The 130,970-nt window shown below is 54.8% G+C and overlaps 16 protein-coding genes across 16 annotated transcripts; 9 read left to right on the forward strand and 7 right to left on the reverse strand.

Moving 5' to 3' along the window:
* The first annotated feature begins 8,024 nt into the window (after nt 1-8,024).
* LOC34620019 lies at nt 8,025-17,150 on the forward strand. Its single transcript, XM_026337767.1, has 13 exons — nt 8,025-8,989; nt 9,056-9,732; nt 9,963-10,114; nt 10,208-10,939; nt 11,138-12,592; nt 12,782-12,985; nt 13,085-13,855; nt 13,991-14,375; nt 14,532-14,868; nt 14,972-15,924; nt 16,095-16,182; nt 16,441-16,710; nt 16,832-17,150. The coding sequence occupies exons 1-13, from the start codon at nt 8,025-8,027 to the stop codon at nt 17,148-17,150; spliced, it is 7,308 nt and encodes a 2,435-aa protein (XP_026193552.1).
* A 1,956-nt stretch (nt 17,151-19,106) lies between these two features.
* On the forward strand, nt 19,107-23,449 carry LOC34620018 (GMP synthase [glutamine-hydrolyzing]). Its single transcript, XM_026337768.1, has 9 exons — nt 19,107-19,181; nt 19,252-19,365; nt 19,404-19,919; nt 20,096-20,536; nt 20,852-21,183; nt 21,952-22,168; nt 22,444-22,582; nt 22,805-22,998; nt 23,207-23,449. Exons 1-9 carry the CDS (start codon nt 19,107-19,109, stop codon nt 23,447-23,449), a joined length of 2,271 nt encoding a protein of 756 aa, XP_026193553.1.
* Nucleotides 23,450-25,932: 2,483 nt separating this feature from the next.
* On the forward strand, nt 25,933-27,997 carry LOC34620016 (DNA-directed RNA polymerases I and III subunit RPAC1). The gene is made up of 6 exons (XM_026337769.1): nt 25,933-26,008; nt 26,097-26,215; nt 26,414-26,513; nt 26,948-27,031; nt 27,762-27,808; nt 27,926-27,997. Exons 1-6 carry the CDS (start codon nt 25,933-25,935, stop codon nt 27,995-27,997), a joined length of 498 nt encoding a protein of 165 aa, XP_026193554.1.
* A 4,557-nt stretch (nt 27,998-32,554) lies between these two features.
* On the forward strand, nt 32,555-34,898 carry LOC34620015. Its single transcript, XM_026337770.1, has 7 exons — nt 32,555-32,860; nt 32,945-33,056; nt 33,172-33,246; nt 33,451-33,863; nt 33,946-34,026; nt 34,134-34,457; nt 34,500-34,898. The coding sequence occupies exons 1-7, from the start codon at nt 32,555-32,557 to the stop codon at nt 34,896-34,898; spliced, it is 1,710 nt and encodes a 569-aa protein (XP_026193555.1).
* Nucleotides 34,899-36,222: 1,324 nt separating this feature from the next.
* Nucleotides 36,223-38,494, reverse strand: LOC34620014 (histone deacetylase 1). The gene is made up of 3 exons (XM_026337789.1): nt 38,345-38,494; nt 37,622-37,817; nt 36,223-37,247 (listed from the first exon to the last, which is right to left on the reverse strand). Exons 1-3 carry the CDS (start codon nt 38,492-38,494, stop codon nt 36,223-36,225), a joined length of 1,371 nt encoding a protein of 456 aa, XP_026193574.1.
* Nucleotides 38,495-41,872: 3,378 nt separating this feature from the next.
* On the reverse strand, nt 41,873-48,465 carry LOC34620013. The gene is made up of 13 exons (XM_026337771.1): nt 48,445-48,465; nt 47,819-48,128; nt 46,697-46,821; nt 46,245-46,328; nt 45,746-45,799; nt 45,288-45,492; nt 45,027-45,061; nt 44,830-44,875; nt 44,515-44,565; nt 43,987-44,054; nt 43,518-43,710; nt 42,388-42,501; nt 41,873-41,973 (listed from the first exon to the last, which is right to left on the reverse strand). Exons 1-13 carry the CDS (start codon nt 48,463-48,465, stop codon nt 41,873-41,875), a joined length of 1,407 nt encoding a protein of 468 aa, XP_026193556.1.
* Nucleotides 48,466-52,291: 3,826 nt separating this feature from the next.
* LOC34620012 lies at nt 52,292-59,683 on the forward strand. Its single transcript, XM_026337772.1, has 7 exons — nt 52,292-53,331; nt 53,573-55,469; nt 55,602-55,923; nt 56,017-57,295; nt 57,348-57,589; nt 57,774-58,341; nt 58,531-59,683. The coding sequence occupies exons 1-7, from the start codon at nt 52,292-52,294 to the stop codon at nt 59,681-59,683; spliced, it is 6,501 nt and encodes a 2,166-aa protein (XP_026193557.1).
* Nucleotides 59,684-60,579: 896 nt separating this feature from the next.
* On the reverse strand, nt 60,580-68,687 carry LOC34620011 (the record flags this gene model as incomplete). Its single annotated transcript, XM_026337773.1, has 15 exons — nt 60,580-61,042; nt 61,323-61,462; nt 61,698-61,794; nt 62,125-62,283; nt 62,910-63,608; nt 63,870-63,934; nt 64,116-64,206; nt 64,438-64,558; nt 64,711-64,771; nt 65,641-65,818; nt 66,119-66,201; nt 66,493-66,726; nt 66,835-67,107; nt 67,558-68,275; nt 68,644-68,687. Coding segments are annotated over 15 exons (3,426 nt in total), but the record flags the coding sequence as incomplete, so codon positions are not given.
* Nucleotides 68,688-69,902: 1,215 nt separating this feature from the next.
* LOC34623733 (ATP-dependent RNA helicase DDX54) lies at nt 69,903-75,959 on the forward strand. The gene is made up of 11 exons (XM_026337774.1): nt 69,903-70,757; nt 71,061-71,214; nt 71,454-71,595; nt 72,115-72,926; nt 73,047-73,419; nt 73,794-73,895; nt 74,228-74,352; nt 74,868-75,028; nt 75,073-75,218; nt 75,484-75,593; nt 75,832-75,959. Exons 1-11 carry the CDS (start codon nt 69,903-69,905, stop codon nt 75,957-75,959), a joined length of 3,108 nt encoding a protein of 1,035 aa, XP_026193559.1.
* A 1,242-nt stretch (nt 75,960-77,201) lies between these two features.
* LOC34618252 (polypyrimidine tract-binding protein homolog 3) lies at nt 77,202-80,114 on the forward strand. The gene is made up of 6 exons (XM_026337790.1): nt 77,202-77,324; nt 78,107-78,589; nt 78,999-79,124; nt 79,289-79,444; nt 79,586-79,792; nt 80,031-80,114. Exons 1-6 carry the CDS (start codon nt 77,202-77,204, stop codon nt 80,112-80,114), a joined length of 1,179 nt encoding a protein of 392 aa, XP_026193575.1.
* Nucleotides 80,115-82,629: 2,515 nt separating this feature from the next.
* LOC34618253 lies at nt 82,630-84,936 on the reverse strand. Its single transcript, XM_026337775.1, has 7 exons — nt 84,849-84,936; nt 84,552-84,626; nt 84,040-84,189; nt 83,663-83,697; nt 83,240-83,333; nt 83,011-83,054; nt 82,630-82,785 (listed from the first exon to the last, which is right to left on the reverse strand). Exons 1-7 carry the CDS (start codon nt 84,934-84,936, stop codon nt 82,630-82,632), a joined length of 642 nt encoding a protein of 213 aa, XP_026193560.1.
* Nucleotides 84,937-87,381: 2,445 nt separating this feature from the next.
* On the reverse strand, nt 87,382-98,185 carry LOC34618255 (mannitol 2-dehydrogenase). Its single transcript, XM_026337776.1, has 14 exons — nt 97,807-98,185; nt 97,386-97,487; nt 96,355-96,636; nt 95,914-96,060; nt 95,387-95,499; nt 94,806-95,048; nt 93,375-93,494; nt 92,905-92,981; nt 91,766-91,898; nt 90,734-90,909; nt 89,519-89,593; nt 88,904-89,135; nt 88,275-88,351; nt 87,382-87,706 (listed from the first exon to the last, which is right to left on the reverse strand). Exons 1-14 carry the CDS (start codon nt 98,183-98,185, stop codon nt 87,382-87,384), a joined length of 2,481 nt encoding a protein of 826 aa, XP_026193561.1.
* Nucleotides 98,186-100,748: 2,563 nt separating this feature from the next.
* Nucleotides 100,749-103,777, reverse strand: LOC34618256. Its single transcript, XM_026337778.1, has 3 exons — nt 103,520-103,777; nt 101,452-101,565; nt 100,749-101,327 (listed from the first exon to the last, which is right to left on the reverse strand). The coding sequence occupies exons 1-3, from the start codon at nt 103,775-103,777 to the stop codon at nt 100,749-100,751; spliced, it is 951 nt and encodes a 316-aa protein (XP_026193563.1).
* Nucleotides 103,778-105,554: 1,777 nt separating this feature from the next.
* On the reverse strand, nt 105,555-110,564 carry LOC34618257 (T-complex protein 1 subunit alpha). Its single transcript, XM_026337788.1, has 11 exons — nt 110,507-110,564; nt 109,841-109,924; nt 109,530-109,627; nt 108,844-108,975; nt 108,556-108,720; nt 108,067-108,193; nt 107,529-107,655; nt 107,013-107,085; nt 106,809-106,911; nt 106,346-106,506; nt 105,555-106,076 (listed from the first exon to the last, which is right to left on the reverse strand). The coding sequence occupies exons 1-11, from the start codon at nt 110,562-110,564 to the stop codon at nt 105,555-105,557; spliced, it is 1,650 nt and encodes a 549-aa protein (XP_026193573.1).
* Nucleotides 110,565-115,748: 5,184 nt separating this feature from the next.
* LOC34618258 lies at nt 115,749-120,070 on the forward strand. Its single transcript, XM_026337779.1, has 8 exons — nt 115,749-116,285; nt 116,648-116,803; nt 116,935-117,046; nt 117,409-117,527; nt 117,876-118,008; nt 118,386-118,555; nt 119,320-119,683; nt 119,859-120,070. Exons 1-8 carry the CDS (start codon nt 115,749-115,751, stop codon nt 120,068-120,070), a joined length of 1,803 nt encoding a protein of 600 aa, XP_026193564.1.
* Nucleotides 120,071-124,124: 4,054 nt separating this feature from the next.
* On the forward strand, nt 124,125-129,711 carry LOC34623151 (protein phosphatase 1F). The gene is made up of 10 exons (XM_026337780.1): nt 124,125-124,652; nt 124,958-125,091; nt 125,230-125,305; nt 125,678-125,900; nt 126,344-126,446; nt 126,906-126,990; nt 127,920-128,099; nt 128,310-128,399; nt 128,570-129,250; nt 129,625-129,711. The coding sequence occupies exons 1-10, from the start codon at nt 124,125-124,127 to the stop codon at nt 129,709-129,711; spliced, it is 2,187 nt and encodes a 728-aa protein (XP_026193565.1).
* Nucleotides 129,712-130,970: the final 1,259 nt, after the last annotated feature.

Below are 130,970 nucleotides of genomic sequence, written 5' to 3' on the forward strand. Positions count from 1 at the left end.
TTTATTCGTAGAGCCCCGGCACGAGGGAAAGAGGCCAAGGAACGATAGTTGCTGGGAGTTTACTCAAATAGGATGAAGGGCCTTTGCTATTTGAAAAAAGACTCCTGCTTATTAAGATTCTTCTGGGCCTGTGTAAAGGCCAGCTTGCGTATCCTTCAGGAGGCTGCTCCCTCGTGCTACGCCGAGGCACAGTGCAGCGAAGGGCCAAAAGATTGGGCCCCATGCTCTAAAACAAAAGAAGCAACACGAGAGGGAGAATATGGTATTGCCTATTTCAGCTTTGCAGGGTGCCACATAGAATGCCATGCTATCTCTGCAGTGGCTGGTCAGGCATCTTCTCCTGCGTTTGCGCCCAAGAACGGGCATGGCGGCGGTCCTTTTGAGTCCGCGCATTTCGCGCCGAATTATTGTATGTCAAGTTATTTCGGTGGCAGGTTATTTCTAAATGTTCAGGAGGTCCGTTTACCCAATAAAGGTGGGGGTGAAGGCGCGCACTGCAGTGGTCCTTTCTTCCTGGCAGTGGTGGAAGTTGAGGGGAAGTGGCGAAGAAGGACAGCACGGGGATGTCGCACACCATTAAACCCATAAACAGCAAAGCTAATGCAGGACTATAACGGGAAAAGCCTACAGAAAGAAGCTACACGAGGCACTCCGGCCTCATGCGCGGGCTAGGCCCCCTCTCGGGTGTGGCCCGTGCTGCTGCTGCTGCACGCAGTCCCTCAGGCAGTCTCTCGCGCTCTACTCCGAAGCAAACACACCCTGGTGCTTCTTCTTTTCAGTGTTTTCGCAGCCACTAATGACCTATTTTTTGTCTAACAAAGGTTTGGCTCTGAACCACGGAACCCTAAGCCGCGTACATCCTCACCCTGAATTCCCTGGTGTCGGCAGCGCCTGCAGGCCTTGCCGAGTTGCTGCGGCTCTCACGGACTCTCCTGCCTCTTTCTTCTGCCCCTCACCTCTGTTTCCACGTCCCCCTTCTCCCTAAAGACTCTGGTTCTTTCTGCTATTTATAATTACCTCATTTGCTTCGCCATAGAACAGCCGCCGACACCGCGGGCCCCATCCCATAGGGAGGCCCTAACCCGCACGGACAGGACTGTGTTGCGGCTGCTCTCTCGGCGGGAGGCGGTGAGTAGATTTATGGCTTTCCTCTGACAATTATTCCTTCAAATCCTATTCACACCATAAACCCTAATCCCCTAAACAGAACCCTAACTTGGATTTAACTTGGGCCGCTTGACCCTCAGGTAGGCAACGCGCGCGCGCGCGCGAGATTTGACGAGCACCACCGCGCTGTATTTCAGCATATTCGCTCCTGAGATCTTGAATAATAATTTGCTGGCAGAGCAACAATATCTCTTCAACGCTGTGTGGAGCACACTCAACTGTATTCACCTCCCTGCCAGCAACCCGACATCGCGGTTGCGCCAACCAGCTGCAATGTCTGGCCCTAAACAAACACGTTCCGCGCATCCGCGCGGTATAAGTGGCATTATGCTTTCATTTAAAACAGAATATTAAAAGGAAAGGCCCGACAAGCCGTGTTTTGCGGCGGGGGCGGAAGGAGCTTCTCAGCCTTCAGTGTAGCCGCGACAATTCCTTCGCATTTCCTGCCATTGTGTTTCTGGCGCAGCTTCATAGGCCACTTGGCCATTGCAACCGCATTGCATTTCCTCTAGGCCAAGGCGCTGCAATGCCAGACAAGACCTTTTCTGCGTCGCCGACGGAGGCGCTGCAGCAGTCTCCCGAGCGAGCGCAAGACCACCAGTGGCTTCAGTCTCTCAGGGCCCTTGCGGAAGCAGAAACAAAAGCTGCGAAAGGCGCAGATTTCGGCTCCTGGGATCTATGGAAGCTCTCAGCTCCAGTGTACGACTCGCAGCCACTTTTTTGCTACTCCTGCCCCTCTCGAGCCGTTTTTTTGCTTTCTCGACCTTCTCAATGCAGGCCTAGTCCGTAGGCTTGCTTGCACAGTCCAGTCCTCTGCGGAGGGGAAGCCTTCACACAGCGTACTGTGTGTAAAGGCGCCTTCGGGTCTGATTCCCCCCCCTTCTCACCACCTGCTGCTCTTTTCGCGCGGAAAAAAAATCGCGTGAGCCTCTGCTGTGCAGCGCGTTGCTTCCATGCAGGCCCTCACTGAAGAACGGAGATGTAGCGGAAGGCGAGGAGGAGACACCCCCCGAGGCGGCGTCCTCGAAGACGGCGCCTTCTTCTGGAGGAGCGCCGCGATCGGCAGCAGCCGTCTCCGAAGTCGTCGAATCGACGGAAGTGCACAGCGGGGGGGAAGGGGGAAGCCGCAGCAGCCACCAGCAAGGTGTTGTCACGTCAGTTTCGCTGTCTTCGCGAGAGGCCTCTGCGATGACAGATGCCGGCCCCACAAGGTGTCCTACCGAAGACACCGCAAACGACGCAGTCTGTTCGGCACTGCTGGGTTTGGTGGAACGGAGCAGGGAGAGGCGACATCAGGGGGGCCCAGAGAAGACGTGCTCTGCGGAGAAGCACGCGAGTAGAGGCGGCAGCGGCGGCATGTCGGAGCCGACGCTCACCAGTCCTTCCCTGGTTGCTCTCTGCGAGCTTGCGGGGGAGTTGCAGCGCGTCCTCAAGGGGGTGCAGCACGTGCAGCGCCAAATTCTGGATGCGCAAAAAAGCATTGCGTGGGCATTAGGGGACCCCGCGGAGGCGCTCGCGCTGTCGAACAGCAGCAGCAACAGCGAGAAGCAGCAGCAGCAGGAGGAAGACGCCGAGCTACGGCAGCCTGCTCCCGACTCCTCTGCAGCTGCGCAAGCGTCGCAGCTTGCCCCTTCCCCCCTGCCTCCCCCCGATCAGCAGAGGGGCCTGGGCAGAACGACCTCGTCGCCTCCGCCTCCCCTCCCCTTCGGAGGCGCAGACAGCTCCGTCCCGTCGCTCCTGTGTCTCATGGATTTCCTGGGCAAACACACGAGCACGGCAGACAACCCCACCCAGTCGCCTTTCGGCCGCAATCCTGACGCAGCAGCGGCAGCGGCAGCAGCGGCTGCTGCCGCTGCACACAGCTGCAAGCTCCTGAAGCAGCTCTCAGGCTCGTCTCCTCCAGACGCTTCCCAGTGGGCCCTAGAGAACGGCGTTCTAGACGACGCTGCACACAGCGCGTCTCTAGGCACTGCCGAGGATACGCCTCCCCCCAGCAGCAAGCGCACGGCGCCGTGGAGGTCCTCTGCGCTGGCAGAGCATCATCATCACCAGCAGCAACAACAGAGGCGCCAAGAAGGCGATCCAGGTGTTGCGCGAGGGACGCTTTCCGAGGAAGGCGTTCTTGGAGGGCAGCCGCGCAAACGCGTCAAAGGCAGCAGTCAGAGTGCGATAGACATCGCCCCTATGCCAGGAGTTCGGTTCGCGAAGGATCGCAACAGCTGGGTAGCCTTTTGGTGCGAGAACGGCAAGCAGAACTACAAGTCGTTCAGCAACAAGAAGTTTGGACCGGAGATGGCTCGGCTCATGGCGATTGCTGCGCGTCAGTCTTTCGATGACAGGGTGCACAGACACACCAGCGTCTTCGGCGGCTCTCACTCGCAGTACCAGCAGCGCTCCGCGGGGGGAGGGGAGTATCCGGAGGGCCTCATGGGGGGGACAAATGGGGGGGCGGGGGCCCCCCAAGAGGGCCTCCATGCGGCGGCTCTGGCCGCAGTGGGGCACCACCAACTGCATTCGCAGGCGAGCACGGTGGGTGCGACGTCTCTCTCGACGAGCGGAAGCTGCGAATCTCAACAACAACACCACCATCACCACCCCTCGGATGCGCTCGAGGAGCAGCAGCTGTCGAGAGCAGAAATGCAGCAGCTCGCTGCGTCGCTCGGCAATCCGAAGGGTGTCTGCTACGCCCCTAGCAACAACACGTGGATGGCCTACGGGAGCATGGGAAGCGGCGCGCGCATGTGCCGCTCGTTCCCAGTCTCGAAGTTCGGCTTTTACGGCGCTCGAAGGCTGGCTATCAAGGCGGTCAGTCAGTATCAGCAGAAGCAGCTGCAGCTGCTGCACCAGCAGCAGCAGCAGCAGGGGCACACTCGAAGCGAGAGCACTGCGGCACGCAGCGGGAGTGCCTCAGAGGCCTCAACAGCCTCGGCGCCGAGCAGCTCCGTGCAGAGCCCCTCTCCCCTTGGCAGTCACATCGATCTCAGTTCAGTTCTTCAGCTGGTCAGCAAGGGTGGGGAGCGGCTTTCTCCTGAATCCTGCCACAGAAGCAGCAAGCGAGCGCCTCTGGGGCACAAATCCGACGCAGCAGCAGACCTCGGCAGCCTACACGCCTCCGGAGGCTACCCAGGAGTAGACGCCTCTGGCCCCTTCCAGGAAGACCTCAGTCTCGAGGCTGAGGGGTCGGGAGCCTCACCCTAGGCTCCAGGGGGAGGGGGGAGAAAAGAGGCCTTGCCTTCTCAACCAGCAGGATAGCAAACGGCTGTCTCAGGGGGTTGGGAGAGGTTAAAATCGCGATCCCGAGCCCAACCTGCTTGCGCTGGCATCGAAGCCGCAAGGCACACGAGGAACGCCGCAATCGAAGAGCATATTACGGACCTTTGAAGCGCCACCCTCCTTCTCACCGACTCGTACAATATATATTATATATATATACCCGCGGCTCGGAAGGGACTCACCAGAGGGACGGATATATATATGTACAGGCATATGCATATTATATGTATATATATATTTATATATATGTACAGGCATATGCATATTATATGTCTATATATATTTATATATATATATTCACCTAGCTCGATGTTTGCGCATGTCCATGCACTTATATGTGGTTTTGCACATGCGTGTGCAGTATTCGTATAGGCCTAGTTGCACGACACGCACGCCGCGTGCGAGCCGGGAAGAGAGGAGAGGGAAGGGGGGAAGGGCGGGCGATCCAGATCACAACAATAGCCCTTTTCAATAACTTTTTCCATATGTTTTCAAGTGTATTGTAGATGCATACAGGAGAGGAAATGTGTGTGTCCGCCTACTCTGGGATGCCTCCTGGCGAGTGTTTCAATGCATGCGCTTGCAGTGTGTGGCAGGCTACAAAACAGCGACTTGAGGCTTGTAGCTGCCCCTCAGGGGCCGCCAGGTTTAAGCGGTGTTGACTGCCGTGTGGCTTGTGTCGTGCATCTGGAGGGACGTGGCTTTGTGCCTTTTCCTCGCGCTCCTGCCCCCCATTTTGCCGCTTTGCCTGGGCTACACTATGCCCTCAAGCTGATACAATGCCTCGTGCCTACCTCTGTCTATTCTTTTTCAAGCGTTCATTTTTTTAAACTGCGCGCTAGCGGCAAGGGCAGCGCTGGAGAGTCAGTCCGGCCAGAGGCCTGTAGACAACCCCGCACACACAGAGCGCACCCTCCCCGGCTGTCACGACTGCTGCACGTTGGAGCGGACTAAGGGGAAGACGTCTGTGTATGTAGAGGATTCGCATAGTTGATAAAAGGGGGAGAGGGCAAGGAAGTGGGGAGACGTGGGGGGCTGTTGTCGCGAGGCCAGGGGAATAAGCGCACACATGGAAATCTACGAGCCTTAAAGAAAGGAGGGCCTCCTATGGCTACGCGGTGCCCCCTTCGTTAGTTTTGACTTGAAGCCAATTAGAGTCGTATTCTCTTTTGTAAGGGGGTGCCTACATACATTTTATGTATTGTCAGGACGGCCTGCCTCGTGCTGCTTGTTTCCTGGATTGGTGTTTGGGGGCGACACTCTTCACAAGGCCTCTACTCCCAGCAAAGCCAGAGGATCTCACGTCTACGGTGCGACAAGGCCCCCCTAGCCGAGCGCTTAGAGGCGCGCGCCTCCCCACCAGGCTTTCTTACGCAGTCTTTGGGGCAGCAGCTAGGTGAAGTGGGGAGGGGGGAAGGCCTAAGGCATGCAGCGCTAAAGGGAGCCACACGGACGGAGCGCGACGTGTAGAGGCCGTTTGCACTGTCTGGTCGGGCAGGCCTGTTTGTGTCTGTATCTACCCTGTGCAGAACACCTGACAGCCTGCCTTACTCGTGGTCTTTTCCTGAAACCCTTTCACTCAGGAACGTATTTCTCGAGGGACGAACTTAGCAGCAGCACAGGCAGGCCACAAGAGCGAGAAGGAGGGCGGCGTGTGGGGGTTCTGGAAATAAAGCCCGCTCCGCCTCCTATTGTTCAAAACATCTTTCGAGTGCCTTCCCTCGACGCGAGTTGCGGAGGAGGGACTGCCTTCTCCAGAGCCCTGAAGCCTCCATGGGGAGCACTGCCGTACAGCCCACCAACGCCGTACAGTCCTCGTTCCCTGAAAAGCTCACTTCCAGAGAGGGCGTACGATGTGAGCTGGTCGTGTGGAGAGGCTCGGATGCCTCAAATGGCCCTTACTCGGCTTGCGGGGGCGGCACTGGGTGGCACCTAGTTGCCGACTCGCTCACCTGCGTCTTTCGCTGCGCTCTGCTTAGACTGCGCGTTGAAGGCCACGAGGCAACCCAAGATGGCCTAGAGTATATATATATGTATATATATACATATATATACATGTATATATATGTATATATATACATGTATATATATACATATATATACATGCGCTGTACCACGCAGGTTGAGGGAAAAGGCAGCAGCCACTCCCAGGCCTTGTAAGCCCTTGTCGAGCAATCTTCTTGCATGATGGCCTCTAGAGAGGTGGCATGATGAGGCAACTGCACCGCGAGATGCAAAGATATTGAATGGGCCTATCAGCAACTGCGAAGAGCTTGAGGAGCCCGAGGCGTAGTATCCCCCGGAGGGGCCTCCAAGTTGCCCCCTTGTTACGGGTCTTAAAGTTTCGTGTATAATCTTTTGCGTCTCGCCAGCAGGCGAGATTTCTCTGCTCTTAACAACTGCGTCAGTGCTGCCAGCGGGAACTGGGCACAGTCAACGACGGACGAGGTCATCGCTCTCTGTTTAGGGGCTCTCCTCTGCTCTCCCTAGCTCTAAGATGGCCCAAGCGCAAGATAGAGGATCAGCTTCTTCCTCCCATCCCCTCTGCTTGCGGGTTAGGGGGCTGCTCGCTACTCGAAGCACAAGGATGCAATACTCGCAGGTGTACTTGCAACACCACCCTCGGGCCGGCGCGCCACCACGCTTCAGCACTGACGAATACCCCCTCTTCTCACTCCTTTAGAGTCAGAAAGATCCGCATGCTCCCCCATCTGGGAGACATCTAAGTCTTTCGCCACGCTCGTGGAAGCGTGGCAACTCAGGCACAGCCCTAGTGGGCTTACCGCCTGCTAGCTGCAGCCAAAGAGAGACGCTTTGAGCCGTGTATCTGGCCAGTGGCTTGTCGAAACCCTCTGGCAGTCATACCCTTCTTACCTTTCTGCGGAAGGCAAGTCTGAGGAAAGCGCCAGTCAGGGGCCCCCTGCCAGGACGACCACAAGACACGCCTTTGAACGTTGCTCGCAAAGACGCTTCTACAGTGATCTTGTTCATTTTTAAAGACTTTCTTCGCGACTTTGCAGCTTCAATCGCAGATCGCGCGGCCAAAGTGGTGCCTCCCGCCTCGCAGCTGAGCGCTGCGGCGTGCAGGTTTCTTCTGGCTCGGTTGAGGCGAGTGGCCCCTCGTGCGGTGCATATATTTCTGCACATCGCCGTCGTTTCAACTGCTAGTAGCGTTCATTTGAAACTTCAACACTCGAGCAAAGACAACACAAGGAAGCAGCCAGCGCAGCATGTGGCTTGCACGCCCTTGCATTAACAACTCCGATTACCTGTCAAGGCTCTCACTTCACCAGCCCCCTCGGAGTGCGCGCGGGAGAGCAGGGGGATAAGGGAGGGAGGAAGCGGATAAAAACTCTTCAGGTGGATAGACACCGAAATTTCCTGCGCAAAACCAATTCTCTATTCATGGCTTTCCTGCCTTTTTTGGGTGCGTCCTTCTAACAAGGCGGCGCGAGAAGCCTAGATCCCTCCTTCCCCAGGGGCCCTCTCGGGGATTCCCTAGGGGGTTTTTGAGCGTGCTGCTAGAAGAAAGCACAGAATATAGGCCTTCCCCGCGCCTTTTTCAGCCGCAGCAGTACACAAAAATGTCGCCAAAGCCGCCGCAGCGGCAGAAACAGGGGAAACACAAAGCCCCTGCATCCAGCGCGCGCGAGACTTCCTCGCAGTACGGGGGTTCTACTCCCGGCACGTTTGGAGGAAGCACACAACTGGAGGCTATTTTCGCACAGTTCGCGCGTAGTGACAGCAGAGAGGCAGCAGCAATAACGGGGGCATCCGCGACGGCGGCAACAACATCAGTGCCTGCTGCTGCCGATTGTGGCAGCCAGCGGATATCCCCATATGCGCGTGAGGGGGTCTGCGGAGGCAGAGGCGCTTCTCGGGCGCTTACGCTCGCCTCCACACTGCCTGCCAACGTTCACGTTGTGTTGACGCGTCTCACGAAGAAGGATGGTCACACTCGCAGCAGAGGCCTAGTCGAACTGCAGGAGCTGTTGCAGCACCAGCTCGACGCAGAGGCTGTCGAATCTCTACTGCCGCAGCTCGTGTTCGTGTACAGATCGTTGGCTTTGGGGGACGGTGTGAGTCGCAACCGGGCTGCAGTGCATGGCTGCTTGCTGCTGATCCTGAGGAAGCTGAGACGCCGTATTGCGCCTCACTTGAGGCAGCTCTTGCCCCTCTGGCTGTGCGGCTTACATGATACCTCGCGAGACGCAGCGGCAGCCGCTGCTGCTGCGCTTCAGGAGGCGTTTCCGCTGAGCCTCGAGAGTACTCCCTTGCCGCTCGCGGGGCAGCCAGAGATTCCTGGAGCAGCGGCTGCGGCTTATCCTGTGAAGAACGCTGCTGCAAACCAGACAAGGCGTTCACGTGCAGGCGCAGCGGTGGAAGTGACAGAAGCAGCAGCAGCAGCGACTGCCTGCGACGCTTTCAACAAAGGGCTGCAGCGTCGCATCGCTGCAGTAGAGCACTGCAAAGCGGCTCTGCTAGAGGAGCTTCTGCAGCTGCTGCTGATGCCAGAAACGCAGCAGCAGCAGCAGCAGCAAAAGAAGCAGCAGCAGAAGCAAAAGAAGCAGCAGCAGCAGCACAAAGAGCATCAGACAGGCGCAGCAGCCGTCAGCAGTAGCCGCCATGAGGACGAATGCGCGCAACTGCAGCTTGATCGCCACGTAATTTGCGCCCTCCTTGCTGCTGCTGACGTGATCCGTTTGCTGAGTCTGCAGCAGCAGCAAGAGCCGCAGCAGGGGCTTGCTGCTTGGCGGGAGGGTGTCGCGTTTTTGTTTTTCGGCGAAGGTCGACTGTGCTGCTTTCTTAACGCGTCGAACCGCCTGCCTGTAAGAGCAGCGGCAGCTGCAGCGCTCTCCCTCGTGTTGGAGGCGTTTGCCGTCGCTGGCGTGCCGCTCCCGGAGCAGCCCACGTCTCTGTCTTGTGCTGCTTCTGCTGCTGCTCCGGGTGTATCCGCAGCAGCAGAACAGTGCTTTGCTGCCGTCACTGCGGCGCTGGCAGACCCCACACTGTGTGCTGCGGCAGCGCCCTACCTGTCTTCCTCTCTCTGTGGCTCAAAAGCAGCGGGAGCAGCAGCAGCAGGAGCAGCAGCAGGGGCTACTCCAGCAGATGCTCCTGCTGCGGCTGCTGCCTCTAGCACCTGCAGATACCTGTTGCGCAGCACCAGACTCTTGCTGCAGCACTTCTTGCCTGAAGCGTTTGACTGCTGCCCGTCGCAAAGCGCGAAGTCTACCTTCGAGCGGCAGCTTCGCAATCTGCTTCTCAAGATATTAGCGCTTGCGCGGCATGCAGGTATGTACACACCATCCGCTGCAGGGGCTTGTGTGGTGAGGGCAGCTGTTATTTCGCGGTGGGAGCCACCAGCAGGTGTGTGTGTGTGTAGCCAATTGCCGCCCCTTCGAGGTCTCCTTGAAAGCTGCTACGAAATGCATTCTTGCGCCTTTTCGTCTGAGAGAAGGTCTGCTCATGGCGTGGCTGCTGATGTGTATATTTTTGCGAGGCGTGTGTTGCTCATGCTGCAGGTTACTGCGGAGGCAGCGCTTTGTACGACGAGCTGCCGCTGTTGCTGGCGGCACTGCCCCCGCAGCTGTTGCGGGGAGACTTCCCAGAAGGCAGCGCTTTCCTTAAAGACCTCCCCAAAGCCTTGTTGCTGCCTCTAGAGGGCATGTTGCGTGTGCAGCTGCACAGCGCGCAGAAGCACAGTCCAAACCACGCCAAAGGGCTGCAGCAGCAACGTAAGGACAGTCCAGAGCAGCAGCAGGAGCAGCAGGCGCAACAGCAGCAACAGAAGGACAGACAAGAGCAACAAGAACAACACCGTAAGGACAGACAAGAGCAGCAGCAGCAGCAGCAGGAGCAACAACAGCAGGAGCAACAACAACAGCAGGAGCAACAACAGCAGGAGCAACAACAGCAGGAGCAGCAGGAGCAGCAACATAAGGCGAGACAAGAGCAGCAGCAGCAGAAGCAGGAGCAGCCGCCGCGTTTAGCTCGATCTAAGGCGGAAAAGCCGCACTTACGGCAGCCGTGCGAGCTTACTCTGCCGTCGCCAGGTGTTCTTTTGGGCAGTTATTATGCCACGGTTCTTTTCCTTCTTGAAAAGCGCATCTTGCCGGCAGTTGGTGCCGCAGAAGGGGCAAGTGCAGCAGCTGAGAGTCTGCGGGAGGTGTACTGCTGCGAAGCTCCGTGTTATCCCCTCGCGTTGTTTGTGCGCGCGCTCGAAGAAAAGGAGAAGCGGCGACAGCGACAGCAGGAGGGGCAGGGGCCTAAGGCGGAAGCAGCGGCAGAGGCTGCGCTGACTGCGTTGGCAGTGGCAGTAGGGGGCTTTGCAGCAGAGGCAGCTTCTCGGGATTTGCCTTTGCTTTTGCAGCAGTCTCTTTGGCGCAGCCTCATTGCGGCAGTCGTTGCGCCTAGTGAGCAGCAGCAGCATAAGCAGCAGCAGCAGCTCGAAGAGGAGGGCAGCGAGGAGGAGAAGGAGGATCGTGTGATTCAGACTTCTGCGCGTCTCGCAAGACACGCACACGAGGGGGTCCTCCCGTTGCTGCTTGAGCTGCAACGGCACCAGTCGAACGCACTGACGGAAGCAGCAGCTGCCCTCACGGGGGGAGCGCTTGTAGTTCGGCTGCTGCAGCAGGTGAGGCAACACGTCGCAGTGTCGCTCGGGGGGGGGGCCCTCTATCCGCCGCTGCACGCCGAGCAGATGCCGCTGCAGCATCTGGAGGCGTCCTTCGAAAGCCTCGAAGCTCTTGATGCGCTTCTAAAAGCCTCTGAGGAGGCACTCACGCGGCTGCGACTGCCTGTAGCGGCAGTCGGCCTACCCGAAGTAGCAAGTGTGTGTTCTTGCCTACCCGAAAAGCTTGCTTTCGATGCGCGGCAGCAGCTGACGTTGGAGCTGCTGCCGATCTTGAACATCCTCATGAAGGGTGCCTTCGCTTTTCGCGAAGAGGATGCCTTGGCCGTCGCGTCTGCAGCCTCCTGCGGCTTGCGGCAGAAGCGTCTGGCTTTCCAAGAGATCTGCAGCAGACTGCTCGCTCCGTTGCTGCGGGCAGTCGCCCTTGTAGACGCAGGAGCACAGGACGCTAGTGCAGCACCAACGGAAGCAGCAGCAGGAGTGGCAGCAGCGGCTCGGAGCACTGCGTGGGAGCTCATCGCCGAGACTCTCGTCTTAGCCTACGAGGAGGACACCTTCGCAGCGTCCAGCAGTTGCGAAGTCGCGACTGCGCAGCAACCAGCACACGCAAGGGAGCTGCTGTTACGACGCTGGTGCTGCGGGGTATTCGCCCTCGGTCAGTTCGGGAGGCTATGGCACGCGGTGCACACTGAACTCGGAGGAACTGCAACAGCGAGACACGCAGCAACTGCTGGGAAGAAGGAGCTTTCTCCACCAACACAGGCTGCTCTGGCACGTGCCCTTAGACACCGCATCCAGGAGCTGCCTCTGCTGCTGCAGCAGACGCAACATCGCAGCCTCCAGGAGACGATGCAGCTGGTTTCGTCGTTGCTGCCCGATTTCTTAGATGTGCTGGTCACCGCGTGCAGCAGCAACAGCAGCAGCAGCAGCAGCAGCAGCAGCAGCAGCAACAGCAGCAGCAGCAGCAGCAGCAGCACTGAGGCCTCCGCCGCTGCGACGGGGCTGTTTGCCTTGGGGAGCCAGGAGGCAGCAGCAGCAGCGGCACATATCACGGAATCACTGCAGCATCTGCAGGCGCTGTCAGCGCATGCCGGCACTGAATGCTGTTTACAGAGTTTGGTGCAGGCGCTTGCATCGCCAGCGCTTCTTGAGGGTCTGATCTGCTGCAGGAAAGACACCCAAGGCAGCAGCGAGAGCTTCTCCTCGGACAGTTGTTACCGTGCGGCTGCCGTCATCGTGCACGAGCTGCTGCGCGGCAGGAGTCTTCCCACGGACGCCTTTGCGCTTCTGCGGCAGTTGCTGTGCGTCCTTGACCACTCTGAGCGGCGGCAACTGCGGCAGCAAATCACAAGCGCAGCAGCTCTAGCAGGGCGTGAGGCGCTGTTGCAGGCGCATGCGGTCGTCTCTCCGAAGGCGTGGTCGCATGCAGCAAGGCTCCTTGCAGCCGCGGAGCATGAGGAACTGACGCTTCAGCACAAATTGAGCTTCCTCTCGGGGGTTCTGCAGGAGCAGCCCTCTTGGGCTAGGATGCGGTGTTGTTGCTGCGTCAGCAGTGCATGCTGCAGCGGCGAGTGCAGCGTGAGTGGCAGCAACAACACGAACAGCAGCAGTAGTAGCAGCAGCAACAACAACGGCAGCAACGAGAACAACAGCAGCAGTATACGCATTACAGAGGAGGAATTCGGGTTCGGTGCAGCCTTCTGCTGGCAGGCAGCGGTGGCCTTCCTCTCTGATTCTGACAGTGCCGACGTCGGCGACAATGTGCTTCGTGAGGCGATTCATGCAGCTGCAACGACGGAAGATGATACAGTGAAAGACGGGTTGCTGCTGGTGCTCATGTGCGGCCTTACAGTGGCAGCTACTGAGGGTCGTGGCAGCCAGTCCATTAGCAGCGGCGGCGGGAGGATGAGTCTCGTGAGCAACACTAGGAAGGCTTTGTCGCGTGCAGCAGGAACGCCAACAACTGCTGCTGGAAGCTGCAAGCCCTCCTCCCTGCTGCAGCAGGTGCACGAGGCCCTTGTGTATATAGTCAGCGAGCAGAAGCGGCGGCAGGCGCTACTCCTCCCCTTGCTGAAGCTGCTGCTCAAAGCAGCAAATGAAGAGCAGCAATGCCTTACGAAGGAGCATGCCGCCTTGACGCCGCTGCGAGTGATTGCCCTGGTGTCGGCTGCTGCTGATGCTGCCGTTGCTGCTGCTGCGTCTGAGCCGCAGCAGCAGCAGCAACAACAACGGCTTACGGCTTTCTGCGTGCTGCGGGATATGCTGCACTGGGTATCTGGCTCCTGCGAAGGAGCGAAGGCAGCAGCCTCGCGGGGGGGGTGTCTCTCTGCTGCCGAGGCTTTGTGCGTTGCAGCGGCGACGGATGCGGGGGCCGTCTTTGCTGCGTCTTTCGCTCTGGCTGCGGCAGATGGATGCAGGGGTGGATCGAGATCTGTTTCAGAGGACGCTGCATTCTTGCGGCAGCAGGCTTGTGCATTTACGTCGGCAGCAGAGCATGTAGCAGCAGGCGTGGGGGGTGCGGACGGAGGTGCGGTCTGCGCTTCGTTGCTGCGGGTAGCTGCGGCTCTTACTGCAGCGTGGATTCGAGTGCAGCCCTCCTTGCAGCAGCAGGAGACGCAGCAGCTGCAGCAGCAGAGTCGCGTGCTGCTCTGCGCGGCGGTCAAGGAGCTGTTACAGAGGCACCAGGCAGCAGCGCGAACGCAGCCTGAGGTGCTGCAAGAGCTCGCCTGCACCGACGCTGCGTGCGCGTTTCTCGTGGCCGTATTTCCTGCGGCTGGCTCCTTGGTAGCCGCAGAAGAGAATCGGCAGATGATGACTGCGCTGGCGCTGCATCACCTCGCGCACGCCCTACCCCTGCTGCGATCGGCGTCCTTCACCAGGGAGGAGAATCACTGCTGCTACTGCTGCGACTGCTGCTGCTGCCTTCCCCCAGTGTGCTTCGGCCTGCAGCTGGCGGCGCTGCTGCTGCAGCAGCGGCAGCATCTGGAGCCTGAAGCAGCCCAGAAGCTGCTGGCACTTTTTGTGCACACGGCGCTTGCTGCGGAGAGCTGCCTGTTGAGAGGGGAAGAGCGAGAAGAGCGCCTGCAGCAGCAGACACTTTGCCCCGCAGTTCGAAGGTATTCGACATGCCTGCTCAGCAGTGTGGCGCTTGCTCTAGAGTCTTCTCTGCGAGTCTCGGAAAACGCGGAGGCGATTCTCGCTGCGCCTCTGCTTGGCCTCCGGTGCAGCGCGCTGCAGCAGCCGCTGATGAAGGCTTTGCACACTTTTCCTTGGGGCATGCGCACCATTTGCAGCACCGTCAGCAGCAGCGGCCTTCTGCCCGCTGCTGCTGGCGTTGCTGCGGGAGCTGGAGACTTCGGCAGTCCTGCCTTGGCGGATGCCTCCCTTCCTCTGCATGTGCTTCTCCGTAGGGGTCTTCAGGCAAGCCGAGACGCTGCAGAGCGTGAGGCAGACGCGGCAGCAGCTGCCGTCGCTGCAAACGGAAGCGTGCAAGAGCAGTCAACAGCAAGCAGCGCGGAGGCGCAGCGCTCCCTGCTAGACCGTTTCATGAGGGCGGTGGAGGAGGAAGGGGACACTGAGCAAGAGGAGACTGAGGAGGCAGCGGAGGCAGAGGAGCAGCGCCATTTGCTGCAATTGCAGCTGCGGCTGCAGTCGCACGCCACGTCCGAAGGAGAGGGAGCGACAGAAAAAGGCCTTCTTGCCGCTGCAGCGCCTACCCCGCGCGTGGCTCCAGCAGAGGCGGGAGACGTTGATAATGCCGGTCCGTGCAAGTGGAGCGCAGTGACAAAAAAATGCAGGTGGCAGGATCTTCTGTACTTGCTTGTAGAGAGCGCGTGTAGAAGAAGCACAGGGGGAAGGGTGGGAAGCGGTGCAACACGTTTCGATTCTCTGCATCCCCAGCAATCAACGTATACCGTGGAGAGGCCTGTGTGCATGTGTTTGTGCGTTTGTGTTTGCTGCGGTATCTTTTTCTACAGAGGCTTCCGTAGAGTTAGGCCGTGCCGTACTGCAGAGTTTGTTGCAGCCGCTCTTTGGCAGCAGCTTTGCGGTTCTGCTGCTTGAGACTCATGATGTCGCCGCACGCTTGCTTGCCCTGCACTTGCCAGCTGAGTGCAGCAGCGGGGGGGGCGGGAGCGCCTCTGAAGTGGCTGTACAGCGAGACGCTGCGCTGTGCCTCCGGGGGTGGGTGCTGGCGCTCGAGGCCGCTAGCCAGGCTGCAGCTCCTGCGTTGCAGCCACACGATGCGGAAGACACTCCGCAGGCATTCGAGCTGACGCTGCTGCAGGCTGTTCTTGCAGTTCGACCTGCTGCTGCGGCAGATGCGGCTGCAGCGATAGAGCTCCCGCAGGTAGCAGCAGCAGCCGATAGGAACGCCTCGATGGCACAGAGTTGTCTAGATGAGACTGCTGCTTGTGGGGGATTCGCGCCGTGCGGCTGCAAGGGCTGCCTTCTGCTTTCAAATCTGAGGAGCTTGTCTCTCGGAGAGGCGCTGGTGCAGATGCTCTTTCACATTCTAACGTATTACGAGGAAGCGGCGGCTGCAGCTCGAGCAGCGGCAATGGCTCAGCAGATGGGGCAGTCCGAATCGTCTGCAGGATCAATGAGCGACGCTGTCTCGTACGTGAGCCCGTGGCTGTGTGGCGGCTTAAAAGCAACGCCAGTCTCGAGCTTGAGGCTTCCGAGCCGCTGTGGGATTTCCGAGCTTCCGCATGCGTCTGCTGCTCGCGGAGAGGAAGGCTGTGGACTGCTGCAGCAGTTTCCTGTGTTGCAAAGCGGCTGGGAAGATCTGGGGGAACCGTTTTTGTGGCTGCTCGCCTCCCGCGTTTACGCGCTGCTGCTCCTTGCTGCCCCGCGTAAGGCGCTCGATGTCTAAGAACCTCTGGTCGGACCTCCTTCGGCTGTCTAGAGAAGCCTTCCGGCTGTTTTTGCTGCCGCTGAAATCTGCTGTTGCCGCCGACGGCAACAGCAGATTCCAGCGTGTCTCTGTACATCGATAGGAGCGCTTGCTTTTTTGCATCTGCAGATTGTATTCGGAAAGTCTGGAGCCATTGCGCCGATGCGGGTGCCCGGCAGCAGCTGGAGTCTTTTACGGAGAGGTTCATTACGCCTTGGTAGGCTTGGCTATCGCGTGCTGCTGCTGAGGGTGTTGTGTGGTAGCTGCTGTCCAGACGGCAGCAGCAGCTGCAGCTGCTGCTGCTGGTGCTCTGCCGGTAGATGCGGCGCGAGAAGCTGCGATGTCTGGAAGAGCTTTCCGGCTAACGCGTGCTCGCAGCCTCGTTCGTGATCCCCCCCTTTTGTAGAAAAGAGCGACTCCGCCAGTGGTCGGCTTTCGCTTGCTGGCCCCTCTCTGCGTGTGCCTAACTTTGCAGGTTCATGGAAGAGGAGTCGCGGCGCTGCTCCCTGCTCGTTGGCAGTGGTTGCGTGCGTCTCGTGAACTTTGAGCCGCGCATGCGTCGCATCATGGCAACCTGCAGAGAAGAGGCGGCCGATTTTTCTGTGAAAGTGGCTGTCCACTTTCCCAGGGGCTTCCCTTTGCAGCGTGCAAAGCTAGTTCTCCCTGAAGAGACAGTTCCCGGTGAGGCGTTGTCCTTTCCCGCATGCTGCCAGCCGACACAGTCTGCATGTCGGGGTGCAGGATAGTGGTCAGGCTGCTGCTTTCTCGGGGGTGTTAGGCAGCGATGGTGCGTATATATGCAGCTACACCTCGCGTTGAAGGGGTGTTCGCCTTCGGCTCGGGTGGGTGACCTTCTCTCTGAACAGCCGTTCCCCTGTATTCCTACTTTCTGATGCTGCAGGTGTTCCGAGGGGGCGTCTGGGGTGGTGGACTCTTGCCGCTTCTGCTCTAATGGAACGCACGTGTGCTGCGCGTGGACTGGCCCTGTGGTCTGCCAACCTTTCGCTCTTCTTTGAAGGTGCTGAGGAGTGCCCTATCTGTTTCTCTGTTATACACCCCCAGCAGCGAACAATGCCAAGGAAAAAATGCGGCACGTGCCGCTACAAGTTCCACGCCGAGTGCATTTATAAATGGTTCAAGACTTCCCGGAAGTCCAACTGCCCGCTCTGTCAATCTCCATTCTGACGCGCGTGCACTATATATATATATGTACACATATAGAGAGAGCTCGAGGAAAAGAGCAGATGCAAAGCGGTCCAGCGCTGTCGCGTATTTCCTATCCAACGCACGCATGCGCTGTTTTATGTGTAGTACGGGAACCCGGCCTTCGCGTTTTTCCTTTTGGTTCAGTGCGATGACAGAAAAAAGCAAGGTGGCCTCATAGTCGCTGTACACAGATTTAGATACGAGGTTCACAATTTCGGACGCTGCGTGCTACGCGTAAGCCTGTCCATTCAATTCAGTCATGACGGTTTGCCTCGGCGAGAGGGCGGGGCCATTGCCAGGTGTCATGCGGGCGCAGACGGAGGATCTGCAGTCTCGCTGAGCACTTCAGATTCAAGTGTTCTGGGTCGGGGCACATTGGGATGAGAGACACGAACGGCGAAACGGTTCTGATTATTACGCTACGGCGTGAGTCTAGAGAGCTCTAAAAGCCATAGCCGATGAATGCATGCACTCCGTACCACCGCCAGTGTGTTAAGCACGTCAGGTAGCAATCAACCCTCAACCAACTGGAAAAGCGAAAATACAAGTAAGTGCCTTCAGCAGAAGCCGCCTCCCCGGGCAGAGCCAAGCTATCCAAGGATCTCTGTAAACGGCAGCGCTATGGGCAATATACGAAGTGAACGCGGAGCGCGGGAGAACTTGCAAGCGGAAAACACTTGCGCTTTAGCTAAGCCAGCTCTCGATTCAAAGCAAAACATGGGCACTACGCAGTTTCACATGCATACCCATGCTGCACACTCATGCAGCTATCGTCGGCCTGTTCCTGGGTGGCACTAAAAGATGTGTAGGCACTACTTGAAGCATGGAACGCATCATCGAATGACAGTCGCGCGGAAAAGTGCGCCAAAGCGTTTTGGTGTGTGTCCCTCCAGTAATCTACTTCAACCTACTTGAAAGTCGGGAGAAAGCAAAGTGGCGAGTACCCACAACAATTTTAATCCCCACATTTTCCCGTTGCACAAACAGTGCCGCATTTACTCACTGTAAAGGATGCACACATACCCAATGAACTGTACACCCGCGCGTGAGAGCGCTGATGCCTGAAGCTTCATCCAATAAGCGCCATGCGGTTCGGTATTCTACAGCGTGCATCCTTCTATGAATGCTTCAGAATCAGTTTGTGGGGAATCTGACAGTTCCTGAAGTGAAACTTGATACAACAGCTGGAATGCCCCGATATGCTCTGCGACTCAATTGGATATATGCTGAATGCTAAATGTTCAAGTTCAGAGAGCTAGCGTAGCGGACGTCGAGAAGCAGAGAAAAGTTATCCGCACCTCACCAAAAGAGTCAGCACACCATGAACTCTATCTCGCAGTGCTTCCGCTCTTTCTTCACTGCGGCGTAGCAGACCTTTCTACATTTGCAATTCCCATTTGACCTTAGCACTTATTTCCGCTGTCGCTGTTGGTGCTGTTTCCGTAGCTACTGCCTTGGATATTGTTCTACCTGTTTTGACGAGGCATGGGTATTGGGGTGGACGCCTCTGGTGGGGAAAGTGCTGTCAAGAGGCGTTTCTGTGGCACTCTGTAGTCAAAGGAGCGAGAGCACGCCGTGCCAAGCGCACACTAGAAGTGGAAAGTTTTGGCCTGGAATGACTGGATTAACTTGATTGGTAGCACTGGAAGTTTAAGTGCAGGATGGGAGACCTCGTGGGGGCAAGTCTTTCATTCGGCACACGGTGTGCAGCCCACAGGATTTGCAGGCTCACGCAGTGATCTAAGGACAAGAAAAGAGAAGGGCTGAGGCTGCCTCGGCGCCACTCCTTTGGTTTGTAAATTTCGGATCTTCTCTTGCATGCTCAGTCCGGGAAACGGGCAACCGCCGAAAGCCTTCGTGGCCCACTACAAGCTTCCTATATATCGTGGAAACACATGCAGAAAGTCGCCCTTTGCCTGACGTATGAAGACGACCATGGCAAGAAAGCTGGACTCGCTTCGAGCACCCAATTTCCCAACCCAACGAAACTGCCTACTAGCGCATGCGCGGGTAAAAACGGCTACGGATGATCAATTCTCGTGCAGAAAGCCGAATCATGACCATTTAACCTCTCAATAAGAGGCTTGCGCTATTTCTACACTTAACTTCTCATGGCGGTGTCAAAGCAGCCGCCCTCCCGGCCTTAGCGGGGCCTTCCATGTGTGAGCGCTCGAGGTGTGAACCTGCCGCTCAGGCAGGAAAACAGGCTTGTGAGATTCTTATTTCAAAAAGCTGTTGGCCTTATTGGCTTCCGACCGAAGGCAAGATTCGCCCATAAGTGCCTCCTTGGATGAGGCACTTTGTTCCCCACAGACAGGGGTGATCCCGGTGAGCGTATGGCCTGAAGCGTCCATCCTTCCTGGGGTGTCTGTCGAGGTCGAAGGGCCATACATCGATTTTCTGCGCAAGAACGCCGTGCTTTTGGTAGCGCCTTTCGCATGTGTGGTGGAAGCTCGTTGCCTCGATCCGAAGTCGTACATACACCCCCGAAGCCAGGAGAACGTCACAAGTTGCTGCCTCTTGCGTGCGTTGCTTGCTTCCCTCCTTCCGCGTTCAGCTCTACGCGACACTGCAGGGAAGATGACGGCGCAAAAGCCGGCAACATCAGCGGCAGAAGGCAGCCCACGAGCGGCGAGAGACATCGTCGTAGTCTTTGATTTCGGCTCTCAGGTGTCTCGCCTGATCGTCCGTAGACTAAGGGCTATCGGTGTCTACTCAGAGCTGTTGGCTTGCACTGCAACGGTGGAGGTACGTCTTCTAGTGCCTTCCTGAGGCCCTTCCTTCCCGCCCCCCTCCCTCTCTCCCCAAACCCCCGCGTAGAAGTATTCTCTGCGTAGCTCCTCTCAGTTAGGACATGTTTTGAACTTTTGTATCCCACGACGTGCTGCCGCTCTTCCGCTGTACGTCTTTGCCGTCCTCTGCAGGAAGTAACGCAGGCGCGACCTGCTGCCGTCGTCCTCAGCGGGGGCCCCTCTTCAGTGTACGAGGAGGGGGCACCCCACATTCGCCGGGATGTGTGGAACTTGCTCCTGCGCAAGAAGGTGCCTGTACTGGGCATATGCTACGGCATGCAGGAAATTGTGCATCTTCTGGGAGGGCGCGTCGTGGGGGAGGGTCACCGGGAGTTCGGAAAGACCGACATTTCCCTCTGCCAGCTTCCCGGCGAGCCGCTGCTGGATGCTGCAGCGGCAGCAGCTGCCGCAGCTGCTGCAGCTGCCGCTGCTGCAAGGGACGAGTGGCCAGTGCCGGCCGCGCATGCGGGCACCCCAGCCCTAGGCGATCTGTTCTACGGGATCGAAGGGCCCCAAGTGCAAGTTTGGATGAGCCATGGCGACAAAGTGGAAAATCTGCCATCTTCATTCTCCGTGAGGCCTTCTTCGAACGCCCGCGCATTCATGTTACACGAGAGGCGTCCAAGTTTAGGCTTGCAGGGGTGTAGACTTTCCCAAGGAGATTGGCGTGCCTACCCCCCGTCCACGGGGCAGTGCGGGAGGGGATCGGGAGCGACGTGTAGCTGCGCAAACGCCAGCCAGTTGCTCCCCCTTCTGCACCTGCACTCGCCTAGAGGTCCAGAGGCGTGCGCGGGGACTGTTTGTCTGCATGCATGCAGCGCGAGCGACGCGCTACGGGGCCCGCGTCCGCCTATTTCGGTGTGAGGGGCGATGCGTGTCGCTTTTCAGGCCCTAGCGTCCACACCCAGCTGCCCGTTTGTGGCAGCTGCATCGCCCTCTCTTGGGATTTACGCCTTGCAGTTTCACCCAGAAGTGACCCACACTCCGTGCGGTGCCGCCCTGCTCCGCAACTTTGCGCAGCGTATTGCGCGTTTAGAGCTTACGTGGAATATGCAGCACTTCTTGCCCGAGCAGATTCAGCGCTTGAAGGAGCAAGTCGGAAGCGCCCCCGTTGTGGGCGCCCTCTCTGGAGGCGTCGATTCTACAGTGGCTGCAGCCCTTCTTCATAAGGCAATAGGCGACAGTTTCCACGGCTTCCTCATCGACACAGGACTCCTCAGGTTAGCGACTCGCGGACGCTCGCAGCTGCATCGAGATGCAGTACAAGACGTGGGGGTTGCAGCAGGGCAGCTGCCGCTGTTGCTGTCTTGCCGACCTGGTGCAGAGGGCTGGTTGGGAAAAGCGGGGTGGGGAGGGAGGAGAAGGATTCACGCACGCACGCACTTGAAAAATCCAGTTTCTTAGAGGGCCTCGCTGTTGCGTGTGTCAGGGCCTATTCGCCGTGACAGACTCTGCTTCCCTGTGCAGCTTTTCCCGGGGATGCGGCGTTTAAAATTCAGGGGCAGAAGCTATGTGCATGTTCACCACCACCCAACAGTGGCTGCTCTGCCCGTGTTTCTTTCGAGTAGAGGTCGTACATACGCATATCCATACTTCTATGCATGCACATGTGGATGGAGTCCTCTACTCGCGTGTCACCTCTGTGCATAATATTACAATGTGCCGGTGTGCGTACCTTTTTTTTGACTCCTGTAGCATTGCCTGTGCAGAGTTCCCTTCTCTTCCCACATGGAGCATTAGCCGTGCGGCTTCTTCGGTGTCGTTCAATATTTCCGTTGGCCGTTGTTTTTAGCGTTTTTTTCGGCCCTTTTCCCCTTTCATTTTGCGTGTTGACGTGGTTTATCTATGCATGACACGTTGCCTGTATCGCGTTCCCCGGAGCGCCACCTTGCCCAAAGAGAACTCCTGCGATACTAAGCCCTCTCTGAATGAGGCCCCAGGACGGCAAGGCAACGGGCTTGGTGTGTCTCTGTCTGTGCGCGCCTCAGGAAGAATGAAGCAGCAGACACCCTGGTCGCCCTGAGAGAGTGCTTCCCCAGCCTTGACATTGAGTGCATCGATGCCAGCGCCAAGTTTTACGCCGCCTTAGATGGCGTGACGGATCCAGAGAAGAAACGCAAAATCATAGGGGCACTTTTTATTGAGGTCTTCGAGGACGCTGTCAAACAGAAGAACTTGAACACGCAAGGCACCTATCTCTTGCAGGTACGAGAAGGCGTCGAGATTTAAATCCGTTTTCTTGCCTAGCGGTGCAAGGAGGGCTGCAGCAGCAGCCGAGAGCAAGCAGCGCTTGGGCTGCCGCGCTCCTCTCCTTGCTGCATCTAGCCGTGTCCGTCCTTGCGGCCAGCTGCCTGTGCTGGTTCTTTCGTGCTCCTCCCACTGTCTCTTGGGGTAGCAGTGGCGCAGTTCGCAGCCATAGAGGGCGAGGAGACACGGTGCTTCAAGGTCTTTGCTATCTAGGAGGCTCCCTGTGTATGCAGGGAACTCTTTATCCAGATGTCATCGAGTCAAAATCCTACAAGGGCCCCTCTCACACCATCAAGACCCACCATAACGTGGGCGGCCTACCGGAGCGGATGCATTTGCAAGTTCTAGAACCCCTCCGCGATCTCTTCAAAGGTAGGCTGTCGAAGAGCGCGTTTGATTGCTTCTTGCTGGAGGATGGTCTGTGGTTTAGTCAAGGATGGGGCCTCCACGGGACTGTGGTGACACGTACATAGTGTCTCGCTGGCGTCCATGTCTCTCAAGGGCTTTTTTTCTGCGCTTGGAGTTCTTTCCTACTCGCCAGGGTTTCACACGTCCTGCCTTGTTTGTAAAGCTTTTGACTTTTGCTTGCCGCAGATGAAGTCAGAGTGATGGGGAGGGCACTGGGACTGCCGGAGGAGAGGATCGAGAGGCACCCGTTCCCTGGTCCTGGGCTGGCTGTGCGCATTATTGGCGCCATCACTCCCCAGAGAGTCAAAGTCCTGCAAGAAGCTGATGCAATCTTCATCCAGGAGATCGTCAAGGCGGGGCTGTACAGTGCTATTGGACAGGTGCGTGCATGCGTGCATGCGTGTGTGTGTGCGCGTCGCCCGCGCTGTTGTGACGCGGGCCTTGTGTTCGCAGTTTCCGCTGCCATAGAGGACGGCGCATTAGCCGAGCCATCACCCCTTCGCGAATGCAGAGCGCTGTGAGCGTGTTTCTCGAGGCGATCGCGTTTCAGGGGGATTTTGCTGGAGCTGGGATTGCGCACTGTTTCAGGCCTTCGCCGTGCTTCTGCCCGAGTGCCAATCTGTGGGCGTTATGGGTGACGGCCGAACCTATGAGGCTACATGTGCCCTTCGCGCAGTAGAGACATCCGACTTCATGACGGCGGATTGGTTCAGAATGCCTCTTGATGTGTTGGCAGTTGCAAGCTCGAGGATAACGAATGAAGTTCGCGGCATCAATAGGGTGGTTTACGACATATCTTCCAAGCCACCGGCCACCATTGAATGGGAATAATGGGCAGGTGCCACCACTGAATGGGAATAATGTGCAGGTGCATAGTATTTGGAATGATCTATTGGGATGTCACGAGAAGGGCACCCGCCAGATGTATGGCGTGCAGAAGCTCTGGCCGACGCACAAGTTGCCTACGCCTAGTTTCTCACATTGAGGCTGGCAGGTCTCTCCCTCATCGGCTGCTGCAGCAAGAGTGGCGAGTTGGGCTTTGCTGCTGTGCCTTTTAGTGGCCGTGCTGCAATGGGAAAGCAGTCGTTGAGAACCTGCGGCGTAAGAATAGAAGGGGGGGGGTGCGACGATGGGGGATCGATTGCATGCAGAGATGCCGCATTCATTAGGCTTTCGGCGTTTCTCCTCGCTTCTTTCAAAGCACTTCATAGGCCTCTGCTAGGGAGGTGCGATGAAAGCCTCAGACATTTTGTTAGTGCGCGGCTGGCCTGCGCTTGAGGACAGGCAACTGAGACGCAGGCTGGCGCGTGGTTTTATAGGGGCAGGTAGTCAGCCTGCTGGCTGAGCAATCTGGCTATGCGGGGGGTGGTGGACGCTACAGTTTGCCAGTCTGCAAGCCTGCAGCGCGTAGTCGACGATGTTACCTACTGCGGAAGCTTTGGGCAAAAGCTGCTTGTGCAGCGTGTTTGTCTTTGTCTATTTCTTTCGTGGAATGTCTAGAGGAAAGGCTTTGGGTTTGTCCGGCCATAGAAAGCAAACTACACGTCTGGCAGCGGCGGAAGGGGCTCACAAGGGATGCCGCACGTAGCTCTGAAGGGTGGCTTGTGGGAGTCAGTGTGAGCGCTCTCTGATCGCGAGTGCCTGAGCTCTGCACGTAAGTGGTTCTAGAGGATGCCTAGAAAAGGCGATGCGCTGGAGGGGCTGTTGGCTTTGTACTTGCTGTGGCTATTCAGTGGGATTCTAGCAAGTCCCTGAGGTAATGTTAGGGCGCAGTGAAGCTGCCAAATCCCGCTGTGTGCAACGCTTGCTGAAGCTCAGTGCAAGCGAGCGGCGTCGCCATGCCACGCTTGCAGAGAGCGAGCATTCAGCGGTCTACGCGAGGCACGCGGATTGCAGAAAGTGGAGTAAAGGAGGCAGGATGGAAGTGTAGGAGTTGCCTGTTCTTTGAATTCTTGCATTGTCTCAAAAGGACTGCAGAGATCCTCTTAGCAGGAGGCCCTCTCTGTGTGGCGCGAGCTGCCGGCGGGAGGCTCAGCCCCACACAGACGGTGTTGTCCGCTCAACAGCGGTCCTTCTTCAGTGTGGGCATCGTGTCGGCAGCACTTCCGCAAATAATTTGTATTCGCCTTCTTTCGACGTCGCTTCTTACGTCGGCGTGCGTGGCTGCAGGCTGCGTGCGCAGGGAGCTCCAGTGCGTCTGCTCGGTTCTTCTCTGCGGCTTTTCGCTGAAGCGCCTTTAGACCATGAATCTCGGGGGTTCCTGGCCGGTTCGTTTGCTTCTGCTTCCAGCTAATAGCTGCCAGTTCAACTGAGAAAGCGTGATCTGTCCAGGGAGCTGCGAGATCAGAGGCTGCGTTTGCGCCAAACTGCCGATGCCCTCGACTGCACTGAGTTCTTGGGGCTGCCGCTTCTCCTGCCCGGTGACCTTTCTTCCATTGGCTTCGTAGCTGCTTCCGCTTTGCAATGTTTGATTCTGCCCTAGGGGGCTCTTCAGGAGCCTCTTGTGGCTCCCAAAGGCGCATCCACTGCACGCTGGAGGGTCCCCGTGAGGGGGCCTCCGTGAAGGCGGAAACAACCCCGTTTAGCCTAGAGGAATTCAAGCAGGGTGTGCGCATTAAGATCTTGGAGAGCAGTGAGGAGAGCATTGTGCTAGAGCTGAAAGGCTGTGACGCATCTCTAGCAAACGCCATCAGACGCATCCTCATCAGCGAAGTTCCCACTGTCGCTCTAGAGACCATCCAGGCAGGCCTCAAGCCCAAGGCTTGTAGCACCTCTCATGGGCTTTGTTTTAGCAGGGGAAGATGGAGGGGGGGGGATAAACGGGGGGAAATGTGGGGTATACGGGGTCGGAAGGCTGTGCACTGGGGCAGCTCTCGCTGCCTTCTGAATGCTGGCGGAGGCGGGAGAAGGGGAGAGGGGGGAGGAATGAGGGAAGAAAAGAAGGGGGACAAATGGGGCAGTGGGTGTAGTGTGATGCGGTCGGCGGGAGCCATGTTCTGCTCGCTCTCCTGAGCTTGCAGCTCTTCATTCAATTGCACTTCAAGACTTTCCTTCCTGTCACCGGGGGTTGTGTGTCTGCTGCTGCAGATGTGGCAAAATACTGGCGTCGTGCAAGACGAAGTCCTCGCGCACCGCTTAGGCCTCATTCCCTTCCGCGTGGATCCGGGAAAATTGAAGTTTAGGGGCCCTTCCCAAGAGCTCGGAGAAGAAAATGCTCTCAAATTCAGACTTCATGTCAAGTGTACAGCCGCAGACCTCAAACCCTACCAGACTTCCATGCCGGGTAGGTTTGTAGTGTAGGGGGAGGGCGGAGGATGGGGGTTGGCAAAGAGGCAAGAGGCACTTTCTTACAAGCATTTGCAGGAGAGGCTTTCGTTGCTCCCCGAGACAGCACACGCTGCTGCTAAGAACGGGTTGCGCAACAGGAGCTCTCCTGTTTAGTGGCTTCCACCGCGTTTTCACTCTGCATGCGCTGCAGTGTATGCAAAGAACCTTACATGGATTCCCCTCTCCGAACGTCAGAAACAGAAATTTGCAGAAGATCCTCCGGCCCCCGTTCACCCTGACATCTTAATCACGAAGTTGAGGCCAGGCCAGGTGACACGGAAAAAGAGACGTTTTGCTGGCATGTATACGGTGTTTCTTCTCCCTCTAGCTAGCTAGCCACTAGGCCAGCAAGCGCTGAGCCCTAGAGGAGGGTAGCCAGGGAAATTTCGTCTCCTTTCGGCTTCTGCCATGCGTGAAGGCGCTTCATTCCTGTTGCTGCGCACAAAGCTTTACGACTGCGCTGTGCAGGAAATCGAACTGGTCGGCTTTCTGGAGAAAGGATTGGGAAAAACGCATGCCAAGTGGTCGCCAGTGGCCACTGCGGTGTATCGGCTGGAACCTGAGTTCGGTAAGCCTTGCAGTGTACGTGCAGCCTCAGTGTCTGAACACGGTCTTGCGGGTGTCTCTCTTCATGAGCTGCTTTACTTTGGCCGCAAACGCGCAAAGTTTTATGGGAGGAGTCTTACTGCCTGGATATTATAGCCTCGAGTTCCTCACCTCTGTAACTGCACCTTCTACAGACCTTGGCTTCCATCACTTCATGACGCTGACGCTGTGTGTTGCGGTGGGGGTGCTGCATGGGCCTGTACTGCATGCATCCTTGCTTCGAAAATTTCACTGATATGTTGCTGCCTGCTTGACACGTGACCATCGGCTCGGTAAATCCCCTTCCCTGATCTACTTATTTCAAGCGGCAGCGCTTGCTGAGCCTTGCACTCTAGAAGAGAGGCAGAAAAAGAATCCGATCTACCCCTAAACACTGCAAAGGCGCTGACTGCTCAGTATTCACGAAGCCAATCGAAGGAGAAGAAGCAGAAGAGCTCAAGGAATTATGTCCCATGGATGTCTTCGACATTGAAGACGCTAGTGAGAAACTTTCCACCGGACCCGGCACACCACTCATGACCATCACGAATCGCGATTTGGACTAGGCAGGGAGGCGCAAGGGTGCATGAAATAGATGTCTCTATATATATACATGCTACGTGCGTGTATATGGATGTATGTATACCCACACATTTATACGAAAGGCTGATTATAATTGTACTTCCTTCTGGTATACACAGTGATCACGTGCGATACATTCAAGAGCCTTCGACTCTTTCATTGTTGCATCAAGAGGAGGCTCCGTGGGTGCAGGGCTGCATGTCTAGGTCGGCAATGTGCAACTCGATCTCTCATTATACCCTTGTATGTGCGGAGCTGCTCAGTGCGTGCATACGTCTTGTTTTGTGCTTAGCTGGATGCGCATATGCGAAGTTTCCCAGAAGGTGCACAACATGCCGCGCGTGTCTGGAGCGGTTTGAGGGCAGCCTTCAACTGAACAAGATCCCAGATCAGTTCATCTGTCAGCTACCAATGAGCACTACTCTACCCCCCTATAAGTGTAGCCCTATTTACTATTTGCCAAGAGCGCGCTTTTGTGTCTGACAGATACCGTCAAATATGCAGTTGTACATGTGTAGCAACGCAGCAGTGCGCACCCGAACCTGCGCTGCTTATTCCTCCCTGCTTGTTTGCAGAAGGGGAATTCGCGCATGTGTATTCGGGGTGTGAGGGTGGCTGTGCATGCTTATGGTTGTTGTGTGCCACGCAGTTTCCATCGAGTCAACTTGTGCTATACCCGCTCCAAAGTTGTTTAAGGTGAGCGAGCGATCCCGATTCTCGTGCTCACATACGGATGCGTGGTTTGTAATTGTATGTGGCTGGCAAGCGACGCACGTCGGAAGGGGTATTTCTGGGTGATTACTCTGTGCTCAGATGGCTCTTGAAGTTTTGAAGGAAAAAGCCATCACTTTCCGCGAGATTATCAGGACGAAACAGCTGGAGTGACAAATACCCGGGTCTTGCGTGCAAGCCAATGCAAGCGAATAGCGCCAAGTGGCTTTAGAAGATGCAGACATGGCAAGTGAGGGAGAATTGTAGGTGTACATGTATATGCATATATACATATATATATCTATCCATGTGCGCGTATCGCCATGGCGGTGCAAGCCACTACTACCAAAGTTGAAGGGATCTGCTCACAGCTGATTGCAGGACTGCGTCATCGCAGTGCAGACAGGGGTTGTATATTAACACCCATCGTGCGACCTGCGGTCTTCCCTTTTTTGAATGGGCATTTCCTTTTGTTTCCATATTGTGAGATGGATTAAAGGCGCCGGTCAAAAGGGGATATCATTGCAAGGCGACTAAGGAAGCGCGATCGTAGGGCACAGAGCTTAGGTTAAGGCGTTTGACGCATGTTGCCTTGGGCGTTCTATAGGATAACGTGGTTTTTAGTCCTAAACGGGCAGGAGGAGGCTGCATCCAAACCCAAGAGGTGTTTTCTGATGCTCATCTGTAATACAAGCAACGGTTAAAGTAACCAAACGGAAGTCCACCGTATTCATATGCACAAACCATATCCTGTAGGAGCTAGGGGAGTCGTCTGTTTATAGTGGGGAAGTGCTTGCCTATTGCACCTCATGGAATGTTTGGCTTTATTGCGTGCTGAGGGTCAGAAAGGTGGGGTAGAATTCAACAGCTAATTTTTTAGGGGAGCAGCTCGATGAGCAACACCGTCTCACCAAGTGAAAAATCGGCAAATCTTTTCCTCTAGCTTGCACCCAGGACCCCATAGAGACAACAGAAAAAAATGGAAAAATAAGCATAGAAGGGACCGCTAGGCGAGCAGCCAAAGGTATCACGCAGACGGGTGAGCCAGTTCGGGACGGGGGTATGTGAAGTGCTGCTCCATAAGGTTTAGCTTAGGAGCCATTGTTTGCTTTCTTTTGTCGTATCAACTCAATTGGGCATGCGCCAGAATTACATAGAGCGAAAGCTTGTAGTAGTAGGGGAAATATGTTTTCGCGTCACTTCAGCTATCAAGACACCCCACGAGAGGACAGCCATCAGCGTGGGATTTTAGGCGAACATGCCTCTTAATAGCAGGACCATTTTAAAGTTAAAAACGCATTTATTGTGGCTACGGATGGCCGAAAATAGGGAAAAGAGATCATAAGATTCCCTAGGATCAGCACCAGTCTACGTCTAGTTGTTCATACGCTTTTGGCTGCGCCAAGAAAAGTACCGGAGAAATATATCATTGGGGCTGCAACCTCTCTGTTTGTGTCAGTGGATTCAGCAGAAGCGGGAAAATCAGCTTCCTTCAATAGTCTACCCCCCGTCTAGTGTTCCCGCCGTAGCTCAAAAGCTGCATCTGGGGGCATGGCTCTCGTCAGAAGGCTCATCTGCCTTCTTGGGGCGTCCATTTGGGGCCCTGTCTGGCAGAAGTTGAGCTTTCCATGAGCAGAAATAGACTGTCTGTGTGTGCTGTGGCCCTTGGCACGAGACATGCAAACTTCCTGCATCACCACTGTACGGTGCAGCCTTTCACAAAATCTCAACGCGCGTAGGGTTTGGTCTGCGAAGTTCCCACACTGCTGGTGCAGCTAGGCGGTTCGTACAGTGAAATCAGATGCCCTAAGTGCCGCTCCAAGACCGATGTCGTGCGGCTCCCCGCATCGTTCCCCCTGAACCCTCTGTCGAGGAAGACCCTCACACCCTTTGCTCCAACGCATGCAAGTTGGCTCGGCAGACCTCAGGGTTTGTGTTTTGGGATTTTTCTTGCTTTGCCTTCGCCCAAATGCGGGAGTTTCCCGGGGGTGTCACATCGAATGCCGGCTGCTCTCCCTCCAGCACTTCCTCGCACAGAGCCTCTCAGTGGCCGCTGCCTACGCACTCGTCAAACGCTACCCCTACACCGCAGCTAAGAGGCCCCTCCACGGGCAGCCCAACGAGCGTTTTAGGGGCCTCTCAAGAGGCCCCTAAAACAGCGTTGGGGTATGCGTCTCGCCTCTCGAGCAACCCGCACAAGGGCCCCGTGGGAGGTCCTGAGGGCAAAGAAAATGCAGCGTCATTTGCTGCCAAGACTGCGTTGCTGGTGCAAGGGCTGCAGAAGCAGGTGGAGGAGCTGCAGCAGCTGCAACAGCAAAGGAAGCGAAAAGAAGGCGACGGTGTTGTTGTTCACACGGGAGCTGGCATCAGCACGAGTGCGGGGATTCCCGACTTCAGGGGCCCCTCAGGTGTATGGACATTGGAGAAAAGGGGTCAAACTCTTGCAGACGTTGAAGCCAATATTGTGCAGGTATGCGACCTTTTCGTGCTTGATGCATCACGTCGAATGCTCGGGGAGGCGGGGGGGAAAAGGGGGTGAAAGGGCGAGGTAGGAGGGGTCCTCTGTGAAGGCCTCTCGTGCCGAAAGGCGACGCCCTCTGCTTGGAGCGCGTGCAACTGCCCAAGTGCCGCACTTTGCATACTTGAATTCATTTCGGCTCTTCTCACGCACGATTCACGCTTTCTGAACGCATCCCTTTCTGCCAAGCCCCCTGTGCACGTCTCTAGCGCTTTTCCTCGTAAAAACTCCCTCTCTCGAGGCATCGGAGGCGCAGCACTGAGGGGCGCCTTGGCTTCTCTGACTGCTGCGTGGCTGGGGGTATATGCCTATTAGCGTATCGGGGTGGGGGGAAAGCAAGAGGGGCGGCCCTCATGGAGTCCCCTTCCCTCTTAGGGGGGAGCTGGCGACGTTTGGGGGTATGTACAGCCTGCGGGGTCGTTGGGGGAGATCTCCACGAAGGCGAAAAACGTTCCGGCTCAATAAGTGCCTTTATTTTCAAGCCCCCCCTCTTGTGCATGCGTTCCCAGGTGTCGTTCGGTCGGCAGAGGAGGCCCGTAGTCCCCTTCCACCTTGCCCTCCCCACACCTACGCATCTTATTCTGCAGGCGCTCGTACAGCCGCAGCGGCTGCGCCTTCCACCCAGGAGCTCCCGAGACACCCCCGTGGCTGCATGCAAGGAAGAGCAGCCGAAGGAGGGGCCCCAAGGGGCCTCCTCGGCGCCTGCTCCTCCTGCAGACGGCCCGCCGTCTCCTGAGGGTGGGGTGCCCCTTAGCACCCGTTTGAGGGGCCCCCCGACTTGCGGGAAAGCTCCCAGCAATGGCGCTCTCAAGAGCGACTGCGGTACAGTGCGCCTAGTAGACTACATTGTGACACAGAACGTGGATGCACTGCACGAAAGATGCGGGGCCCCATTCAGACGGGTGGCAGACGTCCATGGTAACATGTTTGTTGAACGATGTGACAGCTGCGCCCGTCGTTTTTTGAGAGACTTTTCTCTGCCGACGCTTTCCTTTCGGCCGACTGGAAGGCTCTGCGGTTAGCGAGGCCCCTAATCCCTCACTCTGCACCCTCGCTATCCTTGCAATGAACGACCCTCCTCTACACACTCGCGAGCGATGCTATGCCTCGAGGTGGCGATCTCTGGGATCCCAGTGAAAGGCCCCCCCAGTCTCCCCTTGTGCTTTCTCCTTCTACGGACAAAACTGTGGCTTCCTATGCCCCTCTCATCATGAGGCATCTCCACGAGGTTTTATGCATGCATGCATGCATGCATAATCTTGCACTGAGAGCGCACGCGCCAGGCGCGCGTGCATGTATATGCACATATATCTATATATATGTATGTATACATGTATATATATGTATATATGCATGTGTAAATGTGTTGCATGCATTTGTGCGTAGATGCATATGTATGTACATGTAAGTTATATGTATGTGTGCATGCATGTGTCTATTTTTGTTACTTCTTCACACGTAGACAGAATCAACTGCGCATTGGCTGGAAAGGCGACGTGGGGGTGGGGCGCAAGCATGCGCATGGGTGCTCGCGCTAGCAGATGTCTCATGATGTTATGAGGGTGTGGAATATGGACAGACAATGTGGGGTCGTTCCGAGTCTATGATATGCCCCTGTGTTTTGAGGAGCACCTGCCTGAGCTGAGAAGCTTTACAAACGTTTTTGTCTGTGCAGCATAGAGACTGCCTCAGGCAACACGTGCTTTCGCGGGTGCCCTGCCCTGCGCGTGGCTCTGTGGGCCGTCGGGTGTATGGACACGTTGCGGGAGGAAAGCTGGTTGTTGTTGCGTGTGCCTTGCTGTTGTGTGTGTGCTTTAGGCTTGTGCAACTTTCCCCCTTGCGGTGTCTGTACGGATGTGCTGCTGGATTGGTTTGACGCCTACGAGCCACACTTTTTGACGTCTTCGCTAGTGTATTCTCGCCAATCGCCGTCGCACCTGTGCCTCGGCACTAGCCTGCAAATACAGCCGGCGTGTCACTTCCCTGCGAAGGAGCGCAGGAAAAATAGCGTGATTTCCATCGTGAACCTGCAAGCGACACCCCTGGATGAGGACGCGCAAGTCTGTCTGCATGCACCAGTAGATGCGGTTCTGAAAGAAGCTGCAAAGGGGCTTGGGCTTCAACCGGGGTGGGGGTGGGGAGCCAGTGCGCGCTGCAGCATGGACTGCACAGAAGAAGGCGCTCACAGCGTGAGTGGAGGCAGGTGGGGAGCCATGGGTTGTTGCGATCCAAGGGGCTTCGAGAAAGATCCTGTGCCTTTCCACTACGGGGAGTTTACGAGAACGTCGCTCGTCTTCGTCATCAGACTCCCGACTAACGCCCTTCCCCCGCAACTGCACCTGAACCACGAGGTCTTGCAGCAGTCCGACATCGTGGAGAATCAGCAAGCGCGGCAGCAAGCGCTGGAGGCGAGCGGTGCGTGGGAAGAGTCTTTGTCGTGGCTTTTTCCCGGAGGAATTTCGGCAGGAGGGCTTTTAGCTGCAGGAGGAGCCGTCGAGAAGACGGCGTCACCAGAAGGAGCGCTAGAGACGCTGCCAGATCAGGAGAAGGGGGGCCCCTTGCAGATATTTCTTGTGGCTGCTGCGTGCGGCACTGCTCTGGAGTTTCACAGAGGCCATAGCAGCGGCAGCGGCGGCACGGCAGCGGCTGCTCCTCCCTCGGCAATAGAGTGCTTCGACTCCCTGAGGGGCCTCTGGAAAGTCGCTATTGACAAAGGTGATTTCTCCGCCTCCTCGCTCTCCTGGGCACCGACATAGTGAGGGAATTTTAGCGTCGCTTGCATGTAGAGAAAGGGGGTCTGCTGCTGCGGCGCGTGGTGTGGCTATTGCAGACTGCAGCTTGCAACTCTCCCTTTGGTATGGCACTACAGCGGCCCTCCACCTGACTTACGACTCCAATGCATGCGGTAAGCAGTAGCACCTACGCTTCTTCGCGCGCCCATCTATGCTCTCAAACTTCGCCTTCCGCCACCTTGCTACAAGATTTTATCGAGCGGTGTTGCTGCGGGAGCTGCAAGTCCGCGTGCAGTTATTGCTGCTGCTGCTGCTGCTGCTGCTGCTGCTTTATGTGACTCTGCGTGGGCTTTGTCGGTGCTCTCGCGCACGCGTAGGTATCGCTGCGGATGTCTGGCAGCTGATGGTTGCTTGTACACCAGACACACACGCCTCCTCCCTTCCTCCTTCAATTCTCCACAACGCGACAACAACAGCAGCTACAGCAGCAGCAGCAGAAGGCACCGTGCGGGGTGCAGTATCGTGCATGCCATCGGCTTCGGTGTCTCTCGAGCCACCCTATGAGCCTCGCTGGCCTGAGGGCCGGTCCGTGAGGCGCTGCCGCCTCATCGGCGTTCTCAGCGCTCGACCTTGCGGCTGCCTCAGTGCAGATGACGCTGCAGCAAACGGAGACGCAGACAGAGAGGCTCCGGAGGAGCCACACGCGTGTGAAACACGAGAATTCCCTCTTCCTGACTCCCTTGTGTCGCTTTACCGACTCCACGCCGCTGCTGCGCTGCCCCCGAAGGAGGTCCTGCATGCTGCGCTGCAGGAGCAGCAGCAGCAGCGCCTCGAGCAGCAGCTACAGCGGCAGCAGCAGCGCCTCGAGGAGCAGCAGCAGCAGGAGTGCATGGAGCAAAAGGTACAGCAGTTGCAGCAGCAGCAGGAGGAGTGCGTGGAGCAGCCCCTTACGGGTGTTCTCCACCCGCCTCTGCTGAATTCGATCTCTGGAAAGAAGCCCTCTCCAGCACAGGGCTTGCAGAAAGTGGTGTCAGCGTCTCCCCAAGGCGCTCCTGCAGAGTCCGCCTCTGGAGGCTTTGAACTCGAAAACATGAGCAGGAGCAGCAGTGTTGAGCGGCGTTATCCCCTCCGTCGATCTCGGCAGATGGGTAGTGGAGCAGCCTCTCCGAGTGCGCTCAAGAGGAGACGGGGAAACGGTTCTGGGGGCCCCCAGCGGGGGGCCCCCCGGGGTCCTGGAGCAGCGGTGGCATCCAGCGTTCCCACAGTCCGACTGCCCACGGAGCAGGAGGAAGCGGCACTGCCGTATCTGCCGCTGCAGTTGACTCTTCGACCGCAGGATCAAGAGCAGAGGCAGCATGCAAGCACAGCCCTGCAACTTGACAACGCGCAGCAGCAGCAGCTGCTGCTGGAGGCGACCGCAGCAGCGGCCGCTGCACCTCCTTGCCCCCGCTGCAGCAGCAGCTGCTGCGGGGCCCCCGTGCTGCTGCTTGCCGCTGACTGGGAGTTGGGGGCCCTCGTATCCACGGTGCCCCCTGAGATCAAACCAGCTCGGCGCTACGCCCGACTGCTGCAGAGGGCCTCCAAGCAGCACGTACAGCCGCAGCCAAAGCAGCACCAGCAGGAAACACTGTCCGACAGGCTTCTCCGGGTTACCACGCTGCTGCTGCAGCAGCTGAACAACACGCACGACAGCCACGTGTCGAAACGAGCCGCAGCCGAGGGCCTCCTCCCCACAGTTGCGGCAGGAGCCTTCACCTGGGCGGCCCTTAGAGGTCTGCCTCTGTGGTCTTTGTACTTCTTGCAAGACCTGTTCGAGTGTTTGTAAGCCTCTAGAGGGCTTCTTGAGCCCACCAATGCTTGCCCCTCCTGTTCGTCTGCCCCCTCCCGTGCGACAAAGGGCAAAATCCTGCCGAAGGCAGGGTTTTGCCCAGCACGGAGGGCGGCGAGAGCAACTGCCATCACCGCTCCGTAAATTTTGCCGGCGGAATATCCGTTGGCAACAGGAAGATTGAGAGCGAACTCGCAAAGAACTGGCCAAAGGCAGTTGCACCGCTCCTGTGACAGCGACGCCCTTTTTCCTACGCTGTGCTGGGAGGCAGTCCGCTAGTGAGCACAGGGGAATGCATGCGACTGCGCAACGATCACTGTTTGTCGGCTGCCTATTGCACGCGTGTGTCTGTCCGCGTGAGTAGCTTTGCGCGCCTTCAAAAGAAGGGCTCTGATTATGCCGCATGCACAAGGCGAGAAGCGTGCAGCTCGAAGGCGAAGGCACTCAAATAGTACACTACGAAACCTAAGGCCGTACAGTCTACGCGGGAACAGATAGGCCGTCGAGGATTCTGCATGTGGGACTACACCCCTCGCTGCAAACTATAGGCGATGAAAGACCGAAGGGAGACACGACTTGCATTTTTGTGCGCAGTCACTGAAACCAAGGATTAAGAGTGTCGATGTTTGGCGGCCAAATTGTAATCCGACCGCCTAGCAGTAAATACACTCTGCGGCTACACAGTCTTCACCCTAGTACGGAGGCGCAGAAGCCATACTATCCCCTTGTTCGGCGTCTCCGGCAGCATGATACGTTCAGGTGTATGGACAGAAACTACGTTCTGATGCGTATTCCGCGAGAGGATCTGCTATTCTTACCATCCCGTGATTGCCAGTCCTGTTGTGCGGCATCGAGGGTCATTGTCGGCATAGACACGCATGCATACATCTATGCACACCTCGACTGACAGATATACGTAGGTACACACAACTACATCTCTAATGCACTCTCTAATGTGTCTACTACTAGAGACGCGAAGGAATGGTACGTTTCGTTGGGTCTTCTATGCCTTCGGCTTCATTGGGTGCCTCTGGCTCCCTTGGTTGCTTGCTCACTGGCGTTGCGGCTCTCTAAATACGCCTCCTCTCAAGATAATATATGCGTCGGTGTCTGCTCAATCAGTTCCCGACTATGACCGCAAGGCGCAAAATCAAAACAAAATCGGTTTGCAAAGAAAGACGAACGCCTGCGTTGCCTTTCGCTCTTGATAGTACAGCACCTGCACCGGTGTAACCGTCAGCCGCCGCTCTGCCGTACGTACACCTTAACTTCTCCATCTGCGCGCCTATTGCGAGAAAGCGCTAGTTCTCTCCTGCTCGCCCTAAATGGGGACCTTCTGATCCCTGTCGGGCAGCTCCTCGAAGTCGAAAGCGTAGTCTTTCCTCCTCAGCTTTCCGCCCTGTGCTGGCTGCGTGGGAGACGACTGCGGGGCCCCCTGCATGGCTGCCGCCGTCCGGCCGCCGCCCTCCCACTCCACCACGAGCTGCTGTGCTTCATCTTCATCTTCGTCTTCCCCGAAACAGTCAGGTGGTACGTAGGCAAACTGCACGCCAGGTGCGTGTTCAAGAAACCCTAGGTTTTCGAGGACGCGGCCCTTGATTTTCTCCAAGTGCTCGTGGCTATTCAAGTTCGGAATAGGCGCCGGCGTGAGGTGCAGCTGGAAGTCTGGGGCATAGTAATCGTAGTAGTCGTTCAGAGGAATCTGAGGGGACATATCCTTGTGGCGATCGAGGACCACCGCCGTCTCGTATGCCCAGCAGCGCGAAACATTGCGGATGGTATAGCCGCCGCCCCCCAGCACAAGCATAGGGATGTTGAAGGATTTCACAAACTGCACGCAGGCTGCATGCCCCTTGATAGTCAAATTGAACTTCCCCAGCCTGTCACCCGTGAGCGAGTCGGCCCCGCACTGCAGCACCACCGCCCCAGGTCTGTACACCTCAATGCAGCGAGTGATCACCGGCTTGAAGAGCGCCACAAAAGAATCATCATCCATCCCATCGTTCAACGGCACGTTCACCGCATAATACTTTCCGTGAGAGGCCCCAACGTCCGTAATATCGCCAGTTCCTGGGAAAAAGTCGCCAAACTTGTGAAAAGACACCGTCATCACCCGGTGAGACACGTAGAACGCCTCTTCCACCCCATCGCCATGGTGTATATCAATGTCGATGTACATAACACGCGCGTGGTATTTCAAAAGCTCGAGAATTCCCAAGACAATGTCGTTGATATAACAAAACCCCGATGCTTCCGACCGCTTCGCGTGGTGCAAGCCTCCACTCCAGTTCACGCAAATGTCCGCCTGCTGATAATTCAACTTCTTCGCAGCGTCGATGGAAGCACCTGCAGCGCAAAAAACACCCGTCCGGCTCCACCCCGCCACCGAGCGTTCACGCGGAACAAGACAGAAAAGCTTCTCAGCGCATGCACTACGCCGGGGAGCCCCATGAAGGAAACACCATCAGAAGCCACAAGGCATCGGCAAACAGGATGCAGCTTCACAGGAAACGCCTAGGTGTACGGGAATGACGGAAAACAGGGTGTCTGTACACCGTGGGGAAGGGCGGTGCCCCTTGTACGCTGTCTGCTGCCGCTCAAGATTTAAGCACCAGCAAGCCCGCCCGCAAGCGCAGAATACACGAAACAAACTGGCAAGACGCATGCTTAAGGCTGAAAGGCGGGGAAGAAAGGGGCAGTTACAAGTCTGCCAGACGTACCTGCACACGCCTGCTGAAAGGTGAAGAGCCCGTCGAACACCGGACAGTCCGTGGCTTCTCCAACGTTAAAACTCTTGAGCTGCAACGCGAATTCCTTGTAGTTGTCTGGGGAGACAGCCGACAAGAAGTTTATGTACTCTTGTGAGTGGAAGAGGCACAGTTCGGGCTCGATGGACTTATGGGGTCGATATACCTCCTGCGGAAAGCGGAAGCAGCAGCATTCAAAACACATGCCAACAAGGCCTGTGAGGAGGCTTCCTATCAGCAGACGAGGCAAAGCACTACATATATATATATATATATACATGAATATGAGGCCGAAAACGGTCCCCTCTTCTTCGTAGAGCGCCGCTCCCTGGAGTGCCGCTGCTGCGGGTCAGTATGCGACAGAGGCGTGCCCTACGAGCTGCAGGGGCGCCATGGCTACCGGAGGCTGACTGACGACCCCTCTAAGCTTCTAGCTGGCAGTGCATGCTTGTGAGTTGGGAATGAAGCGCTAGACAACAAAAAAGGCGGTGGGAAAGGCGCAGCCGGATGAACAGACTGCATGCTGTGGCCGGTGAAATGTGCCAAGCAGAGGGGCGGCGCTACTGGGGTTTATGAAGTGGAAGGGAAGTTTCGGGATAGAAAATGGTGGGGGCTTCATGTGGCAGCTAGCTGCCACATAAAGACACGAGCACAAAATGCGCAGGGACAAGAGGAGGGGAGAACGGCGCGCCTCACCATGTGCTTATACAGATCGTAAGACAACACAAGGGCGTGCGCCATCCGGATCCGTTGTGGCTTCATGGGGTGACCGGGGCCATAGTAGAAAGACCCAATGTCTGGGTCATAGAAATAGGCGACCCTTTTTCTGACTCCCGCAAGCGCCATGGGGGCGACTTGGGATGGACATACAGTGCAGCGGAGGAATTAGAATGCAGGAGGAAGTTACGCGAAAGATACGCCTATCGCTTTCCAGTTCGCTGTGGTAGAGGTGTGGCGGGTCTAAGAAAGTGCGTGAATGCGTAAGAGAGGCGAAAAAGACGAAATCCGTGTCTTAGCACTCGGCCGCTCCGGTGCTGGATGCATACACCCGTGAAGAAGCCTGTTTGCACCAAGCGACTGCTGATTGCTGCTGACGCTTAACACCTCAGCACTGTCCCTTTCTTCTTCTCTCCTATACTCCCCCGAGTTCACTGTAGGGCGCCAACAGCAGACGAGCGGTGCTTTGCGGCGGCGCTCAGCCCCCTGACTGCCCCTGCTCACGCGAGGAGGAGGAAGCGAGAGACAGCCCTTTACTAGCCCCCTCAGGGCCTTAAGCACTCGGTATTGCGTCCAGAAACAAGAGTAGCAAACATGTGCTGCCGCAGCCGCTCCAGCAGCTTCTGCAGCGGCCGCTACGGGATCTGCGGCTGCAGCAGGAGGCAGCGAGAGCCTCGTTGTTTTGTCGTGAAAAGCGGGAGAAAAAGCCTAGGCTTCGGTTAACAGAGCTGGAGCCTCGACTGTTTTGATCGCGAAAATCGAATAGATCGTGAAGAAGATACCCACCAACGCAAACACCCTTTTACCCCCCGACTGGTGATACAGCGGCGCAGCAGTACCGAGAGAAGGGGCCCCCTGCGGCGCCCACAAGACCAGGGCACTGCTTCCTTCTTGAGTGCAAGCGCAAAATTGATTTGATAGTTTAGATAAGTTAAAGTAGAATATATTTTCTCATCATGCAGCAGAAGGCGCATGTTCATTCCGCTGCTTTCGCTGCCCCCCGCATTTTGGATACATCGCGACTCGTGTAGACCAATTACCGGGAACTTGCACTTCTGTACACAGTACCCCATTCTGTTCGTTAAGCAGGCAAAAGGCGCCCTCTCCTATCGCGAGACCCATGGGGCTCGCCGTTACTGTGTCAGCTTGAACCGACAGGTACAACTAAGCGTGGCGGGCTGCGATGTTGCTGCAGTGCTGCCGTTCTTCCGACCGCTGATCCAAATAGTAGCCTAGACCTTAATCGCACTCTTCATATGAATTCCTAAGGCGTTGTCTGATTATAAATAGCCTGTAGATTAAATCATATTGAGCCTGTGGGCGTACGCGTACACGCTTTGTGACAGACAGATCGATGGCTGATTCCGGCCCACGCGCCAAGTTGACTGCTCAAAAACAGCATGGTTTCCTGGACTTGACTGTTGCTAATTAAAGCAGCTTTCCAGCCCAGCGCTCCCTTTGAAGCTTGAAAGAGTCTATTGATCGTTTTGGTGGCCAGGCTGCCGCTCAGTGTACCGAGTGTCACTCTCAATGTGAGTTTTCTGTAGGGGGATACTCTACTTTAGAATCAACACAGAATTGAACAGAAAATTAGTAATTGCTTTCCAAAAGAGCCTCTCCTGTTGCGAGCTCTCGCCTTAAAGAGTTTGGCAGGCGGGGGCAGGGGCAGTTATGCTACACGTTGCTCCACCCCATCAGCACTCTGAACATTCACAGCTGGTTGCAAATAGCATCGACCGCCAATGCAAATAACAATGCTTCTGTCCATAGCTACTGTGCAATAAAAAAGACCTGCAAAGAGCCCAAACAAATGATCAAATCTTTGCAATTTCTTAAACATAACCAGGGCAGTACGAAGTGGTAGAGTGCTGCTCAAGCCTTTTGCACAGAAGACTTTACGCAGAAGTTTTTGCCGCAATGTGATGCATCGAGCCAGGTTTGGTACCTGTCGCTTCTATCACGCAAGAATTCGCCTAGCCAGAAGATTAGAAAAGTGCTTACTGCAGCAGGCTATGCTATGCTTGTGCTTACACGCTCTCCAGTGCACTAACTACTGGCTACGGATTAGTAATGCATTGGCCGATCAGGCTGTCTGTTCGTATTCTCCCGCTAGTGCAGAGCAGTGTTGCTGTGATACAAGAAGAAACAATGTTACGTGCCCGAGCGCCAGATGATGTGTGTGCAACTGGCTGAGAATGCTTGGAGTGGTCTGAATGCGCAGCTACGCGCATCGTATCAGTCCCCTTCTTCCCATCTCGAGGACTCCTGTGTAAGCACTTCCAAGAAAGGAGGCAACTCCATTTAAAAGTGCTTCGCAGCTATGTAAATAGGTTTGTTGACTCTGGAATGCTGTGTCTCCCCACAGACACCTTTGGCAAAGCGTTACACGTATCACAGCTGTAACATTATTCTTCGTTATGATGAACCACTAGGCTTTCGCTAGAGCGACTTTGGTTATTAGATTAGCCTTGCGAGCAAGGAGCTGAAAGGATTGAAATTTAACGTAAGCAGAGCAGGTAGAGCGTGCCACATAGGATTAGCCTTATTTCGTCGCTTGTTGGCGTCTGGAATTATTTAAGTCTCGTAGGCGGCTATCTTCTCTCATAAGCCGTAGAAGCCTTCCTTTATATCTACTTTGTACCACTGAGCTTCTACAGCGGTAGCTCGCTGTGCCTGGCGGCGGCCCCCGCTGCGTGTTGACTCGCGGACACACGACATGCTTCCATCTAGGGGGGTATCGGCAAAAACGCCTCCCTCTAGCATGCGTAAACGCTCGGTGCATGAAGCCCTCTGTTGCTGCTCCTTGGATAGGTTCCGTATGAGACTCAGCGTGTACTTTGAGTGACCGGTAGTGATGGGATGTGTAGCGCTCCTTGAACTGCCAGGCAGCAAGGTACGACCTCGTTGAACTGCTTCCAGTGTACAGGATTATTCATGAAGTGTCTCTCTTTTTGCCATTCTCTCGCATGCATTCTGACCCCCTAGTAGACGCGCCGTGCCTACGATTTCATTGCATGCCAGCCCGCTACAAATGTCTGCATCTGATAGGGCATGGTCTTTAGCACTTGAAGGCTTCCGCTCATACTCGAGCCGCTTATTCTCGGCGCTTGCCGGCTGCGCGTGGCTTGCCAGGAAGGTATCAAAACAGCCTCTCAGACGAGAAGTGCAGAAGGCGACTTGACTTGGAGTTCGCAGTTGCCAGAACCGTCCCGAAGCCCCGTATATTTGGAGGCAGTGGGGCAGGTCAAGGCATGCTAAATCTCCGCATACGCAGAGGACCTGAGATGGATACTGTGTGTGATTAAAGTGGGGAATTAGTTGCATCGGACCCCACCCGAACATCTCCCCGTTACTTTACCTGAGGGGCCTCCAGGTAGTGTTTCCCTTAATTTGGGCCCCTAGGAGGCCCCCAAGGGGGGCCCTCTCAAGCGTCGCTGCCCTCTTCCCTTCATAGCCATACGACGCGCTGGCATCGTGTCTACGGGACTGGGGAAAGGCGCTCGCCGCCTAAGCAGCAGACTCTGACGGCTCGCCCGTCAGTCGTCTCCCTCTGCTTGGAAAAGCTGTCGAATGGATTCCACAAGTCACCGCAACATTGGAGGTCGGGCCTCCTCAGGAAATCCCCAGCGTAAAGGCCTCGTGCGCAAAAACAGGCTTGTAGGGGCTTTCCGATGCGCAAGCTGAGTGACCAGCCTAGCGCTACGCGAGCCAACAGGGTGACGTACAGGCGAGTGATATACGGCGCACTTCGGAAAAAAGCCTCGCGTTTCGAACGAAAGAAAAACAGCTCAGATGCCATGCGGAAGCGAGAAGACGTGCAGACTCTGGTCCTTCTCCACGCAGCGGTGATCTTGCCACCTCTTGGCCTTGTCGGACGCTGCGGCAAGGAGCCAGAAAGCACAGAGACGCTTAAAGGTGCAAGCTGACAGTCCCGAAGCCTCCACGCACTACATATATATATATATCTATACAAGGCTCTAGAGGAAGGCGCGCGGCGTCAACCTAAGGCCACACGCATCCACGCTCGAACTGCCCACCTGCTGCAATCAACCTGTCGTTGATAAAAGCGATTCCTTCGATGTTGCAGTACATAATTTCGCAACTTTCATCCCTGGGGAAGTGCAACACGCGGCCACCTGCGCAGAGGAAGCACCCACTCTCCGGCAACAGCCCTAAAACACCGGACGCGTCCGGCTTGTGTTACTGAGTGCACTGAGCGAGACAACCCCACCCTTTACCGTATAGCCTTGCTCTGGCATGTGCAAGGATATACACTGAGAAAGCCACCCGCGGTTTCATCAAAGAACAGCCCTTGTAAGGTCTGACAGCCAGCCAGACCGCAACAATAACGGCCGGACTGCTCCCCAACCCCAGTCGCTAACTTAAACATGAATATAAACCCCCCTGCCCCCTGCCCCCGCCCCCCGGCATTCTCGCAATAAAGCGCTTTAGAAAAATACAGGCAAATACACGTATCTACACATCTTCATGCGTATCTACGCATCCATACACACAAACAGACATACACTGTAATACACATGCATGTGTCTTGGACGTGCACCTTTACCCCTATTTTTATGCATAAAGAGCACTTGCATGCATGCAGCGCGACAATATACAGTCCAACAAATATTTACATTTCTATATACATATACGGATACATGTAGACAGACTCTGTGGGCTGAGAATGCATGCACTTGCTATCAACGGCGGTTCACTAGAAGACATCAGATGCATGCGTATGAAAGAACCATGTATTTTGATGTCCAGAAGGATTACTGCAATTTACTGATAAATGGTAAGAAGGCTCTCTAGTATGAATGCTGTGACGATGCCACTTGACGCTCCGATGCGCATGAAAGCTGCATTTCTTGTAAGTCTACAGCATGCATGCAAGCACCCATGACATGCATTACACGAGGTCATCCTTCCCCTAAGCAGCGGAAAGGAGGTGCGGCGAGCACCCCTCTGAGCACATTGCTCATATGGTTAAAAACGGCGGTGCATGAGGAGGATACTCAGGCAAATATGCAGCTGGATCTATACTTCAATTCGCAGCCAGCGAACCCAATGAAAGCAGCAAAGATCCTCGAGAACGAAAGGCCCCCTGCACCTGCACCCTTAAAAAACACCATCTCCTCTGTGCTCTAACCCGGCAAGACTTCCAACTCTTCAGGGCTTGACAGTACAACAGAACGCTGTCCCTTGTCATCCGTGACCTCCTCCTGATTGATCTTGCCGATCCAAAGGGTAGAGCCCTCTTGAGAGGCGATGGCGATTCGATTGCCGCGCGTTGTTACAGCCGAGTAATCCGGGAAGGATATTTCGGAGGGCAGCTCGAGGACCTGTGACGATCGAATGAGATGGAGGCTTGCGCGTAGATGCAGGTGCACAATTCAGCTAAGAAAGAGTAGAGACGCAGGGGAAATGAAGGCAGCCACTCGGAAGGCCATTGAGAGAGGGTCGACAGCCAGCAGGCAGAGGACGGGGGAACAGGGTGTGTGGGGGATTTGTGCAGAACTTGCTACAACAAGAATTTCTGCTCGTAGCAATCCAAGGTCAATCGATAAATCGCGTTTGCCTGGTCATCTAAAGGCCTTAATTGGGGTTTCAAGCAGCACCTTCAGTGTCTTCCAGGTGCACTTCTGGCCATCCGTCTCTTTTTGCATGAGAACCATACGTCCATTGCCTGAACATAATACAAAAATACACCATGCGGCCAACACATAAAGGCCTAACTGCACAATGCTAAAAAGGCAGAATCAGCAAATATTCCACAACAAGGGCTTCTCAAGCACGCGCACATATATATATGTATATATATATAGATATAGATATATCGATGTGTATACACACATGTATCTATCTGCGTGTACCTATGTATATCTATATGTATCTCCAGCTACGATTCCTAAAGCAAAATGCCCGATGATGCGTTCCCCGCTCATGTAAAAGAAGAGCAACCAGACACTGCAGCTGGCGGATGTATCTTCACACAAGAGGCAAGCTTATAGGAAGGAAGAACAGGACGCGTAGACGGCCTCCAGACTGTGGAAGTCCAGGCCCCTCCTATTCGACGTAAGTATTTGAGAGTGCTTATTTTACAATAGGGTCTGTTTTTGCGGCTCGACGCATCCTCATCCTCTTACCTGGAGTTCGCCCCTTCTCGCCTCCCTTGCAAAAATTCCCTTCGCACAAACCTGCAGCAGCAGTAGCGGCGACGACAGCCCGGGAACACACACGCGAAAGCAGCAGCAGCAGCCGCAGTGCACAAGCGCAGGACAGGACAAGCAGTAAACGTTCCCCGAGAAGAAAATATCCTTATAAGACTAGCACGTGTGCACAGCTGTCTACACAGAGATACATGCAGATGGATTTCCCAGACAGTAAGGCAGCGCGGGGGGCTGCTCCTCCAGCCGTTGTGCCTCGAGGGTGCACCTCGGCTTTCGAGGGTTTATGCGTACCGAGGAGATATATTTCTCCCTTTGGACCGCGAAAGCCTACAAGGCCCTGCAATAACAGTAACCACTCTTACTCAATGGAAACGGATTTCCCCCTTCAAAGGCACACGAGCCGTCTACAAGGATCGGGATAACGCGGAAACCGTGGGGGGGGTGCCTTGAACAATAACACCCTTGTATGAGGAGTTCTTTCAGCTGACCTCGAGGCCCTTGTTGCCAGCGGAAAAGGAGAACTCTGCAGCGCGCATGCAGGAACGACAGAGTCAGGCCGTCGCCGTACCCTTAAAGGTTGAGAGTTTTCCCCCCTTCCTCTCGCTGGAAGAGGGGCAACTCGGAGCTGCTGCAGCAGCGGCCTTGTGGAGCACACGAGCATCTCGGGCAGGCTCCCTCAGTCGCATCACGCTCAGCGTAACCCCCTGTAACGGCATTCGAAATCGAGGAAGGCGAAAAAAGGAGCTTACCCGTCGTGCAGGTGGCTTCTAGCGTATACGTGTTTCCATGGAGTGTGAGTTCCTCGATGTGCGCGTGGAAAGGTTTCTTGCGGCCTTTTCGTTTTTGGCTTTGGGCCTTGGGCTGCTCCGGCTGCTCAGTCTCTAGCGCCTCCTCCCTGTCTTCTTCATCGAAATTGTGGGTGATCGCCTCTCTCACGACGTAGAAAACTCCAGTCTGCAGCATGCACGCTATTCCACCCGGAGACACAAAGTCTGAAGCGCTACGCGTGCGCCTTCTGCTGCGCCTCGCAACGCGGCTGCTCTGCACGGGAAGCCTCAGAAGAGTCGCTGCTTGTGCAAAGGAACAGGAGGCCTCTTGGAGGCAGGATAAAACTACATGCATACACACACATGCACGTACTACAAACGTCCTCATCCGCATCCCTAAAACGTGAGAGCAACCGGAGGTGCAGGGGTGGTGTTCTCACCACATCGTCCACCCACAGCGCCTCCCAGTCGGACTCAAGGCTTCCGTTCCTCTCCTGCAGCGGACAGAAAACAGTCTTGCGAGTGTGTACACAATACACACTGAGCGCTGGCGAAGGCCTTTAAAGAGGCAAGCGCTGCAGAGCAGCAGCAGCAGCACCAGCAACAGCAGCAACACGGCCTTCCCCTGCAGCTGCTACAGGCAAAGACCGTCTGCCTGCCTGTTTCCCTCCCCCCTCCCTCCTTGGCAGCCCCACGAGGCGGGAGGAAAAACGCATGCAGAAGAGAGCCAAGAGCACGCGTGCAACTCGCACCCAAGGGAAAGGCCGCAAAGGAACAGGCAACAAGGCAGAGGTGTTTTCTCTCCCTCCCTTCCCCACCCCCCTAACCTCCCACTGTCAAGGGTGATAAGAAGGCAACACCTGCCCCCCGACTCCTTCCCCCTTCCCACAACCCTTGAAAAAGGAGAAAGCGGCGCACAAACAAGGCCCCCCCTCGTACCGGCAGTCCGATGAGCTCGTTTTCTGGAGACAAAGGCTCTAGACCAAATCCAGTCTTCATCAGGGAAAACGTCGAATCGCATACCTGCAGCTCCACAAACAAACAGACGTACGAGCAAAGGTGGACTGCTGCGACGCCACCACTTGACCAGAATGCCCTCCCTACCTTTCCCGCAGACAATTTCTCATTGCATGCGCGCTCGGACTGGGGCTGTTTTCCCCTCCCCTCCCCAACCTCCGCTCCACAGTTCCACACAGCCCCGTCCACCCAACACACACATCACTGCATGCAGGCACACTAATAGGCAGAAACCGAAGAAGAGCACGCGCCGCTGAATGGCTTGTTCCGATCGCATGCAAATGCCTCTCGAGGCCCTTCGAAGAGAGGATGAGCCCATCTCCCATGCCGTGCGGCGGCTTCTGCACGTGCGAATATGCTGGCAGCAAACCTACAAAATAAAGACTCTTGTTGAATACCACGACATCGCTAGCTTCGAACTTGCTAAGCGGCCAGCCCTCCGCTAGAAGCGAAAAGGCGGATGCCTCATGAGCCAGCTTAAGGGTCTTGTCTCGGTAATCTGAAGATGCCAATCAGCAGTCGGAGCAGCGGCAGTACAAGTGGACGCACGCCACAGCGCGCGCGTGAGAAGGAGGCGCACACGCTCGCGCAAGAAGGCCTTCCCAGCCCAGGTGCCCCTGTATATACGCCTGAGAACGGGGGGCGAGGAGTTTGGGGTGTTAGGGGGAGAGGGGGTGTGGGAAAGAAAGGAGGAAAGGATATGCGTGCGGGAGGTGAGACGCGAACGGAAAGAAGAGCACGATGAAGAGCCTCAGAACACGTAATACGGACTTTCAGGCAGACATGTGTTTTCAAGCAAGCATAAAAAGAGGGTCACAGACAGTCATTGGACAGAGAGAGTGGCACCGCAGACACACAGAGATCACACACTTCGAGAAACAGAAGGCGCACGCGAAGGACGAAGAGCAAGAGCATGCAGGATAGCCCCTCCTGCTAGCCTCTACGGCCTGCGGGAAAGTGGAGGGGGAGTGGGGAGCGGGGGATGCAAAGTGTGGCGCAGCCAGCAACGAGAAAGGAGGCAGGAGCACATTTCATGCGACTCGAAGAGGCAAGGCAACGTCTGTTAGCCTGCAGAAGACGCAAATTTAAGCGCCAATCTTTTGGCGTCCAAGTTTTTTTCGGTAGGAGCACCGCACGGCTATGAAGGGAAGAGACGCTCCTCCTGTCTTGTCTGTTAGCCATGGAGGTCTGCCCCTGCTGCACTCCAAGGAGTTGTGTTTCAAGTGTGAAGACATACCTGTGCTGCACAAACCGCCGTGTGTCTCTGCTGCTGCGCTGAGACTGGCGCTGGCGTCGAGGGGCCTTGCGTTGGTGCGGAGGAGGACGAAACACAACACGGACAGTACAAGCACAACTACGAGGAGGCGGCTTAAGGGGGATTCGCTGAGTTTGTGTTTGAGCGTGGCGAGGCCTGTCGTTGCAGCTAGGCGTAGTTCGACGAGCCAGCCTCGCGTGCCGAAGGGAGTCGTTTCTCGAGACGCATCATGGCTGGACACACTCAGGGGGGTGACTGAGGGCCCCTGCAGGTGCTGGTGCTGGCAGTTGTGGTGGTAGTAGGGCTGTTCTTCTTCCGCGAGGTTCGGAGGGGGCGAGATGAGATACTGGAGCGTTCCCCCTCCCCACTGCCCTGAGGAGGCCGCCTGGTCTGGGGGGGCCTCGTTTTGAGGCTGGGGAAGCAACTGTTGCTGAGAGAGCAGCAGAGACTGCTCGTGCTCCTGAAGGAGCCGCTCTTGCTGCAGTCTCTGGGGTGTAACGGCGTGGGGTTGCCGCTCCCCCTTCGCACAGGGGTGCTGAGGCCTGCCCATTCTGGGGTGTGCGGATAAGGCCCTTTTGGGAAGGGCTTTGTTGGAAGGCAGACGAGGTACTGTTCGCCTCGAGAAGACGCAGCAGCGGGGGAAGGGAGGGGGATCGGAAGGCAGCGAGCTGCGTTCCTCTGTGGGGAACGTGGCTGGCGCGATAGAGGTGTGGTCCCTGGACGCACCAGAATTTGAGGGCAGAGGGAGAAGGCGAAGCTTGTTTTGTAATGCCTTCAAAAAGAGCGCTGACTAGTGAAACAATGTAACCTGTAGACAGAAGAGTGCAGAAAAAAACACCCCAACAAAAGCCCGCAGCCGCTGCAGGCGCTCGAGGCGAGAGGCCCCATGGTTTGTATGGTGGATGGATGTGGCGGCAGCTGGATCTGCCTGGCAGCCCGCTGCAGGGGCATCTCCCGGGGGAAGTTTCTCCTTTCAATTTCATGGATTTTCGATGGAATGACGATTAAGGTTTAATTCGAGGCGTTTTCCGTTTTCTTGAAGCCCTCTTTGTGCGCCTTCAAGACTGATCGAGCTCGTGCCTGCGTCCGCTCCGAGCACGCGCGGTCGTACGGCTAGGGGGCCCCTCAGGCGCACACAGCATGCAAGTCCGGCATTCTTTCTTCTCCTTTTCGCAGTGTTGGCACTTCTAGAGCCTTTGTTTTCTGTTATTTCGCCTCGCGTGCCGCCCAGGAAGGCCAACAACTCCCGGTGAGTGTGCGCCACCAGCGGCAAGCAGTGCCAGCCTTCGTCACCACTGCGACTGCCGTCAGCCATACCCCAGGCAGCGCATCTGCGGGGAATTTCTGCATCTGCAATCCAAAAGCAACTGCCTGAAGCGAGCTTCTCAAAGCGTTCCGGATCCGATGCCTTGCGCCCAGCACCGCGTCACCGCGTCGCCTAAGAATGTGTCTCTTATCGCTCTGGATGGACAGGGGCCATCGAAATGCCTCCGAAGGGGCCCCCCCCCGGCAGTCTGAGCCGTGGCAGCTCCTGCAGGGGTACCCAGCAGGGCCTTTGGGAATGTCTCGTGACCGGATCTTGCAAGAAGAAAGCTTTTCTGTCTCCGTAGAGCCCCTCCTCAGACTGCCTTGCCCCCACCCTGCACTGTCTATTTGCCTATCACAAAGAAACTCCTTCAAACGACTCTACCTCAATTTCTGGGCTCCTATTCCCACGAGGGGAACGGGAGTCCTCTCCGTAACTTTGCCCCCTTGGAGTCAACACACACCAGCCTCTGCGGGTAGCAGGGGCCCCGGCGAAACGCCGGCAGACAGTGCGACTGGAGAGGTCACCTGGGGGCCCCCCCTACCTCCCAGTGCTTCTGGAGAGGCCGCTTCTTACACGGCCATTGAGTCGGGAATAGCCCAGAGTGGGGGCCTCGTCATGTGCGAGAGGGTGGAGTACGCTCCGTAGGCCCCCACCACGCGCATTTTAGGGTCCTTCTTGCAATGTCGCCGCTGCGCAAAGTGCTGCAAGCCGGCGCTTCCACTTTGCCGACGTCAGTTCAGGCCTTCCAGAGATACTAGGAGGCGGTGTTTTGCAAAAGTCTCGATCTCGAGCACCTAGGCTACCCACCGGGTATTTTTGATGACCTGTTTTGGGGGCCCCCAGAGAGAGGCCCGTACATAGAAACACTATATAGTCCTAGGCAGCGACTCCAGAGCAGGGATTTTGAGGCGGCCTCATTTTGAAGTGCCTTTTCTGTTGGACGCTTCGTCGCGGCGAGCTGTCGTGCTATGCCCTCTCATTCTGGGCCTAGTAGAGGCCCCGTGTGCTGAAAAAGCCAAGGCACTCTTACAGAAAGAGGCTTGCGATCGCCATACAAAAACAGAGGCCCCTGTGAATAAGGGAGGGGCATGAAATCGAAGGGTGGGTAGCATTTTCTGACAAAGCGTGAGAGCGTGTGCAGAGGAACGCTGAAATAGAGAATCAGGGCCAAAGGAAGCGGAACTGGAAGGGCACGTAGCAGACAGAAACATCCACAGAGGCAACAAGACTGAAGCCATGAAGACAAAGAAAAACGGCCGGACGCCAGCAGGGGCAGAGCGTTAGCATGTGCTGCATTGGGGGCCTACTTACCTCGCTCATGGCCTTTACCTGGTGCGGAGTTTGTTTTGTCGCTGGATGCACAGGCGCATCTTGACACGTCCAGAAAAAGCTGCATTCTCATTTCAGGATAGCAGAGCGGAGAAGAGGAGAGGGATGGGTCCAACGCTGCTCCTAGAGCCTCCTTTAAACGTCACGCACTCCCCGAACAATTCTAAGGTCACAGAAAGTGACTGCATGTCCTTCCCGCAGAGTCTTTGTTGCCTCTTCTCCCCGCAATCACCACACAGAGTTCGCCTGCGGGGAGGGCCCACAGTAGGGAGCATGTAGGCTACCCTCCTGGGCATGATCGAGCACTTGCGCACGATCGTACTCAGCAATAGGTCCCCTAGACACACGATAAATTTCCTTTTACATGCGGTCTAAAACTAAGTGAGCGTAGCCTGCAGAGAAGCGGATGCACTGACCCCGCAGACTCCCTGCAGGACTCGAAAAGTTCAGAAAAAGTAGGGCTAGTCCCGTTGGATGGCTGCATAGGCGCAGGGTAGCGCAACGCACAGTGTAGTCTATGGCTCTATATCCACCTTTCACCACTTACGTGACAACGGAGCAGGGAACAAGCTATAACCAGAGGCACCGAGGGATGCACGGGCGGGAAGAGTTAGGAAGAAGACAGACAGGCCTAGGAAAGGTACGGGCAGCAAAAGCATCAGCAAAGCCTGGATGTGAGCATCCACCAGGCGAAGCGCCTCACTTCGATTAGGCTGTAGCGGGCTACGCTAAACTTTGGTCCTTTATGCTGGGAAAGTTATATGCAACTAATAGTTGGTTATTGGGCCTGGTGGTTTATATGTGTTTTTGAGCGTAGAGTCGAGACAGGTTAATACGTCAAGAATTGATACTGAAAGCCTTTGTGCTGTAGATTCTAGGGAGCGCATGGTTGTTGCGAATGCTCCGACTGCTTAGGGGATGCAGCAACGCCCTAGTACCTGAGCTCCTGCTCATCCCCCCACCATACAGCATTGAGCGGCAAGGTCCATGAAAGGGGAATTCTTCTTCAGAAGGGTTCTAATAATTTTCAGGTCGAATTATGCACCTGATTCGGGGCTAGGGGTGTCCCCAAGAAGGCTGCAGAGAAAGCACTACATAGGCCGACTGTACGTAAAGCAGGAAGAGAGGCAAGCATGGAGCAGAAACCAAAACACACATTAGAGTTCTCGACAGTGCGTAGGCAGGTGAAAACTGGCCGTTCTTCATGGTCTAAGGGATCCATATGGTGGGGGACTGTCTCTGAAGGTGCACTGCATTAAGGTCGGCAGTGCACAACAGGGCATTCCGTAGTCACACTGGAGTGCGACAGCTCTAACGGGACGTCTAATTAGCCTTCGTCTGGAAGAAAGCATTGGAGGAAAGAGGCATCTTCCAGCTAATTACGCACATGGCGCAACAGGAGGTCCCCTGAGAGGAGGGCTTCCAGGAACTGGCGCGTTCAGCGGTAGTCGGAGATGAGGACCCTTGCGCAAATGGTTTTCTTTAGGCTGCAGGATTGAACAAAAGGGATGCTAAGGTCTGATTTTCATCAATATTTCAGAGTTAAAATAAACGGAAAGGTGAAGAGGAGACATGGAAGCCGACTTTTGTAAGACCCAGTTTGTCGTTTGGTGGTCTGGTCTGCTCCGTGGCTGCTTCCAGAGTGTGAGGCGTTTTCGAAGTATTCGCGTGCATGCTTCTGCGCTCTGTTTGAGCAAAATAATGGGAGCCTATTTATTCAATAAAATGAGGCCAGAGAGAGGCATATGAAATGCCGTTTCGTCCAGTATCTCCTCCTGTCCCTCTCCCAGGCCATGGCAGTGGCTCAGGGTATAGCCCACAGAGTGCCGGGCTGTACATACACGCCAGAAGGCTCTATGAAGAGCGTTTTCTAAAGCTCTTGCTTTAAGGACCAAGAAGGCGCCCCTGGCGCCTTTTCGAGGCAGAGCACCGAACACAGCATACACCCCAAGAGGGCGCGTGTGAGGCTCCTGTTTGCTGTCTCTCTGGCCTTTCGCTAGACGAACTGCACCAGCAGCAGAAGCCTCGTGGCCAGCAGCTTTAGGAAGGCTGAGCATATGAATATTTCTATAGGAGATGCGGCGCTTGCCTCCTGGGGCTTACAGCTTACCGGAGGGCCCTTCTGAAGGCCCCTCTGAGGACTGGTCTGATATCCGGCCTGAAACCTTTGGACTTCTAGCGGCTTCCTTCTTAACACCTTCTTTATCACCCAAGGCAGTGTTCACTCCAGGGACCGCGTTGGCCTTTTTCTCACAAACACACACGAGAAGCCCCTCTTTGCAGTCTCTTGTGCCGCCGACGCCTTCTCCCCCTTCTGCTTCCCCCACCAGGAGCCCCTCTTTCCGCGGTCTAAGATCGCCAGTTGCATTTGGTATACGCGAAGCTCTATCTCCGGTGGGTAAGACCCCACGGGAGGTTGCGACTGCAGGTTGTACAGCACCTGACGCAGGCCTAGCGCGATGCCCTCAAGGCCTCTTGAGAAGGCAATCTGCTGAGTCGAGGATCGTCTGGAAGGCTGGCGAAGACAAGTCTCCGCAGCTAGACAAGCCGCCTTCGGGAAAGAAGGAGCTCATGCGGAATTCCGCCTCTCCCTCAGGGGCCCCTGCAAGGGGCCCCTGGGCTTCCCGCCCTTCTAAAACTCTGTCTTTGCCATGGTCGGCTGGATCGTCGTGCTGTCACTTGCACCCTCTCCAAGCTCAGGAGGTAACCCTAGCTCCCCCCCCCTCCACCGGAAGCGGCAGCCCGACGGGAAAGCAAAGGTCTCGGAGATACTTTCCTTCAGTCCAACAGCAGCCACCCCCACCAGGTTCTCTGGAAGGAAGCGCCTCTTCGCCATCCTTTCCCTGCAGGCCGCCGACGCCTCGAGGATTGAAAGCCGCGGAAGCTCAGTATCTCGGAAACTGCCTTCAAAAACCCGTAAGGCACCTCGGACAGGCCCCCAACGAGCTCGTCGAGGAGCGTGAACAGTCTTCCAGGTTCGAGGATGCGCCTTGGGAACTTTCTGCGAAGTGTGCCACGCACCGCAGCAGCTTGGGAAAGCGCTTTGTCTGCGGCTTTCGCGCGATGCAAAGATCCTTGGGGGGTCCAAAGGGGCTGCGAAGGGCCAAGGCCAGACGGTGAGTATCAGTAAGGCGTCTTATCAGTCAGGCGTCTTAAGGCGTCTTATCACTCAGGCACCTTCCTGATAACAGTGTCTTTTGCTTGTGGGCCTTGCTTCCACAGCCTCACAAGGAGGCGAGGATGGGGAACCTATGGTAGATAGGGGTGTGAGGGATACAGTCCGACGGAAACTGCTACAGGGAAGGAACGATGGGTGCCTCTCGTTTGGTTTGTTGTGTGTGGCTGGCTGTACTGCAGTCCCTGCTCTTCGGCAGCCACGGTGCTCCGCGAATTTGTGCTGAGCCGTCGCTGCACGGCTGCGCAACCTGTAGCAGAGCCGGACAGGCTGCCTGCTTCCTCTGAGAGGGCCTCTGCAGGCGCGAGTGGCTACGGCAGTAGCAGGATATCCAAGATTCTCCAGCGCCGAGGGTCTTCTCGTGTGGTGCCTTTCTCAGCAGAGGCTGCCTCGGCTTGTGCTAAAAGGCACTTGGGGGCAGGGCGCCTTGGATTTTCCACGAAAAATAGGACTGACCAAGAGACACTTGCAGAGGGCCCCAAGCGCCATGCACCCTCCGCTGCGTGGCAGGAGCCACAAAAACCAGTCGCAGGGGAGGGGCAAAAGTTGAACAAGCGGAACAAAGGGAGCGAAGGGCTAGATGAAGAAGCAGCAGGGCCTCCATGGGCCCCCATTCCGTCGCTCCTCAGGATTATCTGTAGGGCAACAAGGCACTCGGGGATGCCTTCCCTGCTCCAACAAAGGCTCAGCGACGTGCAGCCCGCAGAAATGCGGCGGGAGACACCCAACCAGGGGCACGGGGAATTTCTTGCGGCGGCATCCACAGGAAGCGAGCCGCTTCTAGACGCTTGCAGCAGCTCCCCGGCGAGCTTCGAAGCCTCAGCGGGAGACACCCGAGAGCAGCAGCCGTCCAGGAGACCCCTCCAAGAGGCGAGCCACTCGAAAGCCTCATGCCATCGTACACGGACTTTGAGTCCCTTCCGCATGCGATCGCGTCTCACAGGCCTCCAGGGGGCGTCAGCGATTGCAGAGGGGCGAAGCGTTCGTGCAGTGCTCCCCAGCCAACCCTTCGCGACGACTGCCGCTTGTAGTCGGTGGAGGCTTTCCAACAACCCCAAGGCAGCTAGAGCGGCAGAGCGGTTGAGGCGTCCAGTCGAGGAACCGCAGGCTGCCCCCGACAGACCGGGCCTAAGATCCTTTGAGGACCTGGGGACAGGAGCTGCCCTAAACGGAGACACCAGCGCCACGTGCAACTCGGAGGATGGATCAGCCGCTGCCCTAGCGCCTGTGCCGCAGGCTGTGCCTGGCAGCAACGTGGACTTGGAGAAAACAAACACGTGCGTGCGGGAGCGGCCAGGACTGTGCCGAAACTCAGTGTACGCTGAAGAAGCCGTATGGGCCTCTGCTGCGGCAGCATCGCCTGCTGAAGCAGGAGAGACTGCCGTTCCGCGAGCACGCGCATCAGCAGCACAGAAGCCGTCTGCTGGTGCTGGAAGGCCACTGGCAATTCTGAGACCAGGGCCGCCTCCTGCTGCTGCTGCTGTTGCTGCTGCTGTTACCACTAGGGGCAAATCGCCTGCAAGAAGCTCCTCTCCTGTCGCTGCCGCACAGCCTTTAGACTTTGCTTCTGAGGCAACTCAGCCCGCCAGTGTGACGCGCCCTGCTGCGACTCTAGACGAACCCTGTAAACAGGCCGCCAGCTGCCGTGAGACTCCAATCTCGGCAGCTGCAGTGGCAGCCGACGCTCTATCGTCGCATGCTGATGCAGAGGGCGATGGCGGAAGCGCCATGAGAGGCACTACGCGGGCTCTGCAACTCATCGCCTCCTACAAAGAGCAGATACGCAGGCACAGTGATGCCCCCCTCCAGGGAGCTGGAGGGTGCGTGCGACAGCAGCCAGAGATCCGCAAGGGCCTCCCGGAGGAGATGCAGGAAAACAGGGAGGGTGCGGCAGGCGCCACGCACGTGCTTACCAGGAGTGACGGAAGCTGTCTCCAGCACTTTGAGAAAGGCGCACACAGCCGCAGGGACTCAAGGGGAGCTGAAGGGCCCCTGTATGTACACCCAACCAGCAAAGCTACGCCATGCGGGGGACGGGGGCCGTACAACAGCAGCAGCACAGGCAAAGACGCGCAGCCTGTGGGAGCCGCTGCTGTGTCAAAGGCATCCCTGTTGGCTGAGGACTGCAGCAGAGGCAACACGTGCGACAAACAGCAGCAGGTGCTGCAGCGGAGAAAATCCATCAATGTTGCGGGAAGGCTGATGCTGCAGCCACGCCCGTGCTGTGCCTTCTTGGGTGGAAACCCCTGCCTTGGCTCCAGCGGGCAGCCTCAGCCACTTCCACGGGAGCAACCACAGCAGCCGGCGCATGCTGTGCCTGCTGAAGGCGCTACATCCAATGCGCCTCTCTGTGGCGTGCCGACGTCTCCAGAAGCTTCAAAGGCCCAGGCTGCGCCGTCCTGGGTAGTGGAGAAGAAGTGCCGTGCAGCAGCAGCTGCTGCAGAGCAAGCCTCTCCTGCAATCCAAGAGGCTCCCCCGTCGCCTTCTGCCGTCCGCTGTACAGGCCCCCTTGCTCAGCTCCGTTTGCAGGGCTGTAAAACTGCTGCCGCTTTGACGCCAGAGCATTTGCAGCGCGACAGCAGCACGCCTCCGTGCAGCAGCGTCCCCTGCTTCGTCAGTAACGCAGACAGCCGACGTGTTGCAGCAAAGCTGTACCAAGAGGCCCCTCCACCGCGCTCCCTGGACGCGGCTGCACGGCCAGTTTGGCAAGCGGCTGCTCGGAGGGAATTCGTATCGGCAGCAGGGGGAGAAGAAGCAGGCTGCGCAACTCTAGAGAGCACTCCAGGGCAGCACAGAGGCAGCGGAGGCCCTAATGAGGCTCACGGCGCAGGGGTGGCGGACGCTAACGTGCAGACTCGCAGCAGCTGTAGCAGCATGCAAAGTAAAGACTATAAGCTAAGCAGAAAGAGCTGCAGCAGGGACCGCCGGAGAGGAGGCGGACCGCCAGCTCGCCAGCGTGATAATCTCTCTGAGATGCAGCGGCACCGATGGTCGCTCGACAGGGGTGGCGCGCATTCTTTTGCGGTGCTCCCTGCTCAAACTGCTTTTGGAGGGGGCTTTGTAGGCGGTCCCGTGAGGCTTCGCGAGCGCTGGCAGTCGCTCGTGCAACTGAGGCGCAACAGAAGGGGCCCCCTGCGAAGAAACGGGGGGCCGAAGCCGCCGCACGAGCAGAGTTACCAGAACTTTTTGAAGCCCCTCACAACACGCAAGAAGGCCATTCTTTCGCGTGGCTCAAAAGGCTTTTTCCCACGAGTGCCTGTAAAGGAGGCGACCGAAGGAAAAGACGGAGTATCTAGAGCCGCCGAACGACAGGAGGGTCAAAATAAGTCTGGGGAACGCAAACGTATTGAGCTCATGGGCCGTATGAGGCTTGCGAGTGGCACAGCCACCACAAAAGACGGTCTGAGACGGCCTGAAGAGCCGCGAGATTCTTTTCCCGGGGGATCGGAGTCAGTGGAGGTGTTGCATGCAAAGGTCTGGGAAGTGCTGCGGGCGGCTTCGGGAGCTGTTGTTTCCGTTGAGCTTCAGGAAGAAGGCAGTGTCTCGTCTCCCCGAGAAGCGTGTTGTTGTGCGCAAAAGACAGCCCCCAGGAAGAACAACGCCCCTCAGGAGGCCCTTCATTCTCTCGGCTGTTCTGCAGAAGCATCCCGTGCAGCACCGGCACGCGTTTCTCCACAGCGTCCAGCAGCGGCTGGCGCAGCCGCTGGGCAGGCAGCGAGGAAATGCCCTCAAACGAGAAGCCTTCTAGCGTCCCCCCAGCCGAAGCATTCCCTGCGTCAGGAGGGCCTCTCTGAGAAAGGGACTGCTTCTAAGGCGGACCTCTCCAAAGCGCTGAGGCGGCCGCAAAAAACAGCAGATTTGGACCACATAGTGCGGCTCTATAAATATGCAGCCATCAAACAGCAGCGATTAAAAGAGCTAAAGGCACAGGTGCGCCTCCCATGTCACTCTGGGTAGGGTAGTCGTAGGCGGAGCAAACTGCTGGAGCGGGGGAGGGGAGAGGGTGGCGAGAAGGAGAGGCCCCTGGCGAATGATCTCTGGGGAGCTCTTGGGAAGCCGAATTTTTGGGGCTAATCCCGCACTGCGCAGCAGCTTAAGTGGGATGGGAGCAGGGAGAAGCAACGCATCCACTACAGCTGCCCGTGCTGCTGGCGGTGCCTGTTCAAACCGCCATATTGCAGTTGCACTTTGGTCTGGGGGCGAGGGGGAAGTAGCATCGCCCCTCCGTGGCACCCATGCGCCGCTGTTTGCACTGCGACTGAATTCGCCAGCGCTTCTTGTTTCTGTGCGACCTGGTTTGCAGCGAGAGAGGGAGCTAGCCGAACGATTGCGACACGAGGCCCTTCAGCTCCGTCCTCGGCCTCCCCCATGGTACAGGCGCAGGCAGAGCCTCCTCAGTTCCAGCAACGACAACCGCAGCCTCGGGCAGCAGCTTTTGCCACCCAGATGCATGCACTGTTGCGTCGCCAACTCAGCTAGAGGCATGCGCTGTGAGTGTCTTCAGGCGCAAGCCCTTGGCCGCCTCCATCGACTCAGAGGCAAAGGAACCTGCGCCTTGCAGACGTCTCTGCTGCGGCGGAGTCCTCCTCCCCGCAGGAGGAGACCTCATGAGCCGCCAGCTGTCTCTAGATGAGCCCCAAGTATGTTTGGCTCAGTGCAAAGGAGGCATGCAAAGGGCGACTTATAAGTCTCCCTCTGCCAGTGCGCTGGGCAGCCAGCAGGCACATTATCCGCGCCATTCAGTCCCTAAGGGCCAAGCGGCGCTTCGCCCCACTCTGTGTGATCGAAAGCAGCTGAAGTCTCTGCTACTGCAAATCTTGGCGGAAGAAGCCTCCGGGGATGAGGGCTGCACTCCCAGAGCTGTACCGGAAAAGAACCATCAGGGGGCTGCAGCGGGCAAGCGGGCAAGCGTTGCTTCAACGGCGCGGCCGCAGGCAAAGAATTCGACACAGCAGCATCAGCAGCAGCAGACGGCGCAACAACAGCAGGCGCAGCGGCTGCTGGAGGCACAGCAGAGAGAATACGACACTGTGCAACGCCACCTGCTGCAACAAAATCAAGGCCTGCACCAGCGGCTGCAGTGGCACACGGGGGCCGTAGAGCTCTTCTCTCTTAAGCAAAACGCATACCGCATGCACAGGCAGCCTCAGCAAGAAGAAGCTCACGCTCAGGATTCGAGAGAAGCCACTGCTGCTGCGATCCACCCAATGATGCGCTGGACACTGCCGCCTCCCCGAGATATCCCTGTAGGGCCCTCCCGTGTCTCTTTGGGAATACAGCTGCGTCCAACACCTCTGCCCCTCCTGGAGCCGAAAGCTAGCCACAGAGGCACTGCCCTTCTCGAGACAGCCTACCGACCAGCAGCAGTAGCAAGGACAGCACCCAGATTCACAGGTGCCCCTGCGAGGCCATCCCGTCTGCAGGAGGCAACGCGCAAGCTCGCAGCGTGTGCTAGCCCTTCCGGTGTGTCAGGCCGGCGGAGTGCCAGCGCTACCTTCTCTGCTGCTCCATTAGGAAGGCCTCCAGCGGTCAGTACAGCAGCGGGGGCGCGTCAAGGCAGTGCCTGCAAGCAAAAGCACGCCTCCACACTAGCCCCATTTGTTTGCGGCAGCACACGGAAAAGCCACAACATTCGGCTCCAGCAAGCAGCAGAAGCAGCAGCAGCACGACTGGCAGTGCGGCGGAACGGCGGGCACGCCAGGTCACACAGTATGGGAGCTCTGCTGGAGAGCAGCAAGGCGTCCCCGACAGGGCTGCAGCAGGAGCCAGCTGCTGCTGCAACCCTGTCGAGTGTGCTTCCAGCAAGCAATTCAAAGAGGCCAAGTAGCAGTCCGTCACGTGAGACGCGGCGAAGGCGCGCAATGTACGCCTCGCAGCGCCAGCAGGCGGCATCGGCAGCAGCGGTCGTAGCTGCAAAGAGCGCAGCCCTTGCAGCAGAAGCTGCTTCAGCAGAAGCGGAGGCCGAGGCGGGAGCAGTGCAGGCAGCAGCAGCGGAGCTGGCGGCTCTGCAGACGCGAGCTGCCTTGGAGCTTCTGTCGCTGTACGGGGCAGCAGCGCAGGACGAGTTTTCGCGAGGGTTCTCGGTAGAGGGAATGAGGCCTTTCCCGAGTTCCCCGCGGCAGGGGACGTGGGCTTCCTGCCAGCGCTCGACGAAGCAGCTTGCGAGACAAACCGTGGAGAGGCTGCATACAACGGCGAGCTCTCTAGACCTGCTTGGGGAGCAAGAAGACCGAGAAACACAACCCACGAAGAAGTGGACTGGCTGGGAAGCGCCGTTCTATATGCATTCGTGACCGATCTATTCGATAGAGAAAGGCCTCCTGCACTCAAACTCTGGGGGCCCTCTCCTCTGCTTACTAGGAGCACTAGTCCCCATCGACCTCCTGACGCTCTATTAGCGTCTGCCGCGCTGGGGGGAAACTCCATCATGCACGAGGTGAGGTAAAGCCCAACACGCGAGAAAAGCTCTTTCGGCGAGAAATGTGCCTGGCGAATAGGAGATGCCCCTCAAGACCTCATAGCTTTTCGTAGCTTCGCCTTTTCGCATCCGCACAGGCTGGATGTTTGTACTCCCCGCAGGGGAGGTGACTAAAAGGCAGTAGTGGCAGCAAGAGGGGGGCAAAGGAGGGGGGAGAATGCGTGGGCAAGGTGCAAGCGTGGGCATGCATGATGCTGGCTACTAGCAATTGAGTAAGCGTCGAAAGCAATTCAACTGAAATCAAAGCGATCTGACGCCTCAAAGGAGGGCCCCAGAGGGCAGGAGAGGGCGGCAGTGTCCGTGTGGCACAAAACAAGTCCCCCGAGGCCATGCAAATACGGGCCAGAGCGGCACAGAGCGCAGCACAGGGGTATCATAAAAAGACGCGGCCTGGTTCGGATTAGAGGATAGACGGCGGCACGTGGCAAAAAGGGGCACAGTGAGAGAGCTTTAACCAGCAATGCACCCAAAGACAGAACAAGAAAATGTTGTGAGACGCCAAAGTCGCGGGAGAAACCATTTCAAAGTATCCCGTGGCAGAGCTTGCTTGCTACTCTACAGGCGCAAAGCCCATCGCACAGTGTGCCTCGTAGACACATGATGACCTGAGGGAGCCTCAGGGAGCCTTGACCAGGTCCACTGAAGGCCAGGTAGCCAGAGATGTTAGTGAAAACTTCTACTACCCTATGCCCCATACGTCGGTGTGTTCCGCTATATAGAAAGGATCCAGTCTGTCTTCTCTTGAGGCATCAGCACTTGAACAGCATCCACTAGGTCCCTTGTTTCCCTAGCCAAGGATTCTTGTAGGGCCCTGCTCTTCTGCTGCTCTCCGGCCGCACATGCGGGGGCCTCTGGGGGAGCCGGAGCTTTGGGGACCCCTAGCACTGCCTCCTTTTCAGTCGTTGTGCTGTGCAGAGCGGCGTCCTGCGGGCAAACGCTCTTACCGCATCCCTTGCTAAAATTCCAAGAACTCCCTTCCTTAAGACCTTCTAAGGAAGCCTGCACGCTTGCCGCTCCTGGCAAAGCCTGTAAGAGAGGTAAAGGCCCTGGTGAGCTTTCAGGGCCCCTGCTAGAGCCTTCGTCTCGCAGGTAAATCTGCAAGAGTTCTCGTGCGTCTTGAGCAGCTTCCCTTTGGAGCTTGAGTCGCTCCTCGAGCGGAATCCCAGTAAAAAGCCTGAGCGAGCATCATAGACTACACGTTCCGTCCCACACTATCTCCCCCGAGACGCGAAAGGCCTGCTGCAGAGCTGAACCTTGCACGGGCCTTCCAGAGGTGCAGCTAAGCTCTAAAGTAACCCCAGCTGCCAGCTGTAATTTTAGCCTCTGACTCCCTCCCTCTTTTCCCCGCGAGAGCACGAAGATGGGGTCTCTGAGGGCCGCTCTGCGAGGCCTGGGTAAACAAAAGTTGCACTGCGACGAAAAAAATAAGGCCCCTCCCGAGACTCCCGCCTTACCCGACGTCAGTTCGGCCATGCTGAAGAGAGCCAAAGAGAGTTCCGCTGCCGCGCAGGCTTGCATCCCTGGAAGCAATGCAGAAGCCGTCGGTCGTGGCGGCTGCTGCGGTTAGACGTGCCACTGCCCTCTCGTCGAGGCCCTGCGGTGCAAATACAATGAACGCCCCCTACAAGCTGCACTGGGAAGCCGCGAACCTAGTTGTCGGCAGAAAAGTGGATATCTTGAGCAGAGGAAGCAGAACGCGATCGCGAGGAGGTACTCTTAGTTTTGGGGAAGGCAAGCAAAAACAGGACGCGCGGCCACAAAGGCACAGCGCCCGCATGTAAGCGACGACGCACGAGGCGCACATCCGAGTTCAGCGAGGAGACTCTTACCTTGCCGGACGAATCGAAGAGCAGATAGCATAAGGCCGACTGTGTAGGATCTCGCATGACTCTGCCTCGCAGCTGGTGCAGTTGGCTAATTCCAAACCTGCGACAAAGAGGAGCGCAGGCAAACAGCGGGCCACAGAAGGAGCCGTCTGCAGCGCAAGAAGGAGGCCAAGAGGGGAAGGGGGTAAAATGTACCCGCTGAGCATCTCAAGTGACAGATCACGAATGCCTAAGAATGCAAACAGTGGGAGGGAGCCCTCATCTCCACCGACTACGGCAGGGGCGGCCATCTTAGGGAAGCAGGTCTCGAGAAGTGCGTCATCAGGAGCAGAAACGCAGGGAGTGGCAAACAACACAGGCCTTGAGAAGGGCGGACGTGCCCTCTATACAAGACAATTGGGGGGGCAGCCTTCTAGGCTTGCTTGCTTGCCTCTCAGCAGAATCAACAACGATGAACGCGGCGTTAGGCACGTCAATGCCGACTTCGACTACCGTTGTCGAAACTAATACGGAGATGACACCGGACCTAAAGAGACGCAGAACCTCTTGCTGGTCCTTCTGAGCCATTCGCCCGTGCAGCAAGCCAAACCTGCAGCGGCGTCGCAGGAGCAGATTACATTGGCAGAAGCACGACCAGGATTGAAGCAGAGAGCATAGCAACTGAGCAATCGAGCGCCTCTCTAGCCGCACCCGTGAACCTACAGGCGGACGCCAACATTTCTTCAGTTCCTCATCGCAGACCGACATCCGTGGCAGCGAACAAAGCCATCGACCGAGAAGGAGGTACATACACATATACAGTTGTCTATACCCTATAGCGATACATGTATGGGCAGCGCAAAGGAAGCGGCGACATTTCTAATAGGCACGTGCAAAAATACGCACTGAGATGTCTGTGCATCCACTTGCTCCAGGATTTTTGCCATACATGCATACTTGCACATATCCACATATATACATGTATATATATACATATACATATATACACGTGAGTATATGCATGCAGGTACGTGTCTAGTGCCTACGGCCAGCATGCCTGTGCAGTTGCTATGCATTGCAAGCCCATGTCTTTATGAATATGCGTTCGGAAGCGGCACAACCCCAGCGCCTGTCAGCGATTTTACTCGTAGAGCAGCGGCGGCTCCCACATTTCGCGAGGTAAGCAAATGCCTTTCGTGGGCCGTCTCCTCGCGCGCCTCCGTACGCAAAACGTACCGAATGTGGGGCAATTTTTGCTGCAGTTCCCTAAAGGCCCGAGACGCAGTGCGGTGGCTTCGCTCTCCCCCTTCCTGCATGCACCCCCAGCGTCTGCTGCTCGTGATGCCAGCGCCGAGAGACGCGCCTGTCTCTTCGACAAAGGGGCAGATCCAGTAGGCTTGGCGTCCAGCCGTCACGCAGTCTTGAAGCTCCTTGTAGACCTCTTCAAGGGCGTTCTTGTCAGACCGGTCCACGACTTTGGTGAAGACTCTAGGCGTCGATCCTTCGGCGACCTCTTTTAGGAGCTCTTGAGGTGAGCCCTCGGCGTTTGCCTTCAACGGCGGAGTAATACGGATGGCGTCGAAAGCAGAAGCAGCAGCCAATGACGGCCTTCCTGCTGAAGCATGTGTTGCTCCTCCGCCTGGTACCCCTGGTCCTGGTGCTAAGGAGGCCCCTTCAGTTCGCCGCTGCAGTCTGGATAGCTGCAGCAGGCCACAGTGAGACATCAGCTGCGTACGCGGGATGGGTGTTGCTGTTAGCAGCAAAACGTCGCAGAGTCCCTTCGCCTCCTCCGCGCCGCCCTTCTCCTCCCCCTGAGGCTGCGCCTTCTCAGCAGCAGCAGGACCGTAGGGAGGGCCTTTCATGCAGTCTCTCAGCAGCTTGCTGCGCTGGTGCACTCCAAATTTGTGTTGCTCGTCAATCACCAAGAGGCCCAGCCTAAGTAAGAGACACAGGAAGAAGCCTTATGGCCAGCAGATGGCGTCTCGAGCGGCAGCTGCTGGTCTGCTGCTGCGAAGCGGCTGGCACGCCGCGCAGATAACCGCCGGTGCACTTGCACGCGCAAGGCCGTAGGCTCACGAGTCGCAGAAGCAGCAGCAGCAGCAGCACTCGCAGAAGCAGCAGTAGCACTCGCAGCAGCAGCAGCAGCTCCACTTGCAGTAACCTCATGAGGCAGTAAGAGGGAGTGAGCGCACGGACCGAGGAAATCGAACGTAGCGCTGCAACAGTGCATGAGTTCCCACAACGATCAGCTGCTCGCCGGCCTGAGACGGAGCAAACCTCAGCAGTACGTGAGGCCCAGTAGCTAGCCCGTGGGTAGCCTCTATCTCCTATGCTGCCAAACGTGTGGCGCGAACCTTAACGCTTGGCCCTATAAACCGTCGAATAGCCCGCTATGCCGTGGGGCACGTGTTGCGTGTTCTGCACACGGGGGAGCCTACGGACGTTGATGGCTCGGGTGATCTCTTCTTTGCTAGGGACGTTTCCTGTTAACAGAGACACCTTGAGGCCTAGAGGCGCCAGCAGCTCCCCGATACTGAGCCGCAACGCAGTCATCACACTGACTGAAGACGCCCATCGAAGGGGGCACTTGAAGGTAAATGCCTCTACTTTGGTGTGTCGTGCGTGCAGGGAGCGCCGTGGGGTGTCAGTACCCCCCTGTCCCCCGCGAACAGATTTCTTTTTTGCGTGCGGCTGAAGAACATTCGGTCGTTGTTTTGCTGGTGGTGGACACCTGTGTTTCTGCGCAGCTGCTGCGGTGACATACACTTTCTTATGCTGCCGTGCCAAAGCAGTAGTAGGTGCGAGCAGCGCGGCTTGCCGGCCACTCAAGGCTGCAAGAACCATCGCTCCGGCTGCAACTATTGTCTTGCCGCTCCCCACATCGCCTGCAAACAAGACAGCACACGCAGCCGCAGACTCCCTCCCGTTATGCCCAGCGGCAGGGGCAAGGGCAGCAGCAGCAATTAAAAAAGCGTCGCAAGCGCAATGCGCCAACTCGGAAAAGGCCGTTCGCCACGTGGAAGCGCTGAGCAGGCACCTTGCACAAGGCGTCGCATAGGTCTTGGCATGCGCATGTCCGCTTCGATTTCTGCTAGAGCCTGAAAAAAGGAACCCGAAAGCACGCCACGGCGGAGGGATATATATATATATATAGATATACATAAATTCGGTTCTCGAGACAGACAGAGAAAACGGACAGCCGCGAAAGACACCCCACACTGGTGAAATCGGGGTGCATACGGCAAGGGTGCAGCACCCGTACAGCGGAACATTCTACAATGTTGCAAATTGCGGAATAGTCCCTTCCCACCAGCTGTGTCTGCAGCGCCCTTTACTTAGCGCCAGCATGCAGGATTATCTGGCGTGTAGAATATGTATTATGTACAATATACATGCCACCTGAGTGTGTGTTGTGTGCTTGGCGGGGTGCCCGCAGAGGGCATTTCAGATGCATACCAAGAAATAAAACAGGAAGTGGGTACGAGATCTATCTAACGGAAGAGAAAGCAAGAGAGCGCTACGGTAGCTGGCATGTCTTACTTCGGCTTGTGAGGGCGTCGGAGTGAATGGGAGTGAGCGCAGAAAGAGCTGCAGGGAAGTCTCGCCGTCGGTTGAGGACGCTGTCGGAGGTGCAAAGGCCCTGCCCAGCTGCAGCAAAAAGACTGGCAAAAGCACAAAAACTGCGTGAGCTAAGGCACGCAGATGTCTCGACAACAACAAAGCAACTCGATAGAGAAACACAAAAGCGAGTAGGTGCTGAGGGAGAGCCGATGGTGCGAAGAAAGCGCGAAAGCAAGCAATCCGAATGATGTTGGAGCCGTGTCAAGTAGTGGAGAGACTCCGGATCGCATTGGTGGCAGCTGTAAGTAAGAGCGCAGCTCGTGGAGCGAAAGCAAGGCATCACTATACATATGTAGGAGTCACCGCAGCAACAGCAGAGGGAACGGCAGCAAGACACATGATGTACCTTTAGCAGCCGCAACTCTGCAGCAAGGTGCATCCAAAGAAGCAAATCAAACGCGATCCTCCTGCGAGCATCTGGCAGCTCCGAGGCCACTCGAGGAAAGTGCAGCCTCCTTAGAGCCTCGGCGAAAGCTGGGAAAGCAGCAAGCGCAACAACGCGACGAAAGACATCCCATGAGCACCTCCGAAGAGAGCGACTTCGAGGACGCCTGCAGGGGCATGGAGTGCACGACAACGACAGAAGTGGACGCGAAGGCAGCAGTTTTATGCACTAGCAGCGCCCTCAGCAGGCCTCGACATCCGAGACTTCCTGGGGTGGATACCGAAGAAAAGTTAGCAAGGCAACACGAAAGGGAGATGCTCCAGCGCAACACCTTTGCGGTGTACATACACCCGTCGACGCCAAATAAACACTACTGCAGCCCCTACACAACGTGTGTGCCACAGGGATGGAGCGCGCAAACAACACACATAGGAGGCGCCTCTTCTCCCTAATCGCCTTTGGCAGCAAATCAGGAGCTCTAGCTACACTCGCGAGAAGTTCCTTCATTGCATCCTTCAAGATCTTTGTCGGGACTGATGGCACTGCGAGGTATACAGGAAACAGAGACCGTAGCGGCTGCCCCTTCTGCTCCGGCTGTCCATTCTGCAGCTCTTGCAGCTGCTGGAAGTGCTGTGCCTGCTGCTGCTGCCGATAATTCAGACGTTGATGAGCGGAACTTGCGTCCTCCCGCCTTCCCAAAGCTCTTGAGCAAGCGCTTGAGTGAGCCTTGGGGTCTTTTGGAAGCCAAAGACTCGACTGGCTAGCGGATTCTGGTCCTGCTGCTGCTGTCTTCTCCTCGTTGGCAGGCTGTGCTGCTCCTGCTGCCATCTCGTCGTCCTCAAGCTCTCTTCTGACTGGTGACGCCGGTAAGAATAGCAATGCAGCTGCCCTGCGTTCAGTGCTGTCGCTGGTGCCGTCCTCTCCTACAGGTACACCGGCAAGAGCAGCAGCGCTGGCAGAAGACCGGAAGGCTTCTTCCGAGGATGCAAGGATTTCAATCTTGGGATTAACCATGGTCAAGGCGCGACTCCTCTCCTTTTTAACTGCCTATACACCCCAGGGCACAACCAGAGACACCGGAACCATGAGGTTGTAAAATTGCTGGTGCTGGTGCTGTTGTTGTTGCTGCTGCTGCTGTTGCAAGCGCGTTCTTACCTTTCCCGTCACGGCGACAATCTGGCCAGCGCGAAGCTGGAGCAGCTGGCGAAATTTTCCGATCCAGGATACTCGCAGAGCGGGGACCTCGTCTTTCTTCTTGCTTCTCCTCTTCTTTTTCTCGTTGCTGCCCTCCCTACCGCCGCTCTTCTCGCCGCTGCAGACAGCAGAGCCGTCTTCAGGAGCAGCGCTGCAGCTTCCCTCTAAGAGACCTTGTACTTTAGCCGTTGAAAGCATCAGCCGACCTGGGCTCCGCAGGCGGCAGTGGGAAATCTGCAAAGGCAGGCCGCATGCAGCGCCGCGCAAAGCCTCGCATGATAACGGCTAAAGCAACTGCAAAGCCCCTAGAGTAAGGGCCTTCTTCTCCCTTCAACTCTTCATCCTCACTACACTCCGCACGGGGTTGAGACGCATATGTGCGCGCATGCCTCTTGCAACAAGAATGCGCTTCCTGGGAGGGAATCCAGAAGTCTCAGCGCAGCACAGCACATTTTCCCTGAAACCTTGCACAATAGGCCTTTTTTCTCCTCCTTTCTCAACTAGATTCTTGGTGGCTGCCTTTAAGGCTTTGCGCAGATGCTCAGCGTGGGAAACGTCACAGAAATGTGTTTGCAAAGCTCGCCGTACCAACACCTTTGCCAATACTTTTCTTAAAGATGCATGCGCATTAATAAACTGCCATTAGGAACTAAATTGCGGTGTACGTGCCCTATATATACACACCCTCTCTAAGCAGCCCACAAAGGTGACTGGCCCTCCTTGGAGGTGCAGAGGCGCCTCCTTTTCGGCATCATCCGCATCCCGCTGCTGCTGTTGCTGCTGCTGCTGCTGCTGTTGCTGCTGCTGCTCTACTGCGTCCCCCGCCTTAAAGCTATCCAGCAGCAGTGGGGAGTCGTCTAATGCGGAGGGTTCTGCTGTGGAGCGTTGCTCCTGCGTGGCTGGCAGCAACGCATGCCGCTTCTCTCCCGCTGCTGCATCGGCTGTAGGGGCCGCATGTGCTGCTCTGCTGGAAGAGGGTGCAGGTTGTGCTGCTTCTGCTGCCGCCTGCTCGAGGCCTGCTGCAGTTGCAACGGTGTTGATGGCGAGATATTTGACGGGAAGAAAATGCAGCAGCAGGTCGAGGCAGCTGCAGCAGCCCGTCTCCTGCTGCAGCGCCGCTTCCCGATTTGTCGAAATACCGTGTAGAGCACGCAAAGGAAGGGCGGCCAGTGCAGCAAGGCTGTTGCTGTTGCTGCTGTTGCTGCTGCTGTTGCTCCTGCTGCTACCAGGCCATGCGGAGAGAAAGGAACGGCTACTGGGGAGGGTGGTGTGATGAGAATCGATCTTGCAGCTGTTTGTGTTTGGCGTGGTGGTTGCAGTCCTGGGAGTGCTGTTGCCGCTGGTTTTGCGAACGTCCCCGCTGGCGTTGCTTCTGCTTTTAGTGTTGGAAGTGCTATTGTTGCTGGCAATGCCGTCGAGGCTTCTGCAGCTCGCTGACTGGGGGGAAGCCTCCTCCAGGAGGCGGTGCCTCCCCCTCGCCGCTGCGGGGGGCCCCTCTGTTGTAACGGCCTGCTCAGAGACAGCAGTCCTGCAGGAGGTCTCCTGCCTCTTGCTGCAGCGTGATCTGCGAGAAAAGGCGAACGGAGGAGAGAAAAGCGTGAGGTTAGGCCTCAAAAAGGAAGGATAATACGGGGCAGTCCTCTCCGCTGAGCGGCATGGATCGTGGAGATCACACAAGTGCGCATGCAAGGGCAGCAGTGCGGCGGCAGCAACCCAGCAGGTGACAGCTGGAGGAGCCTGCTTGTTGCGGGTGTGGCGCTCTCCGTGTGCCTGCTGTTGCTGCTGCTGTTGCTGCTGTTGCTGCTGCTTTTGCTGCTGTTGCTGTTGCTGTTGTTGCTGCTGCTGCTCGGGCAGCAGCAAAGCCACGAGCACACACAGCACGAGCAGGTGGCGAGGAGGGGGGATACTGCCTCGTTGCTGCTGTGTCTGCTGCCGCTTATCCATGTGACAAAGACTGCCTGCTGCTGCAGCAAAGGTCTAAGCTTGGTGGCTGCCTTGCAGGAACGCCTCGATTCAGTGTAGCCGCTGCTCAAGGCAGCGTCCGACGGAACAACAAAAACTGCAGCTGCTGCTGCAGTCTTGCGCGACCCCTTGCAGTATGTATTGTGGCAGCGGCAAGAGAGCAGCGGGGGCAGCGGGAGGGGGGAGAGCAAGGGGGGGAGGTTCCCTCAACGACCCCCTTGCGCTCAACAACACCTCTCGGGGACGGGGATTTGTGCAGCGTCTCGGCGGCGCTGCGCTTGTTTCCAAGCTCTAAATGCTCAAAAAGACTTAAAAGCAAAGGAAATGGAAGAAGGAGTTGTGTCCTTGAGGCAGTCTCAGGTGTAGGGGGCCCCCCGTCTTCCAGAGCCCACCGGCTCGATGGGGTACGATGTAGGATGTGTAGAATGCAGCGGTCCGCCTGAAAAAGAGGGCAATTTGAGCTTTAGCAACTAGGGATCGGCGTCTTATTAGATGCGCTTTGCAATTGAAATACTTATACATTTGCGACTTAAAAATATGAAGTCGCTTTTATAAAGGAAAGGAGGCGAAGTATTCCCCCAACGCCTAGCCACAAGTGCGTGGGATGTGCCTCGAACCATCGTACCGCGCGAGGGCTTCGAGGCAGGCAGGCAGCGGGAGGGGGGGGCCCCCTGCTCTTCACCCCACACCAGGATCGAAAGCCAGCGTATTTTCGAGGTCTTCTTTGAGGTCATCCTCTGTAAAATAGCATTTTTGCCTCTGTACTTTGCTGGTAATGCGCCTTCTCCCTTCTTCGTCTTCCTATCGGAGCAGTGGTTGCTTGGCTGTCGCCGGGGTGAATCCCCCAAACATCGGCATTCTGGGGGCCCCTCCTGCGCCAAGGAGGCACCCTGGATTGGACCTTTTGATCCGTGGAGCTGCTTTTTATTGAAATTTTAAGCGTACATCGAAGGGAGGGGCCTCTTAGCGCGTATTCGCGTGTACAATCCGTCTCTGAGAGGCGGTTGCCTTGCCCAGCAAACCTCTCGTGCCTAGGGGCCTCTTCCTCGGCGCGTGCAGCCTACAAGATGGCCACAGCGATGGAACCAGCGGTGGAAGACCTCTCTTCGTGCACGGATAGTGACGGCAGCGCGGCAAGGGCCCCCAATGGCTTCTCGGGGGCCCCTACTAAGCCGAAGGGCAAGCGCAAAGGGGCCTCTCCCTTTATGGTCCTAGGCCTGAGTGCCTCGGTAGCTGCAGCGGCGTCGAAGCACCTCGGCTTCAGACTCCCTACGCCCGTGCAGCGAGCAGCAATCCCCTCCCTCCTGCAAGGCCGAAACGCTGTGGTGCTCTCACGGACGGGCAGCGGCAAGACAGCCGCTTATTTGCTCCCCTTGGCAGAGAGGCTGCAGCAACACGCCACCGTCGTAGGCGCGAGGGCCCTCATCGTCGCCCCCAGCAGAGAGTTGCTGCTGCAGATACACGCAGTGGCGAAGAAGCTTCTGCGGGGAAGCTCGCTGATCCTCTGCCCGCTCATTGGGGGCTGTGGATTCGACAAGCAGTTCGAAGCCCTCGCCAAGAATCCAGACATCCTTCTTGGCACGCCAGGCAGGCTGCTGCAGCTGCAACAGGACGGCGTTCTGCAGCTGCAGGCTGTCTCCATTGCAGTCCTCGACGAAGCGGACAGAATGCTCGAGCTAGGATGGGGTCCCCAGCTGGAACTGCTTTGGGCAGCCCTTCCAGGCAACCAACAAGGCGTCTTTGTCTCCGCCACGCTCCCCGAGAACCTCGTCAGCCTCGCGCGCTTTGGCCTCGCAGACCCCGTCTTCGTAAAGCTCAACGAAGAGGGAACACTGAGCGACAAACTGGCGATGCGATTCGTCTTCGTGCGGCCTCCCGAGAAGGCAGCAGCGCTGCTCGCCACGCTCCACCGGCTGCATCAGGTCCGTCCGCCTTACTTCGTACTCTGCAGACGCCAAACAACGTGCACCAGTCGATTGCATGCGCCGCTTCCAAGCCGCACTTGCGGCCAGCCCGAGCGAGGGGCAAAATTCTCCGAGACACACTCCTTCGCATCTCTCCCCTCGTCTCTAGGTGTGCATGCATGTATGTAGACGTGCCTCTCCAGGCGCGTATGCATACATCTTATGCATAGACACACTGACACATACATACATATATATGTATACATGCACATCTACATGTACATATACGTGTGCGTGTTGTGAGGGTTTTCTACGCTGCAGGCCTCTCAACAGGCCCTCGTCTTTGTCAGCACGCGCCACCAGGCGGAGCTTCTGCATGCGCTCCTCTTCAGGTGTATCCGCATCTCCTCGGCTGTCATTTACGGGTCTATGGATCAGAGAGACCGATGCTCACAGCTCGCAGCATTTAAAAATCGTACGCCCTTAAAAAGCGCTGCCCAAGAACTCCCTTCAGGGAGGGACCGCTTACAGACACACTCTAGGCCTCCTGCATGCACGATCGATGTTCGTCCTTGTTGGTGCGGTGCTTTGGCTCGTGAAATAGGCGGATGCATGCATGCCTGTAGGGGCCTTGTTATGCTAGTCTCTAGGGCTGAGAACGGGCAGGACTGTATGTATTTATGTGTAGATGTGTTGTTGGGCCTCTCCTTTTAGGAAATTTATTGTTTCTTCTCGTTACGGATGTCGCCGCGAGGGGGCTTGATTTGCGCTCCCTGCCAGCCGTCATCAACTTCGATTTCCCGGCATCCCCGCGACTGTTTGTACACCGGGCAGGCCGCACGGCGCGAGCAGGACTGTAGGGAAATCTAGCACGCCAGAGCTCTCCTGTGATCCGTCTAGAGGCGTGAAGCGTTCATGTTTCTAAAGGATCCTGATGCGCCATACGTTGGTAGACCTACAGATACAGTGGCTAAAACTGCACCCTTGTGTCTCTTCGGAGGCAACTTGGCGCCCAACGATTGAGACGGCGAGGCAGTGCAGCGTGGACTCTCTAGATATATATGTATATATATGCATATATCTGTGTTGCTAGGCAGCCGCTTGTTGTTTTGCACTTGCGTAAAAGAAGCCGCTCGCTGCAGCAGCTGCAGCGAGCGGCGTATGCAGGTTTCCTCTAAGCTCGTCTGCCTGCCTGTCAGCCTGTGTGTTGTCTGTTGGCCTGTCTGTACACTGGCCCCTCTTGTTTGTTGCTGCCGCTGCTCTCGCTTGTCTTCCTGGCGTTGCCGTCACCGCTGTTTCTTGCGTTTTTCTGCCGAGCCGCTGCACTTATGCCCCTGATGTGAGCGTTCTCTGCCCTGTCTTGTCGCTCGTGTAGGGAGGGCTGTGCGGTATCGCTCGTGACTCCGGCAGACTTGCCTTTTGCTCTGGACCTCATGGCCTTTGTTGGAGGCCGCATCGTCCCCCTTGCGCAGTGGCACGGGTCAGCAGACGCCGCTGCAGCAGCAGGAGGCGCAGTCGCAGAGGCTGGTAAGAGTGAAGAAGCATTCCCCGACACCAGCAAGTCTGTGGCATCAGCGGCCGCAGCAGGCTCTAACACGTATCCTTTAGGGGCTCCGCCGGCTTTGGATTTTTACATCGAAGCCGTAGAGCGCTGCTTGCACGAGGACAGCGAGATGCAGTCTCTGCAGCGGTCCGCCACGGCAGCGGAAAAGCTGTACTTCAAGACAAGACCTTCGGCTAGCCGTCAGGCCAATGAACGCGCGAAAGAGCTCCTTGAGGGGGCGGGCGGTGCTCAGCTTGTTGCAGCAAGGCGGTTCACAGAGGCCGCGTTGTTGCCGATCGTCCTGCAGAGCGGCAGCCAGCAGCAGGAACGGCGGCAGGAGCTGTCTCCGCAGCAACAGCAGAAGCTGCAGCAGCTTCTGAGCGTTAAGGAGCAGGAGACGGCGGTTTCACTGGAGCTGCTGGAGGCAATGCGGCGCTTTAGACCCAAAGTCGGAGTGCAGGGGAGTGTGCTCAGTGCTGCCGCGGTCCGGGGGATCGGCAGGAAGCAGCAGGAGCGGCTGCTGCTGTCTGCCGCAGCCCAGCGGGAGGCACAGAATCACCTGATCGCTGCCAATTGCAGCAGCGACACGCATGCCAGCAGCAGCGCGGACTCTTCAGAACTCAAGAAGAGGGAGGAGGAGGAAGAAGACGAGGCAGAGGGCGACGGGACTGGACGAGCAGCAGCAGAAGAGGCAGCAGCGGCAGTAGCAGTAGCGACAGACGCGAATCAGGCAGAGGTGTGTGAGCGTGCACTGGCTTCCGGAGACAGCAGCAACGCCACCAGAACAACCTGCAAGCAGCCGGTCGGCTGCAGCGTTCTGCAGGCGCTGGAGGAGGACGCTGCAGCTGCAAGAGCGACTCGAGAAAGGAGACAGCGCGTCAGCAAACGGAGAATGCAGAAAGTGGCACGAGAAATGGGCCTAGAGCCTACAGCAGCGGCAGCTGCTGCTGCAGCCGCTGCTGCCGCTGCGGCGAGTACCCACAGCAACAACCCCGATGCCTCCTTCTTCATAGATGTCACCCCAGAAGCCAAGGCAGCGGGGCAGCACGTGTTGCTGCAGCTGCAGCAGCAGCAGATGGGACTGGTTGGCGATGAGGAGTCGGAGCTGCGACGCTCTAAGGTTCAAGAAAAGCGCAAGTACGCGATGTTTTAGAGTCTCTGTATATGCACGAGGCCCCTGCGAGCCAGTGCAACGGTAAAGGCCACAGCACCAATATGGTGTATGTGTTGCCAATCCCTGCAAGCAGGCTAAGTGCGGGGTGTCTATAGGGAGAGCCCCCTGTAGCTTTTTTCTTGTATTCGAGAAGATCAAGCAATCGTCGATACAGCGACACCCTGGGCATGTTTTTCTGTAGGGACTGTGTGGCCTTGATGCTTCCGTGCACACTCCATCATGAAGCGCAAGGCCTCCCTGCTTTGGCCTGTTGTTGCTGTATTCTAAACTGCTTGTTCTGCCTGCCTGTCTGTCTGTACGGACTGCTGCCTCGTGCTGCTTTGGGGTGGTGGCGCAGATGGGACCCTAAGAAGCGGAAGTTTGTCGTCATGCGAGTAGACAGCAGCACTGGGCTGGCGGTTAAGCGGCAGCGAGGCGATGACAAACGAGAGGCTAAGACGTGGGCTTCGGTTGGCGCTGAAGCTGCTTCTGCACTATTGGGAGTGTTCGTCCCCCGAGTGCCTCTCGCTGATGCGTCTCTGCCTCAGTCTTCTCCCGCTGGTCCTTTCGTTGATGCCCTTGCCTCTGCTGCTTTGCGTTTCTTCCATACATTTTCCCGATCGCTTTGTGAAGGGCGTCTGTGAGGGGCGGTTCGTGTATTTCCTAAAGCGTCATCTCCCCTCTTCCTTCCCTTCTTTGTGCTGTCTTCTGCTCGGCGAGAACGCTTTCCCGAGTGAATCGACTGCCTCTCACCATCGGACGGTTGCAGCTCTCTCGGATCTCTTTCCTCAGGAGCAGCGCCACGCGGTACGCACAGTGGTCAAAAGCCACGAAGAAGAGGATTCAGAAGATTGGAGAAGAGGAAGAGACGACCTTGAGACAGAGCAGCACTTCCCAATCTCGTTTTAACAGAGCCCGTAAGTTGCTTTCGCAGTGCAGGCGTTCATTGCCTGCGGGTCCAAGGAAATGCCTTTATTCTCCTAGCTGTAGATAGACACCTTGGGGGTTGAAGGCTTTCGAGAGCTTCGAGTGTGACTTGCTGCAGCTGCGAAGAAGGTTGTGAACGAGGACACCCTCAGCTCCAAACTCCGTATCTTGCCGCTTCACGCGAAGCATCTAGGTGCGAGATGCTGCACGGTGTCAGACCCCTCTTTTACCCTGTTTGCCCTTTCTCCGCGCGATTACCTGTCTTGCACCTTGTTAGGGAGGGCCTTTGTGCTGGGAAGTCTTCTTGGCAGCTCCGGAGGGATTTGCGTGCCAGAGGTGCTCTTAAGAGGCCCTCAAATGCCTCCGCCACGAGCAGAAGCTGAGGAGCATGCAGGATGAAGGCAGTGGAGGGGTGGTATGAACAACGTACAACTCGAGCCTCAGGCGCTTCGCCATATCGGCTTTGCGATATTTCCTCTCTCCTATGAGAATTGTGGCTCCTCAGGCATAAAAGAAGCCCTCCAAACAGGGACTCCTTTAACTCACAAACAGGCAAGGATTGCACGAAAGCTTATTGCGAAGGTGAGCCCTGATGCAGCGCCGCAACAAAGCAAAGGCAAAAAAGGAATGCCATTGGCCAAAGGAGGGCTGAAGACTGTGGAGGAGGTGAGGAACTTCTTTCTGTTACCGCGTCTCCTCCCTTCCCCTAGATGCCTCGAATGTCAGCTTCTCTCACCATTCCTCAACTGCGAGGTCTTGAGACCCTTATTATTCTAGTGGCGCGTTGCATTGCAGATTGCGAAAAATCGGATCCGGAGGGAGCAGCTGCGTCAGAAGAACGCAAAGAAGGGGAAAGGTAGCAAGGCCGCCGCTGCAGCAGCCGCCCAGTCGAAAGCCAAGTGGATGAAGAAGCAAAATGTAAAGATGGCACGAAAAGGAGCTCCCAACAGATCCATTGCGATCAAAAGGTCAGGCAAGAAAAGGTGATAGGATGCTTTCTGCACTCGAACGTGTGGGGGCAAAGGCTGTGTACACGGGCTCGACGAGGGCCTCCTTGGGACAGTGCCTCAGGGGTTTTTTTCAAAAATAACTAAACAGGCTTTTTTACGGGGGCATCTCAGGGAATCCTTATGGGGGAACCACTTGAGGCCCTCCCCCAGGATAGCTGTAGAAGCCCCAGGACAAACTCATATATATGTTCTTTGCGGAGTTATATATTCGCCCAACATGAGTTTGTCTGTTCCTAAGGAGTTGTTGCGGAGACAGTAGGGAGGGCTCGTGCCAAGGCTACTTGAGGCGCATCCCACATTGTTCTACAGACTACCTCGTTGTACATCAACAACTGCCGATCCCCCTTTAATAGGCCTCTATAGAGACGCTTATGTCTGCATCGTGCCCTACCGAAACGCTGCATCCCGTATTTCTGTATAACGCACGCAGAACTCAGCGATGCACTTGGGCCTTTGTAGTGCGTTCAAATACACAGGAAGGAGGAAAGCGGTGTGGCACTGGAACTTGGGAAAAAGTGCTGCCCTCCACCCGCTCTTCTCGTAGCGTGCAAATGTGGAGTCGATTATCGGCGAGGCGACGTCTATGAATAGGAGCCATGTGCCTGGCTCTCCAAATGACGTTCCGCTTGCGTATGTGTGTGCATACTTAGACCACTACAACAATGCGCCCTCTTTGTTCCCCACACAGGCGCATGATCGCTTTCAGTGCTGACGAGCTATTGTCTCTTCATGAAACCTCTCTGCGCATATCCCTGCACTCAACTCATCAGGCTCCGGCCCCATAAAATAGGCGCTACTGCGTGCACCATCCAGCCACATGCATTTAGTTGCACATGGGAGCCTAGCGCATGGGTGCATAGCACCCAGGCCTACATTTTAAGAAGCGAGGCTCACAATGCAACGAGTAGAGCATTAGACCGGCCCAATCATGCAAGTGCTGCTCTATCGACCGAATCTTGACAGAATATACGTGACGTAGTGCAATGTGCGCCTTAGCGCCTGTCATTTTACGCGCTTTGCATGTGCAAGCGGTGCATGCCTGCTCATTAAAGCTCCTCAGCCTGCTTGCTATTGGCCCCTAGTCGCCATTTCATTGCCCGAATTTCGCTGCTAATTGAAAATGCATGCTGATTTCATGAAGAACGCGTGTCTTTAACGCGCGGTGAAGCCATGGACACCTCAGCAATGAGAAGTTTTGCAAGTATATGGACTAGATACTCATGTTTGCTCAAATACTATATTAGCCGATTGCACACAGCAACATGGAGAACTAACAAAGTGCCCAAGATGCTGTCAAGATAGACCCCACGTATCTACCCTCTTCACGAGCTGCCGCCGTCTACGAATGCCCACTGTTGGAGCAAAAGCATCCAGGCGACCAACCCGTGTCTCTTCGCTCAAGTCCTCTTGGTTGCACTGCATAAGAAAGGCCTTTTCTCTTTCCTGGCCTTCAGGTTCAAGCCGCCGGCAAGTAGCAACCCCCCTTCTGGCCACTCTGCACCTTCGGGGTGCAGTGGGGCTTATTGATTAGCTTCCGTTGCGTCGGCGAGTGCTTCTCCGCGTTTCCCTTGATCGGTGTTTCTGCTGCTTTCATGTGTAATTCTGCTCCTTTTTTCTTCCGGTCTCACCTTTTCTGACTCTGCTCGTAGTGCGGGCCCAGCATCCCATGCCCGCAGGCGCTCTCCCCTCCTGTATCTTTTCTCTCTCTCTCTCTGCCTCCTCCTTTTCCAATTTTTGGTTGCTTTCTTCCCTCGCTCCCCTCAGCAGCAGTCCTAATGCTTCAGGAACAGGATACGCCTGCCCCTCTCCAGCCTAACCCCCCCAAAACAATGGAAGCTCATACCACGGGGGGAACTGGCAGGGTGATCCTGGCCTCAGTGTCGCAGATAATGTACCCAGTTGACTTGGATTTGATCCATCATCTCTTCTCCAGATACGGGGAAGTCGAAAAGGTCAGCAAGCGCGCAATCAGCACCAGCAGGTAGACTTGAACCGGGAGCTCTGCGCCTTGTCTACCCATATATTTATGTATATACACCGCGGCGTGCTGATGCTGAACACAGAGAGCTGTCTTCTGTGCCATTTCATTCGTCAAGCGCTCACTCCTAGTTCAGAGAGCGGGTGCCGATACACCGCGCGACAAAGGATAGTACGGTCCCCCGCAGCGCCAGGGACGAATGTGTGAAGGGTCTGCCCTCCTGTGTCACAATATATGTATCCAGTTCTTATCTGTAGAGGTGTATGAAGCGGAGGCGTGAAAAAGTCTTCAATGGCATAGCGCTCAGCGCAGGGCAGACTACGAGAGCATGGCGGTATCCCCAATCCACAGATAGCCTGTCAGGGCGTTGGAGGAGGGGGTCATATGAAATGCGCACCCGCTGCTAAAGCGTATGCAGCTCGAGCTCAGATGTGCATGCGGCGTCTGTGAATCAGCCTTCTTCTTCTGTGTCTGAGTGTGGGGCAACACTCTCGGGGTAATCGGGGTGTCTGGCTGGTCTGCGCACGAAAGCGCCTCCCTCATGGGGTCTCGAGGTGTCTCGTCTGCATGCCCCGATCTGCAAGACTTTTGATGAGCCATGCGTTTCTGATCGGCGTGCATTGGGAGGTTCTTTGCTTGCTTTGCTGCCCTGCTTGATTTCCTGCTCTTGTATCGTGCATGCATACACTGCCTGCCCCCCAGGCGCGAACAGATCGCCACGCGGCTCTTGCTGTGTGATGCATCGCTGAGTTGCAGATTGTGAGCTTCTACAAGACGCCTACTCTCTACCAGGCGCTGGTGCAGTTTGCGCGACCAGAACAAGCGCAAGAAGCCCTCGCCAATCTCCACAACAGGAATATATACGACGGCTGCAACACGCTGCAGCTTCAAGAATCTCGACTTCCAGAACTGGTCGTCAAGTCGAACTGTGCAAAATCGTGGGATTACACGATAAGCGCAGCCGGGCCGGGGGCTTCAAGAGCATCCTTGCTGGAGCATCACCCCCAGCAGCAGCCTCAGCACGCTGTACATCCAGAGATGCATCACCATCCACAAGCAGCAGCAAGGGGCATGTTCACGCCATATGGCGGGGTTAGGCCAGTCCCCCATCCCCCCGTCTGCTTCCCTCCTGAGCGTCTGCCTCAAGAACTGAGAGAAATGGATTTTGACTTTGCCAACCCCTCGCAAACGCCTGTGGTTATCGTCTACAACATTCCCGCGTCTGTCAACATCCAGATGGTCCGTTAAAGGCCTCCTTGCGCTCGAACGCCACTATTGCTCCCTCCTCACAACTGAGTCTTCTCCTCGTGTCGCAGCAAGCAGTGCAGAAGGATGGCAGTCCACCCCGCCCTTACCGGGTGGCTCCGTTGGAGAACACCTTGTCTGCCTCCCTCTATGCAGCCCTTGGAGTCTTATAGTGGTGTTGGCGTTGGCTGTGCCAAGAGTGCTTGTGTGTTTTTCGCCTTCGCCTTCCACTCTCTAGGCTTATCCACGCTCCGTGCTTGCCGTGGCCACCCTCCTTTCCTCCCCTTTGGGGTGGGTAGGGGGTTGGTGGTTGTGGGTGTTGATTTTTTCCCGGGAGAGATCGTCGTCACACGGCGGGAGGCCCTCATGTGCGTTTTATGCGCCTGCCTCTCCATCCGTGCAGTTGTTCAATCTGTTTAGTCTCTACGGGATTGTTTTGCGGATCAAGATTCTCAAGGAGCGGCCGGATACTGCCCTCATTCAGTATGCTTTGCCGTTTTACGCAACGATTGCGCAGTGCCTTATGATGGTGAGTGGCGTTTTCTGCCGCCTCCTTCCTCCCGCTTCCCCCGAGCAAGAAAAACCTCCAGGGGGGTAACATGCATTCTACTCGCCCTTCGCCCCTTTCTGTTCGCGGCTCGCAAGCCATGTTTCTGCTTTCAAAGAAAGGCGCTTGCTGGATGCTTGGTGCAGGGAGCTGTATGCGAAGGCCAGGCTCTCCAGGTGACCCTCAGCAGAAACAAGGAAGTTCGTCTTCCCTCCTCCGCAGCGACGGCTTCAGGAGACTCTACAGGAGTGGAAGACGAGAAACGAACTGTTGCTTTCAACATGAAAGATCAGAGATACGGGGTAGGCTCGCTTGCTCTCCGCGCAGAACGAACGAGGGGAGGCCGCGAGAGGACATGGGTTGCATGCAGGCGTTCCCTGCCTTTCCCCACGTCTTTTGTGAAACTCGCGGAGGAACTTGCATGCGCTCGTGGCTGCATGCAGGGCGAAGACGTTGAGAAATACGTCAAGGGAGCATGCAGACCTACCAAGACCGTCTTCGTGGCGAACGTGAATGAGGAAGCGCAAGCGGAGGACGTGGCGGCGCTCTTCAAGCAGTACGGTCAAGTCTTGAAGATCACGTTCAAGAAGCCGAAGAACGAAACAAGCAGAACAAAGCTCTGCATCATGGAATTCGAATCTGAAGAGAGGGTGCGACTGCTGCGGAGGGACGCGTTGCTGAATTTGCTCCATTCGAAACACGCACGACATGAGTGTTGAATCTATCGGTGTTGCTCATCAGGGTCACTCGGCTGCAGCCCAGGAGGGGGTTGAGAGGGGTGGGGTGGGGTCCTCTGCTGTTTCGAGAGTCCATGCAGTGTGTAGGCGGCTTCTCAAGTGTTGTGCTGCTGCATTTTGTCGGCGCGTCATTTCTCTCTGCGGCGTGCAGGCATTGAGTGCAGTGATGCATCTGCACAATTTTGAGTTCATGGGGAGGTCCCTAAAGGTCGCCTTCTCCAAGAGTGTTATTTAAAGTCTCAATCGCCGCCCCTACACGCAGAGCAGCGGCCGCTGCTGATTACTCCAAGTGCAAGTGTAACGAGTATTGCGGCAATGAACAGAAAGACACAGAGAACGCGGAGTGGGAGGCGGGCAGGGGGAACTGAGAGAGGCATGCACCACGGAAAAGGGAGATCGAGGTCCCCGTCGCTTGTTTCTTACGCTCTTCTTACCCCTCCGAAATCCGCTTCCTTTCACGCGCAGCCTTGCCACCTCCAACCCCTTTAGTAGAGTCTGTGTGCTCTCCATACTGGCAACTCCCCCTGTGCGTTTATTTTGAGTGTCGCCGCCTCCACATCCCAAGACAGCCCTTCCTTGACTGCACTGCAGTGATATGTCCTTCGCCTCGCGCTGCGTCTCGCTTCGCCCGTATCATCTACAGAATGCTGGCATGCTCTGTACCGCTTGGCTTGCTTCTTGTGAAGGCGGTCAATATGCTTAGGCAATAAGGGCTTCACAGAAGGTCCCGTCGCACTGCTACAATGGTAGACATTATAGGGAACTTGGCGGACACGGTTGCTCTCTGACTGCCAATAATACTACGCAAGGCGACGGGGTTGCTGGGTAGGAAGCGCAGGGGCTGCTGGGCAGGAACAGAGGTCGTTTGGCTAGTGCATGAGGTAAACACAACGCAGAGACCGCGTCTCATCAACACCCAGCGCACATACATTCATAAGGCAGAATGGCACGGAGAACGGTGGTGCTCCCCGTTTCAGGCTTTCTTATGGGGAGCTGCTTAACGGCCTCATGCAGCGGCTGCTCTTATCAGCTAAAACGACCTGGCTAGACACCTCAGGCGAGCAGCCAGGTGCCTTTTAAGGAAGGCCGAGATAGGGGAGCGGTCAATCTTCGCACACGCACACCAGTTGTCCTCCTCTCAACACATTATACCTCTCTCCTGAGATCCAACGCTTCTAGCGCAGTCCAGAAGGTTGCAACAGAGATAACACGGTTTAAAGGAGAGGGTAGCAGGGGCTGATTGCCTCAGCGTAGCGGGAGCGGAAACGTCGAGAAGCCGGGGGAGCCACGCTTGGACCCCCAGCGGTTCCCCTTCTTATGGAGGACGATGCCCGAGTGGGCTAAACTCGTGGACATTTTTTACTTTCTTGCTGCTGCCTTATTGTGTACTTGTGGTTGAAGTACACCAGACGATTGCCATATTCACCGTACGGAGCAGCGCAGTTTTATTCGCAGTGATTTTGTAGCGTTCTGTTCACTGCGTCAAGTTTTAGGTGTCCATACACGTGGGACGTATCGACGTTTTTCCCTCGCTCGGGCTGCCCGTGTAACGTATGGAACCTATGGTTTCTATGCACCCGCCGGCCTCAGTATGCTTTCTACAATTTTTGCGTCTGGTGATGTAGAGTGCTCGAGAGTTTTCGCCGATCGCGGTGCAGGGGTCAAGCGTTCTGCGTGGAGGCGTACACGGGCGGGACAGAAGCTTGCAAACAAGCGGGAATGCGTGGGAACTGATATACTTGTCTGGTTGGTGGCCACTTTGGGGCAAGAAAAGATCCTAAAGGATCTTGCAGCGGACGAAGCCGATAAACAGGGAATTTCGCTGCAAGATAAGATGCGCATAAATTTCAAAAACCGTAGCGACCGCCTGCATGCCCTGCCAGCTGCCCGCCCTTCACTTCTTCGCAAGGTCTACGGACAGCCTGCAAGAAGAAAAGCAGAAATGAGCATTGCAAGAAGGCAAGTGTAAGCGCGCGAACAGTCCTGCACACGGAGGTACACACCGCCACACAGCATTCCTAGTCGACCGCCTGCAAACAAGGGAGGGCGTATGGACTACAACAGAGAGTCCTCCCCATCACCTTTGGCCTCCACCCAGAGAAAGGCCGAGAGGGCGATTATAGGGGAAAAGGGGAGAGAGGCGCAGCCTTTGCGGAGTGTCGGAAGGTCGCAACACATGGCATGCCGCCTTCTTCGCCTCCTTCCTTTGCTGCTTCTCTAGTCAAGCCGCCCCACGAAACTGCCGAGACATTGTGCCATACCGCAGAATCTTGAGACACGTATAAGCCTTGTCCCTTTCCCGTCTTCCCTCAAAGGCCAATGTGATTTTGGGGCAGTCCGCCTGTTTTGTCGTGAGCACTGCAGTAGGCACAACGGCAACAGAAAGCAAACCGCAAAGGCACGCCCTCCGGTGGAGTCCGCATACATTACACCGCAAACCCCCGAGCTGTTGTGTTGCAACTTCCGTTTACGCCAACGCCGCAAGGGGAAAGCGACAACAATCTGGGTGCTACAGGAGGAAATCTGAATGCCACAAGAGAGAGGTAGCAGGTGATGCTACTCCAGCGGCGGCGAAAGAGAGAGACAGAGACGGAGACAGAGAGAGAGGCATCGCAGCACGAGGGCGCTCAGTGGGGGGGGTAAGCAGGGTCCAAGAGTCCGCAAGCAAAAGATATATTCGAAAAGGAGAACTGCGAAAGGTGGCAGCCAGGGAGAGTCCATTAGGAGCCAAACAAGGCCGCGTCTCTCAACTAACCGAGGGCAGATTCCAGGTCTACAGAAAGGGGTGCTTGTGGATTCTTCTCCCCATTGTAGAAGTCTTCTGCTTTAAACGCTCCCGTAAGACTGCCGACTGCAAAATGAGCCGATGGCACTTGCGCCTCCTCGAAAGAATCAATGGATATGTCCTACAGGAAAAAAAAGTGGTGGCCAAAAAGGCGCACACCGTTAGAAAAGAGGCAAAGCTCCTGTCACGCAGGGCTCTGCCCGGCGGACATACATCAGAGGGCGTCTGTCGTTGCTTCGACAAAAACAAGAAAACAAGTAAACACCAGGTCTACTCAGCGGCGAAGAGCCGTCAGAGAAAGGGCAGTGTGTTTTGTGTAAGGGGGCCAGGATGTGTGTGTGGGCACCAGCAAGTGTCTGTCCATCGAGAACGTAGCGGCCGCACTTAGGTCTGCGGAGGGCAGAGCACTTAACACACAAGCGAAAGGGTGTAGCTAGCGAGCTGTTCTTCCTCCTTTGCCCAGACAACTTGTGGAGGTGAGAGGAGACGCAAAAGAAGGCAGCCTGCCCCCAGCATGGCAAACCGGGTGTCGTCATCGCGCATCGCGCGGGAGGTGCTTGTCTACAAAGCCCCACCCCGGTCTGCATCGACAATTGTGAGTCCGAATCCTGCAACAGCTTCCCTTGCGAACTCCTTAACGAGGGCCTGCAGCCTTCGTTTCTCTTCTTCCTGAGGTTTGGCACGCCAGAACAAGCAGCTCTGCCGCAAAGGGGAGGTGCAGGCCTCTTAAACAAGCAGATCTATATATATGCATGCATGCCTATTTGAATCACGGCATTAGTCAAGGAAGCGTGGGTGCACTGGTTTCTAGAGACTCCGGCGAGCGCAAAGTGGCTCGCTCCCAAGCCTTTCGGGAGGGATGGCCTGTCCGCATGCAGCTTCGCTGCATCGAGGGTGGTTTGGCTGTGTTCCCTATCTGCGAGCACTCTTGCAAAAACGTGATGCCGGACTGCTACACCTGCGCAGCTAAACGCCTAAGTAGTAGCGCGTTTGCAGACCTTCTCTTCGGGAGACATGTCGCTCAGGCGTGTGACTGCAGTGCTGCTGCGGTGTATAATCGACTGCTTTGGAGCAGACAGCGGAGGCCGCTGTTGTGGCTGCCGCTGCTGCTGCTGCTGAACCGCTGCCGCAGCAACTGGGGGTGAGGACATCTCCTTTGCAGGAGGCTTTGGTTGGTGGCTGTGCTGCTTCTGCTGGTGCGGCTGCTTTTCTTGCTTGGAAGAAGACCTCCTCGCAAGCGGCTCCTGGGGAGACACATAGGCCCCCGAGGTAGACTTCCTGCTGGAAAAGCTTTGCATGCCTCTGTACGATTCACTTGCTTGCTTGTCGATTTCGGGAGAAGACAAGCCGAGCGCTGCTGGCCGCTGGAAGGAGCCGCAGGGGCTTCCGCCGCTGCGGGAAAGAGAGCTGCCTTGCCTGCTGCGAAATACTTTGCTTCCGTCTCTGCAGCGGCGCATGTTTTCTTCCAGCCTGTAGACTTCTGAACTAACTCTACTCTTGAAGGCAGGTGGAGGGCTGCGTCCTGCTGAGACCACGCGAAAATGAGCACGCATAGAGGTCACCACAAAAGACTGCACGGCCGAGCGATTCTCGGAAAAGTTGTCGTTTAGAGCAAGACAGAACTGGAGTGCAGGGATACAGTGGCAAAATATGCAGACAAACAGATACGCACAGAGTATTTCAGATAGAAGGGAAGCGACTGATAGTGCAGGAAGCAGCAGGGGGAGCACACACGACAGAAAATGGGCGTCAAGGGACGAAAAGCCTATCAAGACTGTGATGGGGCGTCTCTAAATTGCAGCAGCAATTCTTTAAATGAGTATCGCAGGAGACTTAGCACGCCTTCGAAGAACGCAATACCAATTAAATTCAGACAGACAGACAAACAAACAGACAGGCACACACCCTTAGCTAGACTGGGGGCGCCCGCATCGTCGCTTTCAAAGTCCAGCAAATCATCATCTGAAGATAGCAGAAGCACACGAAGCAATTTCTTAGGTGTTCAAAGGCGCACTGCTCATGGATGTTCGGTCGGGCGATATCGATTATTTTTTACTATAATGATACAAGCATAGAAAGAGGGGTCTACGCCTCTGTGTGCTTTGCGCTCTATGCGTGTATCTGCCTCCCAACTAGCGCATGCAAGAACCATGAGCTCAAGAAGGGTCAAGCTGTCAGACATACCGGATAAGCCAACGTGCGCCGCAATTCGATCGTACGGCGCCACACCCAAATCGGCTTCCTCAGTACAGCAGAAGTGACACAGGTCCATCTTCTTGAGCAGCGTGTGTTGCTTGCTGAAAGAATGAGTATGAATCGCCTTCGGAGGTCAAGGGCTCAGGTATTGGAATAAAGCTCGTCGTGAATACACTTTTCAAAGGGGATACACTTCCTTTCCTTGATGGCAGACTGCCCAGGTGCCTTTATCGTCAATCCGGCAAAGAGGCGGCGGCAAGGACTGCAAAGGACAGCATTATTCCCTAGTTATGGGTTGACCGCATGGTGGGTACGGAACTGGTTTGCGCTCTGTTGTGGCTTCACTGGAAACCGATTCCTCGAAGAGCAGTTCGGTAGCACTTGTTCTTGGCGACCTCTCTGCAGGCCAAAGAGACAAAAAGCAAAGACTTCAGCAGGTGGGTATACAGAGGAACCCAAATGAGAGACGAAAAAGACACACACAGCCGAAAAGTACAATGTTCCCAACCGCCGCCAATGCTCCCTGCTCACCCAAGTGCACGAGGTGAATACGAGACCTCATCGGAGAAGGCTCTCTTCCCTGAGCTTTTTCTGCAAATTCCGGCAATTCAGGCATAAAAATGTTAAGGGTTGCCAATAAAAATAGTTTGCATGCAGAAAACGCAAAGAAAAGCCACTAGCTCGCGCTGTTTGTCCGCCCTTGGGCCGCCGAGAGGGCGAGCAGCTGCTGCGTACAGGTTAGCATGACCACCGGAAATCAATGAGTACCGCGAAGATGGCGTGTGGTACAAATATTAAAACGCCTAAAAGTGACTGGGTCCTTGTAAACATTACTGCATATAGAGGATACTAGGCAGAAAAGGGGAGTGAAACTAACGTCGCGGTGTGTATGAGCCCTCAGCTGTCGATACACGCTAAACCTGCGGTGAAGGGCCTCTGATTCCGGAGGAGATGTAGGTTTTTTTGCAAATTGCATAAAGAAAGTTTTAGTCGGAACTTTCACTCCCTTGGCTCTTCTCAATGCACTACCCGAGCAACGCACTGTACTGAACTGCAGATCCCGCTGCCGCCGTCGAGCACGTAACGAGGCGCGCGGAAATTACCAGACTTCACGTTTGTAACTGCCGTACAGCTCGCATCAGCAAAGAACTATCAAAGTGAGGGCTAGTGATTGAGTACCATGGAGCTACTGAATTCCGTAAACCTACTTAGGCTCTGGGTCGTAAACACACTTGAGCAAAGTCCAATCACTTCGCCTGGCTGCAGCAACCAAGTTTCACATGTTGCAATTTGGTGTGGTAGCCCAGAGGGCGAGCCCCGAGGTAAAAGCTCGCCCTCTATCGATTTTGAAACGCAATCTTTTTAACTTGCAAAGCACCTACTTAGGGGGCCTCCGTATGGAAACCTGTGGTCCAACAAACGCATCAAAACTCAAGAGAAGGCTATTAGACACCACTTGAGAGAAAATTCTTTACCTTTTGCCTGCCCGCGCCCGACACAATTCCAGCATGTGGGGAAGGTAACATACCGGTGGCGCGCTGCTGCACCATCGGAAAACTCCATCTTTTCACACCCAGCAACACGCCGCAAGTTAGTGCCTTGGCACAAAGCCTTCATCCTTATAGTTTCTGACTCAGCAGCGCTACTCTATAGCATTTGGCTTCTCCAAATTATGAGCCATAAATGGTAAAGTAAGAAGGCCCAACATGCAGCCTGTCGCCTGCTGTAAGCCCAACTCAAAACCCAGTGACGGTAATCCCTTTAGTCGGGCATCCTCAGACAGCTGATAGCGTTTGTTGGAGGCCTCTTATCCGTTTGATAAAGCTTCAAGGTACTGTTTGTGGCTAGCGCCAGAAGACTGGCCAAACGAAGAGGAAATAGAGGGGGGACCAGGCAACAGACAGAAAAAAACGCTCAGCAGGAGATTTTCCTGCTTCGTTCTTGCAATGTGACGGTTAGTGTTGAGCATCAAACAGGGAGACAGTGCAGTAGAGCGCGAACAGGAACGGTATGAAAGGAAGAGGTGGAACTGTGCAGAACAGACAACGAAGGCCGTTGAAACGGAGAGAAAGACGCGTGCAAAACTGTGTCTCTGTACAGAGAGAGAGAGGACATTGGAAAAGAGAGTGGCGGGCTAGAGATGGAAAGAAGGAAATAAAGAAAGAAGTATCCCTCCGCCCACTTTGTCGTCTTTCGTGCCTCTGCCCCTTTGGCAATCGTGCTGCGTTCTTGAGGTCCTCTTCGGACAGCGACAGCATACAGAAACACTTGCAGACACCGAGTGCAAAAAGACGTGCCCACCACGGATTTTTTTCTACCCTTCTCTGCTTTCTGCAGCCTCTCTCATATCCTTTCTCCGTTTCTCGGATCCCGCTCAACAAGCGTCCGTCAAGAACATCTTGCGTGCAGGCCCCCTCGTTTCGCTTCGCCATCTGTTCTTGCATCCTTCCTCCTACAACGATTTTTTTGCAGCGCGCGGATCGCTGCAGAATTGTTCCCGCAGTTTCCACTTACGAAGCCCTCAGGCGGCCTCGTTGTGCTCCTGCAATCGATCTGTGTCTGCACTCTCTTTGTCTGTGTAGTAGTGCTCCTGTTTATCGTCAACTGGCTGCCCTGGAATCCCCGAGCTTTCACTAAGAAGCCGTCGTGCTCCCCCCCTCTGCCCGCTAAACTCTACAAATCTCATCCAGGACGGTTCTTTGTGGAAGCACGCTTCCAACAACGCCTCTAAGGGGCCCCCCACGTCGAGTGTCTCTGCAACGCCTCTCTGTGAAAGGGCAGCCACAGCCATTGTTACCCAGCGGGTAAGGACTGACGCTAGGGCGTCTGGCAAGCCATATACCGTGCTGCAAGCACATCACCGGAGAAAGGAAAGAGCTGCTACACACACAAAGGCAAAGAGACGGGAAACGGCAGGAGAGGCGGGAGCAGAGGCAAGGCACAGATGACGGCAGAGTAAAAGGTTGCTCTCGAGAGCCACAGAGAGGAAAAGACACACAGAATTGCCCATGTCTGCACACTGCCCCGCTTGCTTCTCCCTTTTCCCCACCCCCTCCTTCCTCCAGAAGTCCAGACATCAAGAGGCTACAAACATACAAACTCCAGAAGCGAAGCAAGCAGAAACATGTAGAGTTGGGTAGATATTTACACGTGCAGGCAAGCATGCGCGTCAAGACGAAGGGCATATCCTTCGCCGGTGTTGAAAACGTATTTACCCACACACACACACAGTCTCTAAAGCTCTTCATGCCCCTCCTCAGTCCTCCCCGAAGTTTCCGTTTCTGACTACCGCTGCACAGCCGCCTCTCTGCCACGTGCCGCTCAACTGCCCTCCAGCAATTGTCTACTCAGTCGCACAGGGAAGCCCAGCAGAGAGACCTACAAGCTGGACGCGAGAACAATTCCACGCCTTACTGGAGAAAAGATGCCACTGGTGAAACACAGAAAGGCTGTCTTAGAGCCTCGCACGCGAATCCGCGCAAAACATTTGTCTGAGTGGCAGCACGCATACACAAATCGCAGACTCCGCAAAACATCGACATCTAACAGCAGGGACTGCTTCACGGGCGAACCGCGAAGAAAAAAAGAAGGAAAAACATCAGATACAGCACATGGAGAACAAGGGAACTCCCTAGCCTCCCCGCCGCTGCGAGAGGCTGAGTGCAAAGGGAATCGACAGACAGACAGACAAACAAAAACCCAAACAAACAAACACACATACACACAAGGAGGCGACAACCGGAAGAGGGAAAGGCAGTTTCAATGTGAAGGATTTTTAGGATCGTGACAAAGGCGCGAACGCCTCCACGAGCGGAAGCAGACGTAGCAGAGATGACAGATGGGGGTGTCTGTCTTTGAAAAGGAAAGAGACGGAGCATGCGCGCGCGGCAGTTGCCTCGCCGATGTCTCCAGCGAAAGCCCAGCATACGCGGCTGACTGAAGCTAAGAAAAAAACAGCCCTCATGAAGGCATTTCAACTTGCACGAAAGAAAGGCAGAGCAGCAAGTGCTTTTTTGCGTCCCCACGACAAAGCTCCTGCGCACTTTGGGGTCAGACGGTTCGATCTTGATGCCATCCACCTGATCCGTTGCGAAGTAGACGATCCACGCGGCTAAGGCGAGGGAGATCTTGGCAACACCCTTGTGCTGCTCTAGCAGCTGACAGATGGACGAACGTGTGGTGCTGTAAAACTTGCTGCTGCCATCCTGGGCGACGCGCTGCAGCTCGTCCTTCACGAAAGCGTTTCCAAAGCGCTCTACAACCCTCTCTTTGTACCTGCGTCGAAAAAAACACAGCTCGCGAGACACCACCCACCCACCTACCTACCAGATGCAGAGGCGAGCCTTGTTCCCCGACTCTCCGCTTCGCAGGAGCAGCCCTGTGCCTTGCCATGCCTCAAAAGGCAGACGCGGAGAAGTCATGCAAAGACGCAAAACGTAGATCAAGCCTCGAGCAATGCAGGAGGCTTTGTTGCCGGGGTGTATTTATTGTCGATGCCTCAGTTCTTTTGGGTTCGCCCTCTGGCGTAAAGCGCTTTCTCCGGCTTTGTCGTGTTTTCAAGCGCTGTTTCCAGCTGCATGCATTGTGCCCAGAGATGCGCGCTTGACGAAAGACAAAGCAGACAGCAGCCGCTTCCTACGCTGGAAGGACGACCTCACCGCTCAATGTCGACCTTGAGATCCTTAAGACACGGAGTCGCTTCATCCATGTAGCTCCTCAAGAATCCACTGATCCTGAAGCAAGCGGAGAAAGCGGCAGGTGGGAGGGGGGGTGGCTGCCTATACCACACTGGGGAGTCCATCTACCAAGCAGCTCCCCAAGGCAGTCGAAAGATAGAGAGATAGAGAGAGAGAGAAGGAGAGAGATAGAGAGAGATATATATAGAGAACGAGAGAGATAGAGAGATATATATATAGAGAACGAGAGAGATAGACAGCGACAGAGGTAGGGAGAGATAGAGAGCGATAGAGGCAGAGAGAGAGAGAGAAAGAGAGAGAGATAGAGATAGAGATAGAGAAAGAGAGAGCTACAGAGAGAAAGAGATAGAGAGCGATAGAGGCAGAGAGAAAGAGAGAGGTACAGACAGAAGCAGAGAGAGAGAGGCAGAGAGAAGGAGAGAGGCAGAGAAAGAGAGGCGCAGAGAAAGAGAGGGGCAGATAGAGAGAGAAGCAGAGAGAACGAGAGAAAGAGAGAGAGAGAGAGAGACGCAAAGAGAAAGAGAGAGAGAGAGAGAGAAGCAGACTGAGAGAGAGGCAGACTGAGAGAGAGGCAGAGAGAGAGAGATAGAGAGACAGAGAGACAGGCAGAAAGAAAGGGATAGATAGAGGCAGAGAGACAGAGAGACAGGCAGAAAGAAAGAGATAGATAGAGGCAGACTTAGAGAGAGGCAGAGAGAAGGACACAGCGAGAGAGCGAGACAGAAAGACAAAGCGAGACAGACAGCAAGAGACAAAAGGACAGAAAAACAGGAAGAATGACGACGAAAGAGTGCGCAACAGAGCGAAGGAAACCATGGCAAAGGCTTTTTGAGGACGCAGTACAGGGGGCATGTTCTTGACGCTAGAGAAGAAAGTGTTTTCAGCTACAGAAGCAGCGCTTCTTCTTTGCGAGCAGAGCATAGCACACCCCATACGTGTGAACGTATGCCTTAGTGCAGGAGCAGCAGCGAAGACATATGAGGGGCATCTTCTCGCATGCACGCGTATGCGTCGGATCTCACATACGAAGAGAAGCGCAGCATAGCGCAGCGTTCATCGGGAGGGGCAGGCATCTGTGCAAGAGGAGGAGGAAATGTTGCAAGAACCCCCCCCCGCTATACTTTTTTGTGCATTTGAAAGGGACGGTAGCGATGCTTCCGAGGAAGATGTGCTCACCGAACATCTCGTATGGCTTCGTCTACGTATCGATAGCCCAGCAAGGTTGAAATGTATGCAATGCAGCTGTGTCCAGCGTTCAAAAGCTTGAGCTTCATCTCTTCGTAACTCTGAACCTCCCTGACTACCAGGCAGCCGACGGCTTCAAAGAACGGTCTGTCGTTGCAGAACGTATCCTGGCGAGAAAAAGAGAGAGAGACAGAGACAGAGACAGCAGACGCAGAGGGGAGGAGAGGATTACGAGGGCTGATGAGTCTCTCTCTACAGCCTTGCCACCTAGCTCATTAGAGGCAGGATGTGACACATGCCGCGAAAGATTTTGAACGCGATCGCAGTGCACCAATCCCGGCTATGCAAGACGAGAAAAGGGCGGAGAACCAGAAAAGCAGTAGGAAACGAACGGGGGAAGAATGAAAAGACGAAACAACGAACAACAACACGGAGGAGCAGCCGCCAGAGCGACACACAGAGCGAGAGAGAGAAAAAGTGGACAGAGAGAGAGAAAGAAAAAAAGATAGAAAAATTAAGAGAAAAATAGATACATAAAGTGAGAAAGAACAATATATAGATGAAATGAGAAAGAAAAATAGAGAGAGAGACAGAAAAATAGAGAAAGAAAAATAGAGAGGGAGAGAGAGAGATAGAGAGAAAGCAAAAGGCATTTGTCAAAGGAGCACCAGGAGGAAACCTCATGGCGGACGGAAATGAAGGAAATTTAACTCCGGCAGAAGTGTATCTGTATGTGTTCGTGTATCTTGTGCGCAAAATGACACGTGCAAAGAAGGCCATGTGCCTTGTGTACAACAGAATCGGTTTCCCAGTAAGTGTGTCTCTGCTCGTGCTTAGGCGCTGCTTGCCAAGCGCGAAGAAAAAAGATGACGCATTTTTCATAAAAACGGAAGAAGCACGATGATGAAGCAGCCGCCCCGCTACGACAGAAGAAAAATACCCTTTTCCACTGCATGCAGCCTCCGGAGCGATCAAGGAAGGGAATGGCCGTATCAGAGATGAAGATACACCTGCCTGACTCACCCCTATTACCCATTGCTTGAAGTCTTCAGCAACTACAGGCCACTTGTCTCCCACGCCGTAGTCTTCTTCAAGAAGAGCGATGTGCTCGCTGCCAGTCATGGGAGTAATGCGGTCAACCATCGTGCAAGGAAAGCTGCATGCAGGCATGCAAATGGGTGGTGGCAAACACACAGTCATGCCTCATGCATCGCCATCCAAATTTTCGCGCGCGCACACACACACACCTGTCCTCTACATAAAGACACAAAATGACACGCAATGCGGGATTCAAGCAGGAAAAACGCACTGTATGCAAAGACAAAAAATGTGGCGAATACGCATTCAAAACGCTGCCAATCCAGTCGGGGCCCCTCCCACATTGCAGCGACTTCCCTCGGGTGTACATCCCCCGAGCGTGTTGTATGTGTATGCATTTTGTATGTCTGTGTGTGTGTATGTGTATGTGTGTGTATGTATGTGTGTTTGTGAATGTCTGTGTGTATGTGATTGTCTGTGTGTATGTGTGTGTCTGTGTATGTATGTCTGTGTATATGTGTGTGTGTCTGTGTATGTGTGTGTGTGTCTGTGTATGTGTGTGTGTCTGTGTATGTGTGTGTGTGTCTGTGTATGTGTGTTTGTATATGTCTGTGTATCTGTGTGTGTGTATGTGTGTCTGTGTATGTATGTCTGTGTATGTGTGTCTGTGTGTGTCTGTGAATGTGTGTGTGTCTGTCTGTGTATGTGCTTCTCTGTGTGTGTGTGTATGTGTGTATGTGTATGCGTATTTCTGTGTATGTGTATGTGTATGCCTGTGTGTATGTCTCTGTGTGTGTCTCTGTGTGTGTCTGTATCTGTGTATATCTGTGTGCATGCGAATATACATGTATATATACAAGTATATATATATATATATTTATGACTGGGCGTGTGGAAGACAAGAAGCCTTCAAGCGTAAGTGCAGCAAACGCTAGATGCCTTTTTTGTAGGTGGAAAGAAGGCGGCATGAGGGGGGTATAGCGTCGTGTGGAGGCACTGAGTGCCTTGTGGGGGGCGAAGTTGCTATTGGCATAAACAACTGCCTCCCCGAACTTCCACGCGTTTGCAAGGCCAGAAGAGGCAAGAGGAAAGCGACAAAAGCTGCTCACACCCGCAACCCTCACCAGACGTGTTTGCTAATCCACGTTGCCATTTCTACATCCACTTCGGTGGCAAACTGAACGACCATCCTCTTCAAGAGCTGCAAAGCAAGGCGAAGCAATACACTGAAGGCAGCCGGATGCTCTTGTAGAGTCACATTCAGCCAGGAGAAAAGCAACTGTCACTGTCTCCGTGTCGCAGCATATGCATATGTATATATATAGATATATATACATATATATGTGTTCAAATATGCACATATAATAAATACATATATATATATATGTATACATATATATGTGCATATCCCTCCCTCTAGATGGAAGTTTTTTTAGCAAGCGTAAAAATACTCAGAATTGTGCCTCCGCCGGTTGCGTTGGAAGGCGCGCAAAGCTTGCAAATTTCAGTGATGCCTCCTTCTCTTCCGCTTCCCTCCTTGCCTGCACTGGCCTCGCTAAGGTCAGCAGCCTGCACTTCGGCGAGGCTTTCTTACCTTGCCGTTGTTCGGAATATTATCGCAAGAAAGGACGGTGAATGGTCTAATGCCTGCAGCCCTCCTGAGCGCCAGTCCCATGTAAATAAGGCCTATGGCCGTTTGGGGTGTCTCGACGCCCTGAGAAGCAGGCAGTGCTCGCACATCCTCTACGCTTGAGAACGCGTTGCACAGCAATGCAAGGAGAGCAAAAGGAGGAAGCCACTCGGCAAACAGGGAAAAGTGCCAAGACAGAGGATACACCCGGGTGGTCCCCTGTGTGCGTGCAAATTTTAAGAGGCAGAGCATTCCCCATCAGGTAGAAAGCACAGCAAAAAAAGGACAGGGGGGGAGGAATTGGGGAAAACAGGGAGCAAAAGAAGACAGGGGCTGAAGGTAGGTGGGGTGGCCATTTAACGGAGGAGAGAAAGACACACGGGGCTGATAGATACACTCGGAATACGGAGCTGAACGATACACTCGGAATACAGGGCTGACCGATACACTCGGATTACGGGGATGAAAAATACACTCGGAATACAGGGCTCATAGATACACTCGGAATACAGGGCTCATAGATACACTCGGAATACGGAGCTGACAGGTACACTCGGATTACGGGGATGAAAAATACACTCGGAATACGGAGCTGACAGATACACTCGGAATACGGAGCTGACAGATACACTCGGAATACGGGGATGAAAAATACACTCGGAATACAGGGCTCATAGATACACTCGGAATGCGGAGCTGACAGATACACTCGGATTACGGGGATGAAAAATACACTCGGAATACAGGGCTCATAGATACACTCGGAATACGGAGCTGACAGATACACTCGGATTACGGAGCTGACAGATACACTCGGAATACGGGGATGAAAAATACACTCGGAATACAGGGCTCATAGATACACTCGGAATACGGAGCTGAACGATACACTTGGAATAAGGGCCACGGACTCATCTCTTGACTGGTGCGTAGAATTAACACAAAGTGAACGCTAGCTGGCGAACAGACAGACAGCTATACACACGCATTCAGGAGATCCTCAAAGTTGGAAGCACATATAAGACTTGTACGAGCTGCATTCCACAGGTCTTAATTGTCACTCAGGAGTACTGCCTCGTGTCAGTGTAGCAAAAGCGGAAGGCGGCTTTTGCTTGGCGTCGTGTCGCAGTCGCTACAGTAATCTAAGTTGGATCGAGGGGCCGCAAGTTATGGCGAGAAGGTGGAAAGAAGCCAAGCCACACGAACTGCAGTTTCTCGTCTCATGAGCAAGTTTCGACGCGAATTACACCCCGCCTCCTCCCTCCCCTTGCCCCTCGCGATCCTTGCCTTTCCGCAGTCTCTGCCTCCTGTGAGGCAGACAGCAGCTTAGGCAAGTCGGAAGAGCCCACCGCTCCTCCTGCAGGAGGCTGCGCTCCTCGAGCCGTCCTGCCTCACCTGCCACGTAGTTTTGTTTGCCTTGGCGATCGTCAGATCGCTCTTGACACCCCTCGACTCTCTGTCTAGATTGCCGTCAGTGGCCATGCAATAGCCTTTCTCCGTAATCGTCAGAGAGAGCAGCTTCGTTCTTAAGTCCACCAACAGTCCTCGAAGGCGCATAGGCTCCTCTGGAGCAAATACAAAATCCATCAAGGAGCCGACTACACGCGCTTCGCATATCCTTTGACTTCTCGTGAGCACCTTTGGCGCACGCAACACGCAGCAGGAAAGTCTCTGCGCGTGTTGTCGAGATACGACGATGCATGCAGCCTCAAACTTCCGAAAGGGAAGGCCGGCTGCTGCTCCCTGCGGCTGCGCATGCGGCGTTCTCGGCCCCTCCGAAGGCGAATGCATCTCGTTCTCCAGCGCTGCTGCCCTTCTACCCGTCACTGGAGACACGTCTTTCGCTCCCCGCATGCGTTTCGTAATGCGGGAAGAGGCACACGCCGCACGCAGAGAGACAGACACAAGCTCGCCAAACGGCAAGCGACAGCAGCCACAACTAGCGCGGCGAGACACATGGAATGCGGTGTACGGACCGTATACAGGAACTCCTGATCGTGCAAGATGTCGCACATGCGTTTGTCGCTCGGCAAAATGCCAACGCCGCACACTGCCCAAGGTCCTCGATCTACTCCTTCGGGCAAGTCGTCTGAAGGATGAAAGAAGCGGAGCAGCAACCACACACCACCGCACGCTGCTGCTTGATCTGCACAGAAGAGGCCCCCCTCCCTCTAGAGGAGAAGTGGGCAGTGGCAGAGTCCTCCCACACAGACACACAAAAAAAACCGGTAGTGCCGACTTCGAGAAAGCGCAATAAATGGCATATGCATGCAGATTATGATGCTTCGCCAGCACCGCATAGCCACACTCCTCGGATTGACTCGTCCTCGTGACAGGCGCGTGCTCCAACTCCCCCTTTCTTCAGGAAGTCGCCTCTATCAACAAGGCCTGGGAGAACAATACTGCTGCGGGCAGAGGAAGCGGTGGCTTGCCTGCAGGGAAAAAGCTCTCCCCAGGCATGCAAGGATGGAGGCTGCTGCGCGGTGCAGTGAAAGAAACACACCCGGGAGGAGTCCTAGGGCAGTCTTCGTGAGGAGGTCGTCATAAAAAACACACTGGTGGCTGCGGTGAAAGCCGCCAACGCCAATATGCGCAATCCAGCATTTGACAGCGGTGCTGTCAACGGGGTACTGCGGCACGGTTGCTTTTTCTGTAGAATCGCACAAGAGTTTGAGAGACGGAAGCAGAAAACGCCATAGCGCTCACGAGGGGAGAACTGAAAGAAAGAAAAGGAAAGAAAAAAGAGAGAAAAAGAAGCAAACAGAGGGGTCAGCGATCGCACAGGGAAAGACTACGGGTGTCTGAGCAGGTGAGGAGGTCCTACGGATACAGCCGAAGAGGGAGGGAGGAAGCCGAGGGAACCACAAGAAAGCAGCGAGAGAGACAGAGACACACACATGGTGGTGAGCGCCTTGGATGCCTTTCTTGTATCGGTGATTCTTACGTGAAATGTGCGGAAGAAAGTCTCTCCTAAGGGGCCAAACACCAGCAGAAAGGAGGGGGGTATGCGGGTTGAAGAAGAAGCGCAGCCACTTCGGCTCGAGCTCCATCTTTTCCATGGAGTGCCCCCGGCTAAGAGCCTCGACTTCCGCCAATGCAGAGGGGGGGGGAGCAGCTCCTGGAGCTGTCAAGATGATACCCCTTGCCGCATTGTCGGAGCCGTTAGTGCTAGACGCGCGCATCAGTATCCCTGTGCTTTCCAGCGAAGAGGCAGCGTTGTGCGACCCTAGAAAAAGGTGTGCAGAGCAGCACGAAGCAGACGCGACGCGAGGCAAATGCAGACAGGCGATGAATGAAGATGAGGTTGGAGGCAGGGCAGGCAGGCTGGGAGAAAAAAGCCTTAGTGGCGGCAGCGCAGGGGAGGAAGGGAGAACCCGAGCGAGAAAGAGAGTGGGAAAGCGAGTAGAGCTACTGCGTGCGCCAGCTCGCAGAGAAAGGGAAAAGCAATCATGGGGAGAGCCAAGACGTGAGTTGGGCGTGTTGCAAAACTTGCATTCCCTTGTGATCGCAGAGACGGTCTGCGCAGCGCACAAGGAAATCCGAAGTGAGCACGCTACGGACGCCATAGCGCTTGATTGACTAGCACTGCCACTGAGAAGCAAGCCATGATACAGCCTGTGTCTCCGCCGACGTGTTTTGAGGAAACGGGCAGGAGGGGCAAGGGGGGAGCCTGCGAGAGCAAGGCGTCAGTGAGCGAAAAAGGCAGCCAGCGAGAAGCAGCGTGGAAGATCGGTCACCCGAGGCACAAAGATGTGGCATGTCACATCTATGCCCCAGTGGTAGGCAGAAGGGTGTAGCGCCACATAGAGAAGGCAAACAGCAATTGGGTTGGAGGTGGTGGTGTGTTTCTCGGAAGTAAGGCGCGTGCGCCAAGTGGGGTGCCATAGGAAGGGCACGCGCAAGTGATCGAACTACAGTAGCAGACAGAATGGATGTACGATGTGCATGCAAAGAGTATGCACAGACACCGGGAGCAGGGGATTACATGTTGCGTTGCAGTAGAAGCGTCTTCGGCAAAGACATCATGGACGTCTCCTCTAGCGCCGTGCGCCTGATGGCGCCTCCAGTTGTGATAGCCTGAGCATCGAGAAGCCCAAGAGGAAGCAAAAAAAGAATTGACATTCTTAAGGCCAAAGAAAGCCAGCCAGTCAGTTAGCTGGGCATGAAACACTAGGCACGGGGAAGGGCATAGTGGGGACGCTGTGTGTGTGTGTGTGTGTGTGTGTGTGTCGCTCGCTCTCCAGCAGATCAGCGGGCGGTTATACGCAAGTATTTGTTATTACTAAAGAAACAGGATGTTGCGAAATTTCCACTGCAGCTCCGGTAGCTCGCTATCTACACACAGGATACACCTGAGATGAGCAGACACTCGAATACACCCGGTGCTGCTGCTCACCTTTCCTGAATTCGTGCGCCCTTGCTCGCATCGCCCTCAAGGCTTCATATCCATGAAGAACCGCATGAGTCCCTGCGATCGCAGATCCTTCGCTTTGAGCTTGGCTGCCTAATTTGATCCGGATGCTACCAGATTCCGATCTGGATCCCAGTGCCGCAGAGGCAGCCCGCGGCAGCATGAGATTGAGAGCCTCGAAGTGCGAGCTGCCATATTCATGGCCTCCAGAATGAGCAACTGCCGCGACTGCCTCAGCGACAGCCGTTTCACGGGCATCCGACTGCCAGTGCAATTGCTGATTATCCGAGTTCGCGATTTCGCATGATGTATTCCACTGTTTGGGGTCGGCGCTTGGCTCTACCCCCCCCTCAGCAGCAACCATGGTCGGCAGGCCCTAAAAGTACAGGAAGTGCAAACCAAAAGAAAAAAAGGTAGGAAGATAAGTGAGAGGAGCGAGCACACACAGACGTCAAGGGGCAGAGGAAGCACAGGTCAAGTTGCGGAGACCTCGATCAAAGAGGAAGCAGCGGACAATGGGGTGTGCTGGCAGCATCGATTGCGACAAATACACATATGCGTCGAAGAAAACACACTGGATGTAGGGCGCGAAATATGGGATATTTCTGTCTCTTGGGGGTCTATGCTACATGCAAGTCTGTGAGTGGGTTTGCTGGCTCGCTTCTGTGGTTTCTATGTAAACAGGACGTTTCTTCCTCTCTGATCCTATCAGGGAATCCGCAAATATTCGCCTTACAATGCCAGGAGGTGCTAGAAAGCCTTTCTTCATGAAAGGGACGAAACGGCTGTAGACCTTGCCCCTGGCAACCAGTGGACAGCTGCCGTAGCTGCAGGCGCACATCAACCAAACGCCGCGCTTACTGTCACTCACCCTCGTGTACGCGCTGTAACTCTGCTTCGTTCGTAGAAAAGATGCTATATCAAGGCCAGGTAGAGTCAAAACGTAGCACGCATGAGGGAAATGTGCAAAACAAGGAATGGACGTTAGAGCTAGGCGTACAGATGTGGTTTAAGAGGGCCAGTAAGATCTTCTGGTGCTCAGAAGAAGAGATATTGTCTAAAGATGCGACCTGATTCTCACAAGAAGAGAGAGAGAATCTCCCACCTTCAAAGAAAAGCAGACATTGCCTCCCCAGCCGCACATGTAGCAGCAGCAGCAGCGTGGGGGGCCAGTTACCATTTGTCTCAAGAAGCGAGCCAGCAACACTCGCATTTTCCGGCTTCTTTTCAGTTTAAAGAGAAATTTCTTCTTAAGTTGACGAATTCGCACCATTAGCCATTAAATATCTATGGAAGGAAAGGCCAGGCAGGGTCAAAGCCATAGCCACAAAAGATGTACTACCGGCCACGTTGGACTACGGGCAGCTCAAAATGAATACACAGTCTCAGAAAGTATTAGCTACATTTGAGAAATACTCGATGTGCATATCTGTTTTCCACCAAAATTTCAAAACACGACCCTCACCACACTTCGTATGGCGACGGCGATTAGACACAAAAAATGCTGGGTGGTGGTTCTCTACCTTAGAGCAGGGCATTGACTGGTTTAATCCACTGCACAAACTCCCTGCGGGAGCTTTCTCTGGCAGCCTCCAGGTGGAGTAAAAAACTGCGCCTGCTGGTGTTGTTATTCGTGCGAAGCCACTTTTAACACCGCCACTCCCGCGCAGCCTACCATGAGGCGTAACCTGGGAGAGGCAATGTCGCACTCAGTAGGAGCCTTGCTAGAAAGCAGTAAAGGAGCACCATGGGAACACAGTCGAACATACATATGCATACGCGCTATTAGAGCTATTCATTGAAGCATGTTACTAATTCATATTTTTCAGAATGCTTATCACCCTGCAAATATACAGCGAAATGTAGCACTCTATTCGTTTGCGTGGCCATGCTACATACGACGTAGTAGATTCATGAATATGTACCTCTAAGTTCTTGAACATAGGTATGTGTCGCTCCACTTACAATATGATCGCTAAAAACCCTAGGTCCGGCAAATAGAGGAAAAGGAAACGACACACAACAGCTACCTCCCCAAGCACGCACAGCGACTGCCAACACGCATAGATGAACGTACAAAATGGCATTCACCAACTCTAACTGCCACTTAACATTATCAGAAGGCCCCGAACTGACCCGCAAGTACAGAAGACAAAGCAGGGTGAAGAAATGCATGCACAGGGAGATGCAGACATCCCCAACTTGGAATGGAGGCGTACCCATGCACGCATATGTATAGATCTACACAGGTTGAGACAAGCCGGAAAAGTCTGGTGGTGTGCAGTTTCTTTGTGAGTTATTTCAGCACCCAGCTTTCTTCCCATGAATGCCGCGCGGAATCTCCGTGCAAACAAGCCTGCTTGCGGGTTCTATCTACAAGCCCAGAGCCACCCCGCCTCACATCTAAGTCCTTCTGAAAACTTCGCCCTGTAGACGCGCACCTATAAGTGTTTGAGTTGTCCCTGAGCACCTAACTATACAGACGCCATCTCGTACGAGCTTACAGCGTTTTTTATGTGTGCACTGCTGAAAATAAGTGCCCGTTGGAACAGCTGACAAGGATACGCTGATCTGCCATTCTTTGCAACTAAAGCGCGTAATAGATGTAGATACGATATTTAAAATACGAATGCAATTGTATCTCTGCTACTTCAGCTCTACGTGCATACACATACTCACTAGCAATGCACGACGAATTATGTGGAACATGCGTGAATCAAGTCTATGCTGCTACGGCTTTCTGTGCATAAAAAGGGCAGAAAGCGAGGACTCCGAATGTACCACCAAATCAAAGCAAAGTGTCTTACATAGAGCTATGCAACGGCCGGAGGGGTAACCCCGCTACACACGGCTGATGAACCCACCACCCCAGCAGTGGCAGCAGGTGTATATACAGCTGCTCTCATGCGGGCGCCCTTCTTCCCTCTTTACTGCAATGGCAGGTCTGGTTGAGCGGTAGTAATGGCAGGAACGGCAACGACAGCGGGTTCTACCGGAGCCGTGTTCAACATGGCTTGCAGTACCAGCCTGGTAGGACAAAAAGAAAGGTCCACTCCAGCAGCGGCGCAGCAGATCACTACAGCAATGCATCCAAACGCCGACAGCAGCAGCGGAGCAGCGGATTTCAGTCTCCCCACTGCGAGGTATCCCATGGCAGACACATATGTGTAGCACCAAAAGCCGTAACAGTGAAGCGCTGCCGCCAGCCACTTCCTTACCGGGGCAGGCAACAGGAGTAGCAGTGGCTGAAGCAATAGAGGCACCACTTGCGTGTACATCGCAAACACAAAAGACCCGTTGCAATGCAAATCGAAAGAAAAAGCAAGATCAAACGGGGAGGGGCCGCCGCTGCTGCTGCTGCTCGATCTTCCGGAAGAAACACTGGTGGAGGCACTGCTGCTTCGGTGAAGGCAGACGAATGCGGCAGGGATAATCAGTAGAGCAGATATGAAGAAAAGAGCTAAGGGGGCAAGTGCGGCAGCAGCAAAAGTTGCTGCTCCCGTTGCCTGCAACGCGGCAGCATGACCTATACCCGTCAGCAGGAGGATCAACAGCAGTAACAGCAGGAAAGCGGGGTCCTCTCTAGCGCATGACTGCTGCTGCTTCTGTCTTAAAGCAGCAAGACTATACAGACGGCTCGGGTTCGAGAGGAGCAATTTGCACTGCATTGCACTGTATTGTATGTCCAGCTGTGAGGGGCGGCAGCAACGACGAAGAAATCTGCGCCACCTGTTGCTGCTGCTGCTGGAGTAGTGGAGTGGCAAACAGCCGTAAAGGGTCCCCATGGTGGCAACTAGAGAGACGAGAGTGCCGAGCTTGAGGAGGGCAGGCACCACATCAGGGAGGCGAGAGAGAGGAGACACATGTAACGATGGGCAGATGGGGAAGGGAATGCAGAGGTTCGGGCTTGCTGGTCTGTTCAGACTTGTGTCTACAGCGTTTGCCCTTCGCCTTGCTTATGCATCAGTGCCTTTGGGGTACTTCCACGCAAGAAATGAACTGAATCCTAGGCGGTTGTGTGCCGCCTATTTGGGGGAACGGCGCTATGTGCGGTGTTGCTTGCTGATTCCCATTCAGACAAGCCGCTGGAGAGGGAATGGGGAAGTATTAGGCGAACGAGCTGATGAGAATAAGACAGAGGAACGGGGGCGAATGCGCCGTTGAGGTTGTCTTCTATGCTAACAAGAAAGCAGTGAGACATGCAACAGCACCAGAAACAGATCTGAAGTGTCCATTCACGAAAAAAGTAAGGCCAATTCAAAAGATTTCAAAATAGGAAGGGATTGGTCTCTTCCAGCAGCTGCTGGGCGTGCAGGTCGGCCATGCGCTTGCTTTAGGTGTGAACACCCCCGACAATTATTGTCGATTACCATACAATTTTGGAAAGAAAAAATACAGCGAATGAGTGCAATCCATAAAATGTGACAGAGTTCGGTAAAAGAGGCCCTCGTGAAAGCAGCAAGCCGTGCTTGGAGAATTATCTATATATATTACCAGCAGGAGAAAACTGGGCGAACATCCAAGTGCAAGCAACAACAGCGATGCGATATACTGAGGTGTTCTCTTCTTTGTTCGCCTTCCTGGTTCATCTTCCCCGTTTTGGCTCCGCTTCGCAGGAACTGGAAACATTGACAGCACAGCCCCGTGCATGCAGGTGTGAGCGAGCGGCACACGGATAAGGAAGAAACTTGTGGAAATGTGGTGCTGGATTAAACGCTTCTACAGTCACCAAGAATCACTGCTAAATGCAAACGAATCAGAATTCAAGAATGAGGGCAGACATGGGAAAGATCATTTGTTTCTCATACCGACTGGTGTTCCAATAGCGATTCAACGTAAACGAATGATGTCGAGGAAAAACCGGTATGATACGCGTTCGCTAGGAAGCAATTGGGGAGTGCAGTTACTTCATTAGTCTGCACAATACGAAACCATACGAATAACCGCACACTCCGAAGGCGGTGATTTCTGCGCAGACTGTTTTGAATATATGTGTGTAGTTACCCCGAGCATCTTCATCCTATGGGGGCTCAATTAGTTATTCATTGGTGGTATACTACTGTGTTCTGGAGTTAAACCTGAGAAGGGCATGCCGCGGCTACGAAAGCCGGCGGAGGATTGTGTGCGCCCGCTATTGCAGCTTGCTATTTTACACTTATTCAAATTTCACTGCACTACTTGTATTAAACAAAGAATTGAAGAGTCTCTGATAATTCCCTTGTCCGTTCATACATCTTGTGTATCGCAGAGTAGTGTTCACCCAATGCAGTGAGCTGCGTGGATGTGTGAAGCAAACCACACCCTGTCACCCTCCCTCAATGGCGGGGAACCCTCATAAACGGGGCACGAGGGGCTTGAAAGCTCTTTCGAGTAACACGCAGTAATTATCTTCTATGCCTTATTTTCAAATCTGGAGTGAAGTGCTTTCCTGGAGCGACCTTGAATGGCGCTCAACAGTTGGTAGCACAGGGTTCCATGGAGATGCTCCCTCCTAAATAACTGGATTTGAATAGAGTGGGGAGTCAGTCGGCATTTTAAACTTCGTCTGCATTTGATCCACCTATAGGGTAAATCAATAATCTTTGTTGGCAACCATCTGGAAGAAAAACTCCCCTGGTGATCATAGTGCACAACGACAGAACGCCGGTAGAGGCCATAAAGGCCAGCCTGCAAACTAGTGTACACCAAATAGCTTCACAGCTGGTAAAGGGGCATCCGGCGTCACCCGAAAATCGCTCATGAATATATCATTGAACTTAGGCAGGGCTGAAAAACATAAACGCCTCATCCTTGGACCAGCAGCACCCGCGAAGTTCATTCGCCGGTGGGGAGAAGTACCTGTTCTCGTATGCCCAGAAATTAAAAAGTGTGTCTTCCATGCGACAGCTATATGCATGTGCCTGTTATTGGCACTTTTAATGCAGAGCACGTGGCCTGCCTGCAGAATATACTGCATTTCAAGCCTTCATACAAGCCCTGCTTCATAGGTTGATACGGAGATCAGTTCAACAGCAAGGTTCACGAGAATTGAGAAGACTGAAAAATATGCATCTAGCAGTATAAGAGTATATCGAAAAATATGAAGCGTTGGTTTGCAGAAGCCACAACTCAGCAGGATACCTTCTTTCGCAAAAGTTTTCTCGGGTCTGCTCAAAATGTCGCGTCAGGTGGTCAGCAGAGTGAGCAGGAACCCAGCACCCAGACAGCCGATTGGCAAGGCCACCGCAGATGATGGAGTAGTGGACGTATTGCCATATAAGCGTACTCCCGTGTCTCTGGTCGAAAGCAAGAGCCAAGTCGGGATTGAGAACTTTTGGATGTCAGGAGTGTGTCGAATGGCCTTAGCCAACGTATCGGGTGGCCTGAAAAGAAGGCCAGAGGAATCCGCGCTCGTGTGCGCCCCAGACATCTCCTTCACAGTGCATTTGCTTATACTGTGTAAAATACATTGCAAGAATCAGAGGTATACGGCCACTGAAGCACAAATTTGTTTTTCTACTTTGCGCTGTTTGGTCGTGTTTGCCTGCCTGAGGTGTGGCAATACGGAGGAAATCCTTCTAGTGTCCTGGCCGCAGTTGGTTTCGACGGACACGTACGAAAAACAAGGGCATGTTTTCGGATCTGGGGAGGGAAGGGAGGGGGGGAAGTTTAGTCGGCTGCTTCATTTGTACACTCTCACACATTTCTCCTTGCAGTGGTTATATCTAGCCCACCAAGAATTCGAACTGGTTGCCTGATTGATTCAATTCCGTATGTTTCATAGACTGCCGAGTACCTTTGACTCGACGCAAGGAAAGGCAATGTCGTGTTCTTATGTCCTAGATGCTGTGTACAACTGGCTGAGCATGCTCGGAAGGCTAAGGGGCTGGAGCTACGCGCTAGCTGGCTGCCCCCTCCTCTAGCTTCGAAAACTCATGAAAGAGGCCCTGGCAAAAGAAACCGGGAGCTAATTTGAAAACGCTAAATACCTTCTCTATCACGTTCGTAATGAATCTGGAGTTAAATGTCTTTTCACGGAGACCCCTATACCAGCGCACCCAACTGCGTGTGCATGGACACCTTTCATCCTTCTTCTGTAGCATTAGGCATTCGACTATGAACCCTACACCAGAGGGAACAATTCAATGGATGTCACTGCATGAAAATTCAACTAGACTTTGACATGAAGGGTAAGAAACACCTATTACGATGCGTTCCACCAGAGGCACTAGGTGTGCAAGGTGCAAGCTCTCTCGAAGAGCTCGAGTGGATTTTTTGGCACTTGCCACTGGTCAGCATCCTGCATACGGATGGTCCCTGCTGCTTTGGTATTACTGCTGCACGGCAAACACTAGAAACGCCCCTGCTGCACGGGGTCCAAGTGAAGCTTTTATACCATTCTCGTGTCTGTTTCCGCGCAGCACAAAATCCACTAGCCCGCCTCGTCTAATTTCCGCTTCAAGCCCGCGTTGCCATCACAAGACGCCTAAAGCCCTTTCGTCTGCGATCTATTCGATGCACATCTCTTCCCCCCACCGTCGCCCCTACTCAAGCGTCAAGCATCATGGGCGCGGGGGGCAGCAAGCCCGCCTTTCTCTGCTCTTTTGTTGCTCGGCTATGCTAGAGCATCTGCCATTCCCTTCTGCCTCGCATGGCTCAAGGGCCTCTGTGCTTCCACAAGGAAGAAGTAGGGTGGGCACCATTCTTCCAAAAAAGCGCTGCCCTCCCCATCGCTTTCCTTTCCCCTGCCGTCCTCAGTCTCGTTCTTTTCTTTCGGGCTCTGGGGCAAGCCTTATAAAGTCGTCGATCCTCAGGATCGTAACGGCAGCCTCCGTCGCGAACTTGAAGCTTTTTGTTTTAGAGACTGTGGCTTCCACAATACCCGAGGCGAGCGCCGGGCAGAGCTTCCCACCGACCAGATCTAAGCCCATGAGGCCCTTGGGGTCTGCTGCTGCTGTCGGGGCTGCAGCCGCCTCGGAGCCGCACTGCACCTTTGCATGCGCCGCTCGCAGCCGTGCCACAAGCTCAGTTGCATCCAAGGCTGCGTTCAGCGCGAGAGTCTTCGGAATGACGAGCAGCGCCTCGGCGAAGGCTGCGACGGCAAGCTGCTCTCTGTTGCCAAGGGTGCGCGCAAAATCCTCGAGATACACAGAAAGCGCAGCTTCTACCGTTCCCCCGCCAGGGCAAACCGAGGAGGAAGACAGACAGCGGCTCACTGCACACAAGGCGTCGTGCAGAGAGCGCTCGACTTCGTCTAGCATGAACTCGTTGGCTCCCTGAAACACAGAGCCGTCGCAAAACGCATGGATAACCCCCTTACGGAAGCACCTGGCAGGGCCCCGCAGACTCCACCGACGAGGCGGGAGGCGTTTCTCTCCGCCGAATGCATGCAAAAGAAAGGCTGCCAAAAGAACTAGGGCGCATGCAAGCATGCAGAGCCCCTTCGGAGGGCCCCGCTCTGCAAGGGGCCGGCTGTGCGGTTGGTGGGGCCCAGCGACGTGGAGGCAGCTTTAGATGCAGAAATGATCTCAGTCATGAATCTCACCCGAAGGATTACGGTTGCCGCCTTGGATGTTTTGCATCCCCTGAAAAAGAGGTAATCCCAGTCGCCAACGCGCTCCTCGCACACCTCTGCGCAGCTGCCAAGGGCTGCGGGGTCAAAGAACTCGTCGCCTTCCAGCGTTGCGAGAGTCAAACACACCGTGCCTGAAGAAACGCGTCATCGCAAGCACCACAGCGAGCTTGCACGGTGTGCGTGTGTAGCATGGACCGAGTCGCACTTGCACGAAGAAGCTCCGAATACTCCTCACAGAACCGAAACAGCTGGAGAGAGGAGAAAAAAGTGCCACGCGGCGACAGGGCCGGAAATAGTGCTAGCCAAGAACTAGTGGTGGTGCGGGGGGTGGGTGGCCTTGACGCCTTTTCGAAAACCGCATTGAAAGTTTCAAGATGCTAAAAAGTGGCACTTCAGATGGCGCCGACGATTAGCCTCAGATCTTAAACCCCACCGCCTGTGGCCTTTGCAATCCTGCGAATATCTTTCTTCGAAACGCGACGGACTGCGATCGCTCCGGCCTCAACGAAGTATTTGAGACACATGTCATCAATGCCCTATGAACACAGCGTAGCAATCATACACCTTGAGAATACACACTCCCCACGAGAGGTCGCGCAAAGACAGCTTCGCCCCAGACCCTCAACCCGTGACGCACCTGTGTGGTAACGATGACGTTCGCTCCTGATTGAAGGATTTGCTTGACGCGCTGCCTGGCTATGTTCTTCTCTCTGGAGATCGCAGTAAACACACGCCGAGAGAGTCGCAAGCGGTGAGCGCGACGGGGGAAACGCAAGGGGTGGGAAACCACGAACTGCAGCGCCTGCGCAGCTCGGCCGGCCGGTGCAAGTGAGAGACGTAGTTCTTGCGTCGTCAACAAGGCACGACGGGAGCCAAATGAACACGGCAGGAGGGAGGACTGAAGAGAAGCGCGGCGAGCCTTAGGAACAGGCCCTTCGCCCCACAGAGACAGATGGACTACAAGGATGGACAAACGAGTGGCGTTGGTGAATTTTGGATGCAAGATGGAAGCAATACGCCGCAGAGATTTCCCGCTCCTCTCGAGACACGGAGCAGCACCGACGAAAACAGAGGAGGAGAAGGCAGCGCCGGGCGGGCGGCAAGCCAGGAAGCGACTGCGAAAGCAGAGGGAAGGATACGAAGTGTTTCGCACTGCTGCCTGATCTTCTCGAGAGCTTCTGGGTCGTTCACTTGAATGGAGACTCCCAGCTGCATGCGGTGCTGCCGTAGGCCAAAATCCAAAAGCGCAATCTTGGCGTCCTTCACGACCATCGGCATTCCTGAGCGAACGAAAGGCGTCAAGTACGAAGAGCGCTAGGCGGCTGGCGAGCAGTGCATTTGCGAAGAGGAAGGCAGGAGAGGCGCAAGCAGAGGTAGAGTTAAGAATAAGCAGCGGCACTTTTCTGCGTACGCCTCCCTGCGTGCTTGCCGCGATGGACGGCGAGACAGCGAGAGGCCACTTGAGGGAAAGAGCAAAGTGCAAAGAAGACACCGCGGCTTCGCGAAACTCTTCGCAGACACGAAAGACCTTCTTCTCCCCATTCTACCCTCCTACCTGCCTGCACCCCACCCCCTCTGCTTCCCCTTCTACCCTACAAAATACTGACAAGATCCTCCGCACGCAAGAGCCAACACGCAGGAACCCGCATGCAGACTATATCTGCACAAAAAGCGCTCAGTCGTGGCCACACCTTGCGCAGCTCGAGAAGTTTTTAGCGCGAATCCATCTACCAACTGGGAGTCTCTTGCACTCTTGCCGTGAGTTTTGAGAATCGATATCGAGTCTACGGGATAGCGAGCTTCCCCCTTCTCTGTTACCTGTGGCGCAACAAGAAGCGAAAGCGGGGACGGAAGGGCATGTGCCGCCAGAGGATGTGTCTGTTTGTGTGTGAATGTATGTATATGTCTGTCTCTATGCATGTGTTTGTGTACGTGCAAATGTCTGTCTCTATGCATGTGTTTGTATGCGTGTAAATGTATGTATGTATGTGTCTGTCTGTCTGTATGTATGTGTCTGCGTGTCTCTCTCTGTGTCTGTGTTGAAAGCTGCACAAAAGGGCAGATCCATGCGCGGCAGCGAATGCAGCCGCAGAAACTCTCAAGGCGGCTTTCAAGCGGCCTTCCCCCTCCCCCTCAGACGCAGAGACAGCATATTCAAAGCCCCAAGAAAGATGCCTGACCATCTTGACAGCTTGGATCGCTGTAACGCAAAGATCCGCGAAGAAGTCTTCTTCCGTCCCGATGAACTTTGAGGAGAGGGAAGTCTTGGCGACAGAGAGAAGCAAGGAAGGATCCAGCTTTTGCAATTCGACGCTCAGGTGGCTCTTCAGGTAGCGAACACACTCCTGCAACCGCGAAAACAAACGAGCAATGCAGACATGAGTGCAGAGGCTGAGACTCACTCGCTAGAGTGCTGGCGTGTCTCTCCTCCAGTCTATCCGCATATCTCGACAGCGCGTCCCCCTCACCTTCATCGCCAGTCTGTAACCGGCAATCACAGCTGTGGGGTGCAAGTCGTCTTTTATGAGCTGCACCGAGAGGCGCAACAGCTCAGAAGCCAACAGCACGACAGAAGTCGTGCCGTCTCCCACTTCCTTGTCCTTAAAACAACAGAAAGAGCAGCTGCGAGGCAGTGGAGGCTTAGAGACAGCAGCAGGCAACAGGGGGAGGGAGGGAACGGGGGGAAGAAGTGCCTCTTCTCCCCTTCCCTGCCTTCCCCCCGCTTTTGGATACAGATTTACATGCACATAAGGCAGCAGCAGGCAACAGCAGCACCCACCCACTCCTTCCCCCCCTGTCCTCACACACCTAAAAGCAAACCCTCAAAGGCGAGCCTGTATGTGTGGATTTTTGGGTAAAAGTGGCCACGTCTATATGCGCGCGCAGAAACACTTTAGGAAAAGAGGGCGTGGGAGCTGGGGAAGAGAAGGATCGCAACGACATGGCGTCAACAGAGGCAGAGCTGTTGAGCAGCGCTCGAGGAAGTCTGTCTCACCAGAGGACGAACACCGTTCACTGCAAATTTCCCAAGAATTAATGGACACGCCGACGAGGCAAAGAAAACAAAGCAGCAGACATCGAACCGAGGCAAGACACAAACGCAACAGCAGAATGCATGCACTGATCACATCAGGCTCATGGATGGATAAGATACCTGCAAGTCCGAGAGATCGACGAGAACCTTGGCTGCCGGGTGCTGCACCTCGAGCTGCTTCAAGATTGTCGCGCCATCATTTGTTACAACGACGTCCCCTGAACGACAAACCACCCTCCCCCAAGAAGGAACGCTTGAACATCCGTCTCTACGTTTTCCACGCACACGCCATCTCTGTTTCCAACCCAAGCCCCCGCGAAGGCAGAGCACGCAACAGATCCGAAAGAGCTGCTAGCACGCCTTCGTAAGGCGCAGAGACAGCTGCTGCTCCGCGAAACCAGCTCGAACCACACCTCTGACCCCTCACGCACCGATGTCATCGACGAGCATCTTGTCCAGCCCATGGGGCCCCAAAGAAGAACGCAGAATATTCGCGACTGCCATCACGGCCGCCACTGCGAGAGGCAATGCGCATGAGAAGCCATCAGGCGGGTGTATATACACTTCGAATAGGGGAGGAGTGCGCAGGGTCGCCGAACGCCGCAGCCCGCGTTCCTCCCCTGGGTGGACATACACAGCAGGGACGAGAGGAAGTAGGAAGAAAGCGCTCAATGGGGCAGTGCAAGAGAAACCAAAACACGCAAATTTTCCGTTCCTTCACAGGACCCTCATCATACGCCCAAAGAACGGCTTCCGAAGCATCTCCCTCGAGGCGAGCGGCGCACTGGTGCTGCCCCTCGAAGCCGCCCCCATTCCACTCTACGCCCTTCCTCCAAGGCAGTGTCAGAGGACGAAAGCTGAATGCTCTTGAGGAAGACGGTGGGGGGGTCAGGCTTGCATGCACCTCCTCGCGCTGCAAGGGGCCCCCGCCATATGATCCTCTCGGTTGTTTTAGCAAGCGAGATTATTACTGTGGAAAATAATACTTGCATCATGCACGAGGCACATTGCCATTAGTACAGGAAGGTGCCTTGTCTAGAGACACAGAGGAAGCGAATGAGATGAGGGAGAACCCTAGCCGGTGTATGTACACTTACCATTGGCGGACCGGACGTCCTGGCCGCTCTGTCTTTCCCCGAAGATCGCCAGCGTCATTTTCTGAGACTTTCAAGAGAAAAAACAACAAAATCACCCAAACCCCGAATTCCACCCCAACACACGCTGCGGTGTACATGCAGCGCACGGCTGCCGACCCCACCAGAGCCAGGCTGCCAGAAGCCCCTTAGAAAACCCTCACGGGGCCCTGAGGATAATGGAAAGAGAAAAACATGCTTCCTTCGCATCAAAAGCTAAGCTGCCGAGGGACTAAAACTTAGTAAAAATCCCATTAAGTGAACTCGTCTTTTTCCGCTTGTTTCCCCCTGCGTAACCCATCCACCACAGGGCAGTTTCCGCCTTCGGCAGAGCCACCCTTTACCACTACCTACTACACCAGCTGCTTTTGAATGAGATGTAGCGAGGAAATGACTACTTCGTTTGTCTGGTCGTGTTCATGGCAGAGCACTGTGGGTTCAATAACACAAGAAGCAATACTGTGTGCGTGTGCTATAGATGTATGTGCAAGTAGCTGTGAATGCAAGGAGTACCTAGAGGATGCAGCTGGCCGCACCCTAGCTGTCCGTATCCATTAGAATAGAGAATGCTCACGAGCGATGGCAAGACAAAAATGGGTTTCTTGTCGCGAGACACTCGCAGAAGAACGAGTTTTTACTAAGTCTCGAGTTCAGTGTCTTCCTACGGATACCTTAAATGTAACCCTACTATGCCAGCTTTCCCGAGGACCAATGCCTGCATTTGATCCACCTATAGGGTAAATCAATAATCTTTGTTGGCAACCATCTGGAAGAAAAACTCCCCTAGTGATCATAGTGCACAACGACAGAACGCCGGTAGAGGCCATAAAGGCCAGCCTGCAAACTAGTGTACACCAAATAGCTTCACAGCTGGTAAAGGGCATCCAGCGTCACCCGAAAATCGCTCATGAATATATTATTGAACTTAGGCAGGGCTGGAAAACATAAACGCCTCATCCTTGGACCAGCAGCACCCGCGAAGTTCATTCGCCGGTGGGGAGAAGTACCTGTTCTCGTATGCCCAGAAATTTAAAAATGTGTCTTCCATGCGACAGCTATATGCATGTGCCTGTTATTGGCACTTTTAATGCAGAGCACGTGGCCTGCCTGCAGAACATACTGCATTTCAAGCCTTCATACAAGCCCTGCTTCATAGGTTGATACGGAGATCAGTTCAACAGCAAGGTTCACGAGAATTGAGAAGACTGAAGAATATGCATCTAGCAGTATGAGAGTATATCGAAAAGTATGAAGCGTTGGTTTGCAGAAGCCACAACTCAGCAGGATACCTTCTTTCGCAAAAGTTTTCTCGGGTCTGCTCAAAGTGTCGCGTCAGGTGGTCAGCAGAGTGAGCAGGAACCCAGCACCCAGACAGCCGATTGGCAAGGCCACCGCAGATGATGGAGTAGTGGACGTATTGCCATATAAGCGTACTCCCGTGTCTCTGGTCGAAAGCAAGAGCCAAGTCGGGATTGAGAACTTTTGGATGTCAGGAGTGTGTCGAATGGCCTTAGCCAACGTATCGGGTGGCCTGAAAAGAAGGCCAGAGGAATCCGCGCTCGTGTGCGCCCCAGACATCTCCTTCACAGTGCATTTGCTTATACTGTGTAAAATACATTACAAGAATTAGGGCTGTACGCCCACATAAACAGGCAAGGGTCTTGGGCTACCAGGCTGGCCCCAGCGGAAGCAGGCTGCGGCACAGTCAAGGGCGCCACAGAGGATAGGGAAGTAGCTGGAGACTCGAGACATGTCATTTCTGAGCTGGTATAAATTCAAAGTAGTGATGAAGATTAACAGAGTTTCTGTTTGCCGAGAAGATGGCGCAGAAGTGCGATCTCCCTATTTGCGTATTTGTGCAGTCCCTGAGACTCCAGTGTGCTTTGGGACAGGAGAAAGCAAGCACTGGCAAGGCTATGGCAAATGACTGTCACTTCCTCTCAATCCCGTAAGCGTGGTCCGAGGGTCTTTTAATTCCATCTATGGTGGGCAGGGTACAGCATGTACCGCAAGATGAGGGAGAGTCTTCACGCACGCTGCTCAGTCAGCGGAGCAGTAAGAGAAGGCGATTCAGCCGACGCAAGCAATCTTGGTAGTTTTGATGTCAGTCCTTTGATAAAACATTCGAGTATGCATTGAGTAAAGGAACAGCCGCAGGGGGCAACTCTCAAGGAGCAACTCGCAGACGTGTTGTATGTTGACGAGCTACCTGCAGGCGGGCCACCTTCATGCTGGTGCTGCTTATATGGGCCACGTTTCACTGACCACACCAGCCACTAGTCCTTGTCATGCTTTTTGGAAAGTGCGCTACACTTCGAAAAGCTTAGAGTCGTTCTCTGGCTTGACAGCTTCCCGCGGTACGACTGTACAACGAAGTGCAATAAGGGGATCACCCACGAGGTCACCGACCTAGTTTCGTGACGCCCCGGCGTTTCCTCTTGTGCAGCACCGCCACCAATCCGTAATGATTACGGCTCTAATACAAAAAGCGTTTTCTGATGCATTTGACACCCACACATCCGGTACTGCTGCCAAAATCCAGAATGGGAAAGGTTGGAGTTCTAACTCTATGAGCATGGCCTGCTGTAGTTCACAACAAGACGGACACTCCGTCGATTGTAAATTTTGACTTCGCTACGCAGTGTCACTTTGCTCAAACTCTGTTGGCCCGTGGTTGGATTCACGCCTCAATGGAAAAGCTCCCACGTTCCTCCTGGTACCCTGGGGTACGCCCTGCGGCAGAGATGTGATTTATCCCCCAGCGCATGTCCGCTGCCTGGACAAGCTGCCTTCATCTACAAGTATCATTTGAAAAGTTATTGTTACTAGCTGTAAAGGTGTCCTCTACACTGGGACCTATGCGCAAGCACGCTCAGGTATCTGGTCCCTGCATTCTTTCTTACGTATATTTAGGGGTTGACGATCGAAAGTGCCGCATGCAACGCCTGCATCTGGACGCAAACATTGCTCTGTGACGCACGGGGGGACTTTCGAACTAGTGTGTACCTCAATTCCCTTTGAGCATTCTACTTGACTTCGGTTCGCTCGCATCAGGGGGCTCAAAAGTCTGCGGTCCGACGGCAACAAGCCATCGCGCCGCTGCGGTCGCATGAGTTTAGTCTCTCGTTCATTATTGGCTATTGCATATGGCTGTCTTTCTCTCGATCTCGGTTAAGCGTTTGAAGTGCACATTTACTTTTCTGGTTTGCACGGTTTTGTCGTTTCTTCCTGCCAGGGGTGTGGCGATACGGGAAGAATTGTTCCGGTGTCCTGCAAGCAGTTGGTCTCCACGAACAGGTAAGGAAGATAAGGGCGTAGGCTTTAAAATGGGGGAAAAGTGTCGCTGGCTGCGTTATTTACTGACCATTTCTTGCGGCACTCTCTACAGATAGCCTGGAATTGGTAAGGAATTGACTAATTGGGTCTTCGTTCTCATTTTGGTTGACTGCAAAGTGGTGCTGGCTCGATACACTAAGATTTAATGATCTGCCCTTGTGCTAGATGTATTGTATGACTCGCTGTAAACGCTCGGAATGATTCGAGGGTGCTGCTTTGCTTACTCTAGGTATGCTTTCTCCCTCATTTCGAAAGCTCTAAAAGGAGCTGGCCAGGAGAGGATGAATGCTTTTAGGAAACGTAATATAATATTTCTGTTCAGTTTGCACAGATTCGGAAGTTATGTGACACCGTACGGATCCATTGAATGAAGGGTTGCACTAAGCGTCTCCCCACGGAGAGTTTATATAAAGCTTTACAGGAACCTTAGTTCTTGTAGGATCAATGCATAGAACAGGCGTTTTCAACTGCCAAAAAGAATTTGCAGGAGCAATTGTATTGTCTTGACTCCATGCTTTCACAGTTTGTAGTAAACGACTTTGATTTATTGGAAACTCGCAAACAACTGGCTCACTACACTGCCTGTCCGATTGTACGATTTTCTTTGAAGAGTATGGATAAACAACCCGCGCGTGCGCTCATTAAGCTACTGTGTGCACGTGGGTGCGAAGGCAAGGAGGGCGCAGATCTCAGTGCAACGTACAATGCAGCTCCCCTTCGCCCCTCCTGACCAAAGTCTGCTGAGTAGCAAGAGAGGGCAGCGCTTTTATAGAGAAGCTTAATAAGCTGTTGAGCCATTGTCTTCGGTTGGGGGCTAATGGTTTCGCCTCGGAGGCTCTAGCTGGGAAGCCACGCCAAGCATCCAGGTAGTTAAGTTCAGCAATCCTTCCCCATTTGCTCCATGACCCTCAGGAAAGCGGTGCGAAGAGCTCTTATAGATAGATTTGAGAGCATTCCGTTCGTGTTATGATTGGCATGAAGGCCACGGCCCTCTGTTTGCAGAGATACTGTGTCACACAGTGCGCCACACATGAATGTATCCCTTGTTTAATCAATCCACCTCTATCTTCATCTTCTTGCCATGATGTCTAAGGAAAATGCATATTTTGTAGTGCCGCCATGAGAAACGACACTGCCGGTTGCTTCCCGAAGCTGGGTGTGACGGTCAATAGTACGACGGGTACGCAGACCATTTCTTGTTTTACAAAGAGCTTATGAGATATTATATTTTCTTCTGTTTTGGCCTTGAATTGGTTTGGTCTGTGTCCTGACACATGCATGTCAATGCGTAAATGCGGGGTCCCTATTTGCAATGGTCAGGATGGGACCTTGACGTTCGGCCACATGCAAGCGTCCTCCCTGGGCCAGCGCAGTTCAGAGAATCCACGCTTTCATTGACTCCTGATCATCATAAATCCTCTCATGTTGAGCTCCCACGCTTAGTAATCTTTTTTACACCCATCTCTGGATGCCACAGTGTTTAAATTTTCTTCACGTTTCTCCCCCTGGGTTCCAGCTCAGCCCCACTCTGCGAATGGCCAATGCCCCTCGTTGTTCTGAAACAGATCTCTTCGCAGACTTTCTTAGGTGAACTTCGCTCATTGAAACGCTTTAGCGCTAAACGCTGTAGGGCAGAACGAGTCCGGCCGCCACCCCCAGGCCTCTTCGTTCTGTACCTTACGGGTTCTCTTTCCAGTGTCGACCGTCCATTTGTGCAGCAAAACAGACATGAATGCACGTACCAGCACTTTCGAGCGGAAATTCTTTCATAATTGACTCATTCCGCTGCATATGAGTGCTTCTCCATCAGCGATATTTAGCGGTCACGCACTGCCAGGTCGAAGGCGGCTGGGTAGACGGATACAAAAATATGAATTTGCCTCCCCTTTTTTGTCTTTTCTTCTTTGCCTCATGGCCCTCCCTTGTTTTTTCTGTTTCCGACCCCGGCGCCCCCCCCCCATCCCTTTCCTCTTCACACCTACGAGGCCAAAGTGACCCTCATGAAACGCACACTCCTGGGGTGTCCCTACCCCCTGATGCTCCAAATGCGGTCTACAATAATACCCCGAGCCCTTCTTCCAGTATGTCAACGGAAGTCGCCGAAGACTACGAAGAAATGCGCACCCGAGCCGTCCTGCGAGCTGCACAGCCGCCTGCCCTGTGGTTACACTCCCTCGACTCGCTCAGATGCGCGGGAGAGGGGTCACTTGCTTCAGAAAGAGAGAGCACAGATGGACCTGAAATCTATGAAGGTGCTTCAGCCGCAGCGAAGGCAGCAACTGCGCCGCTTTCGACAGGTAGCAGCTGCGAGGGGCCAGATGCGTGGCGCAGAGCGACCGATGGATCAAGTGGTGTTTTTTTCATCGCAATGGGCGACAGTGGAAAGCTCTCCAAACATTTAGAACAGGTGAGCGAAAGAGAGATGAACATGAGAGAGAGAGGGTGGCTGGGTGAGGGGGAGAGGGATCTGCCCATAAAGTTTGCACAATCAGGCGGAGGCTTCATGCATGCCGAGAAAGGCACCTTCGAGAGGCCGAGGAGGCTTCTTTTTTTGCATGCATCGTGACTTTTTCTCCCTGGTATCTCATTTTGCCCCCTCTCTGCCTCGAGAGCTCTGCTTGGCAGCAGAACCCCATCCCTCCACCCACCCCCCTAATTCGTGGCCAGTGTTTTTCCCACCGACGTTGCCGTTTCTTCTTTAGGTGCCTGTCTTTGCAAAGGCGTGCGCGCGCACACGCTGTCTGTTTGTTTCGCTGCGTCGCTTCACAGGTAGTTGCGCGGCTTGCGGCCGTCTGCTCAGTGGTTCCCGTGTCTTTCATTTCCTTACTCGGCGACAATTTTTATCCTAATGGCATAAGCAGCTCGCAAGACCCCCTCTTTTCGTCGCATTTCGAGGAGCCCTTCAATCATCCGTCCCTCCAGAGGGTAGGTTCTTGGCCGCTGTTTTCTTCCTGCATCTCCGCCTCCTCTGCTCTCTGGCATGCTGTCGAGTAACACGCCTCGGCAGTGGCACCCCTCCTCTGCAGAGAAGTAATGCGAATCGGCTGGATGCTCAGGTGGCGTTCTTTCCTATTCTGGGGAATCATGACTACAAAAATTCTCCCGACGGGCAAGTCGAGCGATACTACTCCGCGTGTGGCAGCTGCAAACAGCAAGAGGACTGGAATTGTGAGCGCAGCACTTTCCTGGAGGAAGCGTTGTTGGCTGTAGCCTAGTTAGTCTTCATCGTGTGGCTTGGGGAACTTTCTTTCCGTATGCGGGCCCTTATTTTCGGATGTGTGAAAAGGGGGGTAGAATAAGGCTTTTTTCGGCGCGGCACATTGGCAAGCTGCATCCCCTCCAATACATAGGGATGATGCATGCCTCTCTACGCAGGCAGCGAGGCTAAGAACTCTTTTGCACCACTCCAGGAGGTGTGGAGTGGCGAGTGTGTGTCTACATATATATATATATGTATGTATATGTATATACTTAGGGGGAAGCTGCTGCACTGGTTGCTGTCTTTCCGAGTGCTGCTGTGCTGCATTTAGCTGCCCTCGTGCGTTGGAGAATTCCGAACTTGTGGTACTTCACGCGCTTCGTGTATTCTGATGCTCCTATGGATCTCTCGGGGTCTCCTCGAGTTGCCAATGCGGCGCATATCCAAAGGGTAAGAAGGAGGACGTGGAGGCTGGGCTGCTGCTAGCGGTGCTCCTTGTGTGCAGCCGCTCTTCATCCGTCGTAGTCGCATGTGTCATGCTGTTGCCTTCTCCTTTGCTAAGGCGGCTTTTTGTGCCGTCTTGCTAGCGCCTTGGCTTGCCTTTTGAGACCTCTCCGCAGTTTGGCGGTGCTGGGCTGTATGGACAGCGGCTCACGCGCGGGGTCCTTAAGTCAACGGCGCATGCACGTTGACTTAAGTTTAAATGCCTCTCTCTCTCTCGCAGTGCCCCCTTTTCCTTGCCTTCTTCTCACCCTCCGATTTTCTGAGTTCTTCCGTCTTGAATGCTGTCAATTGCAGCATCAGTTTGAGGCGACACCCACCAGGAGGGCCATGACAGTCGTCAACATTCATGTTGACTCCAACATCTTACTGAGTACGCTCCCTCTGAAGGAGGCGCATATAAAATTCCTGGAGGATGTACTACAGTCAGGTGAGCACTTGTTGCTGGTTTTTTTTCCTTTTCGCCGTCACGCAGAGAAGCTGCAAAGCATGGACTTATTTTGGCGATGCTGCTATGGACCTGACACGGGTGCTGCTGCTGCTGCTTCTTTTCTCTCCCCTGATGCTTGAGGCTTGTCTTGCGTTTTCGCGCTGAGCGGCGAATGATGGATGCTTCTTCTGCCTGCTCGGGATGCCTTCTGATTTCTAAGAGGCTCAGTTTCTCTCTGTCATGGCGAATACTCCAAATCGCCTTCCCTGCTGCTTGCCGAATACCATCATGATGTCTGATGTTTGTGCGCCTTCCGTTTCTACACATTTCTTGGCGGGCATGTGCGCTCTCTCTTGTGGGTTTGTGCGCTTCCCTAGCCATCATCGAGGCGGATTGGATATTCGTGCATCAGCATCATCCCCTTTTTACAGATGGATCGCCACGCCGCAATAATAAATCCTTCCAGGATTTGCTGTTTCCACTCTACCTGCGCTTTGGAGTAGATGCTGTCTTCGCCGGGCATGAGCATCTCCTCTCGCAATTTGAGGTAAGAGTACAAGTGCTGCGTCTCTTTCCCGAAAAGTTTTCTCTATTGTGTCTGTTTTTTATGTGTGTCTGTGCTTTAAAATGTATTTTGTGTGGGTGTGTTGTTTTAAAATGTGTTTTTTATGTGTATGTATGTATGTTTGTGTGTATGTATGTGCATGTGCTTGTTTGTGTATATCTTGTATGGGTATGTATGTATGCATGTATGTATGTATGCATGTATATGTGTGTATGTGTATGTATGTGTGTGTATGTGCGTGTGTTTATGTATGTGCGGTTGCTTGTGTGTGAATGAGTATCTGTGTCCTTCTTCTGCGCAAGCGCATTGTGGCTTCATCTCCATCTCAGGGGTTGAGCGTCCTCCCGTGAGGTGCCCTTTGCCTTTTTTCAAAAGGCTGTGAGATTTTAACCTCCTTCTTCGCGCGCGCTGTGTTTGAATGCAAGCTTGCAGTGCAGCAACCCTTGTTGAAAATGCCGTATACTTTGATGCGTCGGGTGTCTATACACCTACACACACTCACTCACACACACTTACATACACACACACACACGGAGGCACATTCCTTTTATTTGTGCACCCCGTCTTGCATTTTGCGTTGCATCTCGCGCGCCTTTCAGCAAGTCGTTATTTTCTTATACACACTGCATGCATCATCCCCCTAGAGCGTTCTTTTTTTCACTCTCTCCCCCTCCAGAAGCAGGGCGAAAAGTCAAAATTCTGCTTTTGCCGCGTTTTTGTGAGGGCCTACCTACTGCTTGTTGCAGCTGTCGGGTCCGGAGATGCTTGGAGGGCCTCTCGTTCAGGTGATTAGCGGTGCAGCATCGAAGCTGCATCGGAAAGCGTCTTATTGCTGCGTCAAGGGAGCGTTCCCCGACTGCCCCGATGGCGAGAAGGCCTGTACGAGCAGCAACTGTTTACTTCAGAAGTCAACGCCTGGTGTCGTGTTGGTGGAGTTGTCTGTCAGCGAAATGAAGCTGCAGTTTGTAGAGGCGGAAACAGGCAATGTGATCAGACAATCAGTGCACGCGTCGAAGAAGGCTGCGCGGCAAGCCTTTCTCGCTGCGCAGGCAAACAAAAACGCAGCACATCGGGGTCGCATAGCGGCTGCTGCATCGGCGGATGCGCAGCGTGGGAGCCGCTCAGTCGCTCCGCAGCCTCTTTACCCATCAATAGCTAGGGTGCTTGTTTCAGAGCCACTGAAGCGAGACAGGTGGCTCTTGATCCTGCCGTGGGGTTTGTGTATGCTACTTGTTCTGGCCGTCATGATGATGCTCACCTTCTACCGCGCTTGGAGCGCATGCAGGAAGCGCTTGGGACGGCGAAGTGGGTTCTGCTTTTTCTCTGGTTTTAAGCAGGCTTGCTGGTGCTGTGCGAGGAAAGCAAGATTGCCCTTTTTTAATTTCACTGCGACAAACGCAAACGTGGAAGAAGGGCTGGCAGGCAGGCGTACCTCCCCAAGTGTCGTTGGGACCTCATGTTGTTCCCGTGAAGGCGACGTGGAAGATGCAGAAATGAGTGATGTGGTGCTGCAGGCAGGTGCGGGGGGGGTCCAAGATTCAGTCAGCTATTGTGAACTCCGGAAGGCAAGGAACGACGAAACAACTTCCTGTGTGCCCACGCAAGTTTGAATGCCTCGCACAAGGTAGAGCCACTACCCGAACAAGTGCGAGGTCTATGGGAAATGGTTGGGGAGGATGCGGAAGGGCAGTGCAGTGGGGAGTTCAACTTTGAATTCTGATCGAACATCATCTCGTGAGGTGCCTTTGCCTTTTCTGGAAAGGCTATGAGGTTGCCTCCCTCCTTCGCGGCCGCTGTGTTCGAATACGAATCCGCAGTGCAGAAATCCTTGCTGAACACACCGTTTGCTTTGGTGCGGCGGGTGTCTATACACACATACATGCACATATACACATTCCTTTTTCTGTCCACCCTCTTGCACCTTATGCCGCATCTCGCCGCCAGCACGTTGTTATTTCTGTACACTCCATGTGTCCCCTTAAAGCGTTATTTTTGCTCACTCCCCCTGTCCACAAGCAGTACAAAGTTGCGACTCGCCTTTGCCCCCACATATTAGGGGCTTGATCTGTGTGCTTTAGATACGATTTCGCGGGAGCGTTTGTGCACCTGAGGGCTTATTCTTTGCCCTTCAATGGAGCATTATCCGATTGGTTTTTTGACTGGAAAAGCTTATGAGACTTCATTGAGCTTCAGAAGCTTGCAAGCTTTTTCGTATTCCATGCAGCTTCTCATGGAACATTCGGGCAAACGCTCGTCGTGTATTCGGTTCGCCCTTATTTTCTATTCCTGGTGCTGTTCGCTCTTTGCCCTCTTTGCGCTTTCCATCCCTTGAACGTTGCGTACTGAGCTCCTCCATATGGGCGTGATGTTTATGAGTATTGCTGCAAATGCCGGCGCTTGACCCCTTGGCTCTGGGTTTTCTGGCATGCTGCAAACTGCCAGTGCAGCAGGTGCAAAGGCAACGCCAAAGAATTTGACTGACTGCGATTTAGGGACTAGCGTCGAAAGTACCACACGGTTACGCTAGGGAGGACTATTCCAGCACATCCTTCTAGAGGATTTGTGCTCACTCCAGGGGGAGGCGGCCGGTTCAATTTTTCACAGCTCGGTTTCGCCGTTCCCACCAAGCTTGGACACTAGTGTTCGTGTTATCTTCGAAGAGTATTTCTGCCGATCGTAACCACGTGTAGGGCCGCACTAAATCAAGAAACAGCCTCATTCAGGCATGAAAGGGAGTGCCCTCACTGTTGTGGTACAAGTTGATACGCATCGTACAGGAGGGAGTTGGAGGAACACGCTCATGTATTGGCGCATATTGCCTACTTCCGTAAGATCCTTCCTCGTGTTACCTGGGGAGGAGCAGACACTACCTTCATCTTACACGATAGAGTTGCCTACATCACTACGCGATAACAACTAGCATGTATTATGCATCTATATACATATATTTAAACGTTACTTCATGGAACCTCGCACGTTCACAGTCCTTAACAACTGTGATGTAGTAGTACAGCGGCTACCAGTGGACATTCATTGATACGGAGAGCTACGGTGCAAAAACTCCGGAATGGATCAAAACGCGCAGAGCGTCTTATGTTCGGGGAATCGATTGGTTCGAGTTCGGAGTCAAAATATGCGTGAGCAGCCGTTATGTCAGTAGGTCCCAACGGTACTGCCCATTAGCACCACAATTTGTTGCAAAGTCCCATGTGGGAACACAGGCAGAACTTTTAGCCTGGATTCAAATACATTGTCTTTTTTGCGACTTTGAAATGTCGTTACTAAGGTCCATGCTCTGAGCGCTCACGGCTCCCGCAGTGGAGAGGATGACGTAGAGTGCAGGGGCTTTGCTGCACTTTCCAAATACTGAGGGCATTCACAGCTACTTGCACAGATCGTCTAGCGCACGTACACACCGCGTTGGTCCTTATTACACTGAGCTCACTTTCCACTCGAAAAAAACAAACCAAAAGGTTTACTCTTTATAATCATAGAAATACACCCTGTAGTCTTAAATGAAGGGTCTTTTGCCTACCTGTCCGTCAAGCGAAACCAGCTGCACGAAGGACGGCGGACTTCCCGCCTACCACATCGCTTTTCCCCATGCATGCGGAAACACCAGAAATAGTGCGAGTCATAACAGCAAAATGAGCATTTGCTTGGAATGGGAAATCGAGGGAGAGAAAGATGCGCACCCTCGCTAATGTTCAGCGCACCCGTGAACTCCCCCTTCCTGTTTGCCCATACCTGCGGTTCTTCAGCTATGCGTTCGATCGAATTTCTTAGTAAAAGGCCCGCTACGCAGCAAGGAAGACGAAATGCATGCTCGCAAAAGTATTTTTTTTGGTGCACTGCCGAGCCACCCGCACTACGACACTGCCGTACCTTGTTGGGCCATAAAATTTATCATGCTCATCGTAGACGAGGTGAATGTCGTCAACGAGAACAGCTGATGCTTCTTCCTAGCGCATCTTGGCTTCGTAATTTCTGCATCGTGAAGCTGTGGCCGCGGGCTCGCGCTTCCAATAACTTGATCAAAACCGTACAGCTATTATGGGGAGTCGAAAACTTTTCAGCATCCGCTGCATTGCACGAGTGGGAGGCAGCCACTCCGAACCATGCGGTAGTATTCACTGAGACGCTGCATCTAAGGCCTCTGTTGGAAAGCACTTCACAACAGACTTTAGGTAACTTAAGGAATGTTGTGGGGTGTTCTTAAAAAGGTCTCTCAACCTCCCCGGATGCCTACTTGAGGAGAGAGGTACAGCATGGGATAGGATTTGCTGCACGCTGTCAGCTTATCGAGAGATCACAGCCAGTTGCGCATAACACGCATCGTTGATGCGAACAGCATTTCGCCCTCTTGAATTGAGCTTACGCCGCTTGGCAGCTAAAAGGACATTTAAGCAGACGAACCAAGCTGACAATTCTTTACCGTTTCTTCGATATGACTAGTGCAGTGAAAGGTTCCAAGATGTAGCTTAGACAGCCACAAAAGCAGGCAGGCATTGTAGGGAAAGCTGGGATTTTGCCGCATCCCAGCCAGCGGATTGGGGGAAAAGCAGCTACATCGAACTACTTCGTGCAAATAAATGCAACACTAACTAGCTCTACTCGGCTACACGTAAGATTCGAGCTGAAGCCAAACCCACCAGTCATTTCTTTGCAAAATTTAATTAGAACGTAAGATATGAGTAAAGGGAAATCCAATAAACAACGCTGCACAATTTGTAAGTTGAATGTAATCTATATAGAGGAAACTGCCTCCGTGTAGCTCATCTCCCTGCACCAAGAGGGAAGACATAGAGAGCTAATCAAAACACCTGCTTTTTGCCTTTAACATAGTATATCGCACGAAAGGTAGCTTGGGCTGTCCAAAATAGCATGTGTTTGAAGTATTCGAGACGCAGTTTCCCATGAGCGCCCTTGGGTAAAGGGGGCCCCGGCCTGTACGTACACTGGGAGTAAAGGGCAGGAGCAGGGGATGTTCGGCATTGGAGGGGCCCCCCCCAAGCGAATCCATGGATGGTTTGCAGCAATTGATGCACCACCACCGCCTCTTAATTTCATAAAGAGCTTGCATTTATGATTTCTCCGTTCCTCTGCCTGGCTCACAGGGGGCCCTCCCTTTCTCCTCCCGAGTCGTCATCGGGGCGCAGGCGTGCATCAACGCTTGCAGTTAGAATTACGCCTTTTTTGTTTATGCTTTATTAGGCTGTTGTTTCAACTGAAGCAGGCTGGTCTTCCTTGATCATCCCCTCGAAAGGCAGGCGTGGGCTTGACCTCCTCCGTTGCTGTGAGCACCGATAGTCCATGCCGTGTGGCGCCCGCTATTTTCACGGGCTCCTTCCGTTTGAGAAGGAGCAGATGGAAGCAGCTCGATGCCCGCAGCTGTCCTATGCTGCCTGGTTTCTGACTCGAGGTGTACGCACACCTTAGCTCTGTGGGTCTTACTCCTCACACGTGATAACGACATCTCCAGTTTCGCGGCAGCAACGGTTGAATTCCACGCGCGCCTCCCCAGTATAAAGCGGACTTCAAGAGACGTATCATGAGTTCTGACGCCTCGTCTCTTCCCCCCGTATGCCCTCTGAGCCTCGTGCGTGCTTCCCAGGGGCAAGAGAAAGACAGCCCCCACACAGCCGCTGGAGCAGCGGACGAGGAAGAGCTGCATGCATCCGGATGGGCTCACGTAGAAGAAGGATCAGACTGGCTCGTTCATGGTGCTAGCGGCTGGCTTTGCAACCCAGCAGAAAAGGTCTTCTTCCACGCCGAGAAGCACCTTCTTGTCCCCGCAGAGCTTGCAGACGCAAGCGAATCCGATGCAGCAGAGCGCGCAGGAGGGGGATCGGCACAAGCAGCGGTGCTACTGCGGCCTACTGTGGGAGCAACGGACGCCTCCCCGGAGGTTTCTGGGGGACGGTGCAGCGGGGATAGCGAGGAGGATGCAGGCATCAGTCTTGAAGAGTTGCAGGAGCTGGAGGAGGAGGAGGAAGGGGAGCCAAGGGAGTCAGACGAGGATTCTGACTTGATGCTCGATTTAGAAGACGACCTTGATGCAGGCACCGCGCAGACGAAGGCAAGTTTGGGAGCACTTTGGAGAGCTAGCTATCAAGAATAGCAACAGATGCAGCCCTTTGGCCTTGCTGCTCAGGCTCACGGTGCAGCTGCTGGTGCCTGTGCCGTTTCTGGGCAGGCGCTCTTGTACGTGCAGCTCCGCCCTGTTGAGCTAATAGTCTCTCTTCTCTCCCCTTTTATTCCGATTTTCTCTCCGTGCTGCTCTGCGCATATCCTCGCCGGTTGCGCCACTTTCTGGCTGTCAAGGAAGGCCCCTTCCCCCACATTGCTGCCTCACATGCGGCGTTTGCACTTTGTGAGGCTCAGGGTACAGCAGAGGGCAAGGACGAGTGCGAAGACCGCTATGTCACGCGCAAAGGTCTCCCTCTGGGGATCGTGGCTGGCAGCTCCGAAGGGCTGTGCTACTTCTCTGCAGTTTACGATGGACATGCCGGATCGGAGTGCGTGAGATTGAATTTTCCATCTGCGCCATTGCGTTCTGACACGCCCACACGCTTGTCGAGACGCCCTTCAGAGGCAGCTTCTTCCTCAGTGGATCCCGTATGAGAAGGCCTTGCGATTACCTGGTGCTTCTTCAGCTGCGCAGAATACGCCGCTTCGCATCTGCACAAGAACCTGTTGAGCTGCTATCGTCAAATACACCGGACGGTGGAGGTCTGGCGCGATTTTGTGTTTTGCGTAGTGTAGAATGCAGAAGCAGGCATTTCGGCTGTCACGACAGGCCTGCACCGCACGTCCTCGTGTGCCTTTTCTTTTGCCTCTCCGTCTTCAGTCCTCCTGCGAGACGCTTCCCTCTACGCCAGAGCTGCCCCAGCCTCTTTATTGGCGCATGTTGCTGTTGCCCAAAGGCTCTGTTGCTTGCGGCTGTCTGCAGACATGGCTGCCACGCCAGCTGCATGCAGCTGCCCGCGTCTGCTTGCTTCGCGGTGCTCTGACTGCGCCGCGCCTCTGAGTTACCGGACTGCAAACTTGCAGGCTTTTTCTCACGCGGGCACTGTCTCTTGCTGCGTGTGTATCTTCGAGCAGCGACGGAGGCAAGAAGAGGCCCTCAGGCACGGCGGAAAGAGACGGAAACAGCAGCACGCCTCCCAGTGGCTGCAGCAGCTGAATCTCTCGACGGAGGCTCTACGACATGAGGAGCGCAGGCTGTCTGTCGAGGTGGAGGCCTTAGTGAGAAGCTGTTTCAGTGCCTTCTCGCTCACGGATAAAAACTACCTCGGTCGTGCATCCAGCTCCCTTGCAAAGAATGGTGCGCCTATCCAGCCTCCCTTCCAACCCTTTGCCCTTCTGTGTTTCCAGTTGCTGTCTCTGAGGCTGTCTGTCTTCCCGGCTCTACGCCTTTCAGCCTCACGCGACACGCCTTCTTGCTGGTCTTTGCTCCTCGAGTTGCGTGCTAAAGAATGGCCGTGCCGAATCGTCTAAGTCTTCTCTTTGTCTGGCTGGAGGCTGCTGGCGCAGTTTTGCCGGGGTGCAGTGTGGGGAAGGTCGTCGTAGGACTCTTTGAGGGGGGAAGGGGGGCAAGGAGGCAGCCACAAGTATGAAGGGATGGTAGCGATTGCGCCTTGTGTGTCTTTTTCTGAAGATTTGCTGCCCGTGCATGTTTTTTCTTGGATTTGGGGGCGTGCTGGTGCGTAAGGTAGTGGGGTTTTCATCGCTCTTCTGCCAAAGTATGCGGGATGCGCAATATTGCAGCCGGCACAACCGCCTGTCTTGCGATCTTCTTTGGTCCGGATGACTCTGGGGTGCTACAACTAATTACAGCGCATGCAGGAGACTCCAGGGCAGTGTTGTGTCGGTGCGTCATTGCGTCTGTCTCCCCCGCCGGCAAATGCATCTTCTAAGACAGCCGTTGCACGTCAGCAGTTGCAGACACACAGACATGGAGAGAGAAGAAATTCTTCTCTCTCCATTTTTATATATATCTATCTCTCTATATATATATATCTATATGTACATATATATAGATATATATATATATATAGAGATAGGCGCTGCAACGCGTGGGGCCACCTGATCGTAGTGTTTCTCCATCTCAGTGGTATTCAGCGCATCGCATGCAGAAGAAACTGAGTTAGGGGTTGCAACACGCACGGCACGAATTCGTCTGCTAGTAAGAGGGGGCCAGCAGACAGCGTGTTTTTGGTCAGGATAGACGGAGAGGGGTGGCGTGGCGGCGCTCAAGAAAGAATGCAATGCCCAGTGTCATCCTTTTGCACTGTCTGCTGTGCTTCGGGGTGTATGTATGCGTTTGCAGAGACGGGGAGGCTATTCGGCTGACGGAAGATCATAAACCGAATTCTCCTGCCGAAAGGAAGCGTATTGAGAAAGCAGGGGGTCAAGTAAGAGATTTTACGTGATGCGCTGGCTCTTCTGCCCTCGTCCCTTCTCTCTTCCCATTCCCTCCTGTTTCCATCATTCGCGAGTTTCCTCCCTCCTCAGGAATCCCTACCGCTTCTGCTTGTGTTTTGTATGCAAGCATGTATTTGTATTTCATGTATTTGTATGTGTCTGCATTGCATGTATGCATGTATGTATTTGTATGCCATGTATTTGTATTTCATGTATTTGTATGTGTCTGCATTGCATGTATGCATGTATGTATTTGTATGCAAGCATGTATTTGTATTTCATGTATTTGTATGTGTCTGCATTGCATGTATGCATGTATGTATTTGTATGCCATGTATTTGTATTTCATGTATTTGTGTGTATCTGTGTTGTATGTATGCATGTATGTATTTGTATGCCATGTATTTGTATTTCATGTATTTGTGTGTATCTGTGTTGTATGTATGTATTTGCGCGCCATGTATTTGTATTTCATGTATTTGTATGTGTCTGCATTGCATGTATGCATGTATGTATTTGTATGCCATGTATTTGTATTTCACCTATTTGTGTGTATCTGTGTTGTATGTATGTATTTGCGCGCCATGTATTTGTATTTCATGTATTTGTGTGTGTCTGTATTGCATGTATGTATGTATGTATTTGTATGTCATGTATTTGTGTGCCATGTGTTTGTCATGTTGATGTATCTACTTGGCGGGCCGCGTTCCTGCGTCTCCGCCATTTTGTTGCTCGCGCGGAGCTGCTTGTTTTTGTCTCTTGTGTCTTCTTGCGCTGCAAAGGATGTTCTCTCTCTCTCTCTCTGTCTTTCTGTCTCTCTCTGTCTCTCTCTGTCTCTGTCTCTGCCGCTTTGCACGGCGCTTTTGTCTGCTGCGTACCTTCTTCGGATGGTGTTGTTATTGTTTGTTGTGCTTCTCAGGTGATGCAGATTCAAGGGGTGTGGCGTGTCATGGCCTCAGACCAACGAGGAGGACGTACAGTGGGGCTAGCGACGGCTCGAGCGCTGGGAGACTCCGCATTGAAGAGGCCTAAGCCTCTTGTCATCAGCAATCCAACCGTTCACGTGCACACCCTTCACTTTGATCGGGATGCCTTCCTTGTGAGGCTGAAGGGAGCCGTCGCAGTCGTGTTGTTGCTGCTGCTGCTGCTGGCGTCGCGTTTGCGGGGACTGGTGACAAGACAGAGAGAGAGCGGGGAGCAGGGGGAGGAGGCCTCGTGGGAAGCGAGGGTAGCTAGCTGCTCCCCAGTAGCCTGCCTTCAAGGCTCCGGAAGAGAGGGGCGTTTTGTGCGTCTGTGCTGCGCTGTTCAGGTGTTGGCATCAGACGGCATTTTCGACGTCCTGTCGGATGAAGAAGTGGTGAAGCTGATCTTCTCTCGTCTTCCACGAACGCCTGCAGAGGCAAGCGCCGCAGTTCGCCAGCGCGAGTAGAGCGGGCGAAAAGGCGGCTGTTCAGGGGCAGGGGGCTTGGGAGGAATGGGAAGAAGCGTCCTCAAGGGGGAAGGTCGGTGCGGGCGGTAACACGCGCTCGTGTGTGTTGCTCGTTTGCTTGGAGGCCTCTCTTGGTGCAGGCATCGCAGTTGGTGGTAGATGAAGCAGTTGCACGCGGAGGGACGGACGACAAGACGTGCACGGTGATCTACTTCAGATGGCGGAAAGACCTTTTTCCCCCCTCGGAGGAGACGGAAGATGTCGGAGAGCAGCTTCACGAGGAGGCCGAGGAAGCCTTCCAGCAGATTTTGCCACAGCAGGCTGCAGGAAGCCTCGCGCGATCGGAGGCTGCCGAGCAGATCCACGCATTCGACGCTGCACCTCCCTCCTCGCCACCTGGCCAGCTAGCCAGTAGGCAGCCTCTGTCAGAAGCAGCAGAAGGGCCTTGCGCGGCTGTTCCTGCGGGGCAGAGAGGCGGTGGAGGTGTCGCTGCAGAAGAACGCTGCAGCGGGGACGCTAGCAGCGACAAGAGAGATCCGCGCGTTGGCACAGGGGCAGTCGAGGAGGATGAAAAAGACTGCGGGGCGGCTGCAGCAGCCAGGGCAGACGAAGCAGAAAGGGGCCTTATCGCGGTAGTCTGCGCCGCAACTGAGGCTGCAGAAGAAAGGAAGGGAAGGGGCTTGCGCAGCGGCGGGTTAGAGGAAATTGCCGCTGTCAAGGTGTCTCTAGATGTGGAGGCCTTTATCAGAAAACGAAAGCGGGAGCAGCAAATGGAAGCAGAGGCGACGGCAGCAGCGGCGGCTGCGGAGGCAGAAGCAGAAGTAAGCGTGTACAGGGGAAAGGCAACAGGCACTCTGTACAGCTCTAGGGCGCAGAGAGAGGCACTGAAGTATAGTGTCGATACAGTAGCGAAAAACGTGAAGGGGCTCTACTGGAAAGTGCTTGCTCGCAGTAGCAGTGCACAAACATACACATTCATACACAAGCACACACACACATACACATATATGTATACACATACACACATACATACACACATACAGTCTTACATACACACATACATACAGTCTTACATACACACACACGCACACATAATCCTGGTGCGCTGTGAGTACCGCCACTTCAACATTTTATACGCCACTTCCCGTGTTTGCATTATGTTTCCGTCTCGGCTTGTACGTGAGTGTTGCTGCAGGATGACTTTGATATTTTTGGCGGAGGGAGTCCGCCAAAATCTCCTAACCTCCCTGAGGCACCAGTGGAGGGCGTAGATAGCGACTGATGATGTGCAGAGCGAAAATGGTTGTTCTTGCTGTTGCATTGTCGTATGTGGAGTGAGAGCGCTCCTTTCCCGCTGCGTGCGCAGTCGCATGATATACACAAAGCCTCGAGACATGGTCGGGGTAAACTGCAGAGCCTCATTGGGGGCAACAGACAGTGGTGCAAAGAGGGACAGCTATAGACGGGTAGCCATACGCAGAGATCTGATGACAGTGCTTGAAACGGCAAGAGTGTCGCTCAGACACGTGAATCGGCGGCTTCTTATTAGGCGGAAAGGCCTGTAACCACGATGCCATCCTTAGGTGAATGCAGTCCTAGCGGTTCCTATAGGCAGCAGAAGCAAGACCACCCTCGCATGTTTGCCCTTTCTGCTCGGCTCCCCGTGCCCCTTGAATCGCGCAAGGAGCGCTGCTTGAGTGTAGCCTATCCGTGGACGAGAGACACTACACCGCCAAAAGAAGTGCGCACGCAGAAAAGTCCTTAGAACTAACGGCAACACTGCCCTGCACGAGGCTCCTGCTTCAAGGTTTTGTGTCGCCCCTCCTCTCAGCTACGGGCGTGGAGGCGAGCAGAAGCTTCGAAATTTTGGCTTTTTACCGGCTCTTTCGCCTCCATTTCGGGCAGTCTCTCTCCTTCAGTTCAATCGTGAGGGCGTGCCCTCTGCACCTGGAGCGGAGTTGCTGGAGCAGCGCATCCTGAGGCTCTTCCTCTCATCCTTTGCTACCGAGAAATTGCGCATTCTTGCATTCATTAGAGCCCCTAAGAGCCGATGAGCAGCTGCTCACGACCGAAAGTGTTGGAGCCGTTATAATAAGTGTGCGGCACTGCTTCTTCGCAGTATGGCATGCAACGCGTCACATGATTTTCCGTGGGCACGGTTTTTGAAGTTGCGCGATGCTGCCCCTTTTCCCTTGGCTTTCAGCTTTCCCCTCTTTATAGTGCTTCCTGTCCTCTGGTGGAGAGCGCTTGCGCTTGTCGAGTGACAGCTAGACAAGCAGACAGTATTTGCGGTGCGCCCCCTTCAGGTGGATTTTTGTCTGTGTGTTGGCGGCAGTTCGTCCTGCCAGCTTTTCAAGTCGCTTATTGACTGTAATGTGTTAGAGGCCGGGCGCTTGGCTTCTTTGCTCCCTCGCGAAAATGCCCCTCCTACAGTTAGGCGGTCCCTCAACTTCATATTTGCTGGATGCTATTGCAAAGGCTGCTTGCTGCCTCTCTGTCGGGGGCCTGGCTCTGCTTACTTCAGAGGGGAGTCAAGGTGAG

This window comes from Cyclospora cayetanensis, unplaced genomic scaffold, assembly GCF_002999335.1.
Source record: "Cyclospora cayetanensis isolate NF1_C8 unplaced genomic scaffold, CcayRef3 CcayRef3_contig_20, whole genome shotgun sequence".
NCBI lineage: Eukaryota > Apicomplexa > Conoidasida > Eucoccidiorida > Eimeriidae > Cyclospora > Cyclospora cayetanensis.

What these genes read in the sequence shown, in the direction of transcription:
- LOC34620019 (XM_026337767.1), top strand. Translation starts at nt 8,025, where the DNA reads ATGTCGCCAAAGCCGCCGCAGCGGCAGAAACAGGGGAAACACAAAGCC. An exon ending in ATCGTGTGATTCAGACTTCT is followed by an intron (nt 10,940 to 11,137) that starts GCGCGTCTCGCA and finishes CTGCACGCCGAG; the next exon opens with CAGATGCCGCTGCAGCATCT. An exon ending in GCGGCGGGAGGATGAGTCTC is followed by an intron (nt 12,986 to 13,084) that starts GTGAGCAACACT and finishes CAGGTGCACGAG; the next exon opens with GCCCTTGTGTATATAGTCAG.
- LOC34620018 (XM_026337768.1), top strand. Translation starts at nt 19,107, where the DNA reads ATGGCAAGAAAGCTGGACTCGCTTCGAGCACCCAATTTCCCAACCCAA. An exon ending in AAGGCACCTATCTCTTGCAG is followed by an intron (nt 22,169 to 22,443) that starts GTACGAGAAGGC and finishes CTGTGTATGCAG; the next exon opens with GGAACTCTTTATCCAGATGT. An exon ending in CCTCCGCGATCTCTTCAAAG is followed by an intron (nt 22,583 to 22,804) that starts GTAGGCTGTCGA and finishes TGCTTGCCGCAG; the next exon opens with ATGAAGTCAGAGTGATGGGG.
- LOC34620016 (XM_026337769.1), top strand. Translation starts at nt 25,933, where the DNA reads ATGGGGGTTGGCAAAGAGGCAAGAGGCACTTTCTTACAAGCATTTGCA. An exon ending in CTTCGACATTGAAGACGCTA is followed by an intron (nt 27,032 to 27,761) that starts GTGAGAAACTTT and finishes TGTGCCACGCAG; the next exon opens with TTTCCATCGAGTCAACTTGT. An exon ending in CCGCTCCAAAGTTGTTTAAG is followed by an intron (nt 27,809 to 27,925) that starts GTGAGCGAGCGA and finishes CTCTGTGCTCAG; the next exon opens with ATGGCTCTTGAAGTTTTGAA.
- LOC34620015 (XM_026337770.1), top strand. Translation starts at nt 32,555, where the DNA reads ATGGGTTGTTGCGATCCAAGGGGCTTCGAGAAAGATCCTGTGCCTTTC. An exon ending in CTGCGCTGCCCCCGAAGGAG is followed by an intron (nt 33,864 to 33,945) that starts GTCCTGCATGCT and finishes GCCTCGAGGAGC; the next exon opens with AGCAGCAGCAGGAGTGCATG. An exon ending in CGTGGAGCAGCCCCTTACGG is followed by an intron (nt 34,027 to 34,133) that starts GTGTTCTCCACC and finishes GCTCCTGCAGAG; the next exon opens with TCCGCCTCTGGAGGCTTTGA.
- LOC34620014 (XM_026337789.1), bottom strand. Translation starts at nt 38,494, where the DNA reads ATGGCGCTTGCGGGAGTCAGAAAAAGGGTCGCCTATTTCTATGACCCA. An exon ending in ACGATCTGTATAAGCACATG is followed by an intron (nt 37,818 to 38,344) that starts GTGAGGCGCGCC and finishes CGCTTTCCGCAG; the next exon opens with GAGGTATATCGACCCCATAA. An exon ending in CTTTCAGCAGGCGTGTGCAG is followed by an intron (nt 37,248 to 37,621) that starts GTACGTCTGGCA and finishes TTTGCGCTGCAG; the next exon opens with GTGCTTCCATCGACGCTGCG.
- LOC34620013 (XM_026337771.1), bottom strand. Translation starts at nt 48,465, where the DNA reads ATGGGGCCTCTCGCCTCGAGC. An exon ending in AGAAGCCACCTGCACGACGG is followed by an intron (nt 45,062 to 45,287) that starts GTAAGCTCCTTT and finishes TGCGCGCTGCAG; the next exon opens with AGTTCTCCTTTTCCGCTGGC. An exon ending in AGCAGGTGGGCAGTTCGAGC is followed by an intron (nt 41,974 to 42,387) that starts GTGGATGCGTGT and finishes TTTCCTGAGGAG; the next exon opens with GCCCGACCTCCAATGTTGCG.
- LOC34620012 (XM_026337772.1), top strand. Translation starts at nt 52,292, where the DNA reads ATGCGGCGCTTGCCTCCTGGGGCTTACAGCTTACCGGAGGGCCCTTCT. An exon ending in CGAAGGGCCAAGGCCAGACG is followed by an intron (nt 53,332 to 53,572) that starts GTGAGTATCAGT and finishes GCTGTACTGCAG; the next exon opens with TCCCTGCTCTTCGGCAGCCA. An exon ending in CAGGCAAAGACGCGCAGCCT is followed by an intron (nt 55,470 to 55,601) that starts GTGGGAGCCGCT and finishes CTGATGCTGCAG; the next exon opens with CCACGCCCGTGCTGTGCCTT.
- LOC34623733 (XM_026337774.1), top strand. Translation starts at nt 69,903, where the DNA reads ATGGCCACAGCGATGGAACCAGCGGTGGAAGACCTCTCTTCGTGCACG. An exon ending in GGCTGAAGACTGTGGAGGAG is followed by an intron (nt 75,029 to 75,072) that starts GTGAGGAACTTC and finishes CCCTTCCCCTAG; the next exon opens with ATGCCTCGAATGTCAGCTTC. An exon ending in GAACGCAAAGAAGGGGAAAG is followed by an intron (nt 75,219 to 75,483) that starts GTAGCAAGGCCG and finishes GGGGCATCTCAG; the next exon opens with GGAATCCTTATGGGGGAACC.
- LOC34618252 (XM_026337790.1), top strand. Translation starts at nt 77,202, where the DNA reads ATGGAAGCTCATACCACGGGGGGAACTGGCAGGGTGATCCTGGCCTCA. An exon ending in TTGCGCAGTGCCTTATGATG is followed by an intron (nt 79,125 to 79,288) that starts GTGAGTGGCGTT and finishes TGCTTGGTGCAG; the next exon opens with GGAGCTGTATGCGAAGGCCA. An exon ending in TGAAAGATCAGAGATACGGG is followed by an intron (nt 79,445 to 79,585) that starts GTAGGCTCGCTT and finishes GGCTGCATGCAG; the next exon opens with GGCGAAGACGTTGAGAAATA.
- LOC34618253 (XM_026337775.1), bottom strand. Translation starts at nt 84,936, where the DNA reads ATGGACCTGTGTCACTTCTGCTGTACTGAGGAAGCCGATTTGGGTGTG. An exon ending in GGCGCACGTTGGCTTATCCG is followed by an intron (nt 84,627 to 84,848) that starts GTATGTCTGACA and finishes TGCTATCTTCAG; the next exon opens with ATGATGATTTGCTGGACTTT. An exon ending in ACATGTCTCCCGAAGAGAAG is followed by an intron (nt 83,334 to 83,662) that starts GTCTGCAAACGC and finishes GCCAAACCTCAG; the next exon opens with GAAGAAGAGAAACGAAGGCT.
- LOC34618255 (XM_026337776.1), bottom strand. Translation starts at nt 98,185, where the DNA reads ATGGTTGCTGCTGAGGGGGGGGTAGAGCCAAGCGCCGACCCCAAACAG. An exon ending in TGGATTAGCAAACACGTCTG is followed by an intron (nt 91,899 to 92,904) that starts GTGAGGGTTGCG and finishes GCCTGCATGCAG; the next exon opens with CTTTCCTTGCACGATGGTTG. An exon ending in CCAGTGGCATCTTTTCTCCA is followed by an intron (nt 87,707 to 88,274) that starts GTAAGGCGTGGA and finishes ATGTGCTTGCAG; the next exon opens with CACGGTATATGGCTTGCCAG.
- LOC34618256 (XM_026337778.1), bottom strand. Translation starts at nt 103,777, where the DNA reads ATGCAGTATATTCTGCAGGCAGGCCACGTGCTCTGCATTAAAAGTGCC. An exon ending in CGGATGCCCCTTTACCAGCT is followed by an intron (nt 101,566 to 103,519) that starts GTGAAGCTATTT and finishes CCACTACTCCAG; the next exon opens with CAGCAGCAGCAACAGGTGGC. An exon ending in CTCTCGAACCCGAGCCGTCT is followed by an intron (nt 101,328 to 101,451) that starts GTATAGTCTTGC and finishes GCCGCGTTGCAG; the next exon opens with GCAACGGGAGCAGCAACTTT.
- LOC34618257 (XM_026337788.1), bottom strand. Translation starts at nt 110,564, where the DNA reads ATGACGCTGGCGATCTTCGGGGAAAGACAGAGCGGCCAGGACGTCCGG. An exon ending in GGACGTCCGGTCCGCCAATG is followed by an intron (nt 109,925 to 110,506) that starts GTAAGTGTACAT and finishes TGCCTCTCGCAG; the next exon opens with TGGCGGCCGTGATGGCAGTC. An exon ending in CTCGAGAAGATCAGGCAGCA is followed by an intron (nt 107,086 to 107,528) that starts GTGCGAAACACT and finishes TGCGATCTCCAG; the next exon opens with AGAGAAGAACATAGCCAGGC.
- LOC34618258 (XM_026337779.1), top strand. Translation starts at nt 115,749, where the DNA reads ATGAATTTGCCTCCCCTTTTTTGTCTTTTCTTCTTTGCCTCATGGCCC. An exon ending in TCTCCAAACATTTAGAACAG is followed by an intron (nt 116,286 to 116,647) that starts GTGAGCGAAAGA and finishes GTCGCTTCACAG; the next exon opens with GTAGTTGCGCGGCTTGCGGC. An exon ending in ACAGCAAGAGGACTGGAATT is followed by an intron (nt 117,047 to 117,408) that starts GTGAGCGCAGCA and finishes TGCTGCATTTAG; the next exon opens with CTGCCCTCGTGCGTTGGAGA.
- LOC34623151 (XM_026337780.1), top strand. Translation starts at nt 124,125, where the DNA reads ATGAGTTCTGACGCCTCGTCTCTTCCCCCCGTATGCCCTCTGAGCCTC. An exon ending in TCCAGGGCAGTGTTGTGTCG is followed by an intron (nt 126,447 to 126,905) that starts GTGCGTCATTGC and finishes ATGCGTTTGCAG; the next exon opens with AGACGGGGAGGCTATTCGGC. An exon ending in TTGATCGGGATGCCTTCCTT is followed by an intron (nt 128,100 to 128,309) that starts GTGAGGCTGAAG and finishes TGCGCTGTTCAG; the next exon opens with GTGTTGGCATCAGACGGCAT.